The sequence below is a fragment of the Elephas maximus genome, chromosome 2 (genome assembly GCF_024166365.1).
Source record: "Elephas maximus indicus isolate mEleMax1 chromosome 2, mEleMax1 primary haplotype, whole genome shotgun sequence".
Taxonomy (NCBI): Eukaryota; Metazoa; Chordata; class Mammalia; order Proboscidea; family Elephantidae; genus Elephas; species Elephas maximus.
In genome coordinates this window covers 48,140,730-48,284,908 of record NC_064820.1, presented here as the reverse complement: position 1 = coordinate 48,284,908, position 144,179 = coordinate 48,140,730, and the positions used below count along the sequence as shown (strand labels likewise).

The following is a 144,179-nucleotide window of genomic DNA, read 5'->3' as shown; positions in this document are numbered from 1 at the left end:
ATTTGCACTACCCAGGGACCACCCTAAAGACACTTGCTGTCTGACATTTTTTTCTTATAACTCTATCTTGTTATAATGCGGTTATGCTACAGGAATGAAAATATAGCCATATCTTCTATCCTCAGGGATCATATGGTTTTTAGAGAAGCTTAGAGACCAGTCTCAAGTCTGGTCTCTGAGCAGGAAGCTCTCAACTAGTGTTGAATTCATTGCAAATTTTCTTCCTGATGCTCAGTACTGGCCAGAAGCCACGTCAGCTTTTCTTCACCTCTGAGAAAAGGCTGGCAAAGAGTGAGATGCCAAAGCTAAACTTTACTTACTTCAAGTTTTGCCAGGATACAGCCCTGTTTGCTTTCAACTGAGCACAAGTTCATAAAACCAATTCTGTCCTGTGGCACTTGAGCATGTGCAGTTTATTGGGAATTCGTCTGGAGTAGATTGGACAAATAGAGGTGAGAATGAACAGTCAAGAATCAAATTTAAAGGAAAATTGAGATTATTTCATGACTGACTGGATGTGGAGGCCAAGGAAGGAAAGGGACTCAAAGCAGGGTCCAGGTTTTTTAGCCTGGATGGTATCCTGATTGTTGTCTGACAGAAATATCAAGCAAGAAGACAATTTGGGGAGAAGTATTTTAGGTAAACTAATGGGAACATCAACGTGGAAATACAAAATGATATATGTTCAACTTCACCAAACTGGAGTAAATAGTGGCACTCACCCTTTTAATATTCACATCAAATGATTAGAGTGGTCCCTCCTGCTTTAGGGTCTTGTCTCCCATAATAAATCCCTCAGCCGCAGGTGTGATTCTAGGTACTTATGGAGAAAAAAAAGGAAAATTTTTGTCAATCCACTATAGGGTTTCCATTCTTTGCTATCCCTGCCTAACATTAATGAGTGCTGCTTTGTTGTGCTTTGTAACAAGCCCAATTGTAAGTCTTCTATATCTATTAATGTATTTAATCTTCACAACAAACCCATGAGACAAATGTTATCATCATCCCCATTTTGTTTTTGAGGAATGCAAAGCCCACACACAATTCATTTGGATCTAGAATCCTTGTCCTTAATCTTTTGGATCACTGACATCACTGTACATAACGATGCTGTTAGAAAGAAGCAGTCTAGCAATCGAATGCAACCATTGTTCCCTGCAGGAAGTTCGGTGGTGACCTAAGGCTTACCTCAACACCAACATGACATTCTAGAAGCTCAGGCAGTCCTAGTTTGCTATCAGAAGCTCTGTAATGACTGGATCATTCATTGCCACCAAAATCTAGAAACTCAGAAGCATACTAGAGCCCCACCTCACTGAAGACAGTGCTTCAGAAAATTTCACTCCCTATCTAGTCTCAGAGCCCTGGTGGTGCAGTGGTTAAGGACTACAGCTGCTAAACAAAAGGTCAGCACTTGCAAATCCACCAGCTGCTCCCTGGGAACCCTGTGGGACAGTACTACCTTGTCCTTTAGGGCTGCTATGAGTTGGAATCAATTCGACAGCAACAGGTTTGGTTTTGGTTTTGGTCTCTGCTCTCATTGGAACAGACGTTTCTCAGAGTGCGTTTCTGCATCAGGCCTGGACGTCCAATGTTACAGCTCTTTAGTAACACGGATCCTTCCATACATAAGCATACACACACATGCATGTGCGCACACATGGAGCCCTTTCCCTCCATCGGGCATCTACAGAGCCAGGGGTTCCAGCACACCACACCACCCCCCAGGATGATATAGGTCCCAATATTTTATAAAGAACACTTGTTAAATACTCTACTATGATGAATTTCCTTTGGAGACCCTGGTGTCTGATTCCTGACAGTTGCTCTTAGTTAGAGTTCCTTGAATTCATCAGCAATCCTAACAATGTTCGACCTCAAGGAAAAAGCAATCCGATGTCTCCAGAAGACAACCTGACTCTCAAGTAAGTTCACTCACCTTCCCTCAACATATTTTGAGCTTAGCATATTAAGCCATCTGGATAAGGACAATGTTTGGTCTCCTAATGGCATCCATATTAAGTTTTAAAAAAACATTCAAGCAATTCCTCCCCAAACAAAAAATGTCCATCCATAAGTGACAGAAAAAAAATAAAAACAAAAAACCCACTGCCTTCTAGTCAATTCTGATTCTTAGCGACCATATAGGACAGGGTAGAATTGCCCCATAAGGTTTCCAAGGAGCAGCTGATGGATTTGAACTGCTGAACTTCTGGTTAGCAGTCGAGTTCTTAACCACTGAATCTCCAGGGCACAACTGGCAAATTTGATGTGGTCCTTAATTAACAAGTAATTTTAAATTTTTTCCCTTGCTGCACACACCACTACATAGAAAAGGAACTTAAGCAAGAGGTGAATGTGTGCCAGAACAGTTTATCAGGAAGTCCTTCTTTAGAGTTAACTTAAATCCACGAAAACATAGATTTTTATTATAATGATCAATAAGTATTTAGTAGGGTCGTTGGAAACCCTGGTGGAAACCATAGTGGTTAAGAGCTATGGCTGCCAACAAAAAGGTTATCAGTTCTAATCCACCAGGTGCTGCTTGGGACCCATGTGGGGCAGTTCTACTTTGTCCTATAGGGTTGTTATGCATCGGAATTGACTTGACGACAATGGGTTTACAGGGTCATTATGAGTCAGAACCGACTCGACGGCAGCAGGTAATGGGGTATACCAACATGAGCCAGACATATGTGCTGGGTGATGGGGTATGAAGATAAAGACATTACTTCAGCCGTCAAGAAACGTTTAGTCTAGCTTGGGAGAAAGACTGGTATACAAGCAATTACATAACAGTAGGTGAATGATGAGACAGGAATGTGAAGCATTAGAGCTGCATCCGGCATTCAGAGTCCACATGCTAACGTGTTCCACAAGTATTACCTGTATTTCAAATCAGAAAATAAAGGAGAGGGTGTTAACATTTTGAATTGTAAAGCACAGAGCTTTACTCAGCCTGCTACGATTCAATCATGTGTATACCCTTACGTCTAGCAGTACAAAATCAGAGACCAAACATAGCAAATTCTTCACTTCCGGGTTCTAAAGCCACAGTACAAAAAAAGGGCAGAAAATATTCAGAAGATTCAAGTCCCCTCCCCAATACAAGCACACACACACACACACACACACAGAGAATTCCAGACTAGATAAAAGTTCCACAGTGGGGGGATAGAAAAAAGGAAAACACTAGAAGTACATGAGTAGAAGTCTAGACAATGAGTCACTGTCTTGGCTCTGTGGGTCATGGATGGTTGAGAAAAGGAGGAGCAGGGAGCAGCTGGAAGCAGGTGCTGGATCAGGTGTTAGGGCTTGGAGACATTTTAGTCCCCATTTAGTGAGAACTGTGCAACACCCTGATGGCATAGTGATTAAGACCTGTGGCTACTAACTAAAAAGGTCGGCAGTTCAAATCCACTAGGCTCTCCTTGAAAACCCTATGGTACAGTTCTATTATGTCCTATAGGGTCACTATGAGTCAGAATCACTCAACAGGAATGAGCTTTTTATTTTTAAATTTTGTACAGCACCTGCCCTGAACTGCAGCCTTAGTTGCCCTTCCTCTTCAGTGGAGACTGCCACCTCATGGTAGACAGCAGGTTATCTATTGGGCATTGAACAGAAATGATACCTGTGTTCAAGACTTTGCTCTGGGCAGCTGGTAGTGATGTCTAGAGGAAAGCCCCTGCCCGCCCTAGAGCATAATAGGTGAAAACGGCTGAAGATCTCCCATCAATCTGGTATAGTGTTGGGCCATAGATCAGTTTAGTTATATAGCCAATATAACACAATTAGAAACCTAAAGTGCTAAAAGCAAAAAGTTCAAGTTTCAGTCATTAAAAATTTAAGCAGAAATTACATGAAGAATATTTTTAGCAAAAACATAACAGTACCAATGTTTCAATAATGAAACCCTTGATAAGGTTTTTCTGAATAGGAGGACTCAAAGAGATACAAAGCAATATGATCAGGGCCACACCCATGGTTCCTGTGAGACTCTTACTTATTAGACACATCTATACACACAAAACATGAGGTCCTAAGGCACAGAGAAGTAGGCCACAGTCAAAACCAGAGAGAGACAAGGAAGCCAGGACAAACTATTAGGGCTCAGAGGTCTGGAAAGGGGTCCAGTCCTGACCATACTGCATATAAAAAAAATCCTCTGAAAATATTTTTAAGCCGTCTGCCCAAATTTACTTTCAACACCTCTGATTACAGACTTGCCTTTTCTGGAATGAGGAGGAAAAACAGAAATCAGGCTAGTATGTCTTGTTGTTAGTTGCCCTTGAGTTGATTCTGACTCATGGCAACCTCATGTGTGCAAAGCAGAACTGTTTCTCAAGGTTTTCAAGACTGTGATCTTTTGGAAGTAGATGGTCAGACCTGTCTTCCAAGGTGCCTCTGGGTGGGTTCAAACTGCCAAACTTTCTGTTAGTAGTTGAGCACTTAACTGTTTGCACCACACAGGGATTCCTCTGGTATTCCTAAACCAAAATCAGAACAAACTCATTGCCACTGTGTTGATCCTGACTCATAGCAACCCTAAAGGACAGAGTAGAACTGCCCCACAGGGTTTCCAGGAATGGCTGATGTATTTGGTTAGCAGCTGAGCTCTTAAGCACTGCGACACCAGGGCTCCTTGGTATGGCTAGCTCCCTAAAATCTCTAAACAAGGGTCAGAGGCATGCATCCTTGATAAGCTTCTGTCAATACTTGGCTGTTCTTTAAGAAAGGTTCCTCTTAATATGAGATAATGGAATTCCCATGACTTATTAAGGAGCATTGGTGGTACAATGGTTAAGCACTGATAATTGAAAGGTCAATGGTTCAAATCCACCAGCTGCACCAAAGCTATAGGGACGCTATGAGTCAGAATTAACTTGACAGCAATGGGTCTGGTGTTTTGGTTTCAAGACTTATTGTAAAAATGGAGTGGAGGTGGTGTCTGACCTCCTCTAACTTCACAAGAGGGAAGGAAAATCAAGGTCAACAGCCCAAGGCTGATTCTCATGAGGTGGAGGTCAGATATGCCTCTCTTCTCCACTATCTTTACTAATTCTGACACTAACCCTCCTTCCCACAGCACAGCGCTCTCTACTTCTCTGCTGGGTTCGATAATTCATTGCAATGGCCACACAGAACTCACAGACCATACTTATGATTATGGGCTTTATTAGGGAAGTAACAGGTTATAATTCAGGTTCAAGAATGTTCAGGATACAGTTCTTCCATCAGGACAGCGTCTTCCTAACCTTGCCTGCAGGAATACCTCTCTCTGGCCCCTCAGCCTTTGGCCTGCCCTGGCAAGTGTTACAAAGCTCTTTTAGCTCTGCCGATATGTGCTACAAGGCAACCCACTTCACCAGTAAGCCTCGGCTGAAAATGCTCAGCTCTAGCTCCATGGGTCAGCAAACCTATCTCCACCAAGTGCGCAGAGGCATCCTACCCCTCCAGCAAGCCTCCTGCCCAAAGGCACTCAACTTTCTCTCTCCGTGGGCCAGAAAGCCCACTGTGTCATCTCCTGCCAGTCTCTCCTGCTGCCATTTCCCTGCCACTGCTTCTTGCTATCCTCAGTGTTACATCTTTCACTCTCTCTGTCTCCTGATCCTAGGAGCTGCTCAGTGCAGGGATTCTGGGTCTAAAGGATGTATTCTTGGCTCTTCTTCCTTTTTTTTTTTTTTTAATTTTTATTGTGCTTTAAGTGAAAGTTTACAAATCAAGTTAATCTCTCACACAAAAACTTATATACACCTTGCTATATACTCCTCATTCCTCTCCCCCTAAGGAGACAGCACACTCCTTCCCTCCACTCTCTATTTTCGTGTCCACTCAGCCAGTTTCTGACCCTCTCTGCCCTCTCATCTCCTCTCCAGACAGGAGCAGCTCACATAGTCTCATGTGTCTACTTGATCCAAGAAGCTCATTCTTCACCAGTATCATTTTCTATGCCATAGTCCAGTCCAATCCCTGTCTGAAGAGTTTGGCCCTTCTTCCTTGGTAGTGGTGAGATTCTCTCTTCCCATCCCTGGGACGGCTCACTTTAAGCTGAGCAGGGTGGAAAACTGACTGGCCTCTTTGGTAGGCCACAATTACCTTATTTGCACAGTCTCACCCGATCATTTGGGTGAGAGTTACAAGATCCTGGCGAGAATGGGCACACAAAATTGATCCATTGCACCACACGAATGACTTTGTTGCCTTATTAGCTGAAATTATCTCTGGGCCAGTATGTGACCAATTTCTTTCTTAGTATTCAGTAGACTCCAGCTTCTTGGAATTCCAAGTCTTTTAGCAATCACTTCACAGTAACACTACAATGTCTCGCTGTTTTCGAGAAAGTGTCATCTTCAGGTGATTCTTCCCAAATCCATTTTTCTTTTTTTTCATTTCTGTCTTGCTGTTCTTGCCCTTCTTCTCCATAGCTATTCTAAATTGTGTTTCTCATGGTACCAAATATAGACAAATAACTATATGGGAGAAGCTGTCTTGTATGGCTCTTATATCACATGTAAATAGTAAACAGAAAGTAACCGCTATTATTACCCAACTCCATCTGATGTCAGATGGATCCTGGCTGAAAGCAGAGAATACCAGAAAGGTGTTTAACTGTGTTTTATTGACTATACAAAAGCATTCAACTATGTAGATCATGACAAATTATGCATAACATTGCAAAGAATGGGAATTCCAAAACACTGCTCATGAAGGACCTGTATATAGATCAAGAGGCACTCATTTGAAAAGAACAAGGGAATACTGAGTGGTTTAAAGTCAGGAAAGGTGTGCATCAGGGTTGTATTCTTTTGCCATACCTATTCAATCTATGTGTTGAGCAAATAATCTCAGAAGTTGGACTATGTGAAGAAGAATGGGGCATCAGGTTTGGAGGACTATATGAAAAAGAACAGGGCATCAAGGTTGGAGGAAGGCTCATTAGCAACCTGTGTTATGCAGATGACACAACCTTGCTTGCTGAAAGTGAAGAGGCTTGAAGAGGCTTGAAGCTCTTACTGGCAAAGAACAAAGACTACAGTCCTGAGTGTGGATTACACCTCAACACAAAGAAAACAAAAATTCTCACAACTGGACCAATAAGCAACATCATGATAAACGGAGAAATGATTGAAGTTGTCAAGGATTTCTTTCTATTCGGATCCACAATCAACACTCGTGGAAGCATCAGTTAAGAAATCAAGAGACACATGGCACTGGGCAAATCTGCTGCATAAGACCTCTTTAAAGTGTTAAAAAGCAAAGATGTCACCTTGAAGACTAACGTGCGCCTGACCCAAGCCATGGTGTTTTCAACCACTTCATATGCATTCAAAAGCTGGACAATGAATAAGGAAAACTGAAAAAGAATTGACACCTTTGAATTATGGTATTGGTAAAGGATACTGAATATATCTTGGACTGCCAAAAGAATGAACAAATCTGTCTTCGGAGAAGTACAACCAGAACGCTCCTCAGAAGCAAGAATGACAAGACTACATCTGACATACTTTGGATATGTTATCAGGAAGGACCAGTCCCTGGAGAAGGACATCATGCTTGGTAAAATAGAGGGACAGCAAAAAAAAGGAAGACCCTCAACAAGATGGATTGACACAGTGGCTGCAATGATGGACTCAAACATAACAATGATTGTGAGGATGGTGCAGGACTGGGTAGTGTTTCGTTCTGTTGTACACAGAGTTGCTATGAGCTGGAACTGACTCAACAGCACCTAACAACAATAACAACTAGATATATTGGAGGCTAAACTACTATGTGTCAATTCCTCTTCATTAGTGGAATGGCCTTGCTGTTCAAATGCAAAAAAGTATAAGATTATATAATTTTTCAGTCATGTTTAAATGTATTAAAAAGAAGACTATCGATGCCTGGTCAGTAATTGGGCCTCCTAAAGACAGTTTGCATGGCATACCTAGATAGATAGAGTCAATGATTAAGGAATCACCCAGTCTAGGACTTTTTGCAATAGAAAAGTCTTCTTTCTTAGATTTAACACTTATCCATGTAAAAAAAAAAAAAGAAAAAAAATTTTTTTTCTTTTTTTACGTGGATTATACTCAGCAAATAGTTATTGAATACCACATCTGAGGAACAGAAAGAATAATATAGACTTCTGTGTTTGAATAGTCTATAATTTACAATATTGGTGGGAGAATAACACTTTTTAAATAATTTTAATACAAGTCAGTTGTATCTCATTACAGTTAACATGAAGTTTAGAATCTAAAGTTAGCTATTAGGCAGTAAAAAACATTGAAGTCAAAATTTATCTTGAAAATCCCTTAAATCCTCCATAACATACATTATACATAGTGCAGTGTGACTGATTACTTTTGTGTGTGGCCTTTCTAACCAAGGTCTTGTAACTCCCTCCTAGGTGATTGTGTGATAGGGTAACTGTGGCCTGCCAGGGGTATTGCTCAGTTTTCACTTAAAAAAGACCTAATTCCAGAGCAGAGAGGATGAGCCCACCACCATGGAAGGGGAGACCAACAGGAGGACACAGCACATTGGGCTTCCCAGCCTATGGAGCAAGAAAGCTGAATGCCTTTGAGCAGAGGCTGAGGGCCACGAGGAGGCATTCCTGCAAGCCTGACTAGGAAGAGGCTATCCTGATGGAAGAACTGTGTCTTGAGTATTTCTGAGCCTGAATTGTAATGGTTACTTCCCTAATAAACTCCATAATTGTGAGTATGGTCTATGAGTTCTGTGTGGCCATTGCAATGAATTATCGAACCCATTACAGAGTGCCCTGGGAGGGATGATTGGTGTCAGAATTGGTAAAGATAGTGAAGAGAGGAGGCATGTCTGACCCCTGCCTCATAGGAATCAGCCTTGAACTCTTCTTGATTCTCTTCCCCCTTGTTACGTTGGAAGAGGTCAGACACTGCCCCCATGCCATTTTTACACATAGTTTGATTTATAGCATTTCTAAATGCACAGTGTACATATTAATGTATGGAATATAATAAAGAAAAAATATGCAAGTATTATCTGACTTCCTTCATGCTACAACAGCAGATTTGAGTAGTTGCAACAGAGATGTATGCCCAAAAACACTAAAATACTTACTACCTGGCCCATTATAGAAAAATGTTCGCTAACTTCTATTTTATAAAATGTCTATATGGGAAAAAATCCATATTTACATCCTTTAAACTCAATACAACATTTTTAACAAAAGGATGTGCAGAAAAAGTTGCAAGTTACATTCAAATATGGTAAATAGAACATTAGAATCATACTTGTGGTGCCGGAGTGGCACCACAGTGTCATATTCAGTATGACAAGATGATAAAAGCCTTTCTTTTAAAACTGGACTTCAGTCTCTTAGTGAGCCATACCAAAAAAAAAAAAAAAAAAAATTATCAGCATGAACCATAGGATTATAAGCAAAGCTCCATTTTGAATTTTTTTTTTAATCTTAAAGCCTTCACTAACTTCCTATGAACATTTATCAAAGGTTTCCTATTTTCACAGAAAAACTAAAGTTATGAAAGAATTACAATCAATTCCTCTGAGTCTAATGGTTTGCCTGGAATTTCTCCCAATTTATTAGCAGCATCACCATCCACAACTAGTGATGAACAATGACTGTTCATTGTTCCTTTCTTCCTTCTCAACTTTCTTCAAGCTTTACATTTAAACCTCATTTGGTAATTAACAGTTCAAACAGGAAATTAATTATTTTTTAATGTAATTTTTGTCTACACTCTAAAAATGTGTTTATTGCTGTGTGTTATTTTCTACCCATATTCTAAAAATGCTTAATTATATGTTATTTTAACACGTTATTTTACACAAAGCAACTGCTATTTGGTTTAAGTGTTTTATATCTTAATATGATAGTTTCTTGCTTTTATGTAGGCATTTTGCTATATTTTGGCAACATTCTAGAAATTCATTTAGGGTTCTTTGGCTTGATGTAAAACACATCACAATTTTTCTCCTTTAAAATAATGGGAAATAAACTTGTGGTTAGCTCTTTCATGCAGAGCATTGACTTCCAGAAACCGTTTACTAAACATTAGGAGGAGATGCCAGTATTTCTGAGTGGTGTGATGATAGAAAGGCGGCAACCGAGCTGTGACTTCGACAGGTCATGAAAACTCAGGACAGTGCCTCAGGCCAAGGAAAAAGGTGTCAAGGTGTAGAAATGCAAAAGTGGCAAACATGTTAGGTACATGATAACACTTGTTACAGAGAGAAGATCAGGAAATGGAGGCTTTACCAGGAGAAGTTTTAGATCACAGAGGGCCTTGGGTTCCAAGTTAAGGGTTTGAAACTTTACTGATTGGCAATGGAGAGAGTCATCTGACATTTTTCGAATGGATAATCTGAAAAGCTTGCTTGGGTGGAAGAAAAAGAGGGCTACAACTAGATCTCACTTGGCCAATGTGGCTTCTTTGAAATAGGAATAGATTTAAAGGTTTGGCTAAAATCCTCAAGTACCCCCCACCGGTGAGGGAGAGGTGATGTAGCACAGTGGACAATTTGGTCAATTTCTATGCAGCTGCATAAACATGGAGGAATACTCTTCCTCAGGATGAAAAAATAACAAAAATATACTAAAGCAAAGTTCTCCAACAGTTGAAAGAATTATTCCCTGGAAAGTAGCCAATACACAATAACAGAGTAGATGGAGGATTGAGTATGAGAGGAGAGATTTCTTCTCCAGTGGTTAAAGAACATCACCTCACTGATACAGTAGCTTGTGAAGAAAGGAAAAGAATAGACCTTCGTTTTAAACACCTTCACAAGTCTGAATATGGTTTGGATGTGATTTTATAACATTTTACTCCAAAATTGGCTTTCAAGATAAGCCAAGTTGGAAGTGCTATGTGATACTACAGTTCAAAATATCTCCCCTGAGAGTTGTTTGTCTAGCACCATCAAAAACTATACTTCTGAGGCAAAAAATGTTATACAATTTGAATCTTGAATGAGAGAACCAAGGTAAGATTCTGTCCCAACTCCTAGGGAAGGGCTTCAATGTACTTCAGGACAGAGGAAGAGCCCTCTCCAACTTCCCTTCTGCCGTATCTTCCTCTGGCTATATCTTTTCTACTTTTTGCCCTTTGGAATGAAGTGAGGAGGGACAGGAATGGATGACAGTCTGGGAGAGGAAAGTTGAGAGGCATTTCATTTTTCCCCTTTGTATCAGATATTCATCAATCGTTTCTGACCATTTGCTAGCCAGCATTCAAATAACCAGCTATATACTCACTTAGATAAATCAATTAATGCCTTTGTGCCTCAGTTTCCACAACTATAAGATGAGGAGGATGGACTTCATGGTCTGTAAGTCCCTTTCAACTTTAAATCCAAAAGCACTATTCACAGAATTTTAGAGCTCAAAGAAATCCGACACTAAGCCACCGCTGCCCATTTTTCTAGACAGAAATTAAAAGCCCAGAAACCTTCTGTGATTTTTCCAAGTGGCAGAAATTGAACTGAAATCAAGACTTTTTGACTACTTCTGTTTATATCTACCCCATTCTAATTTCTTTTTATTTGAAGTAGAAAAGCTAGTCTACACTTCAGAGACACAGAAAGAGCTGTGAATCTATACAAGTGATGAATTTTCTAAAACCAAATCACTTTTTTTCAGTCCTAATGATTTTTAAACATTTATGTGTGATTTTATGGTCCTATGTATTCACGTGTTTCTGATTTATTTATTTATTTGGTTACTCAATTTAGTATTACATATATTATTTGAGGATTTTAGCTTTATTATGTTTGAAATTCTCTTTACCTAACAAAGTTCTCCACCCTTATACATTTGTCACCTTAACAAAATTATCTATTGGTTCTCACCATTATTTTGTTTGTTTCTTATCAGAAGAACATCAACAAATATTCTGGTCACTAAATTTAAATTTGCCAAAGATTAATATAGTTCTTAAGTTTTCAAAAAACAAGGTTCTAAGAGGCATGACTGTTTCCAAATCCGTAAGTATGTTTTGTGTGGGTCTGGGTCTGATCTGTTTGGGGCATTAAAGGAAAGGAATGGATGATAAAACAGCTTGGACCAAACCGCTTCACAAACAGGCTTACAGAAATATAGAAATCCAAATCACAACCAACAGTGATAAAAAGCTAGGTTATTTTCATTATACAGTGTTTTATTGATTTCAGATAAGACAATTATATCCATCTCTGAAATTCACTGACTTCAAAAATTCTTCTGTGGCTCAAAAAATCATCAAGATTAAATATTTTTCTTTGAATATCTATGTTATTTCTTATTCTTTCACTCTTAACCAACAAGACATCACTATACAAGTAAAAAACTTTTTTAGCTCTTTTATTACTTATTGTCGCACAAAAAAATCTGGTGTTTGTGAAATTATGACTGTTACCATGGTTATGAACTCCAAATCAAACTCTTTTCTTAAACCATTCCTAAGTATATCAAACAAAAGAATAAGACTAGGCAAACATTCAGAGTTTCTTTCATTTAAAACAGAACTCATATTTAATAATAATAAGGATGTGTGAAAAAATTAAATTCAATATCTAGTGATGCCTACTATATGCTAGGCTTTGTGCCAATGTCTGGGGAAACAGAAACAAGTAATATCAGTTAGGGCCATTGGCATAAATTACTTTTTCAACAATTTGTTCTTTCAACTAAGGTTATAGTTGTGTTCACCACTATATTGTTGTGATGTATAAGCTACTAAATTAAAAATACAGGATACAGTCTATTCATCTAATAAGGAGCCAAGAACGAAATGTTGCTTGCTTTAATTAGCAAAGAAATGAAAAAGTAATTTTAAGTGATACTAACCAGTGACAATAAGAGTTCGGGAAGACCTAGTTTTTCCAGAAGGAAATTGGCATTTTGTGTAAGAAGCCTGAGAAACATCAATTGTTTTAACCTAATAATTTCATTTCTAAGAATTTACAGTCATAGAAGTAATAATTGGTGTGCATAAAGTTATAATTAACAGGATGTTCAAGGCAAGATAATTTATTATAATAGAAAATTAGGAAGAATCTAATAGACCAGAAAAGAGATGACTGATTAAGACAGTTGCAATACAGCTATATAAATAAATACCATGTAAGTTTCATAAAATGAGAATTTTTGTTTACTTTGTTCACTGCCTTATCCTCATCACCTAGCACACAGTAGATAATAAATATTTGTCAAATTAATTTATGAAGGGGGGAAGGTATTAACATAGCCATTAGAAATAATGCTATTCAATACTTCATAAAAAGTATTCAAAATACGTTTTACATTAAAAAAAGGTTACAAAAAACACTATCAGTGTTTATAGTGTGATCATGTTTCTCTCCTCTCAATTCTATTGGATTCTTCAATTTAAAGGACAAAATTCATAGTTGAAAAATGTATTTTTTAAATCAATACACCAAAAATTTAGTATCTGGTAGAATGATTATAACTGGATATTGCAGAAAGTCTTCAAGTCTGGCAGTAGAAAGAGTAGGGCAACCTACTTGCTGAAAAGACCTTACCTTGAACAATTCTCCATTCTAGAAAGCACCCATTTGATGAAACCTCTTCAAGAGTAGATTGTGGTCAAAGAAAGTTTATGGTTTAAGATACTGGAGAGAGTATGATAGTGGGAGGCTGATGTGGGTATGAAGGTCAGTGCTTTAGTTGAGGCTGAGGAATGTGAGGGTCAGATATTGTAAGGGATATGAATGTTGACTCACCCACAATGTTGATGAGACAGAGAGGGACATTCTAAGCAACCTATTAATTCATCTAGAATTTGGGTTTTTTCCAGAGTTAAGGTGGGATAAATTTCAGGATTATGAGGATAAGAAAAGGCCGTATAAATGTAGGCTTCAAAAGGGAAGAAGTTATTCAGTGGTGGAGGAAGAAAATGTTCTTCGGTAGTGAAGAAAAAGGACCATATAAATTTAACGATGTTAAAATTAACAGGCCCAAAAGCCAAGAAGATGAAAAGTAGACATTTACACATTTTGTTTTCCTTATTTTTCCTCTTCTGTTCTCATTCCATAATCAAATGTTTCTCTTAAACTACTATTAAAATGATGTTATTTTTCTACTTAGAATAATTATAAAAAAAAAAATAGAAAACTCTCTACAATGGCTGTTCAAAATAATAACTAAAAATTGAAAGCATAAGGGTTTTAAGCATGTTTAAAAATGTTTACTATTCCTTAAATGTGTAAAAAAATAGAAATTATCAAATAATACCATTATTCTCACATGCAAATAAGATTTTGCAGAAGATAATTCAAAAATGGTTGTAGCAGTACACCAACAGGGAACTGCCAGAAATTCAAGCTGGATTCAGAAGAGGATGTGGGACGACGAATATCATTGCTGATGTCAGATGGATCCTGGCCGAAAGCAGAGGATACCAGAAAGATGTTTACCTGTGTTTAACTGACTATGCAAAGACATTTGACTGTGTAGATCATAACAAAATATGGATAACCTTGGGAAGAATGGGAATTCCAGAATACTGAATTGTGCTCATGTGGAACCTGTACGCAGAACAAGAGGCAGTCCTTAGAACAAGGGAATACTGCGTAGCTTAAAGTCAGGAAAGGTGTATGTCAGGGTTGTACCCTTTTGCCATACTTATTCTATCTGTGTGCTGAACAAATAATCTGAGAAGCTGGACTATATGAAGAAGAGTGTGGCATCAGGATTGGAAAAAGACTCATTAACAACCTGTGTTATGCAGATGACAGCCTTGTTTATGGAAACTGAAGAGGACCTGAAGCGCTTACTGATGAAGATCAAAGACTACAGCCTTAGTATGGATTATAACTCAACATAAAGAAAACAAAAATCTCACAACTGGACCAATAAGCAGCATCACAATAAATGGAGAAAATATTAAAGTTGTCAAGGATTTCATGTCACTTGAATCAACAATCAAAGCCCATGGAAAAGAAGTCAAGAAATCAAATGATGTATTGCAATGGGTAAATCTGCTGCAAAAGACTTCTTTAAAATATTGACAAGGAAAGATTTCACTTTGAGGACTAAAGTGCACCTAATCCAAGCCATGATATTTTCAGTTGCCTCATTTGCATGCAAAAGCTGGACAATGAATAAGGAAGACTGAAGAACTGATACCTTTAAATTATGGTGTTAGAGAAGAATGTTGAATGTACCATGGACTGCCAGAAGAATGAACAAACCTGTCTTGGAAGAAGTACAGCCAAAGCTCTCTTTAGAAGGTAAGATGGTGAGACTTTATCTCACGTACTTTGGACATGTTATCAGGAGGGACCAGTCCCCTGGAGAAGGACATCTTGCTTGGTAAGGTAGAGGGTCAGCGAAAAAGAGGAAGACCCTCAACAAGATGGATTGACACAATGGTTGCAACAATGGGCTCAAGCATAGCAACAACTGTGAGGATGGTGCAGGACAGGGCGGTGTTTCATCCTGTTGTACATATGGTCACTGTGAGTCAGAACCAACTTGACAGCACAAAACAACAACAACAACTATTACTGAGAATTAGTCATACAATAAGAGGGCTTCCTGGTTAACTTCTGCTTTTCAGATCTCAGCTCAAACATCATATTCTCAGAATAGGCTTTTCTGAACCTCCCACCACCAAGACTTCCTCACAGCAGCAATCATCATTGATCTTTTACATCTGTGTCAACTTTGTTGACTGTCTCACCCCCTTCACTAGACTATAAGTGCCATCAACCAATTACTGTTGTTGTTAGGTACCATAGAGTCAGTTCCAACTCATAGCAAACCTATGCACAACAGAATGAAACACTGCCTGGTCCTGCGCCATTCGCACAATTGTTTTTATGTTTAAGCCAATTATTTCAGCCACTCTGTCAACCATTTCATTGAGGGTCTTCCTCTTTTTCATTGACCCTCTACTTTACCAAGCATGATGTTCTTCTTCAGGGACTTATCCCTCCTGATAATATGTCCGAAGTATGTAAGACTTAGTCTCGTCATCCTTGCTTCTAAGGAACATTCTGGTTGTACTTCTTCCAAGGCAGATTTGTTCATTCTTTTGGAAGTCCATGGTATATTCAATATTCTTCTCCAAAACTACAATTCAAAGGCATCAATTCTTCTTTGGTCTTCCTTATTTATTGTCCAGCTTTCACATGCATAGGAGGTGATGGAAAACACCATGGCTTGAGTCAGATGCACCATAGCCTTCAAGGTGACATCTTTGCTTTTCAATACTTTAAGGAGGTCTTTTGCAGCAGATTTGCCCGATGCAATGTGTCAACTGATTTCTTGACTGATGCTTCCATGAGTGTTGATTGGAAATCCAAGTAAAGTGAAATCTTGACAACTTCAATCTTTTCTCCGTTTATCGTGATGTTGATTATTCATCCAGTTGTGAGGAGTTTTGTTTTCTTTATGTTGAGGTGTAATACATACTGAAGGCTGTGGTGTTTGATCTTCATTAGTAAGTGCTTCAAGTCCTCTTCACTTTCAGCAAACAAGGTTGTGTCATCTGTATAACACAGTTTGTTAATGAGTCTTCCTCCAGCCCTGATGCCCTGTTCTTCTTCATATAGTCCAGCTTCTCAGATTATTTGCTCAGTATACAGATTGAATAAGTATGGTGAAAAATACAACCCTGACACACGCGTTTTCTGGCTTTAAACCACACCAGGAAACTATCCCCTTGTTCTGTTGGAACAACTGCCTCTTGATCTATGTAGATTCCTCATGAACACAATTCAGTGTTCTGGAATTCCCATTCTTTGCAATGTTATCCACAATTTGTTACGATCCACACAATCGAATGCCTTTGCATAGTCAATAACACACAGGTAAACATCCTTCTGGTATTCTCTGCTTTCAGCCAGGATCCATCTGACATCAGCAATATCCCTGATTCCATGTCCTCTTCTGAATCCAGCTTGAAATTCTGGCAGTTCCCTGTTGATATACCGTTTTATCTGCTTTTGAATGATCTTCAGCAACATTTTACTTGGGTGTGAAATTAAGTATATTGTTCGATAATTTCTTCATTTGGTGGGACCACCTTTCTTGGGAATAAGCATAAATATAGATCTCTTCCAGTCGGTTGGCCAGATAGCTGTCTTCCACATTTCTTGGCATAGATGAATGAGTACTTCCAGCACTGCATCCAATTGTTGAAATATCTTAATTGGTATTCTCTCAATTTCTGGAGCCTTGTTTTTTGCCAGTGCCTTCAGTGCAGCTTGGACTTCTTCCTTCAGTACCATTGGTTCCTGCTCATATGGTACCTCCTAAAATGGTTGGACATCCACCAACTGTTTTTGGTATTGTGACTCTGTGTATTCTTTCCATCTTCTTTTGATGCTTCCTGAGTCATTTGCTATTTTCCCTACAGAATCCTTCAATATTGCAACTTGAGCCTTGAATTTTTCTTCAGTTCTTTCACCTTGAGAAATGCAGAGCATGTTCTTCCCTTCTGGTTTTCTAACTCCAAGTCTTTGCACATATGATTATAATACTTAAATTTTTCTTCTCGAGTCACCCTGTGAAATCTTCTATTCAAATTCTTTTTGACTTCTGTTCAATTCTGTTCAAACAAGAAGGTTCAGTAGTTGGAAAATATGGCCTGGGTGATAGAAACGATGCTGGAGATTGCATGAGAGAATTTTGCAAGACCAACAACTTCTTCATTGCAAATACTTTTTTTCACCAACATAAATGGTGACTATACACATGGTCCTCACCAGATAGAATACACAGGAATCAAATCGACTACATCTGTGGAAAGAGATGATGAAAAATCTCAATATCATCGGTCAGAACAAGGCCAGGGCAAATGCAGAACAGACTACCAATTGATCATATGCGATTCAAGTTGAAACGGAAGAAAATTAGAACAAGTTAATGAGAGCCGAAGTATGGACGAGTATATTCCACCTGAATTTAGAGACCATTTCAAGAATATATTTGACTCGTTGAACACTAATGACCAAAGACCAGACAAGGAGTAGAATGACATCATACATGAAGGAAGCAAGAGGTCATTAAAAAGACAGGAAAGAAACAAAAGACTAAAATGGATGTCAGAAAAGACTCAGAAAGTAAAAAAAAAAATTTTTTTTTTTTTTTTTAAGTAGTGACTATAAATTCTTTAGTCCATATATTTCCATTGTCTGTCAGATTGCCCACACACTGGCATTTTCTGAATGATTTAATGAATGGCATTTAGCTAAATTCCCTTCTAAGCCAGGCAGTATTCCAAGGCTTTAACATCCAGATTTTGTATTTGGGACATCAAGGATTCTAAAAACAAGCCTAGAGTAAGAGGGAAGATCAAGGATTATTGATATCAGCTAGTCAGTTGTGTAATATTTAAAACCACTTATAAAGATTTTCCTCCGCCCATCTGTCACTCTGTCATATTGTAGAGGCTTGCATGTTGCTGTGACACTGGAAGCTATGCCACTGGTATTCAAATACAAGCAGGGTCACCCATGGCGGACAAGTTTCAGCTGAGCTTCCAGACTAAGACAGACTAGGAAGAAGGACCCAGAGGTCTGCTTCTGAAAAGAATTAGCCATTGAAAACCTTCTGAATAGCAGTGGAACATTGTCTGATATAGTGATGGAAGATGAGCCCCTCAGGTTGGAAGGTGCTCAAAAGAAAACAGGGAAAGAGCAGCCCCCTGAAAGTAGAGTCAACCTTATTGATGTGGATGGACTCAGGCTTTTGGGACCTGCATTTGCTGATGTGGCATGACTCAAAATGAGAAGAAATAGCTGCAAACCTCCATTAATAAGTGGAATGTGGAATGTACGAAGTATGAATTTAGGAAAATTGGAAACTGTCATATATGAAATAGAATGCATAAATATCAATATCCTAGGCATTAGCAAGCTGAAATGGACTGGTATTGGCCATTTTGAAACAGATAATCGTATGGTCTACTATGCCCGGAATGACAAATTGAAGAGGAATGGTGTTGCATTCGTTATGAAAAAGAATATTTAAAGACCCATCCTGAAGTACAATGCCATCAGTAATAGGATAATATCCATATGCCTACAAGGAAGTCCAGCTAATACCACTTTTATTCAAATTTACAAACCAACCACTAAGGCCAAAGATGAAAAAATTGAAGATTTTTACCAATTTCTGCAGCCTGAAATTGATCGAACATGCAATCAAGATACATTGATAATTACTGATGATTGCAATGCAAAAATTGAAAATAAAGGAGGATTGATAGCTGGAAAATATATGGCCTAGGTAATAGAAATGATGCATGATAGAATTTTGCAAGACAAATGACTTCTTCATTGCAAATACCTTTTTTCAACAACATGGACAGCAACTATACATGAGGACCTTGCCAGATGACATACAAAGGAATCAAATTGACTACATCTGTGGAAACAGACAATGGAAAAGCTCAATATCATTAGTCAGAAAAAGGCCATGGGCTGACTATAGAATGGATCATCAATTGCTCATATTCAAGTTCAAGTTGAAGCTGAAGAAAATTAGAACAAGTTCAGGTGAGCCAAAGTACAATTCCATCTGAATTTAGAGACCATCTAAAGAATAGATTTGATGCATTGAACACTAATGACCAAAGACCAGATGAGTTGTGGAATGACATCAAGGACATCATACATGAAGAAACCAAGAGGTCATTTAAAAGACAGGAAAGAAAGAAAAGACCAAACTGGATATCAGAAGAGATTGTAAAACTTGCTCTTGAAGATCAAGTAACTACAGCAAATGCAAGAAATGATGAAGCAAAAAACCTGAAGAGAAGATTTCAAAGAGCTGCTTGAGAACACAAAGTATTATAATGACATGTGCAAAGATCTGGAGTTAGAAAACCAAAAGGGAAGAACATGCTCAGCATTTCTCAAACCGAAAAACTGAAGAAAAAATTCAAGCCTTGAGGTGCAATATTGAAGGATTCTATCGGAAAAATATTAAACAATTCAGGAAGCATCAAAAGAAGATGGAAGGAATACATGGAGTCACTATACCAAAAAGAACTGGTAGACATTCAACCGTTTCAGGAAGTAGCATATGATCAAGAACTGATGGTACTGAGGGAAGAAGTCAAAGTTGCCCTGAAGGCATTGGCAAAAAACAAGGCTCTAGGAATTGACGGAATACCAATTGAAATATTTCAACAAATGGATGCAGTGCTGGAAGTGCTCATTTGTCTATGCTAAGAAATTTGGAAGAAAACTACCCAACCAACTGATTGAAAGAGATTCATATTTATACCTATTCCAAAGAAAGATGAGCCAGCCGAAAGTAGAAATTATCAAACAATATCACACAAAAGTAAATTTTTGCTGAAGATCAAGGAAGTCCAGCTAATACCACTATTACGCAGTACATTGACAGGGAACTGCCAGAAATTCAAGCTGGATTCAGAAGAGGACATGGAACCAGGGATATCATTGCTGATGTCGGATGGATCTTAGCTGAAAGCAGAGAATACCAGAAAGATGTTTATCTGTGTTTTATTGACTATGTAAAGGCATTTGATTGGGTGGATCATAACAAATTATGAATAACATTGCAAAGGATGAGAATTCTAGAATGCTTAATTGTGCTCATTAGGAGCCTGCACATAGACCAAGTGGCAGTCATTAGAACAGAAAAAGGTGATACTGCACGGTTTAAAATAAAGAAATGTGTGCACCAGGGTCGTATCCTTTCACCGTGTTTAATCTGTCTGTATGCTGAGCAAATAATCCAAGAAGCTGGACTATATGAAGAATGAGACAACAGGATTGGAGAAAGTCTCATTAACAATCTGCGTTATGCAAATGAAACAACTTACTTGCTGAAAATGAAGAGGGCTTGAAGTACTTACTGATGAAGATCAAAGACTACAGTCTTCAGCATGGATTACATCTCAGCATAAAGAAAACAAAACTCCTCACAACTAGACCGATAAGCAACATCATGATAAACGGAGAAAAGATTGTCACCTTGAAGCCTAAGGTGTGCCTGGTCCAAACCATGGTGTTTTTGATTGCCTCATATGCATGCAAAAGCTGGCTGGAGGGCACCTAAAAACATCAACAACATAAATATTTAAAAATTATGAATATATTTTTATGATTATTGCATTATTGCACCTAGTAAAGGAAGAAACGGAGATCTTGTCCCAGATCTAAATCCCGCTACATAACTGCTGAAACTTACTAGGTCATCCCTTAGGAACTAGTGTGTACCACCAGGCAGATACATCATGTGTCTGCCATAGTTCCCCTCCCCTAGTCTTGGTGAAATTGATGCTAATGGCTAAACTGCCAAATAGTCCCAGCAGTTATATAGTTCATAGAGATGCCTCCTGGGTATGAACGGAAAGTGGAATCTTTAGGGAGGAAAGAATGCAGAGCAGTTGCTGACATGGGAAGCAATGGGGAGGTATTTTGGTGGGATGCTTCTTGGATTAATAAGTCATCACTGGGTAGGTATTTCTGACTCCAGCAGTTCAACAAATACAATAAAGAAATAATACAGGGCATGCAGAACACCTGACTACTGCTGATGTTTTAACTGACTGTGTACTTGGAAGCATCTTCAAATTGCTTAATTGGGTTAGGCTGCAATAAGATTCCAAGGTAAATACATTTAAACATATGCAGAGGGAGATTTAAAGAAAATTACCAAAATTATGGTAATCACTTAGCAACCTAATGTCTTCCCATTTTTCCCTAAAGCAACTTGTTATGGTCTTAAGGGAATTTAGACTACTAATTTCTGAGCTAATTCTGAATTAATAGTTATTTTGGCTTTAAAATGCCACTTCAAATTTAATTACACTAATCAAATCTAATGCATTTATTTACACCGAAATCAGTAGCTTCAGCTATTTCTTGACTGCTGATATTTGAATCTACTTCTGCATAAGCATTTCTTATTAAATATAGCCAGTAAGCCCATCCCCGTAAGCCAGTAACAATACCAAATTAAGCTACAAGGAGCCCTGCTAATACAAACTAAAAAATCTTTAAAATGAATGGGATTCATCAGGTTCACTAGCATTGGGTTCAATCTAATATGGCATGATGGTGATTTGGTTTTTCCCCTTAAATCATTTAATTTAATTCTACTGTGGTTAGAGAACACACTCTGAAAGACTTCAAACCTTTGAAATTTGTTGATGCTTACTTTATGACCCAATACATTGTTCATTTTGCTAAACATTCCATATGTATTAAAGAGAAGGTAAATTCTGTTATAGGTGGTTCAGTGTTCTACATAACTCAGTTAAGTCAAATTGTTAATTTTTTAGTTCAGATCTTCTATATTCTTGGTTTTTATTTGTATTTATTTCTTGTTGGTTTGTTTTTTGTCAGCAGGCTGAACAGATTTTAAAACTAGAGGCAACCAGTTTTCTAGCAGATTAGGTGTGGGGTTGAGAAAAAGAGAATAATCAATGTTGTCTCCAAGATATTTGGCCTGAGCAACAGGAAGGATAAGAGGCCATTGAATGAGATTGAGAAAAAAGAAAAGGAAGAAAAGACATCACCTCACATGACTTGCATCTTCCTGCCCACCCACTGTCACTGTCTCTTCCTCTAGCTTCCCCATCTACCCACACCCTGAAGGGATATGATACAAATGAACATGCAGAGATAGTATTTAGCTATATCATACGATAAGTTAGTATTCAAGATGTTCCCTCATTTCCCCTCTCTTTCTTAGTTTTTCTAGGTGCTTCCCCATGATGTGGCCCATGAAAGAAGTTAGCCTTGTTTCATATCCAGAAGTAAGAGGGATTTGTACACTGACTCATAAAAACACACACAGAAATGTGATTCATTTTATTATAATAGGAAGATGGTAAAATTGCACATAAACAAAAATTTCATTAATTTGATTTGAACAGTGCATTTCCTTACATTTCAATACACTGATGCTGAGAACATTAATGTAATGGAAAATCATCCAGCTTGTGTAAAAGTGGAAAAGGTTCAAGGTCACTTCTCTGTAATGATAACAACCCTCACAAAGACCTTATTCACACCCCTGTATAGTTTTCTATTTCTATAGTATTTCGGTGCTTAAGCTGAACCCAGAAATTCGAGGGCCCACCACATGAAAATGAAACACGTGAGCATGCATGGACAGAGATTTGAAGAAAGCCTTTGAAAACAAATATTCAACTCCCCAGGGCAGGTCAGTTCAACATTACTAGTTCAAGGAATTTGTAATGTGTCACAGAGAAGTCAGGTTGAAAACAGTAATAGTTGCTTGGTATTAAGATGGAGCTGATATTTATGATTTCCATTTAATTTTTAAAAAAATTTTTAAGCTAACTTGATGCACTAATCTCTAATAAAAAGCAAGGCTAATTGCTCCCCATTTAGCATATAATAATATAGGTACACTTTTTCTGTAAAAACACTGTTTACTCTTAAATTATAATTTAGTCATAAACAGACTTTTGTGTGTTGTTTCTCTTTTTTTTCTGATTAGAGAAAATGTCACATTTACTTGCATGGAACTGAGCTCAAGCATTAAAGCTAAATGAATTTAAACTGGAGGACATTTTGTTCTCTTTAAACAGCAGAAAGACTAGCATCTCCACTGAAGAGCAATGAAAATAAAAATAAATCACAACAATTTACATAAATATTATAATTTTATTATTTTGTCTACCCAAAAGCTGTGTTGTTTTCTTGTATGAGAAAAACAGCAACAACGGAAGTGTTTAAGGATTCATACACCTTCACCTTGTACTTGCAACATGTTTACATTTTTGTGGTGTTATGTTTTCTGAGACCTAATAATAACATAATTTGGGATCTGTGGGCTAGCTCGCCTCGTGTTAACACTTGAATAAGAGAACAAAGTTCATAAGTCATACAAACATCCAAAACAAACACAATTCTGAGAAAGGGATCTTTCTAAACCCTCTGTGTTTAGTACATGAATTTAAGCAGTAGCATCACATTTTGTTCCCTAGGCCTCAACTCATACAAAGTTTAATTTTGTTTCAGAATGGGAGTGAATAGTAGGCTAGGCTTGTCCTTAAATAACTCAGGAAAAATCCATAAAAATGACTCAGCCCTTCCTTGTCTTATCTTTTCCTGTATCTTTTCCCCAAGTGAAAGCAATCGTATGGTCAACAGCTTTCTGCTCTTTGTCAAATGCATAATAAACATTGTTCTGAGTGGCTGTGCCAAACAGTGAGGCATAAAAGTAAGGGAAGTAGAGACTAGGAGAAGAAAATCATTTTAAGTTAAATGAAATTTTTTAACACCTCTCAGGTTGAACCTACTCTAAAATTCTGTCTGAGCTATCTCAGAGATTGGGGACTACTCTCATTTTACTTTATGCAATGTTTTCTAAATTTACAGAATAAAAAAAGTTATGGTTTCAAGGATTATTACTAGCATAACTGAATGCTGAATTTGAAGTGTACTTTATGAGTCAAATGCCTAGTCTTCAACTCTTAGGAAAAAAGAGAATTCAATAGAATATTTTAGATAATTGAGTGTGGGATGAAGGGAACAAAAGAGTTCCACCTTTTAAACTAAGAATCAGATGGCATCAAACTTATTCTGCTTATTGGTATTTTAACATCTGGGGACTTTCCCTGTAAACTAAAGAGCAGGTGATGGCTTGGGTCCTTTAACTCTCTCATACCAAGTTAGCAAAAGGCTCACTTTCTTCTTTTTCACAAATAAGGTTAGTAGTAGTAGTAGCAGTTTTTGTTGTGCCTTCGAGTCGGTTCGGACTCATACTGACCCTATAGGACAGAGCAGAACTGCCCCATTGGGTTTCCAAGGAGAGGCTGGTGGATTTGAACTACTTACCTTTTGGTTAGGAGATGAGCTCTTAACCACTATGTCACCAGAGTTCTATGTTTAGTACAATGTGAAGCATCCAGAGTATTTAGTAGGGTAACCACACACTCTGATTTGATGATAGAAATATCACAAAGATGAAAGTTTGGAAAGGAGCTTAGAAAGAGTGAAACTGGATGCAGGGAAATCAGTTAAGAGAATTTTGCTGCCCCATGCAGGCAAGAAATTTTGAAGGTTGGATCTATGGCATGGTGAAATGAATTGAGAAGTAGGGTGGATAGAAAATCTACTGAACCTGACTTGAATGAGATCTAACTGAAGTGAACTTCAGCCTAGCAACTTGGGTTTTACCTGTCTTTTTATTCCTCTGGCCTAAAAGAGAAGTGAGAACCACTACTCTATAGGGACTGGAAAGCAGGGGAAAATACTTGGGCCTAATTGTTTCTGCTCTAAAAGTTTACTTGGCACACTCCAAAAAAGGAAGCTGATTCAAAACCCAAAAGTAAGTTAGTCTCAGAAGAGTAAGCTCTGATGTCCTTACAGTGCAAGGTCAGACATCTGTCCAACTGTCACAAAATACCACAATCCTAGCTGAGTGATCCCTCAAAACTTCTCTACATTAAATATAATTTTTGAGCTCTATGGAGTCAATTTAAAGAAGATGAGATAATTTATTTAGTCTGCAGAAGTTAATTTAAGAGGTTCCACTTTGTGTTGTGATAATATTATCAAGTTGGTTAGACCAGTTTCTTCCATTTTCCAACTAAAATGCTTATAAAGAAAACACAAAAAACGATAAAATCACATCACTGAAAAACTAGTGATTATTGATGAATAACTATTGTTAGAATCTATTACAAATCCTAGGAATAAGATTTAGAATCACAATGAGTAGCAGACCCATAATGTCTAACTTTTTTTCATTTACTATAGGCAGTAAAGAAAATTTGTTCTCATTTTGAAATGACTGAACCAACCCCTACTTACAACAAATTCTTCATCACAATCACCTTCACTTGCTGCAAATGCAGCTTTTAAATCATTGAAAAGGCTTTGAGCCTTTTCTTGTACTAAACCCAAAAACCCAGTGCCATCGAATAAAAGTAAGGCTAAATAAGAACTGTGTGCACCTCTTCCAACTTACCTACAAATTCCACTTAAAGACTTAAAGACCTAGCTAGAAACAAATCTCATTCATAACCCCGGGGACTGCCTGTATCTCTATCCTACTAGGGTGGATTATGAAAATAATACAATAAATTATGTTAACAATAATTGAGAAAGGAATGATAGAGAGTAAGGAAAGAAAGTAAGATAAATTATGGGACTTAAATTATAGGGACTCAAATGACAATATTTAATTACTGAGTACTATACTTTTTTTTTTTCATACTTAGATAAATATAGACTAAAAATTTTTAAACTTAAATATAACACAAGTAAGATTTTAAAATAGAGCATTTACCATCACAAGTACTGGAGAATCATATGACATATTTAAAAAGAAATACCAAAGAATTATTAACAGAGGAAACAAAGAAAACTACAACAGGCTAGGTATAACGATTGCAACAGTAAATCTAAATGGTTTAAATTCCGCAGCATAAAAAACTTTAACTCAAGAAAACGTCTTCAAAAAGACACAAATATGTTAAAAGAAAAATGCAAACAAGGAAAAAGGTGGCAATAGAACCATTAGACGAAAGAAAATTCAGAGTGAATAAATTATATAGGAGGATCATTTTATATTGATAAACATTTCAATTCATGATAAAATAATAAACTAACTATAAGAAAACTCTCTGTTTAATAATATCAAATATGAAAACTAGGGTGCACTAAAGAAATGGACAGAAATGGTAGTATCAGAAGTCTATAATAACCCCTCCTTCAGATTTTGGCAAATGTAGTGGGTGAAAATCAGGCTCTAGAGGATATTAATTATACATTCATTTAAGTCAAATTATATTATATAGACAACACAGAGTATGATATATTCTGCAGGTATCACTCTTTTAAAAATAAAATAATTGCAACATCAATACATTTGACTACATAAACTATCATAAACAAAATTAATAGGAAAATTGAATAATATGTAGAAAGAATAATAAAAAAGGAGAATTAATTTTTGTAAGAAAAAATAAATTATTTTAAAAATACTAGCAACCCAGAGGCAGGGCCAAGATGGCTGACTAGGTAGAAGCTACCTCGGATCCCTCTTGCAACAAAGACTCAGAAAAACAAGTGAATCGATCATGTACATGACAATCTACGAACCCTGACCATCAAACACAGATCTAAAGAGTTGACCTGAGTGACAGAGACTGAAAACGAGCAACCACGGGGAAGCAACAACTGTTTTCAGAGCCTGGAGCCAGCATCCCAATCAGAAAACCTTGGTGCTGGGCTTTGAACTGGGCACAGGGGAGCTGAGCATGGCATCCTGAGACGGCACAAACACAGGACACAGCCCTAGCCCCCAGAAGTGACCTCGGGGGAAGCCCAGCCAGTGCACGCAAGCAGTGCAGCAACGCGGCTGACAGGAGGGGAAGCCACCGGGAGGCAGCGACTGGTTTTGGAGCTTGGACTGCGGCGTCCCAGCTGGGGAACCTTGGCGCCAGGCTTTAGATTGGGAGCGGAGGAACTAACCATGGCTTCGGAGACAGCACAAGCACAGGACGTGGGCCTGACCCTCGGGGGCAATCTTGACCCAGCCAATGCACACAGGCGACACACCCCTCAGGAATCTCAGATAAAACAGTCATCACCAAGCAAGATAAGTAACTTTATCTATATTCCAGGGTGCTACTCTCTCCTATCTATCTGATCCCTCCCCTCCCCTTCCCAGGCGGCTTCATTAACATTGGAATTTCCTGAGCTGGAGAGTGAAGTATGCTGTGGTTATTTTTTTGTTTTTTTCTTTGGTCTTTTCCTAACCCATTCTGCTGGCCTGAGAGAAGCAGCTACAAAAAACCCAGGGAACAAAAGCCCTTCCCTGACTTCCCGAAATTGGACTAAAAATACAGAACTAGCTCCAGCCAAGCATATGACATCCACAGTCTTGGGCTTTCATCCCTACAGGGAACAAGGTGGCTATTATAATGCAAAGGCAATTCTGATCAGGATCTGACTGAAATTGTTTTAGCAGATTACTGGAAAGACAAGTTTCCTAGGTCTGATATCTCTGCGTGTTAAACAGAGCCCTCACTGACCCACAATGGGGAACTGAGGGCTGAAGCTCCCCCCAGACCACCTAGCATCCTGCCTTAGGGGTCTGAAGATTGTGACACCTACCAATCTGTAGAGGTACATGCATTGGGTGCCTAAGGTACAGCTGCAGAGCCCATCCACCAAAGTGCTTTAGGAATAGAGATACACCTACCTCACTGGCACTTGAGGGAAGCCTGTCAGCATCCTGCCCTTCCTGGAGTGTGACCCCCTGCTGCTACTAGGATCTGATGCACACAACTATCACCACTACTCCTCTAGGTGGACAGGTGACAGTCTGCACCACACACTTGGTGACCCAAAATCAGATTCTATTCAAGAATAGTGAATGGACTCTTAGGCTTATATATCTGGTAACAGCCCAAACCAGCTGGTAATAGGACATAAGTGATTCAAAGGCTACAACAATCAAGACAGCGCAATCTAGTAGCCCATCTGCGTATATTGAAAGAGAACAAGACAAGATAAGACTCAGTGAGCAAATACAAAATAAATCATTACAATATCTTGTAGATAGCTCAGAGACAGCAGTCGATATCAAACCACATAAAAAAGCAGACCATGATTACTTCTACAACTCCCCAGACTAAAGAATCAAAATCTTTCCCAAATGAAGATACAATCCCGGAATTTCCAGATGCAGAATATAAAAAACTAATTTACAGGATGCTTCAAGACATCAGGGATGACCTCAGAAATGAAATAAGGCAATCTACAGAAAAAGCCAAGGAACACACTGATAAAGCAGTTGAAGAGCTCAAAAAGATTATTCAAGAACATAGTGGAAAAATTAATAAGCTGTAAGACTCCATAGAGAGACAGCATTCAGAATTCCAAAAGCTTAACAGTAAAATTACAGAATTAGACAACTCAGTAGGAAGTCAGAGGAGCAGAATCAAGCAGTTGGAATGCAGAGTGGGGGAGTTAGAGGATAAGGCAATTGACACCAATATAGTTGAAAAAAATCAGATAAAAGAATTTTAAAAAATGAAGAAACCCTAAGAATCATGTGGGACTCTATCAAGGAGAATAACTCATGTGTTATTGGAGTTCCAGAAGAGGGAGGGATAACAGAAGATACAGAGAGAATAGTTGAAGATCTGTTGGCAGAAAACTTCCCTGGCATCATGAAAGACAAAAGGATATCTATCCAAGATTCTCACCGAACCCCATAGAAGATTGATCCAAAAAGAAAATCACCAAGGCATATTATCATCAAACTTGCCAAAACCAAAGGTAAAGAGAAAATTTTAAAAGCAGCCAGGGATAAAAAAAAAAGGTCTCCTACAAAGGAGAATCAATAGGTTCAGACTACTCACCAGAAACCATGCAGTCAAGAAGGCAATGGGATGACATATATAGAGCATTGAAGGAGAAAAACTGCCAACCAAGGATCATACATCCAGCAAAACTCTCTCTCAAATATGAAGGTGAAATTAAAATATTTACAGATAAACACAAGCTTAGAAAATTTGCAAAAACCAAACCAAAGCTACAAGAATTACTAAAGGAAATTGGTCAGAAAATCAATAATATCAGATACCAGCACAACACAAGGTCGCAGAACAGAACATCCTAATATCAACTCAAACAGTGAAATCACAAAAACAAATTAATACTAATTTTAAAAAGAAAACAATGCTCAAAACAGGTAATCATTGAAGTCATTATGTAAAAGATCATAATAATCAAAAAGAGGGACTAAATACAGGAGGCATAGGTCTTCCATATGGAGAGGAAAACAAGGCGATATAGGACGATACGAGTTAGGTTTTTACTTAGAAAAATAAGGGTAAATATTAAGGTAACCACAAAGAGGTCTAACAATTCCATAATTCAAAATAAAAACCAAGAAAAACATAACGACTCAGCAAACATAAATTCAACTACTCTGAAAATAAGGAACACACAATTTACAAAGAAAAACCTCTCAGCACAAAAAAGTAAGTGGAAAAATGAAATTGTCAACAACACACACAAAAAGGCATCAAAATTACAGCACTAAACTCATACTTATCTATAATTACACTGAATGTACATGAACTAAGTGCACCAATAAAGAGACAGAGAGTCTCAGACTGGATAAAGAAACACGATCTGTCTATATGCTGCCTACAAGACGCACACCTTAGACTTAGAGACACAAACAAACTCAAACTCAAAGGATAGAAAAAAATATATCAAGCAAACAACAATCAAAAAAGAGCAGGAGTGGCAATATTAATTTCCGACAAAATAGACTTTAAAGTTAAATCCACCACAAAGGATAAAGAAGGACACTACATAATGATTAAAGGGACAATTGACCAGGAAGATATAACCATACTAAATATTTATGCACCCAATGACAGGGCTTCAAGATACATAAAACAAACTTTAACAGAATTGAAAAGTGAGATAGACACCTCCATAATTATAGTAGGAGACTTCAACACGCCACTTTCGGAGAAGGATAGGACTACCAGTAAGAAGCTCAATAGAGACACGGAAGACCTAATTGCTACAATCAACCAACTGGACCTCATAGACTTATACAGAACACTCCACCCAACAGCCGCAAACTATACTTTTTCTTCTAGTGCACATGGAACATTCTCTAGAATAGATCACATATTAGGTCATAAAACAAACCTTTGCAGAATCCAAAACATCAAAATGTTACAAAGCATCTTCTCAGACCACAAGGCCACAAAAGTAGAAAACAATAACAGAAAAATCAGGGAAAAGAAATCAAATACTTGGAAAAGGAACAATACCCTGCTCAAAAAAGACTGGGTTATAGAAGACATCAAGGAGAGAATAAAAAATTCATAGAATGCAATGAGAATAAAAACACTTCCTATCAAAACGTCTGGCACACAGCAAAAACAGTGCTCAGAGGTCAATTTATATCGATAAATGCACACATGCATAATGAAGAAAGAGCCAAAATCAGAGAACTGTCCCTACAACTTGAACAAATAGAAAGCGAGCAACAAAAGAATCCATCAGGCACCAGAAGAAAAAAAAAAATAAAAATTAGAGCTGAACTAAATGAATTAGAAAACAGAAAAACAATTGAAAGAATTAACAAAGCCAAAAAGTTGGTTCTTTGAAAAAATTAACAAAATTGATAAACCATTGGCCAGACTGCCTAAAGAAATACAGGAAAGGAAACAACCTGAATAAGAAATGAGATGGGCCATATCACAACAGACCCAACTGAAATTACAAGAATCATATCAGATTATTATGAAAAATTACACTCTAACAAATTTGCAAACCTAGAAGAAATGGATGAATTCCTAGAAAAACACTACCTACCTAAACTAACACAATCAGAAGTAGAACAACTAAATAGACCCATAACAAAAAAAGAGATTGAAAAGGTAATCAAAAAACTCCCAACCAAAAAAAGCCCTGGCCCACACAGCTTCGCTGCAGAGTTCTACCAAACTTTTAGAGAAGAGTTAATACCACTACTACTAAAGGTATTTCAAAGCATAGAAAATGATGGAATACTACCTAACTCATCCTATGAAACCAACATATCCCTGATACCAAAACCAGGTAAAAACACCAAAAAAAGAAGAAAATTACAGACCTATATCCCTCATGAATATAGATGCAAAAATCCTCAACAAAATTCTAGCCAATAGAATTCAACAACATATCAAAAAAATAATCCACCACAACCAAGTGGGATTTATACCAGGTATGCAAGGTTAGTTCAACATTAGAAAAACCATTAATGTAATCCACCATATAAATAAAACAAAAGACAATTTTTTATATATAAATAAAACAAAAGACAAACACCACATGATCTTATCAATTGGTGCAGAAAAGGTATTTGACAAAGCCCGACAATCATTCATGATAAAAACTCTCAGCAAAATAGGAACTGAAGGAAAATTCCTCAACATAATAAAGGGCATCTATACAAAAGCCAACAGCCAACATCATTCTAAATGGAGAGAGCCTGAAAGCATTTTCCTTGTGAACGGGAACCAGACAAGGATGCCATTTATCACCACTGTTATTCAACATTGTGCTAGAGGTCCTAGCCAGAGCAATTAGGCTAGACAAAGAAATAAAGGGCATCCGGATTGGCAAGGAAGAAGTAAAATTATCTCTATTTGCAGATGACATGATCTTATACACAGAAAACCCTAAGGAATCCTCCAGAAAACTACTGAAACTAATAGAACAGTTCAGCAGAGTTTCAGGTTACAACATAAACATACAAAAATCAGTTGGATTCCTCTACATCAACAAAAAGAACATTGAAGAAGAAATCACCAAATCAATACCATTCACAGCACCCCCAAGAAGATAAAATACTTAGGAATAAATCTTACCAAGGATGTAAAAGACCTATACAAAAAAAAAAACTACAAAGTACTAGTGCAAGAAACTAAAAGGGACCTACATAAGTGGAAAAACATACCTTGTTCATGGATAGGAAGACTTAACATAGTAAAAATGTCTATTCTACCAAAAGCCATCTATACATACAATGCACTTCCGATCCAAATGCCAATGTCATTTTTAATGTGATGGAGAGACAAATCACCAACTTCATATAGAAGGGAAAGAAGTCCCGGATAAGTAAAGCGTTACTGAAAAAGAAGAAGAAAGTGGGAGGTCTCACTCTACTTGATTTTAGAACGTTTTATACAGCCACAGTAGTCAAAACAGCCTGGTACTGGTACAGCAACACGTACATAGACCAATGGAACAGAATTGAGAACCCAGATATAAATCCATCCACATACGAGCAGCTGATATTTGACAAAGGCCTAGTGTCAGTTAACTGGGGAAAAGATAGTCATTTTAACAAAAGTGCTGGCATACCTGGATATCCATTTGCAAAAAAATGAAACAGGACCCATACCTTACACCATGCACAAAAACTGACTCCACGTGCATCAAAGACCTAAACATAAAGACTAAAACGATAAAGATTATGGAAGAAAAAATAGGGACAACGTTAGGAGCCCTAATACAAGGCATAAACAGAATACAAAACATTACTAAAAATGACGAAAAGAAAGCAGATAACTGGGAGCTCCTAAAAATCAAACACCTATGCTCATCTAAAGACTTCACCAAAAGAGTAAAAAGACCACCTACAGACTGGGAAAAAAATTTCAGCTATGACATCTGCGACCAGCACCTGATCTCTAAAATCTATATGATTCTGTTAAAACTCGACCACAAAAAGACAAACAACCCAATTAAAAATTGGGCAAAGGATATGAACACGCACTTCAGGCAGCTAACAGATACGTGAGAAAATGCTCTCGATCATTAGCCATTAGAGAAATGGAAATTAAAACGATGATGAGATTCCATCTCACTCCAACAAGGCTGGCATTAATCCAAAAAATACAAAATAATAAACGTTGGAGAGGCTGCGGAGAGATTGGAACACTTATACACTGCTGGTGGGAATGTAAAATGGTACAACCATTTTGGACATCTATCTGGCGTTTTCTTAAAAAGTTAGAAATAGAACTACCATACAACCCAGAAATCCCACTCCTCGGATATATGCAGACCCATGTTTATTGCAGCACTGTTTAAAATAGAAAAAAGCTGGAACCAACCAACGTGTCCTCAACGAAAGAATGGATAAATAAATTATGGTATATTCACACAATCAAATACTACGCATCAATAAAGAACAGTGATGAATCTGTGAAACATTTCATAACATGCAGGAACCTGGAAGGTATTATGCTGAGTGAAATTAGTCAGATGCAAAAGGACAAATATTGTATAAGACCACTATTATAAGATCTTGAGAAATATTATAAACTGAGAAGAACACATACTTTTGTGGTGACGAGGGGGGAGGGAGGGAGGGTGGGAGAGGGTTATTTACTGATTAGATAGTAGATAAGAACTACTTTAGGTGAAGGGAAGGACAATACTCAATACAGGCAAGGTCAGCTCAACTGAACTGGACCAAATGCAAAGAAGTTTTCTGGATAAACCGAATGCTACGAAGGTCAGCAGAGCAAGGGCGGGGGTTTGGGGACTATGGCTTAAGCGGACTTCTAAGTCAATTGGCAAAATAATTCTATTATGAAAACATTCTGCATCCCACTTTGAAGTGTGGTGTCTGGGGTCTTAAATGCTAACAAGCGGCCATCTGAGATGCATCAATTGGTCTCAACCCACTTGGATCAAAGGAGGATGAAGAACACCAAGGTCACACGATAACTATGATCCTAAGAGACAGAAAGTGCCATATGAACCAGAGACTTACATCATCCTGAGACCAGAAGAACCAGATGGTGCCCTGCCACAACCGATGACTGCCCTGACAGGGAGCACAACGGAGAACTCCTGAGGGAGCAGGAGAACAGTGGGATGCAGACCCCAAATTCTCATAAAAAGACCAGACTTAGTGGTCTGACTGAGACTAGAAGAATCCCGGCAGTCATGGTCCCCAAACCTTCTGTTGGCCCAGGATAGGAACCATTCCCGAAGACAACTCATCAGACATGGAAGGGACTGGACAATGGGTTGGAGAGAGATGCTGATGAAGAGTGAGCTACTTGTATCAGGTGGACACTTGAGACTGTGTTGGCATCTCCTGTCTGGAGAGGAGATGGGAGGAGAGAGAGGGTTAGAAACTGGCAAAACGGTCACAAAAGGAGAGAATGGAAGGAGGGAGCGGGCTGACTCATTAGGGGGAGAGTAAGTGGGAGTATGGAGTAAGGTGTATATAAGCTTATATGTGACAGACTGACTTGATTTGTAAACTTGCACTTAAAGCACAATAAAAATTATTTAAAAAAAATACTAGCAACTGAATAGAAAAATGAGCAAAGGACTATTCATAGATGTAATGCAAATATCTGATAAAAATATAAAGAAATTTTAATCTTGCTTTTTATCAAATGTGTCAGAACACGTGTCTGTCAGTTTGTTGTACTGTGGGGGCTTGCCTGTTGCTGTGATGTTGGAAGCTATGCCACCAGTATTCAGATACCAGCAGGGTCTCCCATGACAGACAGGTTTCAGCTGAGCTTTCAGACTAAGACAGACTAGGAAGAAGGACCCGGCAGTCTACTTCCGATAAGAATTAGCCAGTGAAAACTTTATGAATAGCAGCAGAACATTGTCTGATATAGTGCTGGAAGATGAGCCCCCAGGTTGGAAGGCACTCAAAAGATGACTAGGGAAGAGCTGCCTCCTCAAAGTAGAGTCGATGTGGCTGGAGTAAAGATTTGGGACCTCCATTTGCTGATGTGGCACAACTCAAAATGAAGAAGAAACAGCTACAAACATCCACTGATGATCAGAACCTGGAATGTACAGAGCATGAATCTAGGAAATTGGAAATCGTCAAAAATGAAATGGAACACAATAAACATCAATATCCTAGGCATTAGTGAGCTGAACTGGACTGGTATTGGCCATTTGAATCAGACAATCTTATAGTCTACTATGAAGGGAATGACAGCTTGAAGAGGAATAGTGTTGCATTCATCATCAAACAGAACATCTCAAGATCTATCCTGAAGTACAATGCTGTCAGTGGTAGGATAATGTCCATAGGCCTACAAGGAAGACCAGTTAATACAACTATTATTCAAATTTACGCACCAACCACTAATGCCAAAGATGAAGAAATTGAAGATTTTTATCAGCTGCTGCAGTCTGAAATTGATTGAACATGCAATCAGGATGCATTGATAATTACTGGTGATTGGAATGCAAAATTTGGAAACAAGAAGGATTGGTAGTTGGAAAATATGGCCTTGGTGACAGAAACAATGCCAGAGATTGAATGATAGAATTTTCCAAGACCAGCGACTTCTTCATTGTAAATACCTTCTTTCACCAACATAAACAGCAACTATATACCTTGCCAGATGGAACACGCAGGAATCTAATCAGCTACATCTGTAGAAAGAGATGATGGAAAAGCTCAATATCATCAGTTAGAACAAAGGCCAGGACCATCAATTGCTCATATGCAAGTTCAAGCTGAAACAGAAGAAAATCAGAGCAAACCCACGAGAGCCAAAATATGACCCTGAGTATATCCCACCTGAATTTAGAGACCACCTCAAGAATAGATTTGACCCATTGAACACAAATGACCTAAGATCAGACAAGTTGTGGAATGGCATCAAGGACATCATATATGAGGAAAGCAAGAGAGGTCATTGAAAAGACAGAAAAGAAAAGACTGAGATGGATGTCAGAAAAGACTCTGAAACTCGCTCTCAAACATCGAGCAGCTAAAGCAAAAGGAAGAAATGATGAGGTAAAGGAACTAAACAGAAGATTTCAAAGGGCAGCTTGAGAAGACAAAGTAAAGTATTATAATGACATGTACAAAGACCTGGAGTTAGAAAACCGAAAAGGGAAGAACATGCTCGGTGTTTCTCAAGCTGAAAGAACTGAAGAAAAAATTCAAGCTTCGAGTTGCAATAGTGAAGGATTCTATGGGGAAAATATTAAACAATGCAGGAAGCATCAAAAGAAGTTGGAAGAAAACACAAAGTCACCATATCAAAAAGAATTAGTCAACATTCAACCATTTCAGGAGGTAGCATATGATTAGGAACCGATGGCACTGAATAAGTCCAAGCTGCCCCAAAGGCATTGGAAAAAAACAAGGCTCCAGGAAATGACGAAACATCAACTGAGATATTTCAACAAGCGGATGCAGTGATGGAAGTGCTCATTCATCTATACCAAGAAATATGGAAGACAGCTTCCTGGCCAACTGACTGGAAGAGATCTATGTTTATGCCTATTCCCAAGAAAGGTGATCCAACCAAATGCGGAACTTATAAAACTATATCATTAATATCACACACAAGCAAAATTTTGCTGAAGATCATTCAAAAGCAGCTGCAGCAGTGTATCAACAGGGAACTGCCAGAAATTCAGGCTGGATTTGGAAGAGGACGTGGTGCCAGAGATATCATTGCTGATGTCTGATGGATCCTGGCTGAAAGCAGAGAATACCAGAAGGATGTTTGCCTGTGTTTTATTGACTATGCAAAGGCCTTCCACTGTGTAGATCATAACAAATTATGGATAACATTGTGAAGAATAGGAATTCCAGAACACTTAATTGTGTTCATGAGGAACCTGTACATAGATCAAGAGGCAGTTGTTCGGACAGAACAAGGGGATACTGAGTGATTTAAAGTCAGGAAGGGTGTTCATCAGGGTTGTATCCTTTCACCATATCTAAGCAATCTGTATGCTGAGCAAATAATCCAAGAAGCTGGACTATATGAAGAAAAATGGGGCATCAGGATTGGAGGAAGACTCATTAACAACCTGCATTATGCAGATGACACAATCTTGCTGAAGAGGACGTGAAGAACTTACTAATGAAGCCTTCAGTATGAATTACACCTCAACATAAAGAAAAGAAAAATCCTCACAACTGGACCAGTAAGCAACATCATGATAAATGAAGAAAAGATTGAAGTTGTCAAGGATTTTGTTTTACTTGGATCCACAATCAACAGCCATGGAAGCAGCAGTCAAGAAATCAAAAGGCGCGTTGAATTGGGCAAACCTGCTGCAAAGGAGTGTTGAAAAGTAAAGACGTCACCTCGAAGACTAAAGTGAATCTGACCCAAGCCATGGTATTTTCAGTCACCTCATATGCATGTGAAAGCTGGACAATGAATAAGGAAGACCAAAGAAGAATTGATGCCTTTGAATTGTGGTGTTGGCAAAGAATATTGAATATACCATGGTGTGCCAAAAGAACAAACAAATCTGTCCTGGAAGAAGTACAACCAGGATGCTCTTTAGAAGTAAGGATGGCAAGACTGCATCTTACATACTTTGGATGTGTTGTCAGGAGAGATCAGTCCTTGGAGAAGGACATCATAGTTGGAATAGGGTCAGCAGAAAAGAGGAAGACTCTCAATAAGATGGATGGACACAGTGGCTGTTACAATGGGTTCAAGCATAACAAGGATTGTAAGGATGGCGCAGGACCAGGCAGTGTTTCTTTCTGTTGTACATAGGGTTGTTACGAGTTGGAACTGATGTGATGGCACCTAACAATAACAACAACATTCATCAAAGATACATAAATTAAATCAGCAATTAATTTGGAGAAAGCGTATCACATAAATAAAGTTTTTAATTATTAAGCCAAGTGAGGAGGCCATATGTTAAGCAATTTCATAGAGCGTCAGTAGTAAAGCTTTCTAGGAAATAACTGAAAAACTAAGGCCTTAACAATGCTCACACATTTTTTTTTTTCAGTCAAGTGTATTCCTAAGAAAATGGTACAAAATACACGAAGGATTTAAGCACATGAAAGCCCGTTGTAATATTATTTATGAAAACTGAAATATGTTAAATAAATCCATAATCTCATATCTGAAACTCTTAGAGAGGAATTATTTTGGAATTCATCATTTTTGAATCTTAGAATGCATATACTGAATATTATATAATGACCCCTAAGGGTTTTTTTTTTAAGGGTCTAGAGCAACACCACATACTCAAGCTTATTAATATATCTTCTGTGAAATAGCTCATTTTAATTGAGATAAATGTAGATAATTAAAAGACTCAGATCAGTTAGGGTGGGTTTTGATCACACCAGGTCAGGTGCCCCCAAATGAGTTACTAAAATATTTCTGTTTGCAGAGCCATTCGAATTTTGAAATTATAAATAAGGCACTGAGGAACTGTAATGATGAAATAGTTAAATTATAAAGCATCCACTTGATAGAATATGTTGCAGCAAATAAAAATTACTGAATCAAAATATTTTATAGTACAGGAAAAAGATTTTTATATATGTGTGGTAGAAATGTTAGCATTTGAAACTATGTATGCAGTATAATTATAATTTTTTAAATATTTATTTGCATAGTAAAGATCCAGGTAAATACTATAAATGTTAACAGTGGTTGTCTCTGAGTGTTGGGGTTATGGTTGATTTTTCTGTTTTATTTATAAATCTTTATATGTTCCAAAATTTTTTTATAACATGTATTTTTTTATCTCAGAAAAAAACACTTAGTTTAAAGAAACAAAAAATGTAGAGATAGCTAAAGTGTGACTTCAAATGGCTTTTCATGTATTTAAGGTATCATTATCAGGATAAACCTAAGTAAGTGTTCTTTAACTCACAAAGAAAAGCATATACTTGGCCAAAAAAATCTGAATTTTTTTACCATAAAGGTGATTAATAGCAATAGCAGTTCACTAAGGAATATTTTGGAATCACTGTTTCTAAAGAAATTTAAATGATTTACAACAACTGTCTATATGCTTTTATTTAATTGTAAAGATGTATTTTATATTGCAATTTCCTCCTTTAGAAGAACGTTAATAAATTGATGACAATGTGCTACATGAAGATTAACGAAAAGGGAGTACAGGGTGAGAAATGAGCATCAAGATTCTCTTAATTCTTTTTTACTGTTTTCATTCTGGTATGTGGAGAAATGATAACAAAAGAAAGTATTAACCAACCTACGTGTTTGCTCAGTTAAAGTTCATAATTATTCAAAATGTTATCCTGAATACATACTGTACTCTGTTTATGAACCTTCCTGTTCTTTTAGCATCTGAGTTCCCAGTCAAAAGTCTTGACCAATAACTTGTGTAATTCTGCTGTTCAACACATGCTGTTGTTGTTGTTGTTGTTAGATGCTGATGAGTGAGTTCTGACTCGTAGCGACCTCTGTGTACAACAGGACGAAACACTGCCTGGTCCTGCACCATCCTCACTATCATTGTTATGCTATTCAACATATTCCCCACCCCCACCTCCCGCAAATTCTTTAACATTACCTTGAGTGGATCAGGCATTTTTTTTTATAAAGAGATTTTATATATTAGAGTCAAAATACTCTTAAAACTGTTTCACAACAAAGTCTATCTCAGAAGATTTCAAATGTTCAGTATTCGTTCCATTTCGTTAATCCTGTGGTAAATAACAATTTAAGATCTCATCTTGTTAGACCATAGTTGCCACCTGACTCACACCGGGAGAGTTAGCAACTGATTATGAGCTATTTGTAGCTCCTTAAAACACATCTTCTGGCTTACTTAAATCAAATCAATTATTCACATTCTCTTAGTAAGAAAATGTTAAGAAGCTGCTTTTTAACCCTCTCGGATCATGTCCCCAAATTAAGTCTGCACAAAACTCCTATGTTAGGGCAACCAACTCCTGGCTCACCATCTATTAAAACAACTTTTAATTGCAAAATGGTTTGGCATAATTGCTTTGTGTTTTTTCAGATTGATTCATGTAGGGTTAATATATATTAGTATATGGAAGCCTCTGGTTTTTGTTGCTTTTTTTTAATTGAACTTTAGATGAAGGTTTACAGAACAAACTTGTTTCTCATCAAACAGTACACACATTGTTGTATGACATTGGTTAACAACCTCACAACATGTCGACACTCTCCCTTCTCAACCCTGGGTTCCCTATTACCAGCTTTCCTGTTCCCTCCTACCTTCCAGTCTCTGCCCCAGGGCTGGTGTGTCCCTTTAGTCTTGTTTTGTTCCATGGGCCTGTTCAATCTTTGGCTGAAAGGTGAACCTCAGGAGTGACCTCATTCCTGAGCTGAAACGGTGTCCAGGGGCCATACTCTCAGAGTTTCTCCAGTCTCTGTTGGGCCAGCAAGTCTGGTCTTTCTTTTTGAGTTGTACTTTTGTTCTACATTTTTTCTCTAGCTCTGTCTGGGTCAGTGGTGATAGCCAGGCACCATCTAGTTGTACTGGACTCAATTTGGTGGACGTTGTGGTAAATGTGGTCCATTAGTCCTTTGGACTAATCTTTCCCTTGTGTCTTTAGTTTTCTTCATTCTTCCTTGCTTCCAAAGGGGTGAGACCAATAGACACATCTAAACTCCCTGAGGGACGGAATTGCTGGGCTGAGGGCTGTGGGGAGCATGGTCTCAGGGAACATCTAGTTCAATTGGCATAACAGAGTTTATAAAGAAAATACATTCTACTTTTGTGAGTAGCATCTGGGGTCTTAAAAGTCTGTGGTGTTATTTTTTAATCTAGAAAGAAATCCTTTGAAAGGTATATGATTATTTTGAATGTACTTCAAGCCTTGAGCAATAAGAGAAAATAAACTTGAAGAAGGGCAAAATATGTTGTAGTTGCAGATTCCCTGGCTAATAGAAAGCCTGAGAAGTTAAAGTCGTAGGCCTAAGAAATAAAAATAGCAACCAAGAGCAGAGGCCATGTTCCAGTAACACCAGAGGACCTTATGGGCTAAGCAGTGGTGTATTGGAGTCAGCTTGCACTGGCATCTCTTCCCGACCACATTCAGTGATGTTATCGTGGTAGCTTGAGATTGGCCATGGTTGGAGAGGTTAAAACATAAAAAAAATAGAAATCATCAAATACTACAAATCAGAGCTTGTTTTCCCTGAGAGGAGGCTGTTAAGCATTTGTTATCACACCCCTAATTAAGGTAGAGAGTTTTAAGAATATTTAATAATGTAATTAGTGGTATGTATGATTGTGCACTCATTCAATGTCAGTGCTGTATAATGGAGAAAAAAGGCTAAAATTTTGGTTCTCCAATCAGAGCGTTAATAGCTGGGGTCCCCTAAGCAGTACAATTAGTTTTTCAGCCTTATTCACCTCACATACAAAACAGGGTGTTATTAATATGTACCGTTAATATATACCATTTGAGTTTCTAATATAATAGGTAGGAAAAAAAACCCATTGCCATGGAGTCAATTCTGACTCACAGTGACCCTTTAGGATAACAGAGTAGAACTGCCCCCTAGGGTTTCCAAGGCTGTTATCTTTACAGAAGCAGACTGCCACATCTTTCTCCTGCGCAGTGGCTGGTAGATTTGAATCACTAACTTTTCAGTTAGCAGCCAAGGTGCTTAACTGCTGCGCCACCAGGGCTCCTATAGTAGGTATAATGAATGCTAAGGACAGGTGTGTAAGAAATGTTGTAGGTGTATTATCCCCCCTTGATAATGAGGGGAATGAGACCTCTGAGTTACTGGAAAGCACGTGTCCTTCCTGAAGGCTTTCTAATCCAAACAACTTCAAAGAGAGTTCTCTAACTAATAGGAAATGCAGCAGAATATATCCTGTGCCTTTAAGAAAGGCCAAAGAAGGCTGAGGGTCCTTTTACCAGAAAGGGCATATAACAAGAGTCATGTCAATGGCAACCTGAAGAGAATGTCTAAGGTCCCAGACAGTCCTTCCCCTGCTCATCTGGGAGTATACACAAGCCTATGAGTAATTTCCAGCCACAGAGAATAAAAAAAAAACAGTTGCCATCAGGTCGATTATGACTCACGGTAACCCCATGTGTGTCAAAGTAGAACTCTGCTCCCTAGGGTTTTCAATGACTGATTTTTCAGAAGTAGATCACCAGACACCTTCTCCTGAGGCACTTCTGGGTGGACTTAAACCACTAACCTTTTGTTAGCCACTGAGCACATTAACGGTTTGTACCACCCATGATTAAAATTCTACCATCCCAGCAGAATGGAAATGTACCAGTTAGGGTAGGCTAACTGCTATAACAAAATAGAAGCAAAAATGTATATATAATGGCTAAACACGACAAAAATTTACCTCTTTCCAAATAACAGTACTGGGAGGGCAGACAGGTCAACACACAATCATTAAGGGATGAGGTTACAGGAGCTGCCATCTTCAACATGTGTCTTCCAAGGTTGCTATAGAAGATACACAATTGATGACTGCCCCAACAGGGAACACAACAGAGAACCCCTGAGGGAGCAGGAGAAAAGTGGGATAAAAAAAAAAAATGCAGACCCCAAATTCTCATAAAAAGACCAGACTTAATGGTCTGACTGAGACTAGAAGAATCTCAGCGGTCATGGTCCCCAAACCTTCTGTTGGCCCAGGATAGGAACCATTCCCGAAGACAACTCATCAGACATGGGATGGTCTGGACAATGGGTTGGAGAGAGATGCTGATGAGGAGTGACCTACTTGTATCAGGTGGACACTTGAGACTGTGTTGGCATCTCCTGTCTGGAGAGGAGATGGGAGGAGAGAGAGGGTTAGAAACTGGCAAAATGGTCACGAAAGGAGAGACTGGAAGGAGGGGGCGGGCTGAATTATTAGGGGGAGAGTAAGTGGCAGTATGTAGTAAGGTGTATACAAGCTTATATGTGACAGACTGACTTGATTTGTAAACTTTCACTTAAAGCACAATAAAAATTATTTTTAAAAAAAGCCAAGTTTTGTTGCGTAACCCAGAGGACTTAGGGAATTTCTGGTCAATTGGGAAGAAAATATCACTCCATTGCAGGGGTAGGGTGATATATTTTGGTCATGTAAGTGATTACGTTTGTAAGAAAACAAAACAAAAATTGGATAATGTGCGTTTAAAAAGCTAACAAACAAAAAGATGACTAGAAACCAGCATGAGTTTACAAAAGCAAGTTAATTGTATTTTTTATTTCATTCCTTTTTTTTTTTTGCTAGAGTCACTAAATTTGTCAAGCAAATACCGCAGGTACAATTCATTTTTATTTCAGGAATATAATATTTCATGATGTTCTTGTGGATAAAATTGGACTCCACAAAAGGTGATCTGAATGACAACACAATTATGCAGATTCACACCAATTAATCAATCTTACCTTAAGAGCAGAAGTCAGCAAACTAAGGCCTGAGGTTTAATCAAGCCACTGCTTATTTTTGCAAATAAAGTTTATTGAAACTTAATCATGTTCTTTCGTTTATACATTGTCTATGGCTGTTTTTAGGAGCTCTGATGGCACCATGGTTAAAGTGCTTGGTTGCTAACTGAAAGGTTGGCTGTTCAAATCCACTAGCTGCTCCATATGAGAAAGATGTGGCAGTCGGCTTCTGTAAAGACTTACAGCATTGGAAACTCTACAAGCCAGATCTACCCTGTCCTATACGGTTGCTATGAGTCGGCAGTGGGTTTGGGTTTATGGCTGTTTTCATGCTACAAAGGCAGAGTTGAGTAGTTGTGATAAAGACCATATGGCCCACAAGGGCAAAATTATTTACCATCTAGCCCTTCACAAAACAAAATTGCTGCCCTCTGCTTAAGAGGACTTGTTACTATATTTACCCCAATAGGGTAAAAGCTCTCACGGAATGTGTCAAGATGCCTTTGCCCTTGACACCAAGTTTCAAGAATAGAAACATGATAGATGACAGAATCAAGATTAAAGGTAAAGGCTGGAATCATGGTCAAAGCCAATAAATTTAAATTTAAATTAAATGGAAAGAAATGTAAAGACTCAAACTTAGCTTTTTTAAATGAACTTAAATACAAGCTTCTAACAGTTCATGAGAAAAGTTAGCTTTAGGAAGTTAGGTGACTTACAACTGTAAAATTGAAATAAATTGACCACTAAATAAAGTCACTAAAATCTTATACAACATTAATAGAAGCATAGTAGGTTAAAAGGGGGGGGGGCTCATTCAAAAATTTGTTTCATTATGATTCTAATTAAGAAATGCACAGAAATTTAAGTTTTATTTAAGTGCATAGAAAAAATACTAGAAAGACATTTACCAAAATGTTTAAAGTGGGTTTATCTAGATTTGGAGGTGATAAAGGAGTATCTTCTTATTTTTTTCATTTCACGTTTTTCACAGTGCACATACATAACTGAGTGTGAATTATTGTTATAACATTTTTCTAAGTTAAATTTTAGTGTCCAGATCAAAAGAGGTAACAGCAAAAGAAGCAGTACAGTAGAGCTAAATACCAGTTCACTACTTGTTATGACCCTGGACAATATATTTAAACTCTTTGAGCCTTGTTTTCACATTTATAAATTGAGGTTAATAATAGTACCACGAAGATGCTTACTTGCGTTTTATTGACTATGCAAAAGCATTCGACTGTGTGGATCATAACAAATTATGGATAACATTGCAAAGAATAGGAATTCCAGAACACTTAATTGCGCTCATCAGGAACCTCTACATAGATCAAGAGGCAGTCATTCGAACAGAACAAGAGGATACTGGGTGGTTTAAAGTCAGGAAAGGTGTGCATCAGGGTTGTATCGTTTCACCATACTCATTCAATCTGTATGCTGAGCAAATTGAGAAGCTGGATTATATGAAGAAGAATGCAGCATCAGGACCGGAGAAAGACTCATTAACAACCTGCAACATGCAAATGACACTATCTTACTTGCTAGAAGTGAAGAGGACTTGATGAAGATCAAGTCCTGTTGAAGATCAAAGACCATAGCCTTCACTGTGGATTACACCTCAACATTAAGAAAACAAAAATCCTCACAACTGGACTAGTAGGCAACATCATGATAAACGGAGAAAAGATTGAAGTTGTCAAGGATTTCATTTTATTTGGATCCACAATCAACATCCATGGAAGCAGCAGTCAAGAAATAGAACAACACATTGCATTGGACAAATCTGCTGAAAAAGACCTCTTTAAAATGCTAAAAAGCAAAGATGTCGCCTTGAAGACTAAGGTGTGCCTGACCCAAGCCATGGTGTTTTCATTCACCTCATATGCACGCAAAAGCAAGAAGATGAATAAGGAAGATTGAAGAAGAATTGACACCTTTGAATTATGGTGCTACCAAAGAATATTGAGTATATCATAGACTGCCAAAAGAACGAACAAATTTGTTTTGGAAGAAGTACAACCAGAATGTTCCTTAGAAGCAAGGTTGGGCAAACTACATCTCACATACTTTGGACGTGTTATCAGGAAGGATCAGTCCCTGGAGAAGGACATCATGCTTGGTAAAGTATTGGGTCAGCAGAAACAAGGAAGACCCTCAACAAGACAAATTGTCACAGTGGGGGCAACGATGTGCTCAAGCATAACAACGATTGTGAATATGGCACAGGACCAAGCAGTGTTTCATTCTGCTGTACATAGGGTCACTATGAGTTAGAACTGACTCAGTGGCACCTAACAACAATAGTATGTTGTATCTTATAAGATTGTTATGAAGATTATATGAAGTAATATATGTAGAGCAATCCCTGGCATTTATAAGTCCATATCAGTATTTGATAAATAAATAGGGGCATTACATTTGAGGAGCCTTGGTGGTGCAGTAGTTAAGAGCTCAGCTGCTAACCAAAAGGTTGGCAATTTGAATCCACCGTCACTCCTTGGAAAACCTATGGGGCATTTCTACTTTGGCCTGTAGGGTCACTATGAGTTGGAATTGACTCTTTGGTAATGGGTTTGGTGTTTGTTTTTTTTTAACCTGGTGAGACTACATTTGGTCTATTATGTTCTATTCTATATATTACTCTTTATTAAGGGATTAAGTTGAAATGTATCTAAGAAAGAATTATGATTAAAGGTCTGATATTCATGTTATATGAGAAGTAATTAGAGGACTTGGAAGTGCTTAGCCCACAGGAAAAAAAAAAAAACACGTAGGAATAAATATATTACTGTTATCAAAAAATATAGAGCTGTCATGTGTAAGACAAATTGGCCTTATACTGCATTGGTCTAGATGAGAGGTCAAAGGTGGCAGTAATAAATAAGTAGACTTAGGCTCAAATTAAAACATCCTTTCTAAGGATGAGATAGCTCCACAGTGAAACAATGTCATGTCAAGGTGTGTTTCAACTTCTTTGTGTGTATGTGTGTGTGTGTGTGTGTGTGTGTGTGATTTAGGTGAAAGTTTCCAGAGCAAATTGGTTGCTCATTAAACAGTTAATATACAAATTGTTTTGTGACACTGGTTGCCAACCTCAAATTCTTTTGACAGACCCATTTATACACAAACCAATAATAGAAGCAAGTCTTATCTACATCTTCTCTCTCATCCTGCCTCTAATGCCAATCAATTCAGCAACGGAAGTAACTCGCCAGATTATCCTTGCTGTGTGACGAACAACCGTTATTTGATTTCACCATCCCTTCTTGTTTCCTAGATTGTAGAGGAACAATTGTTCCACATATGCAGACTAGTTAAAGAATAGATAGTCAAGGCGTTTTGAGTGAGAGACTTCCATTTCTGCAGAAATATGGAAACAAGAAATAGTCAAATGTAAACTCCAGAAATGAACAACACAATAACAGAAATGAAGAATGCCTTTAACAGGATCATCAGTTGATTTAACACAGCTGAGCAAAGAAACAATAAGCTTGAAGATTGGTCAATAGATATTACTTGAACTGAAACATAAACACAAAATAGAATTTAAAAGAGAAAGTGCATCAAAGAACTGCTAGGCAATATCAAACAATCTAACACACGTGTAATTGAAATCCCAGAAGGAGAAGAGAGAGAGAATGGGTCAGAAGAAATATTTAAAGAAAAAAGCCAAGAATTTTCAAAAACTAATGGTAGATACCAAACCACAGATCCAAGAAGCTCAGAGGACATCAAGTAAGATAGATTTTTCATCAGAAACAATGCCAGCCAGAAGACATACAGTAACGTCTTTCAAATACTAAAAGAAAAAAACTATCAACTCAGAATTCCATACCTGGCAAACATATCTTTCAAAATAAAAGAGAAATAAAAACTTTCTCAGATAAGCTAAAAATGAGTGAATCTGTTTCTAGCAAACCTGTTGTTAGGTGCCATGGAGTCAGTTCCAACTCATAGCAAACTTATGTGCAAACGAATGAAACACTGCCTGGTCCTGCACCATCTTTACAATCCTTGCTTTGTGTGAGCCCATTGTTGTAGCCACTGTGTCAATCCATCTCAGTAAGGCCTTCCTCTTTTTCATTGACACTCTACTTTACCAAGCAAGATGTCCTTCTCCAAGGAATGGTTCCTCCTGATACAATGTCCTCAGTATGTGAGGCGAAATCTCACCAATCGTGCTTCTAAGGAGCATTCTGACTGTACTTCCTTCAAGACAGATTTGTTCACTTTTCTGGCAATCCATGGTATATTCAATACCCTTTGCCAACACCATAATTCAAAGGCATGAATTCTTCTTCCATGTACCTTATTCATTGTCCAGCTTTTGCACACAAATGAAGCAATTGAAAATACCATGGCTTGGGTCGGGCACACCTTAGTCTTCAAAGTGCTATCTTTGCTTTTTAACATGTTAAAGAGGTCTTTCGCAACAGGTATGGCTGATGCAATATGTTGTTTGATTTCTTGACTGCTCCTTCCATATGTGTTGATTGTGGATCCTAGTAAAATGAAAATCCTTGACAACTTCAATCTTTCCTTCATTTTTAATGATGTTGCTCATTAGTCCAGTTGTGATGATTTTTGTTTTCCTAATATTGAGGTGTAATCCATACTGAAGGCTGTGGTCTTTGATCTTCATCAGTAAGTGCTTCAAGTCCTCTTTGCTTTCAGCAAGCAAGGTTGTGTCATCTGAATATAGCAGGTTGTTAATGAGTCTTCCTCCAATCCTGATGCCACATTCTACTTCATATAGTTCAGCTTCTCAGATTATTTACTCAGCATACAGATTGAATAAGTATGGTGAAAGGCTACAACCCTGATGCACACCTCTCCTGACTTTAAATCATTCAGTATTCCCTTGTTTTGTTCAAAGGGCTGTCTCTTGGTCAATGTACAAGTTCTGCATGAGCACAATTAAGTGTTCTGGAATTCCCATTCTTCACATTATTATCCATAATTTGTTATGCTCTACATGGTTGAATGCCTTTGCATAGTCAATAAAACACAGGTAAACAATTTTCTGGTATTTCCTGCTTTCAGCCATGATCCATCTGACATTAGCAATGATATCCCTCATTCCATGTCCTCTTCTGAATCCAGCTTGAATCTCTGGCAGTTCTCTGTTGATGTACTGCTGCAAGCTTCTGAATTATATTCAGCAAAATTTTACTTGTGTGTGATATTAATGATACTATTGTACAATTTCCACATTCTGTGAGATTACCTTTCTTTGGACTGGGCCCAAATATGGATTTCTTCCAGTTGGTTGGCCAGGTAGATGTCTTCCAAATTTCTTCTTATAGACCAGTGAGTGCTTCCAGCGCTGCATCCTTTTGTTGAAACATCTCAATTGGTATTCCACCAATTCCTGGAGCCTGACTTTTCTCCATTGCCTTCAGTGGAACTTGGACTTCTTCCTTCAGTACTATCGGTTCTTGATTATTATTGTACCCCTTGAAATGGTTGAACGTAGATTTTAGACCAATTCTTTTTGGTACAGTGATCCTGATCCTGTGTATTCCTTTCATCTTATTTTGATGTTTCCTGTATTATTCAACATTTTGCCTATGGAATCCTTCAATATTGCAACTCGAGGTTTGAAATTTTTCTTCAGTTCTTTCAGCTTGAGAAATGCTGACCATATACTGCCCTTTTGGTTTTCTAACTACAGGTCTTTATGCGTTTCATTATAATACTTTATCTTCTCAAGCTGCCCTTTGAAATCTTATGTTCAGCTGTTGTACATCATCATTTCTTCCATTTGCTTTAGCTGTTCTATGTTCAAGAGCAAGTTTCAGAGTCTCTTCTGACATTCATTTTGGTCTTTTCTTTCTTTCTTGTGTTTTTAATGTTCTTTTGTTTTCTTCATATATGACGTCCTTGACATCATTCCACAAGTAGTCTGGTCTTTGGTCATTAGTGCTCAGTCATATAATCTATTCTTGAGATGATCTCTATTTTTTTTTTTATATACTCATGGTTGTACTTTGGCTCTCATGGACTTGTTTTAATTTTCTTCAGCTTCAACTAGAACTTGCATATGAGCAATTGATGGCCTGTTCCACAGTCAGCCCCTGGCCTTATTCTGACTGATTATATTGAGCTCCTTCCTCCATCATCTCTTTCCATAGAAGTAGTTGGTTTGATTCCTGCATATTCAATCTGGCAAGTTCCACATATATAGTCTCCATTTATGTTGTTGATAAAAGCAGACCTACCCCACATGAACTATTATTGTGAGGTTATTACACTACACATGAAGGTAAACCTGATTAATTAAAAATGTATATTGTAAACCCTAGGGTGACCACTAAAAAAAATTTTTAAAGAGATATAAATAACAAATCAATAAAACCAAACCAAATCAATCACCATCAAGTCAATTTCAACTCATAGCAACCCTATAGGACAGAGTATGACTGCCCCATAGAGTTTCTAAGGCTGTGGATCTTTATGGAAGCAGACTGCCATATCTTTCTCCCACAAAGTGGCTGGTGGGTTCAAACCACTGACCTCTCGGTTAGCAGCTTAGTGCTTAACCACCTGGCCACCATAGTGAAAATAGAATTAAATCATAAAAAAATGATCAGGTAACCAAAGAAAACCAAACCCATTGCTGTCAAGTCAATTCTGACTCATAGGGACATACAGGACAGAGTAGAACTGCCCCATAATGTTTCCAAGGAGTGCCTGATGGATTTGAACTGCCGACCTTTTGGTTAGCAGCCATAGCTCTTAACCACTATGCCTCCAAGGTTTCCAGTTAACCATAGAGAAGGTATAAAAAAGGATAAAAGAGACAACAGATGGAACAAAGAGGAAGCAAGACTGTAGATTTTAATCAACCATATCAATAATAACATTAAATGTGTATGATCTAAACACACCAATTAAAAGAAAGTTTCAGATTGAATTAAAAAGCAATAATAAAAACTATATACCATCTACTATAAGCCCTCTTAATATAAATACATATACTGGTTAAAAGTAAAATGATGGGAAAAGATATACCATGCAAACACCAACAAAAATAAAGTGGGGTGACTATATTAATATCACACAAAATTACTTAAGAACAATGAATATTACTGAGATTTAAGGGGAAAATTAGATAATGATAAATGGGTCAATTCTACATAAAGACATATCAATTCTAAACATATACACACCTAACAACATAGCCTCAAAATGCATAAAGCCAAAACTAACAGTTAATAAAGGAGAAATAGACAAATCTGCAATTATAACTTGACACTTCAACACTCCTCTCAGCAATTGCTAGAACAAGCAGACACAGATCAGTAAGGATATAGAAGACCTAAACAACACTATCAACCAACCTGACCTAATTGACATGTAGAACACTCTACCCAACAACATCTGAATACTATTCTTTTCAAGTGCCTGTGGAACATACAAGATCTACCATATCCTGGGCTATAAAACAAATCTTAATAAATCTAAAAGAATAGAAATCATACAAAGTATATGTTCAGATCAGAAGAGAATCAAATTAGAAATCAATAACTGAAGGATACTTGGAAAATTTTCAATTATTTGGAAATTAAAGCTCCAATGAATAGCCTCATATTTTCATCATTGGCAATGAGCTCTATTGTTTTCTTAAATATATGGTTTTTTTTTTTTTAAGAGTGATGATTCCCTGTAATATACACCAATTACTAATAGCATACACTCTTTTGTGAAAATTATTATTTAATAGAACCAAATATATTGTTGCTGTTGGGTGCTGTCGGGTCATCTCTGACTCATAGTGACCCTGTGTAGAGCAGAACAAAACACTACCCGGTGTTGCGTCATCCTCACAATCGTTGCTATGTTTGAGTAGCAACGTGGTAGTAGCCACTGTGTCAATCCATCTTTCTGGTATTCTCTGCTTTCAGCCAAGATCCATCTGATATGAGCAATGATATCCCTTATTCCACATCCTCGTCTGAATCCAATTTGAATTTCTGGCAGTTCCTAGTCGATGTACTGCTGCAAACGTTTTTGAGTTATCTTCAACAAAATTTTACTTGCATGTGATATTAATAATATTTTCAAGAATTTCCACATTCCATTGGATCTACTTCTGAAAAAAAAAAAAAGTTGCCAGTGAAAATCTTACGACATATAATACGTGAAAATATTTGCTAAAGAAATAAATGAATAAGTTTATCATTGCTTTGGAAACTATTTTGTTTACAGATATATTTTTCCTTTCCTTTTTGTCTTTCTTCTGGATAGGGACCTCCTTGAGGACAAGCAGCTTTTTTTTATTCACTTCTTTATTTCCTGATTCATGCACAAAATTATCCAGTCTTTGTTTTTTGGCATGATTAATCAACACAAGAATGTCTCATGTTGATAAAGATTAGATAGAACTGATACTTTCTGATCGGGGCTTTCAAGAAACAGTGGGAGGAAGAAGAATTGCATGTTTAAAAAGTACAGATATAGATAGATACATAATAAAGTATTGGGTGGGTTATAATAAAGTAAATGGGAGAATGAAAACTATTCATAATTATGGACAACTACCTGCTTAAAAAACACTATGGGGCTGTTCTACAATTCTTCATGATTTTTCAATCAATCTATTTCTGCCATTAATAAACTACAGAGATGAAAATAATGAAACCAAAACTATAAAATTATAGAAAAAACAAAAAACAAACAAACAAATACACCTGTTGCCATTGAGTCGATTCTGACTCGTAGAGACCCTATGGGACAGAGTAGAACTGCCCCATAGAGTTTCCAAGGAGCAGCTGGTGAATTTGAACTGTCGACCTTTTGGTTAGCAGCCAAACATTTAACTACTGCACCACCAAAACCAGGGCCCCAAAATTATAGAAAGATAGGGAAAAACACATTTTACCTATTTTAAGGTCCATGTTAAAATACAGATAATCTGGAGGGAAGAAGAGGAAGCTAGATGATTTATGACCCTGTGGAATGGTCTTTTTAATAATAATCAAGGCAATAATTATTTCCAGGAAGATTATCTAGCATATAAGATGCTAATTATGATAGAATTATTACTAGCTGGAAATACTTGTCTTTTACATCTTAGTTTTTACCGGGAAACACGCACCATTAAAAATGTATCAGTTAAAAAAGACCTCATCAGTTACATTGAGTAGCTTTTTTTAATCTAATTTAACACACACACACACACAGTTACAAAAGCAACACGTGTACATTGTAGGCAATTAGGAAAAAAATGACTAAATCCACCACCAGGGACCACACTGCTAATCACCTCGCTGTTGTCGTTAGCTACTGCCCTGTCAGCTCTGACTCGTGGTAACCTTATGTATAACAGAACCAAAAGTTGCCTAGTCCTGCACCATCTACAAGATCTTTAATATGTTTGAGCCCATTGTTGAGGCTATTGTGTCAATCCATTTCATTGCCCATTTTCCTCATTTTCACTGACCCTCCACTTGACCAAACATGATCTTCTGTTGGTATTTCCTGATGATGTGTCTAAAAAGTAAGCAAGGTGAAGCCTCACCATCCTCACTTCTAAAGAACATTCTTCTAAGTTGTCGTGTTAGGATGTGTAATGCTTAAAATGTCTGTTAAACAGTGTGCCTACTTCAAACAGTTACTTTCTTGATTCTAGGCCACACTTCTCAAAATATTTACACTTATGAATTCTATTTGGAATATAGCTTCAGGCTTCCCCCTAACCCCAACTTTTCTTCCCCAATACCAAAAAACCAAACCAGCTGCCATCTAGTGAACTTCAACCCATAGGAATATGTGTCCGAGTAGAAGTGTGTTCCGTAAGATTTCTAATGACTGATTTTTCAGAAGTAGATCACCAAGTCTTAATTATTTCCAGGAAGACTATCTAGCACATAAGATGCTGGTCACACACAGAATTATTATGCAACAGAAAATACTTGTCTTTTACATCTTGGAGTGTCATTATTATTATATGAATTAACGTTTTGGAATATGATAGAAAAAAATGAGGCAGTAAATCAGAATATTTAGCCCCAAAAGAATGTGTTCCATCACTTTGTAACTGTTAAAAATCCAGTTAAAAAAATATATTTTTTTCTTTCTCTGCACTTTCTTCAGGCCCAGGATCATAAGGCAAAAAGTTCAAAAGCATTCTGCTAGTCACTTCTGATTTCCAATGGAGTGCTGCCCTCTGCTGGAAGTCCATTGTCACATTTACTCCAATAACTATCACTTTCCTGCAGTATTTGATTTCTACAAAAATTTCCACCTTCTTTTTCATCAATGAAATGTATCTACCTTCCTTCAACAAAACTGCCTTTGAAACCACTGTTAGTTGTAAACCAGGTAAAGATGCCTATGATATATTTTCAAGTAAACTAATAAACATTTTAAATCCATATTTGCCTTTACAAAGAAAACTATAAAATGGTAAAGCATATCTTATCAGTTGGATTATCCAGAGTACAAACAAAACTAAAATCTGAAAGGTTACACACCCACTCCTCATTCATCAACTATCTCATTATCTGACATTTCGCATTTACAATGACAGTGAAAAATCTACTGTCCAACTCTTTTGTGCATTAACAATGCACATCTGGCAGTAACGAATGTGAGGAGGGAGTAATACTGGCTCTGGTGGTTAACGTTATGTGTCAGCTTGGCTGAGCCATGATTCTCAGTGGTTTAGAAGTTATGTAATGGTATAATTTGGCAATTATGTAATGTGCAGTCATCCTCCATTTTGTGATCTGATGTGATCATCCTCCATTTTTGCATAATGCCAATTCTTTCATAATGACCTGGTCTTTGGAACCTAACCATGTTGATAAGTGAGGAGTGGGTATACTTTTAAAAGCAGGTATAAGGTTTGATATACGAGGTATAAAAATGGATTTAAATGGATTTAAAAAATAGTTGTAAAATTTAGTTTTTAAACTACAATTTTATAATTAAGCAGTCTTCATTAAGAAATAGTTTCCTTATTCTTTGATGCTGCCTTACACAAAATCAGTTTTGAACTGCTCACATAAAATTGTCTTCAAAAGTTGTTTAAGAGAAACATAAGAAAATCAGTCTAATTATTTTATAATCACATTTTTCACTAAAAGAATTACTCAGTTTGATCATCAGCATTATTTAACAAATTTTCAATGTCACTCTTTCTTTAGAGAACATGTAACTTTTGGAACTAGTTAAAGATTTTATACCACCAAGGGTATTCAACTTCATTCTTTTGCATGTGGATATTCAGCTGCTCCAGAACCATTTGTTGACAAGATTATTCTTTCCCCCGTTGAGTCATCTTGTCACCGTGTTGAAAATCAGTTGACAATATATGTATGGCTTTATTTCTGGGCTCTCAAGTTTATTCCTTTGGGCTATATGTCTGTGTTTATGCAAATACCACAATTCATCATTGTAACTCTCTTGTTAATTGTGAAATTGAGAACTGTGAGTCTTCCAACTTTGATCTTTTTCAAGACTCTTTTTATTAGGGCGAGGCCCCTTGAAATTTCATATGAATTTGAGTATCTGCTTTTCCATTTCCACTAAAAGGCTGTTAGAATATTAACAGGGATCATGCTTATAGTTTCTGATTGGATGATAGACATTGAGAAATATATCTTGTTGGATGCTGGATATTTTTGTATTCCTATAAATATTCTTGAGCATTGTTCTGGAACGCTGTTAAGTTGCTAAGAAGTATTTTGATCCGTGCAGATCTTGCCTGTGAGCTTTGTAGGTGGAACCAGAGCAGCGTTTAGTCTATGGCTGATTTTGCTACTACTGATTTTGTCATTATTGAAGATTTCCTACTCTGGTTGGTGTCCTTTGTAAGTCCTGGGTATTTTTTTCTCTCATCTTTTCTGTTGGTTCTTTCCCCAGTCTCTGACCACTTCTTCACCTGCGTGCACTGATCAGTACTCAGCTGAAGACGTAAGGGGGACTCTGCAGATCACCAGTGGTCTCTCTCTGTGCAGCCCTCTCCTCTGTGATACTCTGACCTATGAACTCTAGCTGCCTTGGCCTCCTCAAACTCCCAGTTTTATCTTCTCAACTCAAGGATACCACCAGGATCTGCCTGGTTTCTGCCTCCCTTAAATGTACCATGGCAGTAAACTGGGGCAATCACAGGTCTCACCTTGCTCGTTTTGCATATCTCAGGGAATCATGCCCTTTGTCACCTGATAGTCACTGTCCTGAAAACTGTTGCTTCATATATTTTGTCAATTTTATTGTTTAGATGGGAAGGTAAATTGTGTTCCTCTATATTTACCCTCCATCTTGACTGGAAACAGAAATCGTTGAATCAGGCTTTTAAAATATATCCTATATTTACTAAAATGCCTATTTTTCTTTAGGACAAATTCAAGTTAAGTATCCTCCTAGGTCTTATATGATAGCAAATTTAGAATAAACCAAAAAAACCAAACTCAGTGCTGTCGAGTCAATTCCAACTCATAGCGACCCTACAGGACAGAGTAGAGCTGCCCCACAGAGTTTCCAAGGAGCGCCTGGTGGATTTGAACTGCTGACCCTTTTGTTAGCAGCCATAGCATTTAACTACTACGCCACCAGGGTTTCCCAAATTTAGAATACAGTGTAAAAAAAAGTAAATATGGACTTTGTGAGTGTGCAAAACCATTCATAACTAAAAGCTTACACACAAAAAGAAAAAGACATGAAAGGACATCGATTGTATAACGTCCATCTACTTTCTTTCACCTTTTTAATTCTTCTCTGATGCTACTCATTTAACTCTGGGGACGGCATAGTACATAATGTCTAAAAACTCTTGTAGGTACCAAATATTTCACAAATTTGCCAACTCTTTTTTGTCTAGGTAATCTAACTTGGCCCACTTTTCTCTAGAATTCCTCTAGAAGTGAGGAAATACAAACACGTACACACATCTGTCCATTTCATATTAAGCTAGCTGATGTCTATATTTTAGTTTTCAGCTGGAATTGTAATTTAGGGATTTAATTAAAAACGAAAATTAATCTCTAATGTCTCTCCTTTGAATATCCCCCTGCTTCGCTGAAGATGATAAACATAGCTGTCACAACGATCATAAAATAATTTACAAAAGAAGTAACATCCTGTGTTTCTAAGTAAACTCATAAAAAGTAACACTCGGTTCATATGATATTGTCCAGAAGAAATAAAGGTAAGAAGGATGGCAATACTGGTAGTTTATAAATGCTTCTGTTATTTGCAGCTTTGACAAGACATCATAAACTGATGTTCAAATAACTAACTTTTTCTTCTGCAAATTCAGAATATAACGATTGGCTAGCTGTGGATGAAACATTATGATGATGTGATTCAATGCTATGCTCAAAAGTCGCTGCTTTGAGAAAGTGGAAATATAGCTCCAGTGGCTAATAATTGGAGATTCATATTATACGTTGATGTCAATCAAATAGAAAAAAAAGATGCGTAACGTCATGATTGAAATTTTTTAATAACAGCATTTTGTGAGGCATTTACTCTTCAAATATTTTAAAATTTACCATTTACTTTAAAAAATAAAAATAGAACATGTTTTAAATTTTATTTTAAGAAAATCAACCAGTTTAATTTTTTTTACTTACAATTATGTTTGAGTCTTATAGAGCAAAACAAAGTTTAAAAATGCAAAGACTATTTGTATAATTCAGACAATCTTTTCCTTTACTGCAGTTCAAGAAAAAAAAAAATGACTTGTAGGAACTTTGTGACGTTTGCCTTCTATATTAACCAAAAACAAAAGAAAACAAAACAAAAATCTATTGCTGTCCAGTCGATTCCAACTCACAGAGATCCAATACTGTGGAGTAGAACTCACAGTGTTTCCAAAGAGCAGCTGGTGGATTTGAACTGCTGACCTTTCGTTTAGCAGCCAAGCTCTTAACCACTGCACCACCAGGGTTCCTCTATATCAAAGAACTGGAATTAATATTTTAACTCTGGAATTCTTCACTTCACATCCCCTTTTCAGACATATCTGTAATTGACATCTACATTTAGAAGGGCAGTATAACCTGTTATAAAACGTCATATTAAAATTTAGAAGCCTTGGACCTGGAATGCTAGTTTTCTACTTCAAAGGTTTTCAACTTTTGTTCAGCTTTAACACATGAAGGGTGGTATTTCAATGCATAATAAGAGATATGTGTACCAGCTAGGCTAGCCAGCTGTAATTCTAATTCTCTTTCTCTTATGGAAATACAGGGAAACAAGTGAAAAAAAGTGACTTTATTATAGGATTAAATTTGAATCTTCTCTAATTTACTTTGAGTTAAACTAAATCATCATTGTAGTGGGAAATACCAAGTACTCTTAACCAGACATCATGAAGTAAAAGGGCAAACAGACCAAATTAAGATAATTAAATGGCACAGTTGTTATGAGCTGCCATTGAGTCAGTTCCAACTCATAGCAACCCTGTGCACAACAGAACAAATCATTTCCCAGTCTTGAGTCATCCTCACAATCGTTATGCTTGAGTCCATTGTTGCAGCCACTGTATCAATCCATCTCATTGGGGTCCTCCTCTTTTTCGCTGACCCTCCTTTACCAAGCATGACGTCCTTCTCCAGGGACTGGTCCCTCCTGATAACATGTCTGTCATGGATTGAGTTATGTTCCCCAAAAAATGTGTGTGCCAATTTGGCTGGGCCATGATTCCTAGTATTGTGTGATTTTCTTATATGTTGTAAATCCTGCCTCTATGATTTTAATGATGAAGAATGAGTGGCAGTTGTGTTAGTGAGGCAGGACTCAATCTACAAGATTCGATTATGTCTTCAGGCAATCTCTTGAGATATAAAAGAAAGAAGTGAGCAGAGAGACAGGGTGACCTCATACCACATCATACCACCAAGAAAGCAGCACCAGGAGCAGAGCACATCCTTTGGACCTGGGGTCCCTGCACCTGAGAAGATCCTCGACCAGGGGAAGATGGATGACAAGGAATCTTCCTCTAGGGCCAACAAAGAAAGCCATCCCCTGGAGCTGACACCCTGAATTTAGACTTGTAATCTGCTAGACTGTGAGAGAATAAACTTCTCTTTGTTAAAGCCATCCACCTGTGGTATTTCAGTTATGGCAGCACTAGATAACTAAGAAAATATCCAAAGTACATGAGACAAAGTCTCACCATCCTTGCTTCAGTTATTTCAGCTTGTGAAATCCTGAGTATGTTACTCACTTTTGGTTTTCTATCTCCAGGTCTTTGCACATTTCATTATAATACTTTACTTTGTCTGCTTGAGCTGCCCTTCGAAATCTTCTGTTTTGCTCTTTTACTTCATCTTTTTTTCCATTTGCTATAGCTACTTGATGTTCAAGAGCAAGTTTCAGAGTCTCTTCTGAGATCGATTTTAGTCTTTTCTTTCTTTCCTCTCTTTTTAATGTATGATGTCCACGATGTCATTCTACAAGTAGTCTGGTCTTCATTCGTTAGTGTTCAATGGGTCAAATCAATTCTTGAGATGATCTCTAAATTCCAGTGGGATATACTTAAGGTTGTACTGTGACTTTCATGACTGCTATTGAGTTTTCTATCGTCTCTTTCCATAGATGTAGTCAATTTGATTCCTCTGTATTCCATCTAGTGAGGTCCACATGCACAGTTGCCATTTATGTTGTTGAAAAAAGGTATTTGCAATGAAGAAGTCATTGGTCTTGCAAAATTCTACCATGTGATCTCCAGCATTGTTTCTATCACCAAGGCCATATTTTTCAACTACCAATCCTTTTTTTCCAACTTTTGCATTCCAATCACCAGTAATTACCAAGGCATCCTGATTACATGTTCCATCAATTTCAGACTGCAGAAGCTGGTAAAAATCTTCAATTTCTTCATCTTCTGCCTTAGTGGTTGGTGCATAAATCTGAATAATAGTCATATTAACTGGTCTTCCTTGTAGGTGTAAGGATATCATCCTATCACTGACAGCTTTGTACTTCAGGAGAGATATTGAAATGTTTGACAATGAACGCAACATCATTTCTCTTCAATTTATTATTCCTGGCATAGTAGGCCGTATGATTGCCTCACTAAAAATGGCCAATACCAGTCCCTTTCAGCTGACTACAAACTAGGATATCAATGTTTACGCATTCCATTTCATTCTGTGTTCTAATTATTAATGTACGTTTGCAGCTGTTCCTTCTCATTTTGAGTCGTGCTGTATCAGCAAATGAAGGTCTCAAAAGCTTGACTCCACCCATGTCATTAAGGTTGACGATTCTTTGAGGAGGCAGCTCCTCCCCAGTTGTATTTTGAGTGCCTTCCAACCTGCAGGCTCATCTTCTGGCACTGTATCAGACAATGTTCTGCTGCTATTCATAAGATTTTCACTGGCCAATTTTTTTCAGAAGTAGACTGCCAGGTCCTTCTTCCTAGTCTGTCTTAGTCTGGAAGCTTTGCTGACACCTGTCCCCAAGGGTTACCCAGCTGGTAATTGAAATACCAGAGGGCAAAACTTCCAGCACCACAGCAAGATGCAAGCCACTACAGTACAACGAACTGACAGAAATGTGACAGATTTCACAGTTAGCTGAATCAATTTAAAACATAGAAAGAAGCGAGGGGAAAGAAATGGGGGTGGGTTAACACCTAAGATACAAGCAGGATGAAGTTACCATGTCACCTGAATACTGTGTGACACAATGCTTATATGTGTCCCGCTACTACAAAGCCACAAGCCTAAGGTCTAGAAGAATTTTGAGTATTGAGGCTAAAGATGAATTACATTGTACTTTCCTAACTTGCTATATTCCAGTGACTATACCATACATAGATGTGAGTACTAGCTCTGCAACTGTGTGTCTACGGGCAAGTTACTTAATCTTTATGAGTATCACATTGTGTATAAAATCTCTATAAAGATTTAATGAGATAATATGAGGAATGTGCTGGATAAATCAGAAAATTATGCACAAATGTAAAGGAGTTTCCTTATAATTAGCCCAATTTGTAAAGAAAGCTGTGGTAATATTTATATTGTTTTGTCACTAAGTGTTCCTATGACCCCAAACTAGTCAATTATTATTATCATCATTATTACTGTCTAGGCTTTTTCTCCTAGGCTTAAGTGTATGTATCTTTCTATACCCAAAGCTACATGTTAGTTTCTCCACTCTTCAATAAAGATATGAGATGATATGGAAGTGGGGATCAGGCAAATCTATCATTTACCTTTCTTTAGACCCATTTTTGGTTTTCAGCAATTATTGTTGTTATTGTTAGGTGGCTTTGAGTCACTTCTGACTCATAGCAATCCTGTGTATAACAGAATGAAACACTGCCTGGTCCTGTACCATATTCACAATCATTGCTATGTTTAAACCCATTGTTGCAGCCACTGTGTCAATCCGTCTTGTTGAAGGTCTTCCTCTTTTTCGTTGACCCTCTACTTTACCAAGCATTATGTCCTTCTCCAGGGACTGGTTCCTCTTTATAACATGTCCAAAGTATGTGAGACAAAGTCATGCCATCCTCGAAGTATTTAACAACCCTATGTTCATGCCACCTTCTTGGTTTCTACTGGCCCACCCAATTTTCCCACATCCTTTTATCATCTTCCTATTTGAATTCCTTAAATTATACTGTGCCCTATGATGAAATTTTTTAGCAACCTTAGGCTTTTGCTTTCATCATTACAAAAAGGCATTACCATATCACTGCCATATAAATGAGGACAAGGATAGCAGTATCCTATTGTTTCATTAGCATTCACTTTGCAGCATTAGACTCCAAATTAAGAGATTTATAAGTGCTCAAATTCATTTAGGCCATTCTCTATTTCATTTACTACTTTTGGTTAGAAATGTTTAGACACATTAACTGCTCTCTCGGTCAGAATAAATACTTGCTGATAGGTTTGGATTTTTTTTTTTTCTTGGTGTTTGTGAATAAGCCAATTGATGACTGTCCTTTGTTGAAAGCAAATGATAAAAACATGTTTTGTTCTCATTTCCAATTGTTTACTAGAGTCATTGTATTTGGATAAAGGAAAGTAGTTGTTCTAAGAGTTAATTTTTGAATTGCTATTGTTAGCTGCTTCCAATGATAATGATGCCCTCAGGTTATGCTGATAAATAGATTATAGAAACTAATGGACTTCATGAGTTAGCATCCCAGATAAAGACAGTAATCACACAGGAGGGAGGAGTGACATGAGTTACATTATATGAGTAATGGTTGAAGGATCTGTTGATATTTATTCTGGAGAAAAAAAGATTTCATGGGCTGGTAAATAGCTTTTGTTAGAAAATAGAAATTTGTTTTACCCTATGTAGTCTCAAAGACACAACTAGGACTGATATATAGAAATTATAGTTAAAGAATTTTCAGCTCAAAAAAGGAAGACTTGATTGACAATTTTATTTGTTTAAAAATAAAATGGTCTGATTTTGAAATCCACATGATAATAATAAAATGCCATCGAGTAGAATCCAACTCACAGCGACCCTACAGGACAGATTAGAACTGTCCCATAGGGTTTCCAGGGAGTAACTGGTGGATAAGAACTGCTGACCTTTTGGTTAGCAGCCGTAGCTCTTAACCACTGTGCTACCAGATGGTTATCTACATTTTAATCTCCTTATATTTTCTTAATATCATACAGATCAAGGAAAATGAATAAAACCACCATGTAGCATGATTGTCTATAGCACGATTATGAAACAGAGAATAATACAAACTTCAATTTATAAGTAACTAGGAAAATAAACATTCAGAAACCAGCAGAGCTATCTCTGGATAGAGCAGCAACACAGATGGAGACTACTTCTATAAAAGAGAGTGCATTGGATACTTGAGGCGGTAGGACACAGATAAAATCACCCCTTTAAAAGGTAGAATCCATCCCTGAGGGCAGATGCTAATACTAAGTCTGAGACATGCTTAATTAGAGTTCTGACAACAGGTAATTGAAAAAGGGGCACTGAACGTGCATGCAACCAGAGTTGGTAGTTGTACTCCTACCCTGGAGGAGCAGGAAGGACTTTGAAGGGGGAGCAGCTTTGAAGAGAAAGTTCCCTTGGAGTTTGGGTGTGAAGGGAAAGGAAGAAATAAGTGGTAGAAATTACAGACTCAACAAAAGCTAAAAATATATACATATATTGAAACACGCCAATCATCCTCCTCCCACTTCTGTCCCCTGAAGGATGCTGGTATTGGTTAAGGCATCTGCACTTCTTCATACCAAAAAAGAAGGCACTCATGGATGAATTCCTGGAAAAACACTACCTACCTAAACTAACACAATCAGAAGTAGAACAACTAAATAGACCCATAACAAAAAAAGAGATTGAAACGGTAATCAAAAAACTCCCAACAAAAAAAAGCCCTGGCCTGGATGGCTATACTGCAGAGTTCTACCAAACTTTCAGAGAAGAGTTAATACCACTACTACTAAAGCTATTTCAAAGCATAGAAAATGACGGAATACTACCCAACTCATTCTATGAAGCCACCATCTCCCTGATACCAAAACCAGGTAAAGACATAACAAAAAAAGAAAATTACAGACCTGTATACCTCATGAACATAGATGCAAAAATCCTGAACAAAATTCTAGCCAATAGAATTCAACAACATATCGAAAAAATAATCCACCACAACCAAATGGGATTTATACCAGGTATGCATGGCTGGTTTAATATTAGAAAAACCATTAATGTAATCCAGCATATAAATAAAACAAAAGATAAAAAACACATGATCTTATCAATTGATGCAGAAAAAGCATTTGACAAAGTCCAACACCCATTCATGATAAAAACTCTCAGCAAAATAGGAATTGGAGGAAAATTCCTCAATATAATAAAGGGCATCTATACAAAGCCAACAGCCAACATCACTCTAAATGGAGAGAGCCTGAAAGCATTTCCCTTGAGAACGGGAACCAGACAAGGATGCCCTTTATCACCACTCTTATTCAACATTGTGCTAGAGGCCCTAGCCAGAGTAATTAGGCTAGACAAAGAAGTAAAGGGCATCCGGATTGGCAAGGAGGAAGTAAAATTATCTCTATTTGCAGATGACATGATCTTATACACAGAAAACCCTAAGGAATCCTCCAGAAAACTACTGAAACTAATAGAACAGTTTGGCAGAGTCTCAGGTTATAAGATAAACATACAAAAATCACTCAGATTCCTCTACATCAACAAAAAGAACATCGAAGAGGAAATAACCAAATCAATACCATTCACAGTACCCCCCAAGAAGATAAAATACTTAGGAATAAATCTTACCAAAGATGTAAAAGACCTATACAAAGAAAACTACAAAGCACTACTACAAGAAATTAAAAAGGACACACTTAAGTGGAAAAACATACCTTGCTCATGGATAGGAAGACTTAACATAGTAAAAATGTCTATTCTACCAAAAGCCATCTATACATTTAACGCACTTCCGATCCAAATTCCAATGTCATATTTTAAGGGGATAGAGAAACAAATCACCAATTTCATATGGAAGGGAAAGAAGCCCCGGATAAGCAAAGCACTACTGAAAAAGAAGAAGAAAGTGGGAGGCCTCACTTTACCTGATTTCAGAACCTATTATACAGCCACAGTAGTCAAAACAGCCTGGTACTGGTACAACAACAGGCACATAGACCAATGGAACAGAATTGAGAACCCAGACATAGATCCATCCACGTATGAGCAGCTGATATTTGACAAAGGACCAGTGTCAATTAATTGGGGAAAAGAAAGCCTTTTTAACAAATGGTGCTGGCATAACTGGATATCCATTTGAAAAAAAATGAAACAGGACCCATACCTTACACCATGCACAAAAACTAACTCCAAGTGGATCAAAGACCTAAACATAAAGACTAAAACGATAAAGATCATGGAAGAAAAAATTGGGACAACCCTAGGAGCCCTAATACAAGGCATAAACAGAATACAAAACATTACCAAAAATGATGAAGAGAAACCAGATAACTGGGAGCTCCTAAAAATCAAACACCTATGCTCATCTAAAGACTTCACCAAAAGAGTAAAAAGACCACCTACAGACTGGGAAAGAATTTTCAGCTATGACATCTCCGACCAGCGCCTGATCTCTAAAATCTGTATGATTCTGTCAAAACTCAACCACAAAAAGACAAACAACCCAATCAAGAAGTGGGCAAAGGATATGAACACGCACTTCACTAAAGAAGATATTCAGGCAGCTAACAGATACATGAGAAAATGCTCTCGATCATTAGCCATTAGAGAAATGCAAATTAAAACTACGATGAGATTCCATCTCACTCCAACAAGGCTGGCATTAATCCAAAAAACACAAAATAATAAATATTGGAGAGGCTGTGGAGAGATTGGAACTCTTATACACTGCTGGTGGGAATGTAAAATGGTACAACCACTTTGGAAATCTATCTGACGTTTTCTTAAACAGTTAGAAATAGAACTACCATACAACCCAGAAATCTCACTCCTCGGAATACACCCTAGAGAAATCAGAGCCTTCACACAAACAGATATATGCACACCCATGTTTATTGTAGCTCTATTTACAATAGCAAAAAGCTGGAAGCAACCAAGGTGTCCATCAACGGATGAATGGTTAAATAAATTGTGGTATATTCACACAATGGTAAAGAACAGTGATGAATCTGTGAAACATTTCATAACATGGAGGAACCTGGAAGGCATTATGCTGAGTGAAATCAGTCAGAGGCAAAAGGACAAATATTGTATAAGACCACTATTATAAGATCTTGAGATCTTCCTGTCCTGGGCCAAGACAGAACAGGAAGATCTCAAGATCTTATAATAGTGAGAAGAACACATACTTTTGTGGTTACGAGGGGGAGAGGGAGGGAGGGTGGGAGAGGGTTATTTACTGATTAGATAGTAGATAAGAACTACTTTAGGCGAAGGGAAGGACAATACTCAATACATGGAAGGTCAGCTCAATTGGACTGGACCAAAAGCAAAGAAGTTTCTGGGATAAACTGAATGCTTCAAAGGTCAGCGGAGCAAGGGCGGGGGCTTGGGGACCATGGTTTAAGGGGACTTCTAAGTCAATTGGCAAAATAATTCTATTATGAAAACATTCTGCATCCCACTTTGAAATGTGGCGTCTGGGGTCTTAAATGATAACAAGCAGCCATCTAAGATGCATCAATCGGTCTCAACCTACCTGGATCAAAGGAGAACGAAGAACACCAAGGTCACAAGATAATTATGAGCCCAAGAGACAGAAAGGGCCACATGAACCAGCGACTACATCATCCTGAGACCAGAAGAACTAGATGGTGCCCGGCTACAACCAATGACTGCCCTGACAGGGAGCACAACAGAGAACCCCTGAGGGAGCAGGAGATCAGTGGGATGCAGACCCCAAATTCTCACAAAAAGACCATACTTAATGGTCTGACTGAGACTAGAGGAATCCCGGCAGTCATGGTCCCCAAACCTTCTGTTGGCCCAGGACAGGAACCATTCCCGAAGACAACTCATCAGACATGAAAGGGACTGGACGGTAGGTAGGAGAGAGATGCTGATGAAGAGTGAGCTATTTATATCAGGTGGACATTTGAGACTGTGTTGGCATCTCCTGTCTGGAGGGGGGATGGGAGGATAGAGAGAGTTGGAAGCTGGCAAAATTGTCACGAAAGGAGAGACTGGAAGGGCTGACTCATTAGGGGGAGAGCAAGTGGGAGTACGGAGTAAGGTGTATATAAACTTATATGTGACAGTCTGACTTGATTTGTAAACGTTCACTTGAAGCTCAATAAAAGTTAATAAAAACAAACAAACAAACAAAAAAAAAAGGCACTCTTGATCTAAGAAATCTAATGGGCCACTAAACTCCTCATCTCTTTCTGCGTACAACTGTATTGCTGGCCCAGGACAATGTAAGACACTCTAACATTAACAGAAAACAGCAGACAACAACCGCACGGAGATACTCGAAAAGAAAAGAGAAAATGAAAAGTAAAACAGTTCAGATGATAAAAATTATTCCCCAAAACAAACACAAAGCAGAGAAAAACAGTAAAAAAAATACATCAATCTAAATTAAATATCCCTTAGCAAGCATTTGCAGATATGAAAAAAAGTCAGATATTTAAAAACTCAAAATAGAAATGGAAAAAAAATAGAAATATGTGAATCAAAGTTGACTGAACTCAGGAACAAAATTGAAGATAAAGAAAAAATCACTTCAGAAATAAAGACTAAGGAAGAATCCTACTGCCCCTGTGTTGATTCTGACTCATAGTGACCCTGTAGCTTAGTCTAAAAATATAATAAATGACATAAGGAAAAAAATGAAAAGAGCCAAAATAATGAAAATGAAATAAAGAGGTAAAAACAATCACTAAGAAGGAAGAGGTAAAAAGGTCAACAAGAAAGTGATAGATTTAGAAGATAGGCCAAAAAAAAAAAAAAAAAAACCCTAAGAAAGGAAATGGACATTGCAAAAGCTATTAGTACAAAGATAACCATAATAACAAAAATACAAATATTTCTAAGTTCTAAAAAGTTAAAGAATAAAATAGACTACAGAAAAAGAAATGCAATATATATGCATATATTGTATTATATAGTTTGTAATATATATATTTTATATATACGTATACATAATATATAAAACACCTAGTATGTATAACTTAAAATCATAGGTAATAATCATAACAGTAAGTTATGATTAACTTACTGTTAAAGTGCATTTAACTAGCTTATTAAATTGAAAAACACATTCATATTGGGTTACATAGCAAAACCCATTCTGCTATCTTTAGACACCCACCTAAAACAAACTGATTCAGAAAGATGAGACTAGTAATGCACAAAAATAATAAATCAGAGATTACAATTCTGATATTCCATAAAATAGACTTTGGGCTTAAATGCATTAAGCAAGACAAAGAATTTATTTCATAATGCTAAAAGACCCAACTCACAGTGAAGAAATAATATGGTTATGAGTACATGTTCACTAAATAACATAGTAATCATTATAAGCTACAGAACAAAAGAAGAAACAGAAACGAAGTAATAATATGGGATTTAATACTTCATTCTCAATCAAAGGCAAGTCGAGAAAACAAACAACAAAAACAAAAGGAAATATAGACAAATTAAACAATATAATCAATAAGGTGGTTGTTAGGTTCCATCTTTCTCCCTTGGAGCTGCTGGGTAGGTTCAAGCCACTAACCTTTCAGTTAGCAACCTAGCACTTAACCATTATGCCACCAGGTCTCCTTATCAAGAAAGTAAATCCTATTAATACATATAAAAATGAATATACCTTCTTCTCAAGTGCATATGAAACACTCAGTAAATTTGGCCATTCACTACATTACTCAGTAAATTTCACTACAAATCTCTATAAGTTTCACACAGTAAAATTAACACATTTTCTGATTACAAAATAATAGCTAGAAGTTCATTTAAAATGGGAACAGAAAGACTCTTTCAATGAAAATTTTAGAACTCTCTATCAAACAGCTTTTTGGAAAAGAAAAAATAAAAATTTCAGAATTTCTAAAGAACCATAATAAAACACTGCATTAAACAATCTATAGAATAAAATTAAAGCAATGATCAGAGGAAATTCATAGTCTTAAATACTTAAATCAATAAAAATGAAAGAAGGAAAATAATCAAATTCCTAAAAAAGAAACTTAGAAAAAAGCACAGTAAAATAAACCTAAAGTAGAAAAATAAGGAACAAAAATAAAAGCAAAAATAAATGAGGCACAAAACAAAAAAGCAATATAATAAATAAATAAGACCATTGGTTCTTTGAAAAAATAATAGACAAACCATTAGCTAACCTAATCAAGGGAAAGAAGGAGAAGCAGACATACAAATAGAAAATAAGCAATAACAAGGGGAAAATTATCATTGAAACAGGAAATATTTTTAAAACATGAGATACTATTTTGAAAAACTTAAATGAATAATTTCCTAAGAAAAAATGACCCCAATAAAGATAGACAAATTAAATAGACCAATCGCCATAGAAGAAATAATGAAAGTTATCAAAGAACTAACCCACAGTAAAGGCATCAGAATCAGGTTTTTTCCTAAATGCCATCAAAATTTTAAAAGCCACATGTTCCCAATACTACCTAAACTGTTCCACAGCATGGAAAAAAGAAGAGAAACATTCTGTTTTCATGAAGCAAGTATAACATGAATATGTCAACCTGATAAAGATATCACAGATTTTTTAAAAACTCTTACAAATTAATTTATAAAAATTGATACAAAAAAAATTTCTCAGTAAATATTAGAAACAGTTTCATCACTACATGAAAATAATATGACTTGGGGCAATAGGTATTTAGTCAAGGAATGTAAGGATAGTTCAATATTAATATAGAATTATATTTCACAGTATTAATAGATTTAAGGAGAAAAATCGTACGATTATCACATTGATGCTATAAAGGCCTTTAACAAAATTTGACACCCGACCCTGATTTGAAAAAAACACTCACCAAAATAGGATTTGATGTATATTTCTTTAACATGATTACAAAACATTACTCCTACAGCCACTGTGATGGTTATGATTATGTGTCAACTTGGCTAGGCCATGAATCTCAGCGGTTTGGCAGATATTATATAATCACGTTCCATTTGGTGATCTGATGTGAGCAGCCAATTTGTTAAAAGGGGAGTTTCCTTGGGGGTATGGTCTGTGTTCTTTCTTTCTCTCTCTTTCTCTCTATCATCTATCTATCATCTATCTCTCTATCACCTATCAATCTATCTTATCTATCTATCTCTCTCTCTCTCTATCTCTCTATCTATCTATCTATCTATCTATCTATCTATCTATCTATCTATCTATCTATCTATCTATCTATCTATCTATCTATCTATCTATCTATCTATCTATCTATCTATCTATCTATCTATCTGTTCTGGCAAAGCTCACCCTCCGTGGATCCTGCAACTGGCTCATCATCACCAGCAGCAGCCCGCATCTGACCTATTTTGGGTTCATCACCCCCTGCGACCACCTGAGTCAGGAGAAACCTCCAGCCTTACGTCTGACTCATGGATTTAGGACTTGCCAGCCTCCACAACTGCATGAGCCATCTCCTTGAACTAAACTGCAAACTCTCTCTCTCTGTCTCTCTCTCTCTATATATATATATGCTTCCCCATGCATCTCTCAGTTTGTCATACAGTGGTGGCTTGCATGTTGCTGTGATGATGCAAGCTATTCCACTGGTATTTCAAATGCCGTTGGGCAGGTTTCAGCTGAGCTTCCAGACTAAGATTAGGAAGAAGGATCTGGCAGTCTACTTCTGAAAGAATTAGCCAGTGAAAATCTTATGAATAGCAGCAGAACTAAACATTGATACCCTAAGCATTAGTGAACTGAAATGGACTTTAAAAGACAGGAAAGAAAGAAAAGGGCAAAATGGATGTCAGAAGAGACTCTGAATGTAGAGTAGCAAAAGCAAAAGGAAGAAATGGTGAAGTAAAAGAAATGAACAGAAGATTTCAAAGGGTGGCTCAAGGAGACAAAGTATTATAGTAAAATGTGCAAGACCTGGAGTTAGAAAACCAAAAGAGAACACGCTCAACATTTCTCAAGCTGAAAGAACTGAAGAAAAAAATTCAAGCCTTGAGATGCAATATCGAAGGATGCTATGAGGAAAATATTAAACAACACAGGAAGTGTCAGAAGAAGTTGGAAGGAATACACAGAGTCACCATATAAAAAAGAATTGGTCGACTTTCAACCATTTCAGGAGATAGCATATGATCAAGAACCGATGGTACCGAAGGAAGGAGTTCAAGCTGCACTGAAGGCACTGGTGAAAAACAAGTCTCCGGGAATTCACGGAATACCAATTGAGATGTTTCAACCAATGGATGCAGTGCTAGAATTGCTCACTTGTCTCTGCCAAGAAATTTAGAGGACAGCTTCCTAGCCAACTGACTAGAAGAGATGAATATCTGCGCCCATTGCAAAGAAAGGTGATCCAACAGAATGTAGAAACTATTGAACAATATCAATATCACACACAAGTAAAATTTTGCTGAAGATTATTCAAAAGCAGTTGCAACAGTACACCAACAGGGAACTGCCAGAAATTCAAGCCAGATTTAGAAGAGGCCATGGAATGAGGGGTATTACCACCGATGTCAGATGGATTTTGGCTGAAAGCAGAGAATACCAGAAAGGGGTAACAAAGGGGAATTAATACTGTTGTAAGTTTCCTTCAGGAGCCCTGGTGGTGCAGTGATTAAACACTTGCCTGCTAACTGAATGGTGGGCATTTCCAACCCACCAGCTGCTCCACCTAAGAAAGATATGGCTACCTGCTTCTGTAAAGATTTATAGCCTTGGAAACCTTATTTGGCAGTTCTACTCTGCCCTATAGGGTCGCTATGAGTCGGAATCAACTTGATGGCAACGAGTTTTTTGGTCTGGAAGTTTCTTTCATTATATGTAAAGTGGTATATTAATTCGAAACATACTGTGATAAGTAAAGGAAACATATTGTAATCCCTGGACATTATACTGTCCAATGTGGCAGCCACTACCACATGTGACTATTTTATTTAAAATTAAAGCTCAACTTCTCAGCCATACCTGGTGTATTTCAAGTTTCAATAGTTGAAATTTCCATCAACCCAGAAAGTTCTATCAGACAGTGCTGTGTCAACTGAGTCGCTTTCTTAGAATTTCCTTCTTTGCCTCATCACCTTCCCGGTGATATTCCTTCGATATTGGAGCCTCACAGTTCCTCAGCCCCAACTAATGCACTGAACTTCATATCCATGTTAGCCTCCCAGGATCACACACTGGGAATCTGCATCACCAAAACTGTTGTCCTCCAATATCTTAAACCATAAACTTTCTAACTTTGACTACAATCTACTTATAATCCCTTTTCCACTCCCTTACTCCTGAAGTAGTAGTAGTTTATTTACTATCTCTTTATGATCTCCCAATTTCCTGGCTCCCTTGCATTCAAGCTTTTATCTAACCCTAGCCTAGGACTAATACATTGCCTTCCAGTAGATTTCAACTCATGGCGACCCCATGTGTGTCAGAGTATAACTGTGCTTATAGGGTTTTCATTGGCTTATTTTTTTTGATGTAGATCACCAGGCCTTTCTTCTAAGATGCCTTTGAGCAGATGTGAACATCCAACCTTTTGGTTAGCAGCCAAATACATTAACCCTTTGCACTACCCAGGGTCTCCAGCCTAGGGCTAGGTTGATGATATTTCCCCAGAACTCCTCAGTCTTTGCCCTCCTTGACAATCCTCTATGCTCCTCTTTTGAAAGCTTAAGCCTCATTGACTTCTACAAAATATATCCTTTGTTTCTACTTCCGGCCTCCTGAATATTGGTTGAGAAATTACTATAGTAATAGGTCTTTTCAAATTCCTACTATTCAAACTCAGATAGGTCTCCATTGCTATTCAACAATTTACTCACCTTCTTTGGATCCTGGTATATTTCTCCCAGCAGCTGTTCTATACCTTTTTTTACTCCTCAAATCCTCAACCCTAAGGCCAGTTCTGCCTTCTTATCCTCAGCAGATGATTTTATCTTCTAACTGATGGAGGTAGTTAAGAGCATACTTTGTGACCTGTTCCCATTTTCTTTGTTTATACCTCAAATATTCCATGTACATTCCCCTATCTTCTCTTTTCCTACTGTCTGTAAGGAAGAAATATCTGTCCTCTTATAAGATTTAGATTTTTCTATACCTCTTTATGGACTGTTGAACATACTCCTATCACCCGTTTATTCAAAACAATAATATTGGAGGCAAAGCCAAGATGGCGGAATAGGCAGACGCTTCCGGCGAGCCCTCTTTACAACAAAGACCGGAAAAAACAACTGAAACGAGTATATTTGTGACAAGCTGGGAGCCCTGAGCATCAAAGGCAAGCTTAGACAATAAACTGAGGGGCAGGGGAAGGAAGAGACCCTTCAGAAGCGGAGAGGAGTTGCCAGACCTGAATCGTGGGGAGCCCTCAGGCACCATTCCCAGAGTGGCTGCCGCTGTGGTGGCAACAGCAGTGCGCTGGTCCTAGCGTTCTGCCGCAGTTTCCTCAGGGAGAAGGAGCCAGCCACACAGCCCACTCACACCTCCGGAACCCGAGGAGAAGAGCGCTCTCGGCAAAAGCTAAGTACTTGTGTATATTTTACCACGCCCCGCCCCCCCACCCCCAACCCAGCTTCAGCGGCTGAATCCCGAGGCCTGAGATAGACCCTGGTGAGCACCTGGAGCCATCCTCCTGGCCTTGGGGAAGGAAAAAATTTCCAACTGGGGGGAAAAGATAATTTGTTAGCTCCATTAACTGGGGGAGCTCAGGACAGAAGTGGCTCCTGTCCAGGCATAAACCATCCATGGACCTTGAGCACCTTTCCCTTCTGCATGGACCTGTGTGGGCCTATTTCGGGAGAATAGGCCCTTGTTGGCCAACTCCAACCATTTCAGCTGTGCGGTGGAGAGGTGGGTGTTTGACGTTTGACATTGCTTTGCCTATTAAACAAGGTCCTCCCCTACCCACATCAGGGACCTAAGGACTGGTGGCTCCAATTGGGTCGCCCAGCAACCCATGACAGGTGCCCAGGGATAACTGGTACCTTCCAGTCCTTATGACAAAATCTTTGGGTGCCTGTGGTCCCTCTGCAGAGCCTACCCACCAGCATGCTCTAGGGAACAGAGACGTGTTTTCCTCAGAGACACTTGGGGGTCAGTTCTCAGCCCCCTGCCTTATTCAGAGCGTGACCCCCTGCTGCAATCAGATATGGGTATATACGCCAATCACCCCTGCCCCTCTAAGACTGTAGGACAGAGCCTGTACCACACACTTGATATCACCTACCTGGAAGCCTGAGCTGAATTCATACAAGAAAACTGAATGGACTCCTAGACTGATATACCTTATAACAGCTCTAGCCAGCTGGGGACAGGACACCAGAGCTCCAAACGCAAAAATAATCAAGCTAGCTCACTCAAGCAACCCATAGGGGTATACCAAAACAAAACAAAGCAAGCAGCTATGATATAGTAAGCAAGCATAAACTAATACAATACCTTATAGATGGCTCGGAGACAACAGTCAATATCAAGTCACATAAAGAAACAGGCCGTGATCACCTCAACTGGCTCTCAAAAGAAAGAATCCAGGGATCTTTTAGATGAAAGTGCATTCCTGGCATTACCAGATGCATAATACAAAAGATTAACATACAGAACCCTTCAAGACATCAAGAAGGAAATGAGGCAATATGCAGAACAAGCCAAGGAACACGCAGATAAAGCAACTGAAGAACTCAGAAAGATTATTCAGGAACATAATGAAAATTTTAATGAGCTAGAAAAATCCATGGACAGCAATCAGAAATTCAGAAGATTAACAATAAAATTACAGAATTAGATAACTCAATAGAAAGTCAGAGGAGCAGAATTCAGCAGGTAGAAACTAGAATTTTTAAACTCGAAGATAAGTCACTTGGCACTAATATATTTGAAGAAAAATCAGATAAAAGAATTTAAAAAAATGAAGAAACCTTAAGAATCATGTGGGACTCTATCAAGAGAAATAACCTATGAGTGATTGGAGTACCAGAATAGGAAGGGATAACAGAAAATACAGAGAAAATTTTTGAGGATTTGTTGGCAGAAAACTTCCTTGATATTGTGAAAGATGAGAAGATATCTATCCAAGATGCTCATCGAACTCCACATAAGGTAGATCTTAAAAGAAAGTCACCAAGATATATTATAATCAAGCTTGCTAAAACCAAAGATAAGGAGACAATTATAAGAGCAGGGAGGGATAAAATAAGTCACCTACAAGGGAGAGCCAATAAGAATAAGCTTGGACTACTCGGCAGAAACCATGCAGGCAAGAAGGCAATGGGATGACATATTTAAAAAACTGAAGGAAAAAAATTGCCTGCCAAGAATCATATATCCATCAAAACTGTCTCTTAAATATGAAGGTGAAATTAAGACATTTCCAGATAAACACAAGTTGAGGGAATTCATAAAAATCAAACCAAAACTACAAGAAATACTAAAGGCAGTTATTTGGTTAGAAAATCAATAATATCAGGTATTGACCCAAGACTAGAACACTGGGCAGAGAAACATGAAGTCAACCCAGACACGGAAATCCAAAAAAAAAAAAAAAAAAGATTAAAAAAAAATAAAATAAAAAAATCCCAACACAGGGTAACGGTGATGTTATTATATAAAAGAAGACAATGTTAAAATTATAAACAGGAACTAAGAAATGTAATCATACACCTTCCATATGGAGAGGAAGATACAGCAACACAAAGAAATAAAAGTTAGTTATAATTTAGAAAAATAAGGGTAAATAATAAGGTAACCACAAAGGAGACAAACTATCCTACTCATCAAAAAAAAATACAAGGGAAAAATACAGACTCAGCAGAAACAAAATCAACAACAACAAATATGAGGAAAGGACAACATATAAAGAAAATCTACTCGGCACATAAAATCAAGTGGGAAAAAGAAACTGTCAACACACAAAAAAAGACATCAAAATGATAGCACTAAATTCATATCTATCCATAATTACCCTGAATGTAAATGGGCTAAATGCACCAATAAAGAAACAGAGAGTGGCAGAATGGATTAAAAAACAAGATCTGTCTATACGCTGCTTACAAGAGACACACCTTATTAGACTTAGAGACACAAACAAACTAAAACTCAAAGGATGGAAAAAAATATATCAAGCAAACAACAATTAAAAAAGAACAGGAGTGGCAATATCAATTTCTGACAAAATAGACTTTAAAGTTAAATCCACCAGAAAGGATAAGGAAGGACACTATATAATGATTAAAGGGACAAAACACTGGTTTCACTGAGTTACACCAAGAAGATATAACCATATTAAATATTTATGCACCCAATGACAGGGCTGCAAGATACAGAAAACAAACTCTATCAGCATTGAAAAGTGAGATAGACAGCTCCACAATAATAGTAGGAGACTTCAACACACCACTTTCGGTGAAGGACAGAACATCCAGAAAGAAGCTCAATAAAGACACGGAAGATCAAATTCCACATTCAACCAACTTGACCTCGTAGACATATACAGAACACTCCACCCAACAGCAACCAAGTGTAAATTCTTTTCTAGTGCACATGGAACATTCTCTAGAATAGACCACATATTAGGTCATAAAGCAAGCCTTAGCAGAATCCAAAACATTGAAATATTACAAAGCATCTTCTCTGACCATAAGGCCATAAAAGTGGAAATCAATAACAGGAAAAGTGGGGAAAAGAAATCAAACACTTGGAAACTGAACAATACCCTGCTCAAAAAAGACTGGATTAGAGAAGACATTAAGGATGGAATAAAGAAATTCATAGAATCCAATGAGAATGAAAACACTCCCTATCAGAACCTTTGGGACACAGCAAAAGCGGTGCTCAGGGGCCAATTTATATCAATAAATGCACACATCCAAAAAGAAGAAAGGGCCAAAATCAAAGAACTTTCCCTACAACTTGAACAAATAGAAAGAGAGCAACAAAAGAAACCCACAGGCACTAGAAGAAAACAAATAATAAAAATTAGAGCTGAACTAAATGAAGTAGAAGAGAGAAGAACAATTGAAAGAATTAACAAGACCAAAAGCTTGTTCTTTGAAAAAATCAACAAAATTGATAAACCATTGGCCAAACTGACAAAAGAAAAACAGGAGAGGAAGCAAATAACCCATATAAGAAATGAGATGGGTGATATTACAACAGATCCAACTGAAATTAAAAGAATCATATCAGATTACTATGAAAAGCTATACTGAAACAAATTTGAAAACCTAGAAGAAATGGATAAATTCCTAGAAACACACTACCTACCTAAACTAACACAAAAAGAGGTAGAACAACTAAATAGACCCATAACAAAAGAAGAGATTGAGAAGGTAATCAAAAAACTCCCAACAAAAAAAAAAAGCCCTGGTACAGATGGCTTCACTGCAGAGTTCTACCAAACTTTCAGAGAAGAGTTAACACCACTACTACTAAAGGTATTTCAGAGCATAGAAAAGGATGGAATACTACCAAATTCATTCTATGAAGCCACCATATCCCTGATGCCAAAACCAGGTAAAGACACCACAAGAAAAGAAAATTATAGACCTATATCCCTCATGAATGTAGATGCAAAAGTCCTCAACAAAATTCTAGCCAATAGAATTCAACAACATATCAAAAAAATAATTCACCATGACCAAGCAGGGATGGTTCAACATTAGAAAAACAATTAATGTAATCCACCACATAAATAAAACAAAAGACAAGAATCACGTGATTTTATCAATTGATGCAGAAAAGGTATTTGACAAAGTTCAACACTCATTCATGATAAAAACTCTCAGCAAAATAGGAATAGAAGGAAAATTTCTCAACATAATAAAGAGCATTTATACAAAGCCAACAGCCAACATCACCCTAAATGGAGAGAGCCTGAAAACATTCCCACTGAGATCAGGGACCAGAAAAGGATGCCCTTTATCAGCACTCTTATTCAACACTGTGCTGGAAGTCCTAGCCAGAGCAATTAGGCTAGATAAAGAAATAAAGGGCATCCAGATTGGCAAGGAAGAAGTAAAAGTATATTTGCAGATGACATGATCTTATACACAGAAAACCCTAAGGAATTCTCCAGAAAACTACTGAAACTAATAGAAGAATTCAGCAGAGTATCAGGATACAAGATAAACACACAAAAATCAGTTGGATTCCTCTACACCAACAAAAAGAATATCGAAGAGGAAATCACCAAATCAATGCTATTTACGGTAGCCCCCAAGAACATAAAATACTTAGGAATAAATCTTACCAGAGATATAAAAGACTTATACAAAGAAAACTACAGTACACTTCTGCAAGAAACCAAAAGAGAATTACATAAGTGGAAGAACATACCTTGCTCATGGATAGGAAGACTTAACATTATAAAAATGTCTATTCTACCAAAAGCGATCTATACATTTAATGCAATTCTGATCCAAATCCCAACAACATTCTTCAATGAGATGGAGAAACAAACCACCAATTTCATATGGAAGGGAAAGAGGGCCCAGATAAATGAGGCATTACTGAAAAAGAAGAACAAAGTAGGAGGCCTTACTTTACCTGATTTTAGAGCCTATTATACCGCCACAGTAGTCAACACAGCCTGGTACTGGTACAACAACAGATACATGGACCAATGGAACAGAATTGAGAATCCAAACATAAATCCATCCACATATGAGCAGCTGATATTTGACAAAGGACCAGTGTCAATTAATTGGGGAAAAGAAAGCCTTTTTAACAAATGGTGCTGGCATAACTGGATATCCATCTGCAAAAAAATGAAACAAGACCCATACCTCACTCCATGCACAAAAACTAACTCAAAATGGATCAAAGACCTAAATATAAAATCTAAAACGATAAAGATCACAGAGGAAAAAATAGGGACGTTAGGAGCCCTAATACATGGCATAAACAGTATTGAAAACATTATAAAGAACGTAGAAGAAAAACTACATAACTGGGAGCTCCTAAAAATCAAACACCTATGCTCATCCAGAGACTTCACCAAAAGAGTAAAAAGACTACCTACAGGCTGGGAAAAAGTTTTTAGCTATGACATTTCTGATCAGCGCCTGATCTCTAAAATCTACATGATACTGCAAAAACTCAACTGCAAAAAGACAAATAACCCAATTAAAAAATGGGCAAAAGATATGAATAGACACTTCACTAAAGAAGACGTTCAGGTAGCTAACAGATACATGAGAAAATGTTCACAATCATTAGCCATTACAGAAATGCAGATCAAAACTAAAATGAGATTTCATCTCACTCCAACAAGGCTGGCATTAATCCAAAAAACACAAAATAATAAATGTTGGAGAGGTTGTGGAGAGACTGGAACGCTTCTGCACTGCTGGTGGGAATGGAAAATGGTACAACCACTTTGGAAATCGATTTGGCACTTTTTTAAAGAGCTAGAAATAGAACTACCATATGATCCAGCAATCCCACTCCTTGGAATATATCCTAGAGAAGTAAGAGCCTTTACACGAACAGATATATGCACACCCATGTTTATTGCAGCACTGTTTACAATAGCAAAAAAGATGGAAGCAACCAAGGTGCCCATCAATGGATGAATGGATAAATCAATTATGGTATATTCACACAATGGAATACTACGCATCGATAAAGAACAGTGAGGAATCTGTGAAACATTTCATAACATGGAGGAACCTGGAAGGCATTATGCTGAGTGAAATTAGTCAGTTGCAAAAGGACAAATATTGTATAAGACCACTATTATAAGAACTTGAAAAATAGTTTAAACTGAGAAGAAAACATTCTCCTGTGGTTAAGAAAGGGGGGGGAGGGGGAGGGAGGGAGGGAAGGGGTATTCACTAATTAGATAGTAGATAAGAACTACTTTAGGTGAAGGGAAAGACAGCATACAATACAGGGGAGGTCAGCACAATTGGACTAAACCAAAAGCAAAGAAGTTTCCTGAATAAACTGAATGCTTCCAAGGCCAGCATAGCAGGGGCAGGGGTCTGGGGACCATGGTTTCAGGGGACATCTAAGTCAATTGGCATAACAAAATCTATTAACAAAACATTCTGCATCCCACTTTGAAGAGTGGCATCTGGGGTCTTAAACGCTAGCAAGCAGCCATCTAAGATGCATCAATTGGTCTCAACCCACCTGGATCAAAGGAGAATGAAGAACACCAAGGACACAAGGTGATTACGAGCCCAAGAGACAGAAAGGGCCACATGAACCAGCGACTGCATCATCCTGAGACCAGAAGAACTAGACGGTACCCCGCTATAACCAATGACTGCCCTGACAGGGAACACAACAGAGAACCCCTGAGGGAGCAGGAGAGCAGTGGGATGCAGACCCCAAATTCTCATAAGACCAGACTTAATGGTCTGACTGAGACTGGAAGGACCCCGGTGGTCATGGCCCCCAGACCTTCTGTTGCCCCAGGACAGGAACCATTCCCAAAGCCAACTCTTCAGACATGGATTGGACAATGGGTTGGAGAGGGATGCTGGTAAGGAATGAGCTTCTTGGATCAGGTGGACACTTGAGACTATGTTGGCATCTCCTGCCTGGAGGGGAGATGAGAGGGTAGAGGGGGTTAGAAGCTGGCGAAAAGGACACAAAAAGAGAGAGTGGAAGGAGAGAGCAGGCTGTCTCATTAGGGAGAGAGTAATTGGGAGTGTGTAGCAAGGTGTATATGGGTTTTTGTGTGAGACTGACTTGATTTGTAAACTTTCACTTAAAGCAAAATAAAAATTATTAAAAAAAAAAACAATAATATTAGCTTTGGCAATCAATCCAAACTCTCCCAGTGAAATGAGTGTATAAAGGATCTTTGTTCACTTGGGGACTGGTGAACAATGATATTTATGAAAACTTTTGTTCATTCCAAGGATTTAGGAGCCGAAATCAAGGACTTGTTGTGGCTTAATCTGGAAACTTGGAGGAGTAATACTCTCTTTTACCCTTGCCTTCCAATGTTTAACAGGAAACTTGAGGAGCGCATAGAAAGCAATAAGGAGGCCCCTGCTTAATCTTGTGATTCAGAGCAAATAACTTGAGTTTTATTGCTATGGATGAGAATTCTTGGTGGGGACGTTTAGGGTTAGCCTTAGCTTCTACAACTGTTTTCTTGGTAGAAAGTTAATGAAAAACTCTGTGAAGTCAGTTGCCACAATGGGAGTTGATTCACGGGGCATATTTTTAAGATTTGGTATATGAAAGTGTTTTTGGTCTCTCTTTTTTTAATTGGTTGAGAGTCCTAAAAGTCTTCATCAGATAGGTAGTTTCTGGAATGGAAAATTACTCAAGGCAAGTGATTTGCAGCCAGTAGTCTGTCCTATAGGGTCGCTATGAGTCAGAATTGACTTGACGGCAGGGGCAGGGGCTAGAGTGCCCTACTGTTTAAAGGACTTCTGCAACATCCAGGTATATTCTACCAGTTATGAAATTTTCGGTATATTGGTTTTCAAAAAGCAAATGTAGATTTCAACTGTGAATTGTGCCCCTTTAAGAGGAGTACTCAAAATAGAGAAGATATAAAAGTGATCACAATACAAACACGGTTTGGTAATCTATTGTATTTTTGCACAAATAACACGTGCCTTCTACATTTGTTTGCCAATCATGCCCTTCCCTACAAGGTATTTTCATAACTGCAACTATGCCAGTTGTTTTTTACATGTTGCTAAAAAAAAAAAAAAATCAGCATAGCACGCTTATGCAAATACTTCATGAGAAGAGGGTGCAGCTGGCAAACACAGATGGCACGTTATTTGTGTAAAAATACAGTTTTTACTTAAAAAACATATTCTTAACATCTTTATGGATTCAATGGTTATCCAAAAACATTATTTTAATGGCCACATTTATTCATTCAACCATCATTCACTCAAGGAGTACTTATCAAGTACTATGTGCCAGGCAGGGAACAAAATAAACAAAAATGATCACCTTCATAAAGCTTACATGGCATTTCTTTATATAGCTGTAGTGAAACTTTCTTAGCCAGTTTGATCTATCATACATTCTCTAGAGCTTCACTACTATAAATTATGCTGTACTAAGTACTTTTTTAGCTATTTCAAGTTCTAGCTATATGCAAGTTACAGCTTAGTGCCCTTAAGCTTTTGTGCACAGGACTGTTTCCTAAAGATAATTCCTTAGAATTAAAACTACTAATTAAAATAACTTTTTAAAATAATGTTTTGAAAGCTCTTGACAAGTGTAACAAATTATTTCTAAAAAGTATCAGGTCTTCCCATATTCTTATCACCCTTGTTTTTTTCAAATAAAGTTTCTTTCTTCTTTAGTTAATTGGAACTATGACCCTTTCTTCTTTGGATTCCTATTAGATGAAGTATCTGTTTGGCTGTATGCTACATTTTTAGTTCACCAGCTATGTACCACTTCAAAATAGCTCGTGAGTCCAGCCATAATCTTAACTGAAACAGCTAAGAGAAAACTGCTTGAAAAACAATTTTTACCAATGGCTCTAAATTGCTATTTGTTTCTGTATTCCCAGAACCTGGCACAAGACCTGGCACATAGTAGACATGCTCTAAATAATGAATTACTTTCACATTTCCTATTATTGGTAAATATGGAATATTCTGCAAATGGCGAAAACTTACAACGCTTATCTAGTCTCATTCTTTTGTCTGATTTATTTAAGAATGATTTACTAAAAATTTTGATACTGCAACTCATCACCCTGGTAACAATCACAATTGCATATAAATACTGGATGTATTAGGTCACTTAATAAGGGCTGAGAAAGGTTCTCATTTAAACAGTAATATCTGGATGGCTCGCAGTGCTGGAAAAGGAAATAAATAACATAAGGAGTCAGATAAGAGTATTCATTGTTGACTAGTTATGAGCTATGGAAGGCTTTCCGTGTCAGGGACTGTCCGAACCACTTTATCAACTCATTTAATCCACAGAACATCTATAAAAGAAGGATATGATGGAAAATTCTTTGAAAGACACAACAGTAAGAAGAGGAAAACAGAGAACTTGAATAATTGTATCTGTTAGAGAAATTAAAATTGTGTTAAAAAATTCCCCACAAAGAAAAGTATAGATCCAGATTCTTTCACTGATTAGAAAGAGTTAATACTAACCTTACACAACTCTTTCGAGAATATAGGAAAAGGAATACTTTCAAATTCATTTTATGAGGTCAGCATAATCTTCATAACAAAACCTGACAAGGATATTATAAGAAAAGATTATGGACCAATATCCCTTACGAGCATAGATTCAAAAATTTTAAACAGGCTCTTCCTCATCCTCTTCCTCTCCCCTTCTCTTCCCTTTCTGAACAATTCAATTCTAAATCCATTAGATGGAACAGACCAAGGTGGACTTCCATGAGGAAGAGCCCCTGGCATGGGATGTGAGAGTCCCAAGAGAAATGACATCAGTGTAGGCAACAGCTTGTCATGAAGCGTTGAAGCCCACTGCAGAGTGCAGGCAATTTGCTGAGGGGAGGTCAGGATACATGTAAGTCTCTGGAATGTTTTCTCTATGAGTATGGAATAGCATTTGGCTTTAGTACCTTATGAGCTTACAAACGTATTTGAAAACAGCGGGAACTGCCAGAAAGTTATTTTAACTGAGTTAATATTAAATTTGATATAAGCTTGATTCCTACTATTTCAGAAAAAAGAGGTTGTATGGTCACTGCATTAAATGCAACTCCAGTTAATATTCCAGTCTTTACACAGTTATTTATTAAGAATAGATAAAAAATCTCCTTCTTAATAATCAGTTGTAGACCCTTAGAAAACCCTATGCAAGGCTTAGCAAATGTGCTATTCCTCACTAGGGCAATCTTTGAGAAATAAAAAGGAAGAAAAATCACATGGAACGAAAGAAGCACAACACAGTTTTTTTCTAGAATTTAATATTTTAAAAAAGACAGAAAATATAAAAATTATCAAAAAAATTTAAAAGGTTAATTTTGGGATGAAATGCTAGCACTGAAATTCTTTTCCTGTAATTGATTTAAGGTAAAAAGTAGAAATAAAATAGGAAACGCAGCAGCTATGGCTGTCCAACATAAAGCCCACTTGCACAAAGTCAGAACAAAGTGAGCTGACCTGAGCAAATAGCCATCCACATCACGACCTTAGTAAACAACTTCAAATGGTTTCCGTTTCCAAGGTCCAAAAGGAGGATCACCTTGAATGCTTCGATTCCACTTCTTCAAGAATCCACTGAATTCCATTCAAAAAACCAGCTAGAGTTTCAGCATCTGTATCCTGGACCTATGAACAGAGAAGACAGAACATTACTAAAAAGAAACTGAATCCGAAATTTTACAATAGGGAGATTTTCCTAGACACCAAAAAAAATAGGACTGAAAAGACCCCAATAAATTTTAGGTGAGTTACACAAGTTTTGTCATCCACAGAGCGTGGATAAAAATATGATTTTCTCATATGTCTTAATTATTACCAATATGAGGCTTATTACTTATCTTAGATCTGAATTTGAGAAATGGGAAGAACTATCATTTCCATGATTTACCTGCATGTATTAGGGAAAAAAAAAATTTCTCAAAAGGATCCACTTTGAAAACTAAAGTATCTTTGAACGAACCCAGCTGTTGTTGTTGTTGTTGCTAGGTGCAATTGAGTCACTTCCAACTCATAGTGACCCCATGTACAACAGGACGAAACACTGCCCGTTCCTCCACCATCCTCATAATCGTTGCTATGCTTAAATCCATCCTTGCATCCACTGTGCCAGTCCAACTCATGGAGAGTTTTCCTCTCTTTCTCTAACCCTCTACTTTGCCAAGCATGATGTTCTTCTCCAGGGACTGGTCCCTCCTGATAACATATTCAAAATACATGAGACGAAGTCTCACCAAGCCTGCCTCTGAGGAGGATTCTGGCTGTACTTCTTCCAAGACATATATGTTTGTTCTTCTGGCAGTCCGTGGTATATTCAGTATTATTCACCAACATTACAATTCAAAGGTGTAAATTCTTCCTTGGTCTTCCTCATTCATCGTCCAGCTTTCCCATGCATATGAGGTGATTGAAAATACCATGACTTGGATCAGGCACACCTTAGACCTCAAAGAGATATCTTTGCTTTTGAACACTTTAAAGAGGTTATTTTGCAGCAGATTTGCTCAGTGCAATGCCTCTTCTGATTTCTTTGCTGCTTCCATGGGTGTTGATTGTGGATTCAAGTAAAATGAAATCCTTTACAACTTCAGTCTTTTCTCCGTTTATCATGATATTGCTTATTGATCCAGTTGCGAGGATTTTCATTTTTGTATGTTGAGGAGAAATCCATACTGAAGGTTGTAGTCTTTGATCTTCATCAGTAGGTGCTTCAAGTCCTCTTCACTTTCAGCAGCCAAGGTTGTGTCATCTGCCTATCACAGATTGTTAGTGAATCTTCCTCCAATCCTGATCCCATATTCTTCTTCATATAGTCCAGTTTCACAGATTATTTGCTCAGCATACTAAGTATGGCGAAAGGATACAACCCTAATACATGCCTTTTCTGACTTTAAACCACACCGTATCCCCTTGTTCTGTTCAAATGACTGCCTCTTGGTCTATGTACAGGTTCCTCATGAGGACAATTAAGTGTTCTGGAATTCCCATTCCTTGCAAGCTTATCCATAATTTGTTACGATCCACATAGTCCAATGCCTTTGCATAGTCAATAAAACACAGGTAAACATCTTTCAGGTATTCTCTGATCTTAGTCAAGTTCCATCTGACGTCAGCAACCATATCCCTTGTACCACGTCCTCTTCTGAATCCGGCTTGAATGTCTGGCAGTTCCCTGTAGATGTACTGTTGTAATTGTTGGTCTTCGGTCATTAGCGTTTAGTCCGTCAAATCTATTCTTGATATGCTCTCTAAATTCAGATTAGATGTGTTCAGAGTTGTATTTTGGCTCTTGTAGACTTGTTCTAATTTTCTTCAGCTTTATTTAACTTGAACTTGCACATGAGCAATTGATGGTCTGTTCCACAGTCAGCCCCTGGCCTTGTTCTGACTGATGATATTGAGCTTCTCCATGTTTCTTTCTACAGATGTAGTCAATTTGATCTCTGTTTATTCCATCTGGTGAGGTCCATGTGTAGAGTCGCTGTTCATGTTGTTTCTATCACCAAGGCCATATTTTCCAACTACAGATCATTCTTCTTTGTTTCCAACTTTCACGTTCCAATCGCCAGTAATTATCAATGTATCTTGACTGCATGTTTGATCAATTTCAGACTATAAAAGTTGATAAAAATCTTCAATTTTCTCATCTTTGGCATTAGTGATAGATGTGTAAATTTGAATAGTAGTTGTAGTAACTGGTCTTCCTTGTAGGCGTATGGATATTACCCTATCACCGGCAGAGTTGTACTTCAGGATAGATCTGCAAATGTTCTTTTTCACAGTGAATGTGATGCCATTCCTCTTCAATTTGTTATTCCCAGCACAGTAGACCATATCATTGTCTGGTTCAAATTGTCTAATACCAGTCCATTTCAGCTCACTAATGCCTTGGATGTCAATCTTTATGCATTCCATTTCATTTTTGACAACTTCCAATTTTCTCAGATTCACACTTCGTACACTCCACATTCCAATAATCAATGGTTGTTTGCAGCTGTTTCTTCTCATTTTGAGTCATGCCGCCTCAGCAAAGGAAGGTCCCAAAAGGTATACTTCATCCACATGTCACTAAGGTGGACTCTACTTTGAGGAGGTAGCTCTTCTCCAGTCGTATTTTGAGTGCCTTCTAACCTGAAGGGTTCATCTTCCAGTACTATACCAGACAATGTTCTGCTGCTAGTCACAAGGTTTTCACTGGCCAATATTTTTAGAAATAGACTTCCAGGCTCTTCTTCCTAGTCTGTCTTAGTCTGGAAGCTAAACTGAAACCTGCCCACCACGGGTGACCCCAGCTAGTCAGTTGATAAATGTGACAACATGTTGCAAAAATTCATCTTTAAGACTGCCACTCCTCTTAATCATAAAGCTAAAAGTCCAACCACTCATGAGGGTATACACCTTTATCAGCAGCTTTCAAATTGTGTTCCAAAAACCTTCTAAAGCTCCACCGAAGAGATGTGGGGAGGAACGCAGAAAATCCTATAACTTTTTCAGCCAAAGTATATCCAATTTTAATTTTCCTTTATCTGTTTTACTCGGAAGCTTTCAGGAAAGATTTCATTTGAAGAAAGGACTCCATAATTAAAATAAAGTTTGAAAGCAACAAACTGTAAGACAGAATGTATATTTTTGATGGCCCTTAAAGCATAATACGTCAGCGCTAAAAAAAAATCCATGATGGCTGCATCTGAAAAAAAGAAATCCACAACTGCTATCTCACTTTTTCCGTAACAAGAGAGGCAAGTAGGAAGCAGTAATCATCTGAGACTTATTGACACCAATGAACTATCTCTCATTGATTAAGCCATTAAAACTGATTTTAGAATGCTATTTCGTTAAAGAGATGAGTAAGAAAGAATAAAATCAAACAGAAAATTCTCTCATCAGAGAAGAAAGGACCTTACCATCCATGGGTGGTTTAGAAGATTCAGACGCAGTTCATGGGCCAAATAAAAACAGGGCATTCTTTTTACATCTGCTTGAGAAATACAAGATAAAACCAGCACTGGTCTTCCCAAAGATCCAAAAGCCGGATCTGTCATTGCCATAAGATGAGAAAATTCATCTTGCCATTCATGTCCTATGGAATGTAAGTCAAAATCCTTAACTTTGTTACTTAAAAGAAAATAAATAACAAGGAAACAAAAAAATTACCAAGATCCAAACATAACAAACTGTCTCCATTGCTGTGTCCACTTATTGATCATCATAAAATTAGATTAAGTAGCTTTATACGGAAAGCATTTTAGATGGAACTAGAAGGAGAAAAAAAATCACGGTACCATTTAGATGTCTTTTTTTTTTATAGCTTAAAAGCCAAAATGTTTTGTCATAGATATTTTCCTCTCACCAATCTACAGCTGTTACTATCCTTCCTTCCAAAGGCGGTACTCTAAACATTTATCTTACAACAAATCTCAGGACCACAGTTTGATAACACTGAGGTTACGTATGTAGTATCTGTTTGCTTCCACTTATAATCTCCAATTTCCTTTCTCCGTCTATAGTTTTAGTCCTCATATCCTTAATAATGAGGAATAATGTAGTAAGTTTTTTTTATTGCCCTTATAAGGGTTAATAAGTGTCCCAACTCCATAATGATTCATTAAATAAGCATATATTAAGTGCAGGCCTAGAATGGACAATTTGGTCAAAACTCACAGGCATAGGAGTCACAGAGACATGGGTTCAAATCTCATGTCTGTGTTGACTATACCAACCAAAAACATTTAATCTCTCCAAGACCCAGCTTCCTACAAATTCGGGATAATTATATCTATTCATACTCATAGCGACTATATTCATACGCTGTTGTGAGAATCAAAATAATACATAAATCACTTAGAACACTTCCTAGCAAAAAAAAGGTTCTCCAATAAATGGCAGCCATTACTACTTTTATTGTCTAAATCATTATATTCTGCCACCATCTAGTAACTCTAACAACTTTTTTCTTTAATTACTCTATTTTCACCCACTGGCTATTCTGAAAAAAAAAAAAGCCCAAACCCGCTGCCGTCCAGTCAATTCCGATTCATAGCGACCCTCTAGGACAGAGTAGAACTGTCCCATAGAGTTTCCAATGAGCGCCTGGAGGATTTGAACTGCCGACCTCTTGGTTAGCAGCCGTTGCACTTAACCACTACGCCACCATGGTTTCCAGGTTATTCTGAAGAGTGTTTTAAATTTCCAATAATTTTTTTTTTCCATTTTTCTCTTCAATATTAATGCCTAACTTGCTTACTTGGATTTTATAAAGTAAAGTCTATATAATATCTATTTGAAATTTGTTGAGCTTGCCTTATGGCTTAGTACATGGTCAATTTTGTACTGTGTATTCTTTATTGGATGAAGAATTCCATATTTATGTTTTAGACTATATATGTTAATTCTGCAGTTAAAATATTCTTTATCCTTGTCCATTTTTTTTATTGCTGGGCCTAACAATAATCAACAGAAGTGGTTCTAATTTACATTTCCCTACTGATTAATGATGGTGAGCATCTTTTCATATATCTGTCATCTCTATATATCTTCCTTAGTGAAGTGTTTGTTCAAATATTTTGCCATATTTTAAATTAGGTTTGTCTTCTAATTATTGAGTTGTAACAGTCCAGTTCTTTGTATGTTCTGAACACAAGTCCTTTACCAGATATGTGTTTGACAATTATTTTCTCCCAGTTGGTTACTAGCCTTTTGATTTTCTTAACAGTGACTTCTTGAACAGGTTTTACTTTTGAGGAAGTCCAGTTTATCAATTTTTATGACTTATGGTTTTTGAGTCTTATCTAAGAAATCTCTGCAAAACCCAAAGTAAAAGAGATTTTTTTCCCTATGTTTTATTCTAAAAGTTTTATATGTTAAAACCCAGTGCCGTTTCCGGACTTGTAATTGTTCTAACACTGTTTGTTGACTAGACTATCCTTTTCCTGATGAATTATGCTGGCATGTTTGTTGAGAATTAATTAACCAAATATGTGTAGGTCTGCTTCTGGACTCACTATTCTGCTTGATTATTTTATATGTCTACTTATATGCCAATACTACACTTGCTTTATTAATGTAGCTTTACAGGTAGTCCTATAATCAGATAGTGTGAGTGCTCCAATTCTGTTCTTTTTCAAAGGTTTTAGCTATTCTAAGTAGCATGCATTTACATATGAATTTTAGAAACACGTTGTAAATCTCTGCTAAAAAGGCCTGATGAGATTTTGATTGAAATTATGTTGATTCTATATATAAATTTGATAAAAAATGACATCTTAACAATATTGTGTCTCAATCTCTCTACTTATCTGTCTTTTTTAATTTCTCATAGCAATGTTTTATAGTTTTCAGCATACAAATTTGCACATTTATTAAATTTATTCTGAGTATTTCACGTTTTTCAGTATCATTGTTCTTAATGTTGTTTTCTGACAAGGTCACTCTCCAGGCCATTTCTGGGTCTGGCTCCACTGACTGCTTTCTCTCTTAACAGTGAGTCATTTCATTTTGACTTTTTTTTTTTTTCAATCTTATAATTTTTAATTGAATGCTAGACATTTTGTATAGAACAACAGTACAATCTGAGGTAAACAGGATTTACTTCCAGAAATGGGTGTACTTCTCCTTCTGTTAGACCATTAATGCACTCGGTTGAGTCAAACTAGTCAGTAGTTGAGCTGCATTTGGCTTTTTTTGCTACAGTTAACTTTAGAAAACCAAATTCCTTCACCAGTGGACTGCTGCTAACTTGTTCTGAGAAAAGCCTGCAGTGCCAGACTTTCTCAGAGTTTCTGCTCCACCTTCAGGTTTCAGCAGATCTTTGCATACCTGTGGCATTGGGAGAGGAGGCTCCTCTCCCCTCTTTTGTAAATGTTTATTTGTCTACTTGTTTTGTAGGGGGATACAGGGGAACAGACTGAAAAAATAGATAAAAGATGGGTCTGTATGTGTTTCAGTTTCCAGTTGTGTTCTCAGCACCTAATACAATACTTGGCCTTAGTAGGAACTCAACAAACATTTGTTAAATAAGTGAATTGATTTTTTTGCTTCTAATTTTTCCTCTTACAGATAGCTCCATAATAACAAAGTAAATTATATTTTTTCTTATGAATAATTTTCTCCAGATCTTCTGCATACAGTTGTTTCTATGCCTAACAGATTACAGGGGAATAAATTCAATGGAAATTCAAAAGTGTATTAGATTTATAAAGAACTATAATATACATTATATACATACACGTATATATATGTGTATATATATAATACAGTTATATCCTACTACCTTGTTCACAAAGGATTTAAGGAAGAAATAATACCAGATTGTGGCCTAACGATACCGTATCTTTACACAAATGGGAATGTGCGCCTTCTACATTTGTTTGCTAACCATGCCCTCTCCTCGCAATGTATCTTTTTAAGAGCCGCTATGCCAATTTTTTTGACGTTGCTGTAATAAAAAAATTAGCATAGCATGCTTACAAAAATACCTCATGGCGGGGGGTGTGGTTAGCAAACAAATGAAGAAGGTGCATGTTATTTGTGTAAAAATATGCTACTCTGATTTCAAGTCAATATAGCATTGTGAATGGCAATTACTCAGATTATTTGGAGAGTGTTCTTAACTAATCTATTTAATTAATATAAACATTCCACCCCACATACCTCTCTATTATCTGGGTAATTAAAACAAAGGTAAAATTTGTCATGGTTAACTGCATAAATTATTTTAATACAGCCAGATGCAGGTAACAACATTAATGCAAAAAGTACAGAAGCATACAACACAAAAATACTATAAAGTTGAAGTATCAAACTTTGATATACATCAGAATTTCCTGGATACAAGCCAAGTCCATGAATTATCACCAGGGTAAGAATTAGGTAGCTGTATTTTTAACAAGCTCCTCATGTAAGCCTAATATACATCAGTTTTGGGAATTTATCATTAACAGTAACAGTCACAGAATCACACTGATAAAATTAACCATTACATTTTTAAGAAGGCACAGTAAAGATTAAAACTAAAAGACAACGTATTTTGTTATTTGCTTTTCAAAGACATAATAGTGTTTTCAAAATAAGAGAATGCTTACTTTTATGAGCTTCAGCATTTGCAACATAGATGAACCCATCTACAACTTCACACACCTTCTGAATCTGTGGAATCACACTGTATCGGCTTCCTTGTTGATCACTGCCTTCATTCTGTAGACTGAACATCTTGTTAACTGCACTTGTATGCTCTTCCCTTGCTCTATCTCTTTCCTTTCTATAAGAATGCAAATATAAAATATAAACGACACTAAACAGGTCCTATTCCCCTAAAATGTTCCATTCCTGGTGTCTCAGGTAGGCCACCAGGTAGGTAGCCTTACCTAGTAGTTGAATATAGTATTAGGATGTTGAATTTATGTTGGTTGCTCAGCTGAAAACTGACTCCTGATCCAATACCTAAAGGAGAAAATTACAATAAGAAAATAAGTCATTATTAAACCAAAAGATCAGACTGCAGAGACAAAATCCAGAGAAAGCAAAAAGAACCGCCCCCCCCAAAAAAAACCCTCTATGACAAATCATATATAGCTTTGGAATAGAATGCAATATTTGAAGAAAAGATGTTGTGTGCAATTGTCATTCACATGGCAATAAAAATATGAATGAATGGTTTTATCATCCAACATGAAACCCAAGCCAGAAACCTGAGCTGTCCTTATTACCAATACACTGCTAATACACATTCATTCTGTCAATTCTGTATCTTAATATTCATTCTATCCTCTCCATGTCACTAACACTTAGTTCAGATCCTCTTCATATTTTCATCACGACATTATAGTAGCTTCTTACTGGGTTTCCATGTCTCTAGCCCCTTCTAATCTATTCTTCACTTAGTAGCCAGAGTAATCTTTCTAAAATGCAATTCTGATCATCTCACTCCCCTGGTTTAAATCCTTAAATGGCTCCCAAATGCTTAAGCACAACATACCAGTGTCTTCTCATCTGTCCCCACTCTTTCTAGACACACAGAACTATCTCAAATGTATCATGCACACCCAGACCCCTGTCCTTTTTTGATAGCCTACTCCTACTCATTCTAATGACTCATGTCAGACATCATCTGCACTGTGAAGCCTTCTCTGACCCTCATCTTTCTACCCAGGAACTAATTCCATCATATTCTAATTACCTGCATACTTGTGTACCTCCTCACCAAGACCAAGCATCTTCAGGGAAGACAGAGATTTTTTTGTTGTTGCTATTTGAAATCTCTGCATCCCTAGCATCTAGTAGATGCTCTCCCTAAATGAATAAGTAAAATGTACGCTACATTATATTATTATTTATATTTTATTTGCTGCTTTGCCAACTAGCTGTACTTTATTTTTATAGAAATATGGGGAAGGTGATGATTTAGCTCCTTACTGAAATTCCAATATTTATCAAAGTTTTGCACACCGTAGATGCCGAATGATTTTTGCTTTCTTTTAAAAATATGGTAAATGTAATATCCACTGTACAGGTACACCCTAATAAAATGTAATTTACTTTCACATATTCTTAAATTCTGTATCAGAACTTGAGGAATAAGGAGGTCAAGCTTACCTCTTATAATAAGTAAACTCTTTGAGTCCAATGAGAAAGGGGGGGATCCCATTCACCAAATTATTATATTTTATTACATCAGAGTTAATTTAAAAATGAATGACTTCCCATTTAACATTAGTGTCAAGCTCAATTGTTTGAATTATTATGCACTGTAGATTAACATGAAAATTACCATCAATCTGCCTCTGAGGTAAACCAGCTGTTGGGCAAAGTTCCTCAGATGACATCAAACTCAACACCAAAGATGTATTCAATTCTTCCAAACCTGGTCCAAACATAGCAAATCGTGGTTCATTCTGAATGATCAGTGAGTGCAAAAAAGAGGTGACAGCTCCATACATAGGACGGCTGGATTTCAAGGATCTTCTTGTATGTGGACAACACATTTTATAGCTGTGTGAAATTGTCACAAATTAGAGAATTGACACACACAAAAATCAGATTTTTACTGCTATTCATTCAACTATATGTGTTGAGTACCTGCTATCTAAAGTAGATACAATGATTATATAGTCCCAATCCTCAAGGAAGGCAGTGGAGGATAGATTTTAATATGTATATTAAGGGCCATGACAGTGAAAAGCGCAGGGTGCTGTGGGAGTGGTTCAGAAGCTGAGGAAATCTCCACCATGTGGTTACTTACTTTCTAATCTTTCATTTAGACTCTCTTGGAACACTTGCTCTAACACTTGTTTCAATGATTACAATTCACTACATAGAGCAGTGGTTTTCAACCTGGGGAAATTCTGCTGCCCCAAGGAAATGTTTGACAGTATCTATTGGCTTTTTGATCATGATTGTTCCAAGGGAGGGGTAGGGAATACCACCAGCATCTAGTGGGTAGAGGCCAGGTATGCTGTTAAACATCCTACAATGTACAAGACAACTTCCTAAAACAAAGAATTTTCTGGTAGAGATTGAGAAACCCTGCACTAAATATACACAGCATAAATGTCCCTAGAGGGGGAAAAAAAAAAAACTGCCAAAGTCACCAATATAACCAAATTTCTTAGGTATACCTATTAATGGCCTTAAATTTAACAATTCACTGAGTGTTAAATATATAGGGAAGCTTAACTGTTCTTTAAAGATAGACTAATGAACTAAGAATCATGTAAAAGAAACAATGCAGTTTCTTTCAGTAGCTATAAATCTCTAAACTAGTAATGTCTATATTCTATCAAAAATTAAAACAAAGTTGCTCAAATCAAAATAAAACCTGAAGCCTTAAAGCCTTTGAACTAAATCCAAGCCAGTTAAGACAATGATTAACCCAACAAGAAAATCATCTCTATTTAGGAACCTTTCAAATTGGGAAGGAAAAAAGCTAGCTTTGGGGTTAGGAAGACCTGGCCAACATTCACCATTTTATTTAGTTATATAATCCATTCATATTCTGAACTTTAATTTCTTCATTTGCAATATTAGAGCAATAATAACCAACAAAACTTTGTAACGATTAGAAATAATTTATATGTTCATAATGGTAGTTATTACGATTATGACTACTGAGGGGGAGGGAAGTTCCCCAGCATCAGATTACTTGATGCTGTGGTTGGTTATAGAACATCACAGAGGTAATACCCAGTAAGTGAGGGTATGTTGACAATTGATAGTATATGCAATATCACATGCATTGTAATCAAGTAGTCTGACAAAGACTTGATGTAATAGTATCTGGATTGGAATTTAAAAATGCTTTGAATAACTTTTAAAATATAAAAAAAAAAAATTACTATATGTAGCTACCAAACCTAGCAGAGCAAAACAATTCTTACCTAAAACAAAAGTATTCTTTCAATTTTATTTGCAATGCCTTAGATTTGGAGCTCTCAATGAAGCAGGTTTATCCAGATCCAATGACATGATACATCTTTGAGGTAGCATGGTGAAAGTCCTTTACAAACTGTATGACCTGAAGCAAATTAAGTAATCTCTCTGAATCTCAACTCTACATTCATGAAACAAGGTTAGTATCTCCTTGTTGCATGAAAATTGAATAAACAACCCTAAGCTATCTTCATGGAACCTTATACACTGTGGGTGCTCAGTAACATTAATTCTCTCTCACCTCTATGAGATTTCAAAATATCAATGCTTGTAGGTGATAACAAAATTTTATTTCCCAGAGCCTTGAGAACATGTTTTCTTCCCTGCCAAAAACCTGCCCTCTGATCTCTGGCCAGTCTTCCTCTGGATACAGAAAAGTACTTGCTATTTATATTTAGCAAAATGAAAAATGTTCTAAAGATAAAAAAAAATTGTAACAAAAGTTTTACTTCTTTCCATCAGTGCTGTCTATAATTATTCAAATAACCTGGCTAGGAACCACAGGGAAAAAAACATGTCAAAGCTGAAAGGGTCCTATGAAGGAAGTCATTTAAATTAAACCCCAATTATTATAAGAGAACACTTAGACCCGGAATCCATGAAACAAATTAGTAGCAGTGCCAGGACTGACTTAAACTACTGACTTGTAAAGAGTAAAATTTACTTCCTTTTTTAATTCATAAAACTAGATACTTACACTGCCATATAGTCAAAAAATGCACCATCAGTGACTTCAGATACAGGCTTTTTTAAGATTTCTAGGTCCGGAAGAGACTTCCAGTCAACAGAAGACCAAGAAGGAAGATCCCGCAACAGAAAATATCTCCAAAGAATTGGATCTCGGACAGTGTCATTCCAATAATGATTTGTACTTCCCAACTGACACAGATCGTGGGGTGAAAGAAATGACAAAATATATAGCTGTACATCAATCTGAAACAGAAGGAGAAAACAGGTAGGAAAAAGGGATGAATAATTTACCCTGGAAAACTGTCTTTTGATGATAAATCACGAAATTAAGAAAAAATTATTATATTATACTAGATAAGGCTATGAGTCAGAATCAACTCGACGGCACTCGGTTTTTTTGTCTAGGTAGGTAACCAAGATCAACTAAACGGCCTGTCTTTTTAATAATTAAATCCATTATTCTGCAGTTATTTTTCGGCTATCAGGAGAGAATAACGGAACCCTTAATTTCTAACACGCTGAAACATTTCTGAAAAATCAACCACTGTCCTGTTATTTTTCAAGCCAAATAACCAGTTCCTTTAAATTCTCCCCAAAGGTATTTTTAAATGAATCACTTATTAATTTATTCTTCAAAATAAAACCTTCACCAACTGGGCAAACTTCTGATTTTATCACTAGATCAAATCAAAGAGTAGAAGTTTGTCATCTGAGTTCCTCTACATAATCCATTAAATTATTGCAAAGAACCTCTGCAAAGGGGAGGAGCTCGTAGGCACTCGAAGCCTGCAGTTTTCAACAATAGCAAGATGTCAGTAGTAAGGCGTCAACAGTCCAGATGAGTTACAAGATTTTAATAATTTCTAAGAATTTCTTCTCTCACCATCTTCCCATCTTCCTGAAAAGCCTAACAATAAATGATGTGTAAATTTGTGTCAAAACTTGAGGCACTTGTTAATTAACTTTCAATTAATGGCAATTTTGTTACTTCAAAAATGACAAGCCAAAAATCAAACTCATTGCCCTTGAATGGGTTCAGACTCATAGGGACCCTGTAGGCCAGAGTAGAACTGCCCCATAGGGCTTCCAATAACCCCTAACCCACTGACTTTCAGTCAATTCTGACTTACAGCCACCCTACAGGGCTTCCAAGGCTGTAATATTTACAGAAGCAGACTGCCACATCCTTCTCCCTCTGAGCGGCTGGTAGGTTTTAGGTTCCCAGCTGAGCGCTTAACCACTGCACCAGCAGAGTTATGTAATAGCCGAATGTCTGAAAACACAATGTTCTCAGAGAGTGCTTGTTTTTGGTGTTTTGATACTAAATAGTCTGGCATGAAAGATGCTGAGCACACAGAAAACCCATTGCCGTCTAGCTGATTCTGACACATAACGACCCATTAGGACAGAAAAGAACTGCCCCCTAGGTTTCCAGGGAGCACCTGGAGGATTTAAACTGCCGACCTTTTGGTTGTAGCTCTTAACCATTAGACCACCAGGGTTTCCGAGCACACAGAAGCTGGATACTTTTCCAAGCTAAGCAGAAAGCCTGGGTGGATTTCCTTAACCTGACGTTTAAGGTGTCTTAGTCCCAGGTGCTTGTTCTGGGAGGCTGAAACCTGACGGTGGCCTGGCTGGTCACGCTGGCGCCCCCCGAATTTCAGTTTCACTGAGACCGTAAGCCCTGGCTGCGGAGCACCAGGAGGTCAGCGCAAGGGGTCTGTGGTCAACTGTTGTTCCAGGTGACGACATTGCGCGTAATGGCTGCAGAGACAGGGCTAGCCACAGGCCTCCCGGGCGAAGACGCCCTCCCCGGCCAGAGGCCGACGCTCACCGGCAGCCGCGTCAGGGTACTAGCCTCCTCATCCGCCTCCTCCGAGGAGGCCACCGGCGCTGCCCTCTCCTTGCCCACCGACTGCCAGAAGGCTCTCCAGCCACTGAGGATGGCCGCCTCCAGGCGACTCCAGTCGCTGTGGGGCGTCGGCGGTGAGCTGCCTCCGCGGCGCGGCTCGCTTCCCGCCATGGCTGCCGGCGCAGCGCGTGACGCGCCTTGGGGCTGCGCTGGCGCGACCGCCTCCCGGGCTCCCCTCCCGTCGCCGCCGCCGCCGCCGCCGCCGCCACCGCCCCTGCCTCCGGCCTCCGGCCTCCCGCGCGGGGTCACCTCCGGCGGATGCCCAGCCTGGAAGTGGGCCGACGTGGCCCAACTGCATGTGGATCGGAGCCACGCTAGAAGCTCCGGCCAATAGTCACTCCTCATTCGCTTCTGGCCGCAATCTCAGCCACACTAACTTCACCCATTGCCATAAAATTTCCTTTTCTATAAAACCTGACTTCACTAAAGCTGTCCCCTCTGTCTGGGGCCCTTTTCCACTTCGCCTACTCATTCAGTTATGGCCCTCTTCCACTGTCTTGGACTTAATTACCAGTTGCTTTTTTCCTTCTACCATACTGTTTTAGTTCTTTCAAAAAAAAAACACTTTTTTTTCAATGTCTCATTTACCATTTTTTTTCTAGAGGATTAGTAAAAATTGAGACTAGAGAGACTGTCAGGAGCCCAATCATAAACAACCTTATGCCTTAATGCGGAGTCTGGGTCCACCATATAAAAACATAAGCACATTAAAAAATTGCTGAACAAATGGATTGGATGCCATAAAAGGACAGCAAAACATGATTAGAATAAGAAGAAAACCCAGATGTGGTGTTGAAATCAAACTAATGGGTTCTTATCTCTTAAAACAAAAGTCCATCCTACTCACTTTGTCCTGCAATCAGGATGCACTGATAATTACCTGTGACTGGAATGTGAAAGTTGGAAACAAAGAAGGATTAGTAGTTGGAAAATATGGCCTTGGTGATAGAAACAATGCTGGAGATCACATAACAGAATTTTGCAAGACCAACGACTTCTTCATTGCAAATGACTTTTTCCACCAACATAAATGGCAACTATACACCTGGACCTTGCCAGATGGAATACACAGGGATCAAATCGGCTACAACTGTGGAAAGAAATGATGGAAAAGCTCAATATCTTCAGTCGGAACAAGGCTAGGGGCTGAATGGAACAGACCATGAATTGCTCAGATGAAGGTTCAAGCTGCAACTATAGAAAATTAGAACATACCACAACAGCCAAAGTATGACCCTGAGTATATCTCACCTGAGTTTAGAGACCATATCAAGAATAGATTTGACACATATAACACTAATGACTGAGGAACAGATCACTTGTGGGATGACATCAAGGACATCATACATGAAGAAAGCAAAAGGTCATTAAAAAACAGGAAAGAAAGAAAATAAAAAGGATCTCAGAAGAGCCTCTGAAACTTGCTCTTGAACATACAGAAGCTAAAGCAAAAGGAAGAAATGATGAGGTAAAAGAGCTGAACAGTAGATTTCAAAGGGTAGCTCAAGAAGACAAAGTATTATACTGACATGTGCAAAGACCTGGAGATAGAAAGCCAAAAGGAGAGACCATGCTGGGCATTTCTCAAGCTGAAACACTGAAAAAAAAATTTAAGCCTTGACTTGCAATATTGAAGGATTCTGCGGGGAAAATATTAAATGACCCAGGAACCATCAAAAGCAGATGAAAGGAATATACAAAGTCATACCAAAAAGGACCGGTGGACATTCCAACCATTTCAGGAGGTAGCATATGTTCAGCAACCAATGGTACTGAAGGAAGAAGTTGAAGCTGCACTGAAGGCACCAGCAAAAAACAAGGCTCCAGGAAATGACAATACCAACTGAGATGTTCAACAAACAGATGCAGTGCTGGAAGTGCTCACACGTTTATGTGAAGAAATTTGGAAGACAGCTACCTGGCCAACCAACTGGAAGAGATCCATATTTATGCCTGTTCCCAAGAAAGGTGATCCAATGGAATGTGGAAATTATCAAACAACATCATTATATCACACACAAGTAAAATTTTGCTGAAGATCATTCAAAAGTGGCTGCAGCAATATAGCAACAGGGAACTGGCAGAAGTTAGAGCCAGATTCAGAAGAGGATGTGGAACCAGGGATATCATTGTTGATGACAGACGGATCCTGGCTGAAAGCAGAGAATACCAGAAAGACATTTATCTGTGTTTTGTTGACTATGCCAAGGCATTTGACTGTGTGGTTCATAACAAATTATGGGTAACACTGCAAAGAATGGGAATTTCAGAACATTCAATTGTGCTCATAAGGACTGTCTACATAGATCAAGAGGCAGTCGTTCAAACAGAACAATGGAAATACTGCTTGGTTATAATCAGAAAAGGTATGCGTCAGGGCTGTATCCTTTTACCATACTTATTCAATCTGTATACTGAGCAAATAATTCAGGAAGCTGAACCATATGAAGAAGACTGGGGCATCAGCATTGGAGGAAGACTGCGTTACGTGGATGACACAACCTTGCTTGATGAAAGTGAAGAGGGCTCAAAGCACTGACTGCTGAAGATTAAAGACCACAGCCTTCAGTATGAATTAACCTCAACATAAAGAAAACAAAAATCCTCACAACTGGATAAGCAACATCCTGATAAATGAAGAAAAGATTAAAGTTGTCAAGGATTTCATTTTACTTGGATCCACAATCAGCACCCATGGAAGCAGCAGTTGAGAAATCAAAAGATGCATTGCATTAGGCAAATCTGCTGCAAAAGACCTCTTTGAAGTGTTGAAAAGCAAAGATGTCACCTTGAAGATAGGGTGTGCTTGACCCAAGCTATGGTGTTTTCAATCGCCTCACATGATGCAAAAGTTGGACAATGAATAAGGAAGACTGAAGAATAGATGCCTTTGAATTATGGTGTTGGCAAAGAATATTGAATATACCATGGACTGCCAAAAGAACGAACAAACCTGTCTTGGAAGAAGTACAACCAGAATGCTCCTTAGAAGCAAGGATGGGGAGACTACATCTCACATTCTTTGGACATGTCAGAATGATCAGTCCCTGGAGAAGGACATCATGGGTGGTAAAGTAGAGGGTTACCTAAGAAGAGGGAGACCCTCAATGAGATGGATTGACACAGTGGCTGCAACAATGGGCTCAAGCATAACAAGGATTTTAAGGATGGTGGAGGACCAGGCAGTGTTTTGTTCCATTGTACATGGGGTCGCTATGAGTCAGAACCAACTGGATGGCACCTAACAAGTTTTCAGACATAGATCGCCATCCTGTCTCCCTAGTCTGTCTTAACTCAGAGGCTTCACTGAAACCTGTCCACTGTGGGTGACCCCTGCTGGTATCTGAAATATTGGTGGCATAATTTCCAGCCTCACAGCAACACACAAACCACCACAGTATGACAAACTGAGAACAACTTTTCTTCATGGGTCATTTGACTGCCCTGCCCAGATCTTAAATCTGCCATATCTCCAGGGAGGCCTCGTTTATTTTAAGCAGAAATGGTATTTGGTCATTATTTCTAGGCCTCTTTTGTGGCCTTTATATAAGAAGAAAATATGAGTTCATAGTGATATATCCCATTGAAATTTAGGATAACAGATTTCTACTTCTGATTTCTTATTTGTTTCTCTTACACTCCAAGTCCTTGTTCCTAATCATATTAATGTAGTTATTAACAATGTAACTACTGAGGAGTTTAAGATTTCTCTATCACTCTTATTGTCCTTGGGAACATCCCACTAGAGATGTAAAAATCACTCTGCTTTAGAGATACTTGAAACATTCCTGTGTATTTAAGCCACCAGCTTGATACACAATACTGCTATATTTGTTTCGCTTTGCTTTTGATTTTTAGGGGCTGCTTTTCATTTTAAATTTTGATTTAATCTCGTTTTATATGTACGCAGTTCCAAAGTCAAAATTCATGGAACATTCAGATAAGTCTAGCTTCCCTCCTGGCCCCTCCCTCCCTTTCTCTCTTATAGTAACCATTTTTAAGTTTTCGGTTGTTCTTAGTTTTAAGAAAAAAAATTTTTTAATATAAACAAATAAGGTTATACACATACACACATTTATAGCCTCTTTTTTTAAAAATAAATATTATACATAAGGAGTCCTGGTAGTGCATAGTTAAGCGCTCAGCTGCTGAAAGGTTGGCAGTTCAACCCCACCACCCGCTTAGTGGAAGAAAAGACCTGGCGATCTGTTCCTGTAAAGATTAAGGCCTAGGAAACCCTATGGGGCAGTTCTACTGTGCCCCCTATAGTGTCACTATGAGTTCGAATCAACTGGACAGCACACAACAACATACTATATAAGGGACATTGGTGTTTTTCAGTGGTAAAATTCTCACCTTCCACCCAGGAGACCCAGGTTCGATTTCCGGCCGATACACCTCAAGCACAAGCCACCATTCCTGTCAGTGGAAGCTTGCATGTTGGTATGATGCTGAACAGGTTTCAGGGGAGCTTCCAGACTAAGATGGGTTAGGAAGGAAGCTCTGGCAATCTACTTCCAAAAACTGGCCAAAGAAAACCCTGTGTATGGATTACAAGGGTCTGATCCACAGCTGATCGTGGGGATGGTGCAGGACTCGGCAGCGTTCCATTTTGTTGTACATGGAGTCAGGGGCCAACTCCATGGCAGCTAACATACTATACACATTTTCCACGTTGTTTTTCACTTAATGATATGATCATTCCATATATATATATATACATATATATATATATACTCATTGATTTTTATAGCTACATACTTAGTTATATGGATATACTATGGTTTAGAGTAACCAATTTTTAAATAGGGTTATGTATAGTATTTAGATGACTAATCGATCCTTAAATGCCTCTGACTTGTGAGTTAAAACATGAGACCAAAAGGTCCTAGAAGCCAAGTCAGTCAAGCCAACTGAAAAATGGAGAAATTTGTATACAGTGGATACAAATATATATGTGTGTGTGTATATATATATGTATATATAGCTAAACAATTTTTATAGGCTTTCTTCTGGTCACACCCATAAAAAACATCTGAGGTGCCTAGCTAGGCCATGATTTCTTCTTCGAAATCTGCTTCCCATATAGAATGGCAAGCACCACTTCAACTGAGGAAAGAGCAGTGAGTGCTTACTGGCCAGAACAAGAGTTTGTCATACAACTCTACTAGCTGATAAGTGAAATGCAGAAGCAGAAATTAAAGAACACAGTAATTGTAATAGCTAACTCTCTTGAGCTCTTACCATGTGCTAGGTACTGAACGATAAGCACTCTGAACATTAGCTCATTTAATCTTCAATAATCTGTGAGGTAGGTACTCTCACTGTTCCCATGTTAAATAACAGAATATTAAATTGCACAGCTGGGGTTTGAACTCAGGTCTTCTGGCTCTAAAGCCTACCCTGTCTGAAAGTTTTTAGGACCAGAGGAAATAATATCCAGAAGTTAGAACAGTAAACTGAGATGATAAAAGCTTTCACTCTGACACAACACCCAAATATAAAAGAAAGCAAAAAACTACAAACAAATATGGGAGTGTGGTTTTATTTAAAAAAAAAAAAAAAGTATGCTTCAAAACATTTTACTTGGATAATTTAATAAGCAGAAATATCAGTACCAGTGTGAATACATAGTGTATACTTTAAGTGTGGATACATTAAATGTATTTTAATGCAATACTTTCATAACATATCATCTCAACCTGTGTTAATAATACAAGGAAGTGATACCGGAGAACTACAGAATCCTGGCATCTATGGCAGATGGGGTAGCCTTATGGGAGTCAGGAAAGGAACATGAGAAGGTAGAGAGAAGTGACAAGCAATCTAAAACTGCTGTGTCAAGCTGCAGGTTTTTTCATGCCATTAAAATGAATCTGGGAATACCTTTAGACACAGTTTACACCTTAATGAACATCAGAGAATTTACAGTAAGCCTGCAAAGCTAGGAATGTAATTTTATTGTGGGTGTATAGGTATGATTCTCACCTCACTCTACTGTATGCAAAGGAGTAAGGACAAGCTTTTAGTCACGGTTTTTAGGTTTTTATCTTAATAAGCATCAAACAATTCACAGTAGCCAGAAACCCTATAAATGGAGTAAAGCAGACAGGCCTTTAATTGAGTCTTAAAGCCTATTCAACCATCAGAAAATTCACACTGGGAAAGAACGATACAGATTTAAGGACTACGAAAAGTCCTTTACCAGAGTTTCTAATTTTGGTAACCATCAGAGAATTCAAACCAAAGAAAAACCCCAACTGTAATAAATGTGACAAGGTCTTTAGGTATCACTCACCCCTCTGTAAAGCCCACACTAGAGAGAACCCCTTTAAATGTAATCAAAGTAAGGTCTTAAGCAGTGAGTCATTCCTTAATTCAGTATCAGAAATTCCTTAAGAAAGAGAAAATTTATGAATGCACTGAATATGCAAGGCGTTTAACCAAGGGGATGGAATTTGAGGACACAAATGGTAAAGCAGCGGAAAGGTACTTAGAGGTGCCTTCCCAACCTCCCTAAATAAAACCACCCCTCTCCCCAGCATCACACCAGCCCCTTCATAGTGCGAAGGCTTTCATTTTCTTCATGGCACTCACGACTTGATACACTATACGTTCATTCCTTAAAATGCTTATTGTCTAAATTCCTGCCCTAGGATACAAGCTCCAAAAGAGGAGGGTGTTTTACCAGACTACATCCTCAGTGCCTCGGAAAGAATGTGACACGTAGTAGGCACAAAACAGAAAGTTGTTGTAAAAATGAATTGTAGTTTCCTTATGTGGAATATTTGGTATCTTGAAGTTGTATCATTTTAAATGAAACAAAATCCACTTAGGAGGCTGTAACACATACAAAAATGTGTTGTTAGTTCACTGTTTCATAATACACCAGAGTAAAAAGCATTGTATGTGTAATGGTCTACAAACTACTCTCCAATTCTGTATGGGATGGAAAAGTTGTATAAAAAGCACCCAGTGATACCCTCATAATTGTACCAACCAACCCAAATGGTTCACAAGGGTCATGAAGGCAAAATCAAAGTTCCCAGCTTTTAAAGAGAAAGTTCTACTGTTTTCTCAGGCTGGGAATCTACGTAACACTTTACATCTCTGAGGGCTGCTTATATTCCCTATTTGTCTTCTCAACCATGGCGGTTTGGAATCCAATGGCAATCCTTTTGTACAGAATTCGGCACTTAGAATCACGCATCTTCTTAATTAAAAAAAATATGAAATGCCTATCATACATTAAGCCCTATGTTAAGCTCTGTGGTTATAATAAAGATGAGCTTTAAGAATATGGAGTTCACAAACTAGCACAGAAAATAATGACAAGGCAATGTGATCAGTGGGATAATATGGGAGAGGAGGATTACGGGAGCAAAAGCTAAGAGCATCTAATTTTGACTGGAAGGTACTGGAAAATGCCTTATTGACACAGTATCACTGGAGCTGGGGCCTAAAGGACAAGTAGGTATGAACTTGGCCACAGGAAGGGAAAAGTATTCCAAGCCGAAATACAGTAGTAATGAAGTCTGCAAGGGCACTGAGGGAAGAGAACAGGACGTACATTTGGGGAAGGAACTGAAAGTACTTGAGATTAATTGTGATGCTCCAGAAGGTATTGGGAGGAAAGGTGATGCATGCCTGTGGGCTTTTTTTTTTTTAATTCTTATTGTGCTTTTAAGTGAAAGTTTACAAATCAAGTCAGTCTCTCATACAAAAATTTATATATGCCTTGCTATATACTCCTAATTGCTCTCCCCCTCATGAGACAGCACACTCCTTCCCTCCACTGTCTCTTTTCATGTCCATTCTGTCAGCTTCTAACCCCCTCTGCCCTCTCATCTCCCCATCCAGATAGAAAAACGTCTGTGGTTTTAAAATCATATTAAAAACGATTTAAGTCTTTATATTTAGAAAGCACAAAGCTATTTTCACAGTTGTTGTTAGGTGCCATCAAGTCCATTCTGACTCAAGGCAACCCGACAGGACAGAGTAGAACTGCCCCATAGTGTGTTCTTGGTTGAAAAATTTATAGCAGTATATCACCAGGTCTTTCTCCCTTGAAGCTGCTGGGTGGGACTGAACCGCCGACCTTTCAGTTAGCAGTTAAGCACTTAACTGTTTGTGCCACCAGGGCCCCTAAATCTGCTAAAAGCTAAGTTAAATAAAAATCTTAGCTGTGTAACGATAAGCAAGTGAGGCAGAGACAGGGATGGGGAGAGATCCCCCTTGTTCCAAAAAGCTCTATCAGGATTTTTATGTTTATCAAAAAGGAATACGAGGTATAGAAGCAAGATGGCAGCATAACCAGTCGCACCCTCACATCCTCTACAATAAAACCAGGAGAAAACAAGTAAAAATCAATGGAACTGATAATCTTGGAACTCTAGACAACAGCTGAAGAGTTGGAGAGCCAAAGTGAACACTGAATCAAGAAAAAGAAAGAACACCAACAATAGGGAAGCAGTAATTCGTGGACCGTCCTCATCCTACTCACCAGCCCAGCTCAGAGTGGCCACCTTGGGCAGCTGCAGAAGGCACCATCGAACAAAGAACCAGCACAGGGACAGCACAGAAGACACAGGCTGGGACAGAGATACTGAGTAAATGGCCCTGGGATGAAGCGGCACAGTGGTCATGGCTCGTACTGGGACGGTGCACACAGGCACACCATGGGTTTAAATCCTGGGAACTCCAGGAAAGTGCTACTGGGTCAAACAGTGCAGACTGGACTGTATGAGTACCCAGGCTGGAGGCAGGAAAGCTGAAGCAAGTAGCCCTAGGAAAGGACAAAGGGAAGGTACAGCAGTGTAGACTTGAGCCCCTGTGTCCTGGGAAAGTGCACCACCAGGAGAAGAAAATGAATCAGAATTTATGAACGCTCACACTAAGGGCCAGAAAAACTGAGTGGGCATCCTTAGGAAATGTACAGATAGACACGCTGAATACAGAGTGGGCTGAAAGTACAAACCCAGCTGTCCTAAGAAAGGGGCACAGAGAAACAGCAGGCTGTCAATGACAGCACATTTCTTAGGTGTACGAGAAGGGTCCTCTTAACTTCAGACTCTGAAGCCAGAACAGGTCTCTGGGGTGAACAGTGTGGGAAGCTCACGCCCCTTTACTATCCAGACAACCCATGCTGTCAACAAGTACACTCAGCCCCTCTGCTTTTGGATCCGAGGCCATAGGAACCAAACATCCGTTGTGGGACCCACTCATCAGCTACAGGACCTGACCATAAGCTAAACCACCCATCAGCAGCAGCATTGGAACTACTTAGCTGCCAGTGGCTCCAAAGCCAGAAACAGATCTCCTGAGCATAACGTGTGGAGAGCCTCCACCCTTACTCTTTCCAGAGCAGCAAAGTCTGGGAAACACCCAGCAGCCACCTGATGGCTGACCCAGGGTGCCATGCAGGCCACAGTACATGAATCATCAGCCCTGACACAGAGAGGAAACGCTGACGCAGTGCAGACCAAGTCACCTGTATAATCAGACTTGAGACAGTGCAGCTAGGTGAATACTGCTCAGGCAGGAGTTCCTGTGAGTCCAGGGAAGAAGCAACAAAATGAGCACAGCATGGACTGGTAATCATGAACAGTGAGAACACATGGTGAATCAGCAAAAAGTTGCTGTTTCCAAGGTAAGACTCTGAGGGTGGTGTAGTATAGTAAACAGTCCAGGGAGAGGAGTCTAAGGGCATGTCTGTGTCAGCTACAGCTCTGGGGTAAGTGAGCTAGTATCAGAGTTGTACGGTTGGTGCACACAGGGAGCGAGGTCTGTACTAAACAATCAGAGACAGCCAGTATATCCAACAAGTGGCAGGTACTAAAGGGGCACAGCTGGTATCCCTCAAGGGAGAGGAGTCTGATACCAGAGAGATACAGTTAACATCTCCAATATTTGGAGGGAAGGTGACCATAACCAGTACTACAAGAGACAGAGTTCACTGCTGTAACAACTAGGCCAGCACATCCACTTAGGGAAACAGGAGGTGAAACAGTGACAGAAGCGCTCAGAGGGAAACTGATAACAATAAATAACTGCATTAAAAAAAGAGCTTCCAGTTAAGGTGGCAGCTTAGACAGACACACCATAACGTCCCCGTACAACGATGACTCAAGAAACTAACACAGACACGAAGAACAACCTCAGATTCCAGAATATCAAACAGAAGGCTGAAGAAATAGACTGAGCACTGGTGGGAAGGAGACATAGAACTAGACCAGCGGGAACGCTGAGATTTGAGGATTGTTTGCACCCTGCCTGCTGATCTGGGACAGCATGGACATTTTGGGGCAACAGAAAGCAGCATCCTCAGTTGCGGAGTCCACAAAGGCAACTTCACAGAAAACAGAGACAGAGATACTATGTAAACAAACCTGGAAAGAAACAACAAGGTGAGCAGGACACATGACAGGACTGGGTACTTCCAAGAGGGTGACAAACAAGCTAAAGATCTGTAGCTTTGAACCTAGGAAACCACAGGGAAATGTTACTGGAACAAAGTGAGGTTGACTGAATCGTTGGAGCCTCAGGACAAGGGACAGAAAAGACAGAGTGCACATTCAAGGAGGGGCAAATGGAAATTACAGGAGAATGGGCATGAGCTCCAGAGTCCTTGTGAGTGTAGAGAAGGAAGGGAACTAGGAATTGGTACCCGGACTGGTTGTCAGAGGTGCCTGTCCATTTGAACAGGAACTCTCATTGAATAGTCAATCTGCAAAGTAATAGTCAGGATACCCTCCCCCAAGAACCCACCCTGTGCTACCCCCACCTCCCATATGCACACGCACAGGCCCAGGGCCACCCCCCACCCATTTGCACATGCAGTCCATATCCATGTGCAGGCCCGGGTTCCCCCAACATCCGTGGGTGCCTGGAAGAGCAGAGGCCCTGCTCCACCCCACCCCCTTCCTGGCTGCAGGCCATGTGCACATGTACGCAGGTCTCATGACAACCCTCTCTCATCCTACCCGTTCATGCCCACACAGGTACCAGATGCTGGTCCATGCCTGCTTGGAGAACCTGCCTCACCTACTTGGGAAGTGCTGCTTCCCTGTGACTTGGCAGATGACCCATCCCTCTCTCCAGGGGCCACACTACCTGTTCATGCCAACGTGGAGGGATTGCAATGCTCCTTAAGTACTGCAAAGGGATGCTGACCACCCAACACCTTGCACCTCATGACGCGGGAAGGGCCCTGCTCTCTCATGTCCATGTAATCCTCCATGCCTAATTGCACAGGACCCCATGTGTGACCCACCATACCCAACAATGGGAGGAAACCTCACACAGCCAACTGCAGCACCAAAGCTATACATAGTCCAGTAACACAAAACAACAATAACTAAAATAATACATAGAAAGGAAAGTAATCTAAAGAGAAAGGTAAGAAGCTAAACTCCCAAAATATTAAAACAAATGAAAAAATGCAATAAAAAAACATATAAATAAAACCTTAATGTCTTGAAGACAGCAATAAATTACAAATCATATGAAGAGACAGAAAAAGATGGCTCAATGAACATCTTATGTAAACAACCAAGAACAGACACAATTAGAGACCTCAGCCTTCTGATCATCAAATAAAGGGTTGAAGAAACAGACTAAACACTAACTAGAAAGAGAGACAGAGCAAGGACAGCAGGAAAGCAGAGATTTGCAGACTGTCCATACCCTAGCTGCTGGCTCCATGCAACACAGCCATTTGGGGGCAGCTACAAACAACACCTGAGTGAGGAGCCTAGGAAAAGATCATCATGGAAAACAGAGCCTGAGACAGAGATACTGTGTACACAGCCCCAATGAGGCAAGCAAGTGACACACCAGGTCTGGGCATGCCTGACAGCGAAACATGGATGCAACATAGCTTTGAAATCAGTGAACCACAGGGAAGTGCTGGTGGAACAGAGTTATGTGGGCTAGATTGTAAGAACCTCGGTACAAGACACAGACGAAACACGGAGTGCACATTTGTGCAGGGGCAAAGGAAATAACAGGAGGGTGGATATGATCTCCAGCGTCCCTGGTGAGTACAGAGAAGGGAGGGAGCTAGGCTGCTTACACGAATTCACGCAGAGGGCTCCCTCCACCAATGAGACCGGGCTGTTAGCATATGTGTACTATTGTTTTGTGTTAATAATTCATACAAAGGAAGGGAAGGAACCTGAAGAAAAAAAGAAGCTAAGCTCCTGACATAGCAAAATAAACAAAAAAACCTTAATGTCTCAAAGACAGCAGACAATTACAAAGCATATGGAGAGACAGAACAATATGGTTCAAAGGTCTCAGAGGAAAGACAGATAATGGAACTATCCAATAAAGGCTTCAAAAAACTATTATTAAGTCTCCTCAAAGAGATTAAGAAAAACATGGAAAAAAATCTACAAGAATTCAGGAAACAATACAAAAACAAAATGAGACATTCCACTGAGAATTGTTTAAAAAAAAAAACCTAGAAAATTCCAAAGCTTAATAATAAAGCAGCAGAAATAAACAATTCCATAGACAGAGAAGTAGAACTGAAACAATGGAAAAAAGAATCAGTGAAATAGACAAATCCTTGGAGATTACTCAGTTTGAGGAACAAAGAAAAGAGAATGAAGAAAAACACATCAGCAAGTGGAAATGATATAATGGAAATTCCAGAAGGAGAAAAAAAAAAAAAAAAAGAGTTCAGAAAGAATCTTTGTAGAAATAATGGTAGAAAACTTCCCAAACATCATGAAAGAGGTGAAGATTTTCACCCAAGAATCTCAATGAACTCCATATAGGACAGATCCCAAGAGAAACACACTATGACATATCATAATCAAACTTTCCAGAAGCAAAATCAAAGAAAAAGAATTTTGAGAGAAGCACGAGAAAAGCAAAATATCACCTACGAAGTGGCCTCAATAAGAATTTACACTGATCCCTCATCAGAAACTATGCCCGCAAGAAGGCAATGGGATGATATATACAAAGTCCTGAAAGAAAAGAACTGTCAACCAAGAATAATACAGGCATGCATCACTTAACATCCACGATACATTCTGATTTGGACAATATGTGAACACCATATTACATATAGGAGTCCCAAGGTTACAAGCACCCACCCCCACCTGCTGTTCTGCCCACCTAAAGAGCAGGAGCAGTCTGAGCCCCATGGACCCCCTACTGCCACCTGCCCACCGGACGAAGTCCCAGAGCTGTATCCACCAGATACAGGCGGCCAGGCTTGCTGGGTGTGCAGGCTGGGCAGGGGCTACACCAGCAGCCACAACAGGACATTGAGCACATCCAGGCACACAGCAGAGAGTGCACCAGGGGCACAGAGAGGTATCCGTGCGGACTGGGCAGCGAGCAGGTGTATGGGTACAAGGAACATGGCTGGCAGTACATGTAATGTCCAAATCACCACTCTGTGGGTATGACTGCTTCCTGATCATGTACAGCTGACACTACGACCAGAAGCTAGGAGCCTGCAAGTCCCCAAGCCCTGATGGTGCCTTTGCCAGTGCTCATGGCAGGAGCAAAGAAGCCGCAGCAGGCACTGCCGTGTGCCTGGAGTGAATGGGTGCATGGCTGCTGGCCGGGTGAATGAAGCCAGGAGGAGGGAAAGGAAGAGAAGGAGGTGCTGCAGGGACTGGGATGCACCCTGAAGCCACACTGCTTTCACTCTAGAGAAGTGGGGTCTCTGGAGTTAAAACAAAACAAAACCTATTGTTGTTAAGTCAGACTCCAACTTACAGTGACCCTGTATTGGACAAAGTACAACTGCCCCCAGGTGGTTTCCAAGGCTGTAGTATTTACAGAAGTAGACTGCCACATCTTTCTCCCGTGGAGTGGCTGATGGGTTCAAACCACCAACCTTTCGATTAGCAGCTGAGTGCTTAGCCACTGTGCCACAAAACACTTTTGTGACCCATGGAACACATGGTATACCAACCACTTTTCATGCCTCTGGAGTTCTTTAGGAAGGAGGCAGTCCAATTTTAATGCATTTACCTCAAGGTAAAATGTGTGAAACTCAAGAATCCTGAGTTGGAGCCTCATTTTTTTAATAAATTGAGCATTATATTAGGTGATGTCTCCTAGATGTGTGAGATTTTCTAAACTTTTGACAGATTTGCCTTTACTTCTATGAGATAAGCCTCCTCACTGTGTTTCCCAGTTATATTGTTCTCCTCAGAATATACTTATCATAAGAATAAGCTATCCTTAGCCTTCATTCAGTCATAGTGAACATTTTCTCCCTGACACCATTCATTGTTTCCAGGTGTTACTGGCTCCCTGTTCTGCTTTGAGTCTTTGTTTTACATTCTTTCAGGATGGCTTTTCTAGCTTCTGCATTCTATCTTAGGACTCAATCACTGCATCCATGTATAGCAGTTGGAATGCACAGCTGTGCACAGTCCTGCAATATTCCAGGGCAGCTGTTTCTGCTTCTTAGCTGTTAGTACTGTTTTTGTTATAAAGAAGAATACACAGTAGTGGTAATTTTCCTGACATTCAAATTTTTTAGTTTTATTTATTTGGTGTGTTAAGTATGGCTTTTGCAGTAAGGAAGAATGCGTTGTACCATGTTTTAAAAAGTTACATGAAAAATAATAAAAAGGCTAAGAAGGAGGGGACTGAAATAAAATACATGTGCAATCATTGCCAAGTGCCTTCATGTTTTACCTAATGTTTTGCAAATTATCAGGAAATAAAATAAAACAGAACAATTTTAATAGCGCCATTATTTACTACCTCCAGAGTCTACTGGGGCAGCTGCGTTCCCACATAATGGGTATCAAAATCCGTAACAAAAATCCTGAATTGGTCCTTTAATTAGCATTCCTTCCATTAGTAAAAACACACAGTATCAACAAAAAATTTTAAATGAGAAAATAATAGGGTCTTGAAACCATTAGGGGAAAATAATAAGCAAAAGGAGAGCTGCGTTTCCTTAAAAAAATTTAAAAAACTTTATGGGATTACAGGCATATGTGCAATCAGATGTTGCCCAAAAGGATGCTATGTGGTGAAAAAGAAAAAAAAAAATTTTTTTTTGACTATATATCCAAAAAACTGTCATTCAAAAATGAGGGCAAAATTAGGATATTCCCAGATCAACAGAAATTTAAGGGAATCCTTAACTACCAGACAAGCCCTACAAGAAATGTTAAAGGGAGTCCTATAGAATGAAAAGCCACCACACCAGACAACAACTTGGAGTAATACATACAGCAAGGGACAGCTGGTAAATACAACAAGCAAGTCCTTCACTCTCTATAATGACAAACTTATAGGGAGATGATTAAAAAAAGCAAGAGAGAATAACTACTATTTACGTATAACAATAAAACAAATTTAAACTAGGAATACAGGGATGCCACAATACAAAGAAACAATTGATGGTAACATCCAAATAAAACAATGAGGGCCTGGGGTAGACAGAGACTTTTATATGTATTAAAACACCCACTGCCACTGAGTCAATTCCAACTCATAACGACCCTACAGGACAGAACAGAACTGCCCTATAGGGTGTCCAAGGAGCACCTGGTGGATTCTAACTTCCAAGCTTTTTGTTAGCAGCTGAACTCTTAACCACTATGCCACCAGGGTTTCCATTATATATATTAGAGAAGTCAAATTGTGGCTTTAATTGTAAGATATTAAACATAATCCTCATGGTAACCTCAGAGAAAAGTAAATAACAAAATTATACACCAAAATAAAGAAAAACAAAATAGTTCAACACCTACTAAAAAAAAGAATAACAAAAGGGAGACAAAAGCTATAGATAAAAAGGACTCCGTGTTGGAAGAAAAGAGAAAAAAACTCATAAAATAATGTACAATAAAATGGCAAAAATAAATCCTCCCCTATCAATATTTACCCTGAACGTCAGTGGATTAAGTGCTCCCATCAAAAGGCAGGAAGCCCTGGTGGCGTAGCGGTTAAGAGCTACGTCTGCTAACCAAAAGGTTGCCAGTTCAAATTCACCAGGCACTCCTTGGAAACTCTATAGGGCAGTTCCACTCCATCCTACACGGTCGCTATGAGTTGGAATTGACTCGATGGCAATGGGTTTTTTTAATCAAAAGGCAGAGTGTGGCAGATTAGATAAGAAAACATGATTCATCTATACACTGTCTACAAGATATACATCTTAGATCCAAAGACACAAACAGATTAAAGTGAGGGGATGGAAAAGCGTGTCCCTTGCAAATACAGATATGCGTTCCTTAATGTTCTGTGAAATACAATGTGTGATTTGGATGTTGTGTGAACCAGGGCTTTGAACCAATTTGGAATAGTTCATTACATGCCAATGTAAATGAAGGGAGTATACCTGTTGCACAGCAACCAAATCTTTTGCCCACTGGATTTTGACCTGAGTAGGAAAAAAAACAGCAGTGTCCTGCTCAAAAATGGCGGCAAAGAGCACCACTTTTGATGTGTGTTATTTTCCACAGTCCTGCCAATAATCTAGTCTCCTGCATGGATCCTGAAAGTTTCGGGAGCCTGATGTGTGAGACTGGATTATTGGCAGGACTGTGGAGAGCCACACACATTTAAAGCAGCACTGTCAGCCACCATCTCTGAGCAGGGCACCACTGTTTGTTTCCTACTCAGGTCAAAATCCGATGGGCAATTTGGTTTGCTATTCAGTGTGTACACTGCCCTCATTTACATCTGCAATTATTGAACCATCAGGAACAGATTTGAAGCCCTGGTGCAAAACACCAAATTATATACAGGAGAGAAATGTGCAGGATGGTCACCAGTCGAGCCTGGGACCTGCACCACCACCACTTGACCAAGGGACTACGAAAAATCTTTGGCTCCACTGCGGGCTCCCTTCCCTTTCTTTCTCCCTGCCTTCCTTCACCCAGTCCCCTAACGGGCTTTAAACTCTTCTAGCCTTGTTCTCCCCTCCTCTGCCTCCACCTCCTCTCCAGGACATCTTTCCCGCTCCTCCTCCCACCACTGCCACAGCCTGGGCTGCTCAGTGGCCACCACCAAGGGAGAAACCACAATCTTGGGTCCAGGAATGATGCACAGAGTGCCCTGGCCAAGTGAGGTGGTGGCTTTGAGGGGCATCGCCCTCGGTGGCTCCGGTGGCATCTGTGTGGTCCCTGCCTGAGGTGAGTGTGGTGGAACAGGTAGCCAAGGATAGGCACAATGACACCCTTCACCTGCTATCCCAGGGCTGGGGCTGACAAGGGACCCTGAGTGCTAGTGAGAGACAGACAGGATCTGTAGTACTTAGCAAAGTACATCTGCTATGTCCCATTTTCCAATTGGGATTTCTGAACTTTATTATAATGTCATGAAATCACGGATGTATAAGCAGTTGGATGTTGCCCAAACAGATATTATGCGATGTATACCTGCAGTAATCAAAGAAGAGCAGAGGTGGCCATTTTGATATCAGAAAGATGAAGATGAGTTGTTTGGACATACTGAATTTAATATTACTATGTGATGTCTATCTATGTACCTATGTAAACACACTTAATAAAACCCATTGCTGTCGAGTCAATTCTGACTCATAGCAACCCTATAGGACAGAGTAGAGCTGCTCCACAAGGTTTCCAAGGAGCAGTTGGTAGATCTGAACTGCTGACCTTTTGGTTAACAGCCAAACTCCTAACCACTGTGCCACCAGAGCTCCAAACATCACTTAACAGGCAGTTAGAAATAAAGTGAACAGCTCAGGGGAGAAGCTGGAAGTCAAGCTAGTTTGGGAGTCAGTAGAGTCCCTGGGTGGTGCAAATGGATAAGTGCTCAACTAACTAAAAGACTTGTGGTCCAAACCTACCCAGAGGCACCTAAGAAGAAGGGCTTGGTGATCTGCTGCCAAAAGGTCCCAAACTCGAAACCCTTGCAGCACAAATCTACTCTGTAATACCTGGAGTCACCATGAGTCAGAAGCAAATGGACAACTAATTACTGGTTTGGGGAGTCAGCCTAATATCATAAGTGGTAGATAAAGCTTTATCTATGAATGACATTGCCTAAGAAAGGTATTTGGAGTAAGTAAAAAGAAAAGGTACAAAGGAAGGGACAAGGGAAGTGAAGGAAAGGAAGAAAAAAGGTAGACCTCTAAAGGAGATCAGTAACTAAACGGTAGGCCCATAAAGATCAGTAACTTAAGGGTAAACCAAAAACTAAAAAAACCAATCTCAGTGCCATCGAGTCGATTACGACTCACAGGTAGCCCCAAGGAAATGAGAGAGATGGCAGACATGAAATCTGCTGCACAGGTGGGGATTAGCCCTCAATAGGAAGCAGGCTACTTCTTTTTCTCTACAAATAGGAAAAATGAGTAGGGTAAAACTGGTAAAGAGAAGCTGACCACCTCACACTCTCAATTTTCTCTATAATAGAAGGGCCATGAGCTGGAGGAGGAGACAGAGAGGGCCTGAGAAAATTGATGAGGTTTGGATTAGCCATAGTGGGAAAAAGGAACAAGGCCACACTAGTAATAAACAAAAGGTTTACACTGAGGGTTATTCTAAAGCTGGAGGCAAGACACTTGTAGTGATTCTACTCTGAAGGGCTGCATGAACTTCAACTGAAACTCAGCATTCCAGAAAAGGTGGTTGGTTGGATTATTTCAATGTTGAGAGCTGCAGAATTACTAGGCTGAAGGACATAGGTAAGACAGATTTAAGAGAACTGGGAAGTGAGTGGTTCACAAGGTGTCCCATAGGGCTGAAGCTGGACAGGGAAGAAAAAAAATCAGAAAGGGGCTGATTGTTTAGGAGAAAAAAGATGCAGTCAAGAAAAGGAGGCTGTAAATACCTAAAAAAAAAAACCTAAAGAGATGGTAAAATAGAAATAAGAAAAGAAAAAAAATCAACAAAAATAAGGGACTGGAAAAGCTAGAAAGATGAGAACTGCCATCAGTTAATGAGGACTGAAATTTCAGATTTCAAAAAGAAAAACCTGATTAGCATTCAAGGTGTGGCCATGGGAGTAAGCTGCTGGAATGTGATAAAGTTAGCGGTGAATAAATCAAGAAACTCCACACCAAGAGTATGAAATAGACAGAAAGACTGTGAGGAAGATACCAAGTTAGGTTCTCTGGCCTTTACTACTCACACCTACTGTTAGAGGCAAAAAAAATATTAAAATTTCAGTACAGTATGATCAGGTGTCCCCTAAGGGCATATAAGCTAATAATGGTGGACTATTTTTTTTTTAATATAACTTGGTTTTTAATCTCCATTAATCACCTCATAAACCATGCATTTTCTTTTAAACAAAATAGGAAAATCATTTTAAAATTTTTATAAAATGTCTACTACAGTAAAAATTTTAATTGCCATTAGTAATTCATGGTAAAATAATTAAACACAATGATTCCTTTCAGGAGTCTTTCATTATTTACCATATTTTGAATGTGGAATCTGCATATTAATCATTTTTCATTTTGCCTATTCTTATATCCATAGTACGTATTCAAAGAAACAGGGTAACTTGATTTTAATCTTAACAAACTTCAATACAGGGAGATTAAAAAATAACCTAAAGTAATAGAAAAATAATCTTTGGAAAACTAAATGGGGTTCCTCCTTAGTATTAGTTACAGGATATCCGTAGTTCAGGCTGAGTTAGAATAACACATGTGTTGTTTTAGAAATTAAGGAATCATTCGATCATAGGATTAAGAACATAAAATGAAGATAGTGCTGGCTTTTACGAGAGGGTAACTATGCTGTATTTTTTATGTAGTGTAACATTCTCAAACTCAGTGTCAACATGTCTTCTTTTCTAGAACTTTTCCATTTCATGGATCTTGTCTTTTTTTTGGGGGGGGGGTCTGTTTGAAAAGGAACAGATGAACTTACTACTTATGACAATGCTGAAAGAAATTTAAAATTTGTTTTGCATTTGTTGTATTCCATTCTTGTTCTCTCAGGGGTCCTTCACACACAGATACATACTTTTTCAAAATTTTTTCCCCTACTTCTCGGAAGTCCAAGGGTTCTTTGTGTGAAGTACAGCTTGCTCCAGCAGCATCAGAATCCACGTCATGACTTCCTGACTGTCGACTGGCACAATGCTTCAATCCCCAGTAACACATTTCTCCACTGTACATCATAGCCAGCAGATGAATGTCACTAAAAATTCCTGGGAAAGTCATTTAGGTTGAAAGATTAGAATTAAAAAAAAAAAAAAAACTACTTATTAAAACTCTAATATGTTTCTTTTATGTCACTAACCATTTTACCTTCTCATATAACAGTAACATCTAGAAAAGCCAAATATTCCTAGTATAATCCTCATCTAATTGGCACTTTTATCTCTATTTTATCTATAAAAGGAAAAGGCTCATCACAAAAAAAATACCATCAGATAGTTTTTTTTTTTTTTTAAAGAACCATCTAGGCCAGTAATTTCCTAACTTTTCTGGGGTCCTCTGTTGAGAATCTAATCTATGGCATTTCTTTCAGAACATAAACCCCAAATTCTAGGCACAATTTCATAGTACTCACAAACTCCAGGTACCCCATCCATCAACAGAACTTTGATTTGGGGTACATGCTGGGGTCAATGATAAAGATACAGTGAAGTGTCCTACTCTCCTATAGTTCCACAAGTCTACAGAAACTAAGGTGCATCATAATGACCCTGAGAAGCCACGTGTAAGTTACTAGCTGTGTAACTTTGGGCAAATCACCAAAACTCTGTGAGCCTTGGTATACAAATCTAAAAAATGAGAATTCCACATACCCTACATAGTTCTTAGAGTTTTCTTAAAGAAAACATGAAATAAAATCGTATAAGACATCACAGAAGAAACTATAAAGTGCTGTTAAAACATATGACCATTTAACTTCTTAAAACAATCAAAATACAAATATATTATTTATTCCAATGTATAGGTACTGTGTGATTAGAAAAGGTTACCTCACTGAGGGCTGTGGGGACCATAGTCTTGGGGAATATCTAGCTCAACTGGCATAACATAGTTTATAAAGAAAATGTTCTACATTCTACTTTGGTGAGTAACATCTGGGATCTTAAAAGCTTGGGAGCGGCCATCTAAGATACTCTACTGGTCACACCCCGTCAGGACCAAGGGAGAATGAAGAAAGTCAAAGACACAAGATAAAGATCAGTCTAAAGGACTAATGGACCGCAACGACCACAGCCTCCACCAGACTGAGTCCAGCACAACTAGATGGTGTCTGGCTACCACAGACTGCTCCGGCAGGGATCACAATAGAGAGTCCCAGACAGAGCTGGAGAAATATGTAGAAAAAAATTTTAACTCACAAAAAAAGACCAGACTTACTGGTCTGACAGAGACTGGAGAAACCCCAAGAGTATGGCCCCAGACACCCTTTTAGCTCAGTAATGAAGTCACTCCTGAGGTTCATCCTTCAGCCAAAGATTAGACAGGCCCATAAAACAAAACGAGACTAAAGGGGCACACCAGCACAGGGGTAATGACTAGAAGGTAGGAGGGGACGGGAAAGCTGGTGATTGGGAACCCAAGGTTGAGCAAGAAGGGAGAGTCTTGCCATGTCATGTGATTGGTAACCAATGTCACAATATGTGTACTAATTGTTTAATGAGAAACTTATTTGTTTTGTAAAACTTCATCTAAAGTACAATAATAGAAGAAAAGGTTACTCCAAATGAATATCTTAATCTCAACTTGTCATGGGAAATGGCTACAATGGTACTACCCGTTGCTGTCGAGTCAATTCTGACTCCTAGCAACCCTGCAGGACAGAGTAGAACTGCTCCATAAGGTTTCCAAGGAGTGACTGATGGATTCGAACTGCCAACCTTTTGGTTTGCAGCTGAGCTCTTAGCCACTGCACCATCAGGGTTCCCTGATGGTACTAAAAAAAAAAAAAAAAAAACTAGAGATGTAAAAAAAATATTTTACTAAAAAAAAAAAAAAAAACTAGAGATGTAAAAAAAATATTTTCAAAACTGTTGCAGTTCTTTAACATAGTTTATCAAGAAAATGTTCTACGTTCTGCTTTGGGGAGTAAAGTCTGAGGTCTTAAAAGCCTGTGAGCAGTCATCTAAGATACTCTACTGGTCTCTCACCTTTGGGACCAAGGGAGAATGAAGAAAATCAAAGACATGAGGGAAAGATTAGTCTAAAGGACTAATGGGCCACAACTACCACAGCCTCCACCAGAATGAGTCCAGTACAACTAGATGGGCTGCTCTGACAGGGATCACCATAGACGGTCCTGCACAGAACTGGAGAAAAATGTAGAAAAAAATTCTAACTCACAAAAAAAGACCAGAGTTACTGGCCTGACAGACACTGGAGAAACCCTGAGAGTACGGTCCCCAGACACCCTTTTAGCTCAGTAATGCCAAAGATTAGACAGGCCCATAAAACAAAACGAGACTAAAGGGGCATACCAGCCCAGGGGCAAGGACTAGAAGGCAGGACGGCATGGGAAAGCTGGTGATTGGGAACCCATGGTCGAGAACGGAGAGTGTTGACATGTCGTGTGATTGGAACCAATGTCACAAAATAACAAGTGTACTGTTTAATGAGAAACTAGTTTGTTCTGTAAACCTTCATCTAAAGTACAAAAAAAAAAAAAACCTGTTGCAGTTCCTAATATCTTATACTTATTGAAACTTTTTATAGTCTCAGAATTTGTACCTACAGCTATCATCTTCATTTCACCTCAAATTCAGATTATAAATAGTAGCAAGAGAAGGAAAAAATTCAACAGACCAGCTGACTCATTAAAGGGTTATATCAGTAAAAGAAGTAACCCTTTAACAGCAGAATCTGAGGCCTGCATTCATGAAAATGAGAGGCTACTATATATTAATTCTGCAACACTCTCATATACTAATTATGCTTTGTATATACAAAGCAACTTCCATTTAATAATACAATGCATCTTAATAATTCTTTCTTTTTACTTTGTTTTATTCCTTCATAGTTAAAAGATCATAAACCTCAGAGAAAAAAAAGTTTATTAACCATTTTTAGTGTTTCTAAATTTTTTTTTCCCTACCCGTCCTGACCTAAGGGATAGTGATTCCACGTGGAGCAAAGGGGTTATTAAAGTTTGAGAAAAGGCCATTTGGAAATTCTAATACACTCCAAACACTTTCATGGATTAATGATTTAGAGCACTCAAGGATGCTGAAGAAATTATTAAAACAGCCCTTCAGCTAGAGCCAAAGAATATGTAGATTCACCTAGCTACAACAACTCTAAAGGTTTATATAGTTTGACAGCTTTGACTACCCCAATACTATGAATGCCACCTTATTACCAACGTTTTACTCTCAATGTTAGCCATTTGCTAAGTTTTGATCTTGAAGGTCTGCTTTTTAATACTATTAGCCTGAGATTATTTCCTTACGTTCTCACAGTTCACATGAATTGCCACAAAGTGGCACCCTATTTCAATATTTCAAAAGAAAAAAAAAGCTCTATGAAAGACAGCTAAAGATTACTACAGAATGATATTGTAATTCTACCCAATATTATGTACATACGCTCACACAGTGATGGGGTACAATTAAGAAAGAGTATTAAAGCTGATGTGAGGATCCCCCAAGAATGAAACTGAGCTGTGACTCAGAAGCCACATAAACTGTATCAACAACTTCTAAATTTTGGGAAAAGAAAACTTCCTTTAGCCTTAAGTGCTCATTTGACCTTAAGTTAGGTAGCACACAAATTAACAAGAAAGGTACCATACGTTAGCAGTCATATATATGGTGCAGACGCTATGCTTACTAAGCCTTATAGGGGAGACTACGCAGGTGCTACTAAGACAAGGAAACTCCTATGTCAATTTCCTGACTCTCCTCCATCAGTATCTCATTATGTATAGAAAAGATGATAGATCTGCGATCGTAGTATCATTCATAGTAAAAACATCATAATAGCTATGACCTTCCCCCATGCATCTGTCAGTTTGTCACACTGTAGGGAGTTGTGTGTTGCTGTAATGCTAGTAGCTAAGCCACTGGTTTTCAAATACCAGCAGGGTAACCCATGGTGGATGGGTTTCAGCTAAGTTTCCAGACTAAGACAGGCTAGAAGGAAGGACCTGGTGGTCTATTTCTGAAAAAAATTAGCCAGTGAAAACCTTTTCAATAGCAGCAAAACACTGTATACTATAGTGCCGCATGATGATCCCTCAGGTTGAAAGGCACTGAAGAGACAACTGGAGATGAGCTGCCTCCTCAAAGTAGAGTCGACCTTAACAATGTAGATGGAGTCAAGCTTTTGGGACCTTCATTTGCTGAGGCGGCACGACTCAAAGTGAGAAAAAACAGTTGCAAACATCCATTAATAGTCAGACTGTGGAATATAACAGGTATGAACCTAGGAAAACTGGAAATGGTCAAAAATGAAATGGAATCCATAAACATTGATATCATAGGCATTACTGAACTGAAATGGACTGGAACTGGCCATTTTGAATCAGACAATTATATGGTCAACTATGCCAGCAATGACAAATTGAGGAGGAATGGCAACGCATTCATCGTCAGAAAGAACATTTCAAGATCTATCCTGAAGTATAAAGCTGTCAGTGATAGAATAACATCCATACGCCTACAAGGAAAACCAGTTAATACAACTACTACTCAAATTTACCCACCAACCATTGAGGCCAAAGATGAAGAAACTGAAGTTTTTTTACCAACTTCTGCAACCTGAAATTGATCAAATACACAATCAGGATGCATTAATAATTACTGATAACTTGAATGTGAAGGGTGAAAACAAAGACAGGTCAATAGTTGGAAAATACGGACTTGGTGATAGAAACAATGCCAGAAATCACATGATAGAATTTTGCAAGACCGACGACTTCTTCATTGCAAATACCTTTCTTCAACAACATAAATGGCAACTATACACATGGACCTTGCTAGACAGAATACACAGGAATCAAATCGACTATATCTGTGGGAACAGACAATGGAAAAACTCAGCATCATCAGTAGGAACAAGGCCAGGGGACAACTGCAGGACAGACCTTCAACTGCTCATATGCAAGTTGAAGGTCAAGCTGAATAAAATCAAAACAAGTCCACAAGAGCCAGAGTACGACTCTGAATATATGCCAACTGAACTTAGGCACCTTTTCAAGAACAAACTTGACTCACTGAACATTAATGATGAAGACCAAAAGACCAAAAGAGTCATGCATCAAAGACAATATATGTGAAGAAAGCAAGAGGTCGTTAAAAAGACAGGAAAGAAAGAAAAGACCAAAATGGACGTCAGAAGAGACTCTGAAACTTGCCCTTGAACACAGAGTAGCTAAAGCAAATGAAAGAAAAGATGAAGTAAAAGTGCTGAACAGAAGATTTCGAAGGGTGGCTCAAGAAGACAAAGTATTAATAATGCATGTGCAAAGACCTAGGATTTAGAAAACCAAAAGGGAAGAACACACTCATTATTTCTTAAGCTAAAAACTGAAGAAAAACTTCAAGTCTTGAGTTACAATACTGAAGGATTCAATGAGCAAAATACTGAACTACACAGGAAGCATCAAAAGAAGATGGAAGGAATACACAGAGTCACTAAACCAAAAAGAATTGCTCGACATTCAATCATTTCAGGAGGTAGCATATGATGGAGAACCAATGGTACTGAAGGAAGAAGTTCAAGCTGCACTGAATGCACTGGCAAAAAAAAAAAAAAAGCTCCAGGAATTGACGGAATATCAACTGAGATGTTTCAACAAGCAGATGCAGCACTGGAAATGTCCACTCACCTATGCCAAGAAATTTCGAAGACTGCTACCTGGCCATCCAACTGGAACAGATGCATATTTATGCCTACTCCAAAGAAAGGTGATCCAACAGAACACGGAAATTATCAAACGATATCATTAATATCATATGCAAGTAAAATTTTGCTGAAGATCACTCAAAATCAGTTGCAACAGTATATTGACAGGGAACTGCCAGAGATTCAAGTCGGATTCAGAAGAGGATGTGGAACCAGGAATATCACTGCTAATGTCATATGGATCCTGGCTGAAAGGAGAGAATACCAGAAAGATGTTTGCCTGTATTTTATTGACTATGTGAAGGCAATCAACTGTGTGAATCATAACAAAATATGAATAACATTGCAAAGAATGGGGATTCCAGAACATTTAATTATGCTCATAAGAAACCTGTACATAGATCAAGAAGCAGTCGTTCAAACAGAACAAGGGGATACTACATGGTTTAAAGTCAGAAACGTGTGCATCAGGGTAGTATCCTTTCACCATACTTATTCAATCTGTACGCTGAGAAAATAATCTGAGAAGCTGGACTATATGAAAAAGAATACAGCATCAGGATTGGAGGAAGACTCATTAACAACATGTGATATGCAGATGACACAACCTTATTTGCTGAAAGTGAAGAGGACGCAAAACACTTATTGATGAAAAACAAAGACTACAGCCTTCAGTATGGATTACACCTCAACATAAAGAAAACAAAAATCTTCACGACTGGACCAATTAGCAACATCACAATAAACAGAGAAAATACTGAATTTGTCAAGGATTTCATTTTACTTGGCTCCACAATCAACACCCATAGAAGCATCAGTCAAGAAATCAAAAAACGCATTGCACTGGGCAAATCGGCTGCAAAAGACCTCTTTAAAGTGTTAAAAAGCGAAGACATCACTTTAAGGACTAAGGTGCACCTGACCCAAGCCATGGTGTTTTCAATCGCCTCATATGCTTGTGAAAGCCGGGGAATGAATAAGGAAGCCCGAGGAATTCACCCCTTCGAATTATGGTGTTGGCTAAGAATATTGAATATACCACGAACTGCCAAAAGGATGAAGGAATCTGTCTTGGAAGAAATACAGCCAAAATGCTCTTTAGAAGCAAGAGTGGTGAGACTTCGTCTCACACACTTTGGACATGTTATGAGGAGGGACCAGTCCCTGGAGAAGGACATCATGTTTGGTAAAGTAGAGGGTCAGTGAAAAAAAGGGAAGATCCTCAACGAGATGGATTTACATACTGGCTGCAACAATGGGCTCAAATATGTGGTACAGGACTGGGCTGTTTTGTTCTTTAGTCAGTCCATAGGGTCGCTACGAGTCCAAACAGACTCAATGGCACCTAACAACAACAAACTATGACTCTTGGTGCTTCTTTATTCAGTACCGGGCAGTAATACTAATATATTATCTTATTTGATCCTCATAACAGTCTTGTCTGGTAGATTTTATTCTCATATTATACATGACGAAATGAAGGCTCAGTGAGGTTAAACAACCTGGCCAAAATTAAACACAAACAAAAGGGACTATCTCTAGGACTTTGAGGCCTATATTCTTAATGAGTATTAAACTACTTCAAGTTAATCCTATGCAGAAAATTCCATAGGGAGCCTGAAAGAATTTAAAATTCAGAGTGTTCGGTGTGTACTTACAAAATATTTTATCATCACTGAATCTGACTTCATTTTATTATTTAATAAATGTTCATTTATAACTAACAAGTATTAGGAGAATTTATTGACACTCTCAGTAAGGTATACAAAGCCTGCTACAAATAGTCTAGCTAGTAAAATATCATAATGTACTGGAGAAGAAAAAAATGAATACAGCACTAGATATACTCGGAAAGGTATTTTATTAAGTGTGGCATTTCACTGAGTGAACATCTTTTATGTGTGTGGTCCTACACCTTGTCTAGTTATTCCTAAAAATGGCACGTGGAGGGAAGTAAGGATAGAGACTCAAAAAAAAATGGAGGGAGAGCTGAATTTTTAAGCAGACTGAAGCTTTGGTAGGAGGAACTATAGTGTGTCCCATAAAGCAAAGCCACTTGTAAAGGGTGAGAAGTGTTTGCCTAAGGGAGATCTGGGATCCAATTTATGCCCTGCTCTTTAGATTAGACCCTGTGGGGCAGTTCTACTTTGTGAGTCTCTATGAGTTGGAATCAACAGCAACGGGTTTGGTGGGGTTTTTTTTTGTTTGTTTGTTTCTTTCATTTAGCCACATTCTTTATATCAACAAGAGGGAGTGGCATACACAGATGTCCTATGGGAAGGGGTTAATAGAGAATAAATAGCTATATGCTAACTTTAGCCTACATTAGAATCACTTGGAGGGCTTGCTACACTGTTAGTTGCTAAGCCTTCAACTCCAGAATTTCTGATCCAGGTATGGGGTGGAGCCTATGAAAATGCATTTTTAACAAATGCCTCGGACCCTGGTGATGCTGATGATGCTAGTTCAGGGACTACACTTTCAAAAGTACTGCTTTAAAGTATCAAAGGAAGAAATGAACAATGTACAAATTAGGCATGCTTTCTCTCTACTCCTCCAAGGCACTACTCTATAGCTATAATCTCTGCTGCTCTGAAGTTTCCTCAATTTTTTTTTATTCTGTTAATGCTCAGCACAGTTTTTCAATAAAATACTTCATTTTGCACTGTGTATGTGCTTGGAGAAGACGCACATGATAGTGGAGCTGGGGAGAAAGAGGGAATAGGTCAGAATAACCCATGAAGTGAGAGTGAGGCAGAATGATGACTTTCACAGAAAAAGGTGGTCAGATTGGCATCCTCTAGAGCAGTGATGCCTAACTCTGGCTGCATTTTCATAATTTGAGAAGCTTATTAAAAAGCTATTGGGCCCTATTATGCACTGAATTGTGTCCCCCCAAAATGTGTATCAACTTGGCTAAGCCATGATTCCCAGTATTGTGTGACTGTCCACCATTCTGTCATCTGATGTGATTTTCCTACGTGCTGTAAATCCTACATCTATGAAGTTAATGAGGCAGGGTTAGAGGTAGTTATGTTAATGAGGCGGGACTCAATCTGCAAGGTTAGATTGTGTTTTAAATCAGTCTTTTTTGAGATATAAATGAGAGAAGCAAGCAGAGAGAGAGGGGGACCTCATCCCATCAAGAAAGTAGTGCCTTGGACCCGGGGTCCCTGTACTGAGAAGCTCCCAGACCAGGGAAGACTGATGACTAGGACCTTCCTTCAGAGTAGACAGAAAGACAAAGCCTTCCCCTGGAGCTGGCACCCTGAATTTGGACTTACAGCCTCCTAGACCATGAGAGAATAAATTTCTCTTTGTTAAAGCCATCCACCTGTGGTATTTCTGTTATAGCAGCAGTAGCTGACTAAGACAGGCCCATATATTGACTCAGAACCTGCAGGTGATATACAGAACTCTGTTTTTTTAACAAGCCACCCAGGCAATAATTGATATGAATTCAAAGCTGCTCCTTTAGGGGATCAGAAATCCAGGCTCTGGGTTAAGCAATGGGCCAAAGGACTGCAGGCCAAAGAACTTCAGAAACGGGGTCCTCAGAGGTATAAAAAGGGTGTAAACCAAAGGTATGCTAAGCTGGAGAGTATTCTGATTTAATCCACTTGACTTCACCATTTGTTTGGCAAGGCTATTTTCATAAAGCCACTTCAAAAGACTAAATTCTCCGGCCCCTACTCACAGAGATAAGGTGAAAAGGTTTACTGAATACATTATTTAGTATTTTTAAAAGCTGAGAATTTAAAGACATACAGGTAATGTCCAAAGGACAACATGATTATCTTAAATTGGAAAAATAAATAAAACCATACTAAATACATACTTACTAAGTTTTAGGTAAAATATCACCAAGATTTGGCCCCCAAAATATTCTGATGCCTTCTTTATAACTTTTCCCTCTAAGTATTAAAGATTATTCAGAACTATGTTTAATGGTTAACCAAAAGTAATTAGAGCCTCTCCAACAGGGTTTTATAAGCAAACCAGCCTATGAAAAGCAAGCTTTCTGGATTTTAATCTAATCATCTTGAGATATGAATTAGGGACAAGCAACCTGCTTTAGATAAGAGCAAAGCCAACACCATGAGAGGAATAAGCACTGTAGTAAAACTGCTATGGTGCTTATTATTTTTTTTTCCTGGAAAACGCTTTGTGACTCTATCTGACCCTAGTGTAATTAAACTATGATTTAAGAGGCGACACCAATATCACATTCATCCTAAAGAAAAAAATTCCAGCCATGACACCATCTTACCTTATGATTGGAAATGGGAGAACAAGGGGAATGAGTAACTTGTGCCACTTTTTTTTAATTCCCTTTTTCTTTTAAAGTGTCTCACATGAACAGAGTTCTATTTAATCAATCCATGTGGGTGGACTCAGAAGATTTTCAAAAGGCCATTTTAATACCTCTAATTAGTTCACTAAAACCAAAACCAAACCCACTGCCATCAAGTCAATTATAACTCACAGAGACCCTACAGAGGGTTTCCAAGGCTATAAATCTTTATGGAAGCAGACTGCCACATCTTTCTCCCAAAGAGTATATGGTGGGTTAGAACTACTGACCTTCTGGTTAGCAGCTGAGCGCTTACCACTGCACCACCAGGACTCCAAATTAGTTCACTAGTTATCTGGAATAAACAGTTTCCACAAATACATCAAAATACTCCATGTTTATAAAAGCATCATGCCCAGTAAGGGAGCTCTTTTATTTACAATAAGCTTTTTTTTTTTTTTAGAATAAGCTATTTAACTGAATTAATTTTTGGACACCACTAAGTCACTCATGTGTTAATGACACTGTAGCATCTAACAAAAAAAAAGGAAAATTTAAATATGCTTAAATTGTGAACTTTTCTCTATGAAAATTCTTCTTCACCTATTTTCCCACATCAAAATTTCAGATAATGTATAAGACAAGAAAGCTTACATACACAATCCAATGCCACCTGCCAGCTATGTGACCTTGAGTAGGTCACCTGGTTTAGCTGGACCTCAGTTCCTCTATTTATAAAATGAGTGGTAAAAGTAAACGGTTCTTCCCTCTTTCAACCTCAGTCTGAGAATCAAATAATGCTCTATATTCAGTTCCTAAAATTTTTATTTGCATGTGTATTTGTGGAAGACACTAATAGTTGCCATCAAATATCCATTCTCCCCTTTTTTCTTATTTAGTAAAGAACTTGGATTTTATTTAAGTCAGCAGTGTATCAGATAGAAGACTATCATTTTCCAGGTTCCCATGTAGTTAGGTGAAGCTATCTGGTTAAATTCTGGCCAGTGAAATGAAGGTGAAGTTTTCAGCTGACATGGCCTTTTGCCATTTCTGTAGCCTGAAAAATGGTTGAGATGGAAGGAGCTCCAGGAGCATCCGGGGACACTGCAAATGGAAGCCATATCCTAAGCAGGGATGACTATGTTACACAACTCCAGGAAGTATTGTTTATATTGCATTCTATATAAAATGTCTCCCTCTGAGGCTGAGGAGCTCTGGTTCTAAAGATAACGGAGATAACACCATAGGGCCACCATACCAGCTCTTGGCCTTTTCTATGTGAAAGAACAGTAAATGTCTACCTTGTTTAAAAGCTACTTTTAGTCTCTCTTACAAGTAGACAAATCTAAATTCTGATCAGAGTTTTTTAAGGATGCAAAATAAATAAAATACATAACTATACCAAAAGTACTATATGGAAGAGAATAGCAATTATTTTCCTATATTACATAAGATTTTAATCTTTGAATTTTTTAAAAGACCTCATTATTTTTGTCTATAGTCTTGAACTTGAAATTTAATTAAATCAGAGTAAAATCTAACAAATTTCCTAACATCTTAAAAAGCTTCAAAACACTTAAAAAACTTCAAAAGGATCACGTTACCTTCACTCAGTAATTTAGCTGTCTCTAGGTCTTGAAAGGAAACTCCTTCATTTAACTCAACAGGACACCGATAATTTAGCATCTGTATCAAGTAATTGATTCCATCAACAAGGTACTAAATGAAAGGCAAAGCCAAAGAATTGAAAATATTATATGCAGAATTACAGAAACTTCAAATGTTAATTTTTCCCCATTGTTTACTCAAGAGAAAGTGGGCTGAAATACAGGTATCTTCTGAAAGATGTATTTCAAGGATATAAGGACCCACTACCCCAAGACTTTCCTAAGTCAAAACCAAAAAAAATCCAAACCCATTGCCATCAAGTCGATTCCGACTAATAACAACCCTGTATATCAGTATACCCCCCAAAACGCCCCAATTTAGTAAGAAAATAGTAAGAGTATGGTACAAAAAAAAAAAAAAACCAAGAACACACATTTCAGAAATATATAATACTTGTCAAAGGTATTATCAGAGGCAGAAATGATAAAATGATAGACATGCTCATCCACAATTTATTAAAAATATGTATATAACTTAGAAATATTAAGATCAAATTTTTACATCTGAAAGTGTGACTTTCAGTCTCCAAACCCACCTAAATCATGTATAGATGTGACCTCAGCTAGAATTCTTGGTAATGCAATACTAAGCAATATTTGTCTTTGGATTTAATAATTGGTCAGAAGAGTTAAGACGGATCAGAAACTCACAAATTTTCTAAGAGCAGGGTCATGTAAGTTCCTTAGGAATGATTTGTTGCCAGAGAGGGGCTCACAACCAAGTGTGTTTTTCTTCAGACCAAAAAAATATGCTAAATTAATTAATTTAATTATCTTAGGTTTAAAAAATAAAAATCCAGAACTTAAAGCATATACTTGTTGCCATTGAGTAGACTCTGACTCATAGTGACCCTACAGAGCTTCCCAATTCATAAAGAATTTTACTGTGTTATCTTATTTAATCATTACAACAATCCCAATGTAAGACTGCATAGCTACTAAGTAGAAGACCTAGAACTCAAACTCAGACACTTTGATTCTACTATTCTGAATACTACACCAAAGACAGCTTTTTCAAACCAATAAATACAAACAATCGAAAATGTCTGCTTACCTTTTTAAGCAAACTAGATTTTCTTGAGAGCCACTCTCTTCTTTTGGTAAGAGAATGACAATACATGTAGAGTAATGCTCCTCTTCTCCAAGACAGACATTCCAGTAGCTCATCTCCAAGCAAACTGCAATGCTGAAACACATCAAAGACAGAGCTAAAAAAAACAAACCTGATGTTTGTGAAAGCCAAAGTTAAATTTCAAAAAGTGAAGGAATTAAAAATATCCTCATATCACCAAATTTGCCTCTCTTTTACTTACACATGAATGTCTTACTTTGAATCAATTAGATGTATCAAAATCTATTGCTACATGAAAATTAAAAATTACCTCAATTTACAAAGAATTTTTTTTACAAAATAATTTAAAATATACTTTGCTAGCAAACTCCCTAATATATTTGAAATATAAGTAGTACATAGCTGAGTAAAAAGAAAACCTTCCAGAACTATGTTCCTTGAAGCAAAATCATACCTATGTCAATGAAACTAAACAGGCACAACAGCCCTAGGGCAAGGACTAGAAAGCAGGAGGGGACAGGAAAGCTAGTAATTGGGAACGCAAGGTCGAGAAAAGAGTGTTGACATGTCACGGGGTTGTTCACTACTGTCATAAAACAATATGTATTTAACTGTTTAGGGAGAAAACTAGTTTGCTCTGCAAACCTTCATCTAAAGTACAATTAAAAAAAGATCATACCTATGTCTACTACTGCTGAGATAAAATAATGAAAAGTCATACACAAGAATTATAATAAATTCTTTTTAAACATTCATTCACTTATTCAGCAATATTTACTAAATGCTGCATATACGACAAAGTACGATCCTGAGGGGAGTACAGCAGTGAACAAAGAAAGTCTTTGCTCTCAAGAAGCTCAAGCTCTAGTTCTTTAAAATAAATAAAATGGCAACCTTGGGTTTACAACGTGATTTAAAGTGGCTGCTTAATAAGCTCTTTCAAGGCATAAACAGATTATGTAACTTTCCAAGATTTCCCCTGTACCGCTTTACCTTTAAAACACAAGTAACATCACACTCTAAATACAGACTTACAGCTTGGTTTTTTGTTTAGTAATATATCACACTTTCCAAAGTCAAAAAACTTTATTCTAAACATTTCCAGTGGTTTCACATTATTCCATCTTATAGACAGGCTGTAATACACTGACAAATTTCCGTACTTGGACGTATAAGTAATTTCCAATTACTCAATAGCACAGAATACTGGTATCACCAACCTTACATGCACACTTGTGGACCTATCTCAAATAAGTCCCTTAACTCCTTGAAGAGCATTTGTCAATATAAAGGTTTACCTATTTTCAAAGCTCTTGATTCATATTACTTAACTTTCTTCTGTAAAGACCCTTCAGATCTATAAAACTTCTGTAGTTTGATTCTTTGATTTATTCATTTTGAAATAAGACTTGGGAGGTACCCTTCAGAGCCCAGACATTTCAACTAGTTTTAAGTAGTAACAAAGGTATCCTCCTAATGCTGTCCGGTCTGGCTTAGGAGCAGGCAGAGTAAGCAGAGAATCCTGCAACCCCACCTATGCTTAGAGCGGCACTGTATCTTGGGTGCTTAAGCACAAAGATCAACAAGCTCAAGTACTGCTCCAACGGCAAAGCGGGCAGGGGAAAAAAAAAAAACACTAACACACAGAGAAGTAACGGGAGACGGAGAAGTGCCAGGATAAGGATTCTATGTGTAGTTAAATACATAATAGGAAAGTAGAAAAGATTTTAGATACTGGCATTGTCCTTTAAGACAAACTGACCTAGCAATGGTGAGCAGGACTAACAAGGAAAGACCAGAATTTATCTGAGGCTGTAGCTCTGATAATGGAAAGTAGATGATTTTACAGATATAAGTTAAATCTACAGGACTTAGCTATCGACAGACTAGAGGCCTAAGGAAGCTATTACCCAGGGGGGTTTTACGTGGAAAACGGAAAGAACAATGTTATTGACAGAAATAAAATCAGCAAAATGTGGTAGTTCAATGGAAAGCAGAGTACATGCAAGAAGAGTCCAAATTTAAACATTTAGAATTTGTGGAGCAAAGACTGATAGATCACAAAGTACTATTTCCTTTTCCTTGAGGGCACACAGCTTGACTGCACTTCCCAGCCTCCTTTAGCCAGTGGAATGTAGCTAAAAGTAATGGCACAATATCTAGGAATGGCCCTGTGTAAAAAAGAGTTAATTAACATAGTCTTAACTGCTATCCTTGGAGAGATCTGTCTTCAGGGCTGGCCCTTGGCTGGTGTCTGGGAACTAAGATTTCGGCAAGTCTTCCACTATTAACTGATTAAAAATGGCTCTCTGTGCCTAAACTGTTTGTAAAAACAATATGGTATATGCTGAACTCCTGCTTTCCTTCTGGGAGCTTGAATTTGGATACATGCCAGGCAGGGATAGCTATGTGACACTGAGTCTCTAATAACAAGATTTCTTAGTTGGCAACATTTCACACATGTTGTCACAACTCATTGCTGGAGGAATTAAATGTGTTTTGTGTGACTCCCTTGGGAGAAAGCTCTTGGAAGCTGAGCCTAGTTTCCCCCAGCGTGGTATCCTTTTGCTGTAAAAAAAATCATAGTCATGGGTAAGACTATACGCTGAATCCTGTGAGTCCTCCTAGAGAATCATTGAACCTAAGTGTAGTTTTGAGGACCTCCCAGGACAGGCATAAAAAGTTCTCACGCAATTTTTCACACTCCTTCTTTATCATCCACTGGCTGAAAAGAATCCCAAAGACCTAGACGACTATGGCACCTCAGGATGGAAAGGGGCTCAATCCCTGAATAACTGCATGGAGCAGGCCCCTGTCAACTCCCCAACCAGTACCGAACTATGATATGTGGAAGAAATAAACTTTTACCGTGCTGATTCATTTAAATTTGGATAGTTTCCAAGATTAGCCTCCTCTGACAAATATATAGAGCAAATAAGATATCTAAGTAGAGGTAGAAGGTACTTAAGAAATTATTTGCTTGAAAGCATATCCAGGGCTAGAGATATAAATTTTGGAACCATCTAGTTAGAAATGACAGTAAAAAATATGTGAATAGGTGGTCAAGCAAACAGAATAGAGACTATCAGAGGATTGAAGACACAATGCTAAGGGGCACCTATGTTTCCAGAACTGGAGAGAGCAGAGTTGCTAGGGAGAGAGTAATAACAACACTTCTTACTCTTTCCCTTAGAGATGAAGACAGAGAAAGAAAAGTGTGTAGGGTCCTGGAAAGATGGGGTGATCAATGGTTAAAAAAAAAAAGAGGCAGCAAATGTCCAGGAGGATAAAGACTGCAAAAAGAACAATAAATGTGGTAACTAGGTTACTAGTGACATTCAAGAAAACACAGTATCTGCAAAGGTAAAAAGAGCACAAAAATGGAATATCTACGTTTAGAAAATGATTAGTACTGCAACTAAATACAATTCTATTATGCAAATATTCTGAAACACATTTGATAAAATATATGCTTTACTTGTGACATCGGTCTGAAGTGTTAAGACTCTGATATCTCCCTCCTTGAATCTTCAAAACAGGGACAGATACAATTAAGAAGAAAAATATATACCTAAAAAGCTGTATAGTAAGAATTAGCAACATTTCACTAAAATTCAGAGGACCCTAAAACTTACTTTTGGATGCTTATGATTTTCCTTAACTAAAATTTCTGGTTCTGAAAGGAAACTGATCAGATCTTTTACTTTCTGTGAAGAAGAATCTTCAGGGAAATCTTCATCTACTAACTTGTTCTCCTCAAAATATGTCATGTCCAAGATAGCCTGAAGAAACAGAGGAAAGTATCTATAAACGATTTAAACGTCAGAGAGTAACCCCTGTAGTTTAACTTTATATGCAGATGCTTTAACAGAGCGTTTAAAGAAGACACTGGTGGTTCGGCGGTAGAATTCTCCCCTTCCATGTGGGAGAAGCGTGTTCGATCCCAGCCAAGGCACCTCATGCACAGCCACCACCCACCTACCAGTGGATGATGCTGTGACGCTAAACAGGCTTCGGCGGAGCTTCCGGACTCAGACAGACTAGGAAGAAAGTCCTGGTGGTCTACTTTCAGAAACCAACCAATGAAAATCCCGCGAATCACAACAGTCCTGTCCGCAGCTGCCCGTGGGGATGATGCGGACACAGCAGCGCTTCGTCTACTGTCCACGAGGTTACCAGGCGTCGGGGGGGGGCCTGAGAGGGGCTGCCACCACCACCACCACCACGCATTGAAACTTGAAAAATAGTATCTAACTGTAAGCATAATTCAAAACACAGCTTATAAAATAACTTCATAAGTATTTTACTAAAATTCTCAATGATAATCTTGCTTCCCTCAGAAAAGAGATTTGTTTTAATCACTATAAATTCATCACATACAATTATAAAAAGTATAACTATATTCATATACAGACATGTACACAGGTGTGTACACACGTTTCTTGTTGTGTGCCATCGGGTCGATTCCAACTCACAGCAACCCTATAGAAGAGAGTAGAACTGCCCCACAGGTTTTCCTAAGCTGCAATCTTTACAGGAGCAGATTGCCAGGTGTTTTTCCCTGCAGAGGAGGTACCTGGTGGATTTGAACCACTGAGCTTTCAGTCAGATCCTTCAGTCAACAGTCAAGAACTTTAACCACTGCACCAACGTGGCTTCGTGTGTGTGTGTGTGCACGCGCATGTATGGAGCCCTGGTGGCATAGTTGTTAAGAGCTCTGCTGCTAACCAGAGTCAGCAGTTCGAATCCACCAGCTGCTCCTTGGAAACCCTATAGGGCAGTTCTACTTTGCCCCATAGGGTCACTAGGAGTCGTAACCGACTTGATGGAATCTAACATCGACAACGTACATGTATGCATATATTCTAAAATTTTCTAAATGTCTGCTGTATCAAGTTAATGTCACCACCTCTAGTTTCGTATACTGCCTCTTCAAAAAAATTTGCTTTCCCAAACCTACAGCCAGCATCTGGGGGTATCCTGGTAGCTAGCCCTGGCAGCACAGTCGTTAAGAGCTTGGCTGCTAACCAAAAGGTTGGCAGTTTGGATCCACCAGCCACTCCTTAGAAACCCTATGGGGCAGTTCCACTCTGTCCTACAGGGTCACGATGAGTCAGACTCGACTCGACGGCAATGTGTTTGTTTTGGTTTTTGGCACCTAGTAGAGGACATATACTATCAACACGATGCAGCTCAAACACTAAGTTCCCAACATTCCTTAAATACAAGAGAAGATACTCTGTGCAAGCACCTTAAAACTGCCCAAAGCTTTTTTTTTTTTTTTCAACCTACTGGACTAACAATAGGAAAACTGGATTCTAGTGTCAGTTCTGCCACTATCACTTAACTAACCGAAGACAAGTCACTTTTATCTTACTGAGCCACAGTTTCTTCACTGGTAAAATGACGAAACTGGACTATATGCCTTTCAAAGGCCCTTGCTTTGAGGATCAAGTGAATTAACATATACAAACCACTTAGAACATTATCTAGCACATAGTTAAACCAAAATCCAAACTCACTGCCATTGAGTCAATTCTAACTCACAGCAACTCTACAGGACAGAGTAGAACTATCCACAAGGTCTTCAAGGCTATAAATATTTACAGAAGCAGACTGTCACATCTTTCTCTCACAGAGCGGCTACTGGGTTCAAATCGCTGACCTTTCACTTAGCAGCGGAATGCTTTAACCAGTGCACCAACGGTGCCCCTTAGCACATAGTTAGTGGTACTTTTTTAAGGGACAGGTGTTATTGTGTGGAAGGCCTAAGTCAAGATGGGCAAGATGATTCATTCTATGGAACGTAGTCTGTTGATTCAGAGGCACAGGTAGGGTCCAAGAGGGCTTGGGAAATTTGAATCTGTATCTCTAGGTTTTTGTCTTTTCTTGGAAATAAAATGTTCAGAGCCCTCCCATGTGAAAGAAATGAGATGATATTATCACATGCAAAAAAGCAGGAAGCCTCCTAAACGAAAGGGAAGCTAGGCTAATTACCCGCCAAATTATAACAGCTCCTTGGGGTTTGTAAGTAGCTGTCACGGGCTCATTCGACCAGGATGTTTGAAAGCAAAATTATATGTACCTTCTCTCCAGAATGCCAAGCATGCTCAGTGCTGCAAATGTTTGCTGTACAATCCAAACGTGTAACTTCGAAACTTAACTAAATTTATCCCGCTTTCTGTAACTACTTCATCTTTATTATCTCTTAGTATTTAGTCCAATAACGAAGTAACAACATGTGAAAACACTCTAACAACTATGAAGTGCTAAGCAACTGCTAATTACTATAATGAAATTATTTTTGTTAATGCCAGTTTGCCTCAGCAGTTTTTGAGGTAACCAAGAAAACAGGTCTTATCCAAACAGAGGCCTGAATCTGAAAGCAAAATAAAAGTAAAAAAAAAAGGTAACAGCAAAATCTTAGGGTCCTGCGCAACATTAGCAGGAGGAATCCTATTGACAATCCCAAGGTAAGGTGAATTCCAGGAAAAAAAAAAAAATAGGGCTTTTATCTGGGTCCCCCCTCCTTCTGCATACACACAATTACACACAATAGTGTTTTATGTAAGTGTCCATAGAGGGAAGCCATTCTTTTATCAGCAACATTTTTTTTTTCCTGATTTCTTACATCAATGATACTTCTTTGCATACCACCTCAAAGTTTCAAGTCTATATACTTTATAGTTTTTAAACAAAACTAAATACTTTAGAAAGTCAACTGATTCATTACAAGTAAACCTTGGAGTCAACCACCTAAATAATCAGTTTGTTCCCCAAAAGGCACCAAGACCACTTCTGTTTCACTACCTGTGTGTAAAGTTCTAGAAGGTTTGATGGATCTGAACATTCTTTGTCTTCTCCACAAAGGATTTTCAGTTTTTCTAGAGCTGCAGAGGCCCGAATTAAAAAGTGATCTATAAGGGATAAAAACATGAGAGTTATTTCAGATAGTTCCAGACTGTTATTTAAACAAAAGGAAAGTTATGTATCTCTATGTTTCTGAATTGATGTAAACAATGTTTTACGACCAACAAGAAGCAACATGGTCGTTGGAGTATCTTATGTAAAGCTTGAAGTATGTCATAATGCCTAACCTTAATAAGAATATTGAATATACGATGGACTGCTAGAACGAACAAATCTCTCCTGGAAAAAGTACAGCCAGAATGCTCCTTAGAAGCGGGGATGACAAAACTTCGTCTTACGTACTTTGGACTTGTTATCGGGGGGGACCAATTCTTGGGAAAGGACATTAAGCTTGGTAAAGTAGAGGGTCAGCAAAAAAGAGGAAGACCCTCAACGAGATGCAACAATGGGCTCAAGTATAGCAATGATTGTGAGGACAGCCCAGGACCAGGCAATGTTTTGTTCTATCATACACAGAGTCACTGTGAGTTGGAATCAACTCGACAGCACCTAGCAACGACAATTCTAATAAGTAAATTTATCCTGGATATTTTATCATGGAAAGCAAAAGACTGAAAACTTCCTAAGTATACTTTTGCCATTTCTTAAATGCATTCTGTATTTTCATAATGTTTCTTTTATCATATTAACTCACTCAAATTGTTCAAAATAATTTAAAAAGTTTTACTGGAATGGTACAAATAATGTATAAATTTACAGAAAGAGCTTCCACTGAAAATTTATAATTTCATAAATGTAAAATATTTTCCAAAAGAACATGACTGATCAAATCAAATGCCTCATAATATGTCAGCCAATCTGAGCAATTATTACTGATATTTGTGTTTACAGCTGTTACAAGTAACCTGAGCATTTCTTCAAAACCTCAAAATGGTACAAATTGCCTCATTCCTTCCAAACTTGGAGGAAATGGAATTTAAAATTTCTGATATTCCCTTTAATCACAACTTACCCTCCCTCTTCCTTCATTGTCTCTGAATTTCTTCCCTTTCTCTAACTTCATATTCCCTTTGCTTTATAATTTTACCTTTTCTTATGGGTTTTTCCTCCCGAACCTACAAAGTATCCACATGAAGGCACTATCTGCCCTTCTGCACAATCTAATGTAGTCAGAGGTAGATTTGCCCACCCTTAGGACACTACACTTCCTGAGTATGCCCCTTTGTGTTCCCTTCTTGAAATATTAAATTTCCTCCTCACTGGCCAATGCACAGATAATGCAGCACCTGGGGCAGACCCATCTGATCTAGTCTCTGCAGTTACATAGATAAACAAGCTGTTTAGTGTTGGGAGAAAGCACCACCAAATTAAGCTATGTCCCTTGGCAACATATGATGATCTTAAATTTTCCTAGATAAGGCCTACCGTAGGTAGACCAGACTCTGATTCATCTGAATTGAAAGCTACTCCTTTAGCACTATCTTCCTATCTCTCTTCAGCCCGAAGTAGCACCCATGCAACCCAGAAAAAAAGGTTCTATCATGAACTGAAATTGAATGGAATATGGCATTCCCCATGTGCATGTTCAGAGACTGTGTTGATATTTTCTTCTTAATTTGCAGAATTAAGACTTGCATTGAACTCACTAAACGATTGCTGAGGAGGTCTCTCACACGAACCCAACGACATATTACTGGGTGTCGGGGGGGGTGTATATAGTCACATTTTAGAAAAGCTAATTAAAAAAATGCAATGTTTTTACTAGAACTATTCGGTCAAAGTAATGATTGGCAAGTCAAAGACTTGAATATGTTTAGCAGAAAGTGGTTCTTATGTAACACCTCTGGAAAAAATTCCTCTCGTGGCATATTTTTATATAGTAACCATATTGTGATTGTAGAAAGAAGAATAAATTACTAAAAATTGGCCAGAAATACATCACGTTGAGTAAAATAAGTCATTCACAAAAGTACAAATATTGTATGAGACCACTAAATTTATGAAAAGGTTTACACACAAAAAGAAACAATCTTTGACAGTTACAAGGGAGGGGAGGGGTGGTGATGGAAAAACACTAAATAAACAATAGATAAGTGGTAAGTTTGGTGATGAGTAAGACAGTACACCATACTGGGGAAGCCAGCATAACTTGTACAAGGCAAGGTCATGGAAGCTCCATAGATACCTCCAAAACCCCTGAGGGACTGACTTGCTGAGTTGAGGGCTGTGGGAACCAAGGTCTCGGGGAACATCTAGCTCAACTGGCATAACACAGTTTATAAATAAAATGTTCTACATTCTACTTTGGTGAGTAGCATCTAGAGTCTTAAAAGCCTGTGAGCGGCCATCTAGGACACTCCACTGGTCTCACCCCTTCGGGAGCAAGGGAGAATGAAGAAAACTAAAGATGCAAGGGAAAGATTAGTCCAAAGGACTAATGGACCACAACTACCACAGCCTCCACCAGACTGAGTCCAGTACAGCTGGACGGTGTCTGGCTCCCAAAACTGGCTTTTCTGACAAGGATCACAACAGGGGGTCCCAGACAGAGCTGGAGAAACACATAGAAAAAAAATCTAACTCACAAAGACCAGACTTACTGGCCTGACAGAGTCTAGAGAAACCCCGTTGAGTATGGCCCCTGGATACCCTTTTAGCTCAGTAATGAAGTCTCTTCTGAGGTTCACCCCTCATCCAAAGACGAGACAGGCCCATGAAACAAAAGGAGACTAAAGGGGCACACCAGCCAAGGGGCAAGGACTAGAAGGCAGAAGCGTACAGGAAAGCTGGTAATAGAGAACCCAAGGTCAAGAAGGGAGAGTGTTAACATGTTGGGGGGTTGGTAACCAATGTCACAAAACAACATGTTTACTAACTGTTTAATGAGAAGCTAGTTTGTTCTGTTTAATGAGAAGCTAGTTTTTTCTGTAAACCTTCATCTAAAGTACCATCAAAAAAAAAAAAAAAAAAAAAGACCAGGCTTACTGGCCTGACAGAGACTGGAGAAATCCTGAGTATGTCCCCCAGGTACCCTTTTAGCTCAGTAATGAAGTCACTCCTGAGGCTTACCCTTCAGCCAAAGATTAGACAGGCCCATAAGATAAAACAAGACTAAAGGGGCACAACAACCCAGGGGCAAGAATTAGAAGGCAAGAGGGGACAGGAAAGCTGGTAATAGGGATCCTAAGTTCAGGAAGTGGAGAGTGTTGACATGTCAGCTGGTTGGTAACCAATGTCACAAAACAATATGTATACTAGTTGCTTAATGAGAAGCTAGTTTGTTCCATAAACCTTCATCTAAAGTACAATTTAAAAAAGACTAAGAAAACAATTGGCCAGAAATAAAAAGCAAGAATTCTTGGATGGCATAATGTCTGGCTATGTCTGACCTAATCTAAAGAAGGTAACAAGAACTATCAATCCCTATAACCTAAAACAAATACACGGAATCTGCGGTACCAATGGTTAATGCCCTTGGCTGCTAACCAAAAGGCTGGAGGTTTGAATCTACCCTTAGGTGTCTCAGAAGAAAGGCCTGATGATCTACTTCCAAAAAATCGGCCACTGAAAATCCTGTGAAGCACAGTTCTCTGACACACATGCGGTTGCCATGAGTCAGAATTAACTCCATCACAACTGGTTTTTGGTTAAAATAATATATAGTAATAATAAATAACAAATTTTGAGTCTATATATTATTTTTGTTGTGTGGGAAAAGAACTTCAATTCAAATACATGCAACCCACTTTTAATTAAACTTCATAAAGTAAGAAAATCTTGTTAAAATAAAGTTTGAAATGATTTCAGTGATGGTTAATAGATCATAATGTGTACCGCTGTCATTTTATTTTTAGTAAATTTTCAGAACTATAAAGCCTCCAAGCTAGAATCTCTAGTGCATGACTTTTACTTGCACTCCTCAAACCAGACTAAAGAAATATTCCGTGGGAAAATAAGCATGGTTTTTGGGTTCAATGATAAGTAAACACAAAAAAAGTTTTGCAACCACTTTAGACTGGCCCAACTGATGCTGGAGTGGGCAGGTGGCTGAGATCACAGAATACTTTATTTAGATGTAACCAGTACACTTCCAATGAGCCCTTGTGGCACTGTGGTTAAAGCATTTGACTTTTTCAGCATGAGGTTTGAAACCACCAGCTGCTCACAGGAGAAATATGTGGCAGTCTGCTTCTGTAGAGGTTTAAAGCCTTGGAAACCCTACGGGATCCCTGTGAGTGGGACCAGCTTGATCACAGTGGGGCTTTTTTAGAGACACTACCAAATAATAGCTACTGTCCATTAACTAACTATTCATGTGAATCCACGGCTTCACTTACCACAAACCAAAAAAGAAGTCAGCTTAAGGGTAGTCTGTGGGCCTTTGAAGAACTCACTCCTAAGAAAAGATAATCCAGCAAGAATCTTCACTGAAACCAGGCCTATATAAGTAAATTCACCAACTATTCAATGGCTTGGGAAAATGTCCCACAACTATTTTCCTATGAGTCCAATGACGATGACTCAGTCCACAAGAATTTAGAAACCTATCTGTAGGTGGTGTAGTGGTTAAGTGCTTACGCTGCTAACCAAAGGGTCAGCAGTTCAAATCCGCCAGGCACTCCTTGGAAACTCTATGGGGCAGTTCTACTCTGTCCTATAGGGTCGCTATGAGTCGGAATCGACTCGATGGCACTGGGTTGGGTTTGGGTTATCTGTAGTAAGGGCTCAAAATTCAAAGTAATATATGTAGAACCTGTAAGCAGCTGAGAAGTAATGAAAAGAGAAAAACCAAAGCCAAAGCCGTTGCCGTGGAGTTGATTTTGACTCATTGGGACCCTAAAGGACAGAGAAAAACTACCCCATAGAGTTTCCAAGGAGCGGCTGGTGGATTTGAACTGGGTATCTTTTGTTTAGCAGCCGAGTTCTTAACCACTGTACCACCGGGGCTCCAACCAAGAGAACTGGACTTAAAATCAGAGGATCGAGACAATTCTCTAAGTTCATAATGAAACTTGTCAGATGTTCCCAAAGGAAGTGTTCTGATACTCATAGTGCCCTTGTGAAAATTAAGAGACGACGTATGTGAAAAAATTGTCTAAACAACACAAATGTAAAGCTAATCTTTACAATACCATTTACAGCTGAATTTAGAATTCAAAACACAAAACGGAAAATTTACCACGCAACAAAAACTGCAACTGTTAAACACACGTAGCCATCTTTATAGGATGCGAAGCAACCATTACTTATTTGCGCACTGTCATTCAATTTTAACCACTCACACCCACTGAAACTTTCGTGTGTACTTTCAGACTTTACCCTTCCCCAATCGCTACCGAGACAGTAAATTCAAGCCATGCCGATGTTTCCGAGAAGTGAGCGGTTTTCAAGGCTTATGAAAAAATGCGATTTTCGACGCAAACGCCTTGACTTAAGGCAATTTGAATTCTCAGGTGTGGAGACTCGACGGTGCGGTGGAGGTCAGAAAGGCAAGACCTCCCGCAGCCCCGGCATGAAAAAAAAAGAACCCCCCAAAACCACAGGCCGCAGCCTCCTGTCCCCACGGCCGCACAGCGCCAGCTCTGAACCACCCTCCGCCCACCAGCATCCCTTCCTCCGCTCCCTCACCGTCTTCGCCAGCGGCTTCGCTAAGCTGCTGTATGTGGGCCTGAGCCAGGTCCCCGAGCTCCTCCACTCGCTTTACGACAGTGGAGTCCGCGGCCGCCATGGCCACAGCAGGAGGGCGCGCCTTAGCCACGTGACCGCACCGGCCGGCGGTCACCTGACTCCGGGCTGTGGGCGGGGTGTGAGGGCGGGGCTTGCCGGGCTGGTGGGAGGAGACGCCAACGCTGGAAGAGGGCGGACCCAGGACTTCAGAGGTCATCCCGGGTTACACCCTCCTCCCGGACTCGCCCCGCCTCCCACAATCCTGAGCAACTAGGAGACCGCAGGGGCGGGGTATGATGTTGGGGCTCTCCTCTCTCCGTTCCCTCCTGTAAGCCAATAGGGAGCCACCTAGGACGCTCGCCGCTTCAATGGGAAGCCAGCTCTTTCCGCCCGGCGCTGGGATGACAGCTTGGCAGCTGCTGGGTGTCAGGAGGGCAGCCTGGCGTTCACGGTGTAGCGTCTGCTTCCAACGCTATAGCTGTAGTCAGGGGGCTCAGTTGGCCAAAGGGAAGGTCTAGACAGAGGACTTTGGCCTTGTAGTGAGGAGATTATTTAAGATTAAAAGATTATAACTAACCGGTCGGAAAAACAGGAAACCTGATGGTTGCCTTGTAGCATGCAAATCTTGGAGAAGTTGTTATGCCTCTTCCAAAGACTACTGGAAGTTCCCATTCGATACGCTTTTGAGTACTGCTTTCCTAAATTTAAATTTTAGCAGTTGAGTTTGTTTCATCGCTGATCTCTCTTGGTTAGCTCACGTTTACAGTACTTTTAGCCGTCTTGCGTCAAAATTATTTCTAACGTCGTGTATGTTGAGAACCATACCTAAAGTGTTCATTGTGCGCGAAGTTGATTCTTTCAAACGTAGGTTTCAAAGTACTCAGTCATGAAGTCAAACTTCTACTTTGCATTCCCTGTCTGCTTTCTTACTTCCGATGAGCAAATCTTTAACTCAGGCTAATTTGTTTTTCAATTTGGCACAGTACGTCTTGAATAATCTCCATCCTATTTTATTATTCCTTATGGAAGATAGTTTTTTTAATTTAATACGAAATACTAAAAACAAGGAAATAGTGTGTTATGGCTTATAAGTGATTCACCACAGTAACCCTCTAGCTGACCTTTGTAGCACCAGTTTCTTCTTTCATTTACTCTGAATACAGGGGTCAGGAATCACGTATTAATTTTATGTCCTCAGTGACTAGTTGGTGTCTGGCACATAAGTACTCAGAGAATATTTATTACTAAAGGAAATAGCGTGTTATTGTGCCAGTATATTGCTATCTTTATAATCAGGAAGCTGAAGACCAAGAAGGTTGCCTGATACCATCAAAGTGGGCTAAAAAATCAAAGCTCTAATAGGCATTTGACATCTCCAAATGCCAGGTCTCACTAAATATATACCCTAAACAAAACTTACAATTCTAACAATGTGTTAAATAATCTTGAACTGTAGGGTCACTATGAGTTGGAATTAACTAGAGGGCATGGGTATGATGTTTGTTTGTTTTTGTTTGGCAGGAAGCATACTTAATACAGAATTTTTCCTCAACTGATACTCCAGAAAAGTTAGAGTTCAAAGGAAGGGATCTGAGAGCATGTAGTGTAGCCCCTCACTTCCAGAGGAAGAAACTGGAGGAGATGCAACTATTAACCCTTCCAAACCTTAGAATGCAGGATTCTGTGACTTGCCCAAGCTCATGCCAAAATAAGCCCCTATAGAATAGTCTCCCACCATAGAGATAAACAGATAACAGCCAGCTCTCACCAATGTATACTAAAAAAAGTGCTTTAAGCCAGAGAAGACTTGTCCTGGAAAAGATGAAATATGAGCAGTTTCTCCCTTTTTATAGTTAGCTATTTTTACTTTAGGAAGCCAAATAAAAATGAAATGCTATATTAAAAAAAAAATAAATTACTGTCACTATCAATCTACCAAAAAATATCTTCTGAAACAAATAATTGATTACA

General features: G+C 38.3%; 2 protein-coding genes across 5 annotated transcripts; both read right to left on the bottom strand.

Moving 5' to 3' along the window:
• Positions 1 to 82,286: 82,286 nt before the first annotated feature.
• On the bottom strand, positions 82,287 to 97,065 carry FBXO4 (F-box protein 4). 2 transcript variants are annotated; one of them, XM_049863011.1, is made up of 7 exons: positions 96,438 to 96,797; positions 94,981 to 95,216; positions 92,626 to 92,846; positions 91,223 to 91,298; positions 90,941 to 91,116; positions 86,765 to 86,940; positions 82,287 to 83,489 (listed from the first exon to the last, which is right to left on the bottom strand). In XM_049863011.1, exons 1-7 carry the CDS (start codon positions 96,459 to 96,461, stop codon positions 83,400 to 83,402), a joined length of 999 nt encoding a protein of 332 aa, XP_049718968.1. In that variant the 5' UTR covers positions 96,462 to 96,797; the 3' UTR covers positions 82,287 to 83,399. The 2 variants fall into 2 exon arrangements, with proteins under 2 accessions (XP_049718968.1, XP_049718959.1); XM_049863002.1 differs by lacking the exon at positions 96,438 to 96,797 and adding an exon at positions 96,808 to 97,065 and having other exon boundaries at positions 82,290 to 83,489.
• Positions 97,066 to 107,698: 10,633 nt separating this feature from the next.
• RIMOC1 (RAB7A interacting MON1-CCZ1 complex subunit 1) lies at positions 107,699 to 142,323 on the bottom strand. Of its 3 annotated transcripts, none has more exons than XM_049863024.1 (6): positions 142,170 to 142,323; positions 136,482 to 136,588; positions 133,307 to 133,453; positions 129,654 to 129,785; positions 128,537 to 128,651; positions 107,699 to 117,009 (listed from the first exon to the last, which is right to left on the bottom strand). In XM_049863024.1, exons 1-6 carry the CDS (start codon positions 142,267 to 142,269, stop codon positions 116,726 to 116,728), a joined length of 885 nt encoding a protein of 294 aa, XP_049718981.1. In that variant the 5' UTR covers positions 142,270 to 142,323; the 3' UTR covers positions 107,699 to 116,725. The 3 variants fall into 3 exon arrangements, with proteins under 3 accessions (XP_049718981.1, XP_049718989.1, XP_049718999.1); XM_049863032.1 differs by having other exon boundaries at positions 128,537 to 128,618; XM_049863042.1 differs by lacking the exon at positions 133,307 to 133,453.
• Positions 142,324 to 144,179: the final 1,856 nt, after the last annotated feature.

Bases quoted from the DNA above. Each gene is read 5' to 3' on its own strand.
- FBXO4 (XM_049863002.1), bottom strand. From the start codon at position 96,996: ATGGCGGGAAGCGAGCCGCGCCGCGGAGGCAGCTCACCGCCGACGCCC. The intron at 91,299-92,625 runs GTAATTTTCATG...TTTCTCCTTTAG, and splicing joins ACCTCAGAGGCAGATTGATG to GTATTGGATCAGGAGTCAGT. The intron at 86,941-90,940 runs GTAAGCATTCTC...TACATTCCATAG, and splicing joins AAATGCTGAAGCTCATAAAA to GACATGAATGGCAAGATGAA.
- RIMOC1 (XM_049863024.1), bottom strand. From the start codon at position 142,269: ATGGCGGCCGCGGACTCCACTGTCGTAAAGCGAGTGGAGGAGCTCGGG. The intron at 136,589-142,169 runs GTGAGGGAGCGG...TATCCCTTATAG, and splicing joins CGAAGCCGCTGGCGAAGACG to ATCACTTTTTAATTCGGGCC. The intron at 129,786-133,306 runs GTAAGTTTTAGG...GATGTGTTTCAG, and splicing joins AAAATCATAAGCATCCAAAA to CATTGCAGTTTGCTTGGAGA.